Source organism: Aythya marila (assembly GCF_965140915.1).
Source record: "Aythya marila genome assembly, chromosome: 9".
In the NCBI taxonomy this organism is placed as follows: domain Eukaryota; kingdom Metazoa; phylum Chordata; class Aves; order Anseriformes; family Anatidae; genus Aythya; species Aythya marila.
This window is the reverse complement of record NC_139050.1, coordinates 17,729,021-17,871,046: the sequence shown is the minus strand read 5'-3', so window position 1 is coordinate 17,871,046 and position 142,026 is coordinate 17,729,021. Positions and strand designations below refer to the sequence as shown.

Sequence of the window (142,026 nt, the reverse complement as noted above, 5' to 3'; positions counted from 1 at the left end):
AAAAGCAGGAGAGATGGCACAAACAGTTTTGGGGAGTGCAGGGCATGGCAATAGGACCTTGGCTCACTCTCATGTGTGCCAGTTCCCCAGGGCTCAGGGGCACAACACAGGAACAACTACAAGGTGCTATCAGATATTTTTCATGTTCTTAAGACAAATTAATTTATCACAGGACACAGTGACAGATCTTTCAGCTGCCAGTACAGCCCAGCTAGCTGTTAAAAACAGGGCTGGAATTCAGCTATGGCCATAAAATAGGTGAAGCGTTTCAGGGGAACACTTATTCAGGGGAATATGCATGACAGATAATAGGATATCACAGCAGAGAAAGTTTAATTTTGCTTTGCAGTGTGAAAGGTGTGATTGACAAATGAGGTGTGAGGGCTGCATTCTGAGAGCTCACGCAGCTGGAGCTGCGTGCTGGTAGGACTGATGTAAAAGCAGCAAGCATTTACAACTGCAAGCCAAATTCCTGGACACAGTTGGGATCCTAGGAAGTCAATGACTCCCCATTTCTAATCCACCTATGCTTCCTGCCCAAGCACCAGAGCCACGGTTTAGACGCTGAGGTGCTGCATTCAAGTCCCATTCCACATCAAGCAGCTCTTCTTGTAACACGAGCAGCTAGACATGTAAAATAATACCTAATAATATCAGATATCAGCAAATACGCTGAATCCTTTGGGAAAACAAAACCAGGCTACCAGCAGAAGTTCCAGAAGTTTGTCTGCAATTTTACAGCGCACACCTTGCCGCCTGCCCCAGACACCAACTCATCAGATAGTATTGGAAAGTTTTCTTTCAAATTTTGCTGACGTGCAGGCAAACTGCTGGTGTCTGCCCACATGCAGAGAGCTCCCTCAGTCACAGCAGAGCTGAGCACAGTTCATCTTGTGGGTCAGACAGATGAAGGGTTCGGTCATACCTTGGCTGAAGTTTCCCTGCCTTGGTTAGGTTTGGCTTTTTCCATGCTCTGGAATAGCTTTTATTTTGTTTCTCCATGTTGATTAAGGGCTATGAATGCTGAATTTCTCATTCAAGTTGAATCACACTTCCTGGGCTTAGGTTTTTCCACAATCTCCAAATTGTCCTTTCAGCAGGGTCAGGCCAGGTTTTCCAAAAGGCTCAGTTCAAGCAGGAAGCAGATGGCCAAATGCCCTCCAGGCTTCAGAAATTAAATAAACTGGCTTCACAGTCAGTTACCATTTTCAGATATAGTCTCCAATGCACTGAAGTGCGTTGGCTTAGGAAGAGCAGAACAAAAGGAAAATGAATCTCTGCTAACACACTTCGTGACAGTTCATCTAATAAATTCATGATTTAGTAACAGGATCTTTTATTGCTGCATCTGGCAGATTGGGTTCTTTGACAGAGTAATTTGAGAGAAGAACAGGTTGTGAAGGTGCAGATAAAAAGAGAGAAGGCGTGAGCAGTTGCAAAAGCAGGTTGGTACAGTGGGTTATTAGTCTATCAGTGGGACAGGAACAGTATTTTACCAGTGTCTCTTCATTCTTCAGTAAAAATTGGTTCATGTTAGAATAGGCAGCTTCTCAGTACTACCTGTCCTTGTAATCTAGTTCTCTTAAGAGCTACAGGGAACACAAACATAGCTGCGTATGTGTGCAAAGCACTCCTGTGTTGTCACAGCTGTAATCCCATAATTAGGAGCTCAGTCGTCAGGGAAAGGAAAGAGGCAGCGGTGGTTTCAAAACTAGAATTTAACCACAAGAGCCAGCATTCCCACTAGATCTCACAAGCTAAGCAAGGTGACATCAGCGCACAGAAAGGAGATGACGAAAGTAAATTGCGTGATTAAGGAGCTCATCACATTGCACTTCAGCCTTTTCCATGACCACAGCAGTTCAAGGAAGCCTTGGAAGCATTTCCCTATTCTTGGCATGAACAGTACAGCCTTGGAGAGTTGGGTAGCTAGAGAACCAGGACATGCAGGAGGCTGCCAGTGTCTAATTCATTATAACTAGACCGTGTCAAACACTAAATTTATTAGCTGGCTACGTAATTCCCATCAGGTGGTCCTGAGACTACAAGACAGTCAGATCCTCTTCTGAGAAGTTTTAGCACAGCAATAGTATAGGAAAGTGTTTCTAGTGAGTCATGTCCAGAGAAAACAAAGAGCCTTTGATTTCAATTGTTCCACTCTTTTCTGCTTTACTGCACAGAAATATCATGATTGCATTGTCTCTGACCTCAGATGATTAGCTGATCTAAATCTACCCTTTTTTACTTTAAAACCATTCTCTCATCACCACACTCTCTGGCAGAGTCCGTCTCCAGCTTTCGTGTAGGTACCCTATAGGTACTGAAAGGTTACTATAAGGTCTCCCCAAAGCCTTCTCTTCACCAAGCTGAACAGCCCCAGCTCTCTCAGCCTGTTTGCAGAGAAGCGCTCCAGCCCTCTGACCATCTTCATGGACCTCCTCTGGACTTGTTGTAATACATCCGTGTCCTTCTTGTGCTGAGGGCCAAAAAATTGCTCTTGCCAGTGAAGACTGAAGCAAAAAAGTCATTGAGTACTCAAAAGGAGTTGAACAGTGATTAGTCTTCCCCGTTTCCTTCCTTGTATTTAGAATATTTTAAAAGTCAGTTAGCACTAACAAAAGGGATTAGAGAACTGCTTCACTCATGCTATGCCTTAAGTGAGAACAAATTTCAAATTTGACAACAGGCCCCAGATTAGGGGATTGTCATCTCCCACTCAGTCATTTTTGCAGTTAAGCATCTAACACAAAGGGGAAGGGGTTCACAGCTTTTCCTGACAAGCCAAAAAGGAACACTGCAACATTACTCCACAAAAATTGTCTTAGAGAAGATGCTATATTAGCATTTCTTTGTTACCCTGCACTGAACACAATGGTGGAATGCATACTTTAAAAGACAAAGATGCAGCAAGGATTGGGTCTGCTGAGCTGATCATTTGCAGAGCCAGGTCTGTGTACTCTCTACACTGCGCATCCAGTGGTCCTCTCCATCAAGTAGGAGAGGGACAGGCTGTCCAAGAATACCTTACTGTGACCATCTAAGTGTTTTGTGCAAATTAATGATACCTCACTGTGTCTCTACAGGGAAGAAGGAAAGAAAATTCTTAGTTTCCTTATTTGCAGAACAGACAGAAAGAGAAAAAAGATGTTGCCAGAGGCCACAAAGTCTACAGCAGAAGCCACTTTAGGACCAAGACAAGGATTTCTCTTCTGCAGGAGCCAAAATATGTTAAATAATTTGGCAAATATTTCAGTATCAACTATTTCTTTTGGGCAGGAACTGCGTCACTTTGTGCAATTGCAAAGTTCAGGCAAACAAAAGAATATGGTATAATCAAATCTTTAAAAGATTAGAACCTTACACTATAGAAATGAATCATTTCTAAAACAAAGGCAGATGAGGAAGAGGGGGAGGTCATGAATAACTCCCTGATAAACCAGAACTTTTCCCACAAACAACAAGCTTGGACATTGTGGAAATATATGTACTGAAAGCTTTATTTAATTTCTTACCATTGTGGAGAACACAGAAAATTAACTCGCCTTAAGAAAAACAAGCACAGCAAGCTGGCACTTATCAGTTCCATGCACTGTGAGGGTCTGATTATAACGGCCCTTTTCACTGGCGATATAAGAATGCTTTTGCAACTGCTGTGCAGAGCTGAAGAGTGACAGTCAGCATGACACATTCCAGCACATTTCCAAGAGAATCCCAGAGCGTAATTACTAGAAAATTCTTACCTGACAAGATAGCAAACTGCCTGTGAAGCTGTTCTATTATATCCACTGCAACCAGCGGTCGTATCTCCTGCTGCATGATTTCATCTGTGTAAGGAAAGCAGATATCTTCAATGAGTTAATAAAACCTTAATGGTAAGTTTTACATCCTCCAAGAACCCAGCAAAATGAAGATGACACTCAAATGAAAATAGTCTGGCTTGACTGTTGGTGCAGATATGGCATGACTGTCATGGATAAGTTTACAATTCTTACAGTCTCACCTTCAGCCTACTTACTGTTCTATTGCCGTTTGATTTCAGAGCATTTCATAAACCAGCTCCAATAGACTTGCCGGAGTTCGTCACAGATTTGCTCAAGCTGACAGACTGCCCCTTACTAATTCATGTTCCATATTAAGCTACTGAATATGGGCCACCATGTAAAGCAGCTTTTCAGTCTTTCAAATGGTAAAGTCTATTTCAGATAGAGAGCCACATCCCACTCCGAACTCCCCGGTCCCTTCTTAAGGACTTTGTGTAACCAACCAACCCAGAACACTTTCCTTTGCTGATGCTTTTTCCGCTACAAGCGAGTATACAGTAAAAGGAGGAAATAAGGGGCTGTGAAGCTTTCTTCACATGAAAACAAAGCCTGTTCTTTTTAAGTAAGCACTAACAAGTTAAAAATATCTTGACAAGCAGCTGGAGAGAAATAATGACAATATTTGCACATGTGTAGTTTCTGTGTGATCTATACAGTGTCCAGCAAGTATAATCTGCACTGAGCTACTTTGATGTCTCTCAGTAACAGGTACTTACTGGAACAAGTAACTCTTCTCCCTGCTCTTCAGCACAGTCTAGACAAGCAACATTTTTTACTCGGGAATATCTGCTATCTTAACTGGCAGGATCCAGGTTTATGTTGCAATAGTACCTGTTACAATTGGGCCTTCAGCCACTTTTCTGCTACAGATAACAGCCAGCCCTGGCTTTGTAGAGCTGCCTCCATACTAAGCTGTCTGAAACACCCAGGCGACAGGTGGAAGGAAGGAAGGAGGACGCAGATCGATCAGAGAGCAGACTAAAGGCAAATTGCTGCTGTGTTTAAGCATCAAGATCTTCACTGATGTGAAGGCATGCACTGACATACTTTGGGGCACCTGGTTTAAAATACACCGTCCAGAAAGAGACGGGGAGGTCAGAGAGGTTAGAAATTGCTTCTCCTGCATCCTAGTCTATCGCCCAAAATACTGTCACTATCCTACTTTCAGACATCCATTCTGATCCTTTCCAGAACTAGGAATTTAGTTTAAAATTACATACAGTGTGGATCTTTGTGTCCATTCCCTAATTCTTCGGACTCATACAACTTTCAAACATTTCATTAATGTCGAGAAGTAACTGGGGAGGAAGTGTCATTGCCTTCTCCTAGGCAAAGGGTGAGACCACATGAAGAGAAGCGGTATAGATGTGGGGTGATAGAGTAAACAAGGAAGTAATTGCAAGCAATAGGAAAAAAAATCTCAAGGGAATGGATTCTACAAGTCATCTCTTGGAACTAAAGAGGGGAAAAGTCAGACTGAAATGAGTTATGTTTTTAATGTGGTATCCTCATTTCCATCCTGTTTATGCAGCATATTGTCAGCTCTTCCGGTTCTTACAGGTGGCTAAGAGCAACTAGAAGAGCAGAGTAATGAATCAGAGTTAATGGGCTTCATTTTAGTAATGTTCAGAGCTTCTCAAAGGAAAGTGCACTGAGCAGGAAGGGATAGATTTATTATCGATATGGTGGCAGCATAGATAGACCAGCCAACAGCCACAAAAACACACCATCTTCTGAGAAAACAAACAGGCAAAGCAAACAAAATAACTGTAACTCATTAAGTTTTTTCTTCTTTTTTTTACTCTGCTGTTTCCCCCACAGGTCCTACTCTGGACATGTTTGGAGTTTAAGGAAAGGCAAAACAAAACCTTTAAATATACAAGGTTATTTATTACGAAGCCAAGAACGCTACAAGCCAGATTTCTCCACTAGCTGCTTAAGAACAGCACGATGATGGATGTGTTTAGAGACAGACGAGGAACCCCTAACAAAAAGGGCCTGTAATGCATGAATACAGTTCTCAAGAGGTACTGACAAGTGTCTCCAGATCTTTGGTCGCAGAGCTCTGTTACCCTTTGCACATTCTACTTGAAATGCTCCTGAATCACTGCAGTAGTAACGGAGCCATCTTTGTCAGAGCACAAGTTGGCAGCAAGATGGAGGCAGACGAGAAGAGGGTTGTTAAGACTAAATACCAAAAAAATATGAAGTAGGAAAAGAAAATGAAAACTAAATATTTTAATTTAAAATATTTAAAGTATGGACCCTCAGATACCCCGGAGCATCTGCTGAAGAAACCACTGTTGATTTCAGCATCTGGAAAACGCAAAGATATTGTGACAACTGTGAAGTCCAACAGGCAGGCAGGTGCACTCAGGTTTGGGTGGCCAAGGCTGAGCTTGTACCAAGCAGCTGCATAAACGGAGCAAAGGTTTCTACAGTGGCTGAGGCCATCAAAAGGAGGCTCAACAGAAGGGAAAAATGAACTAAAAAACATGCTGCCATCTCCAGCCTCTCTCAAACTTGCTTATTCCTCCAGGGTAAGACAGCCTGCCAGCCCAACAGTTTGCTTTTGATGTTTGCCAATATGAAGCCATCACTGGTATCAAACAGTCGAGAAGAACAGAATTTCCCCCTTCATATAGCTGCTTTAGTAGCTTGCTTTAAAAATAGTTCATTTCTGGTTTCTAAAGATCCTTTTTCTACCACAAGAAATTTGTGGTGTAAGGGTAAAATGAGGTAATAGAAACAAGAACTGCAGAGTGCCAGTCGGGTCTCTTCAAATCCCCTGACTGGGCAAGACTTTCTCCAGCAAGCCACGTGGGATTTCCTGTAAAACCCGCACTCTGTGCAAGACTTTCAGATGATGAGAAAGGTGTAAAATAGATTTGATGACTAGGAGTTAGCTCAGAGTTAGCAATGAAGTCTGAGTCCTTGGAAACACATGATTACCTGGGGCTGATAAAGATGGTTTTTAATCTTGGACTAAAGGAAAAACCTGGAAAAAATATATCTGAAAAGCAAACCAAAATGATCCTACAGGTCTGGTTTTGTTTTAAAGCCAAGACATTTTGCCTGGCATTAGTGAGCATTAAGCAGTTCATCTCTTCCACTAGCCTTTATCCCAGGAGGCCCTGTAGCCTTTCTGGCCCGCATACTGCAAGCCACATGCACTCAGGATGTGGTGTTCAGCCTCTCAGGCAGAAGCAATGTGCCATTTTATTGTGATATATACCACAGCTGAGAAATTCTGCTTTACCAGCTCACTATCAGCACACCAGCCTAACAGCTGCGGGTTCATGGACTGCTTCAGAAAAGCTTATTAGCATGTTTGAATTCATTACACAGGGGCCCAAAAGTCAATGGGAAAGGTTAAGGAAGCCAACAAGTCACAGGAGTTTGACAGCAATTGTCTTGCTTCTTTGTACCTTGTTAATATCCGCAGAAGAAATTTAGCAACCCCTGACAGCTCCAGAGCAGTCCTGTCTTCTGCCAAAAACACACATAGCCATGAAGCTGCACATCATCTCAAGGCGTACACCAGCCAAGGGGCTGGAGCACGGTTCTCAAGGCAACCTCTTTGAGCATTTCCTAGCTTCTGTCTGGTTACTCCTGAGGTCTTCATTTTTATTTTTTTATTTTTTTTTAATTGACAAGACAGCCACACTTAGCTTCTCAAATTTAAAAAAAGAATAAAGTTGAATTGATCAAACAGTATTCTGTGGAACAATGCCAGCACCCTACACAGGTCACCAAAGTTGAATCTTTACGCATACCATGCAGATCTTCATTACTTGAGTTAATTAATTTGCCAGGACAATTAAAATGTGAATAAGGATGTGATACTAGAGGGGGAAAAAATGAAACAAGTCGGTTTATCAACTCTTGGTGCTCCTCTTATACTGCTATATGCTCAGTTCCTAGCAGAGATTACTCAAATGTTTGCATGTGAGACCAGTTTTCATGCAGAAGCATTAGGCCTTGCACTGCTGTTTCCCAAGCTTTTCTACCAAAGGGGGCGAAAAAGAAAAGCAACTGCTGTAGTCACGTCTGACAGCTTCTCCTCCCTCCCTGATCTCAAGCGAGGGTAGCTACAATTGTGCTATCCTGTTTTGCAGAAGAAAGCCATTCAGTTATGCTCATAATTCTTCACCATGCAGTGAAACATGCTTGGGTTTCCCCCGACACACGCTTTCTATTTTGTTTCTCATCACAGCTGTATTCATTCCTGCAGGCCTGGAGCACAGCACACAGACCGCCGCCTTCAGAGCTACACCAACAGCAGCCGATTAAAAGCTCCACTGAATATAATCTTGTCCCCTCCTCTCGGAGCAGAAACTAGTTTATATGCTAATGGCAACTCATGGTTTCCAGCAGCGTTGCGGAGATGACCTGCTGGAGTGAAAGATTGGATTGCGCCAAGCAGCTTGACACAGCAGCGCCTACTGCTCCACGAAACACAACCCAAGGCAAGCAGCCATAGCAGGACACTGGGGTTTCTTTGTTTTTAGTGGCTGAATGCTGCAACTGCCTGGCCTTCTGTTGGAAAAGGAGGGGGGTTCTTCAATCCCCCGTCTGAAGTCACTAATCTTGGAATAATGGGTTACAAATTGCCAGAGCAAAGTTCATCTCTTCCTAATGACAGCCTAATTGTGCAATTCACATTTCTATCACACTGTGGGAGAAGGAGGGATGGAAGACAGCTGGGAGTGAATTAAAATCTCTGCAAAATTGGTGGAGTACATCAGCCTTCTTCTACTTTGTACAAGCTCAGTCAAGGCTGACCCTCACAGTATTAAATCAGAACTGTGGATTTGGGAAAAAATCAGATTGCTGTTACGATGGGAGAAGTGCCAGATAGAATTAAGCATAAGGCCACAGATTTCATTTGAAGAGCGTTAAAGGACATCGAATGTCAGGCATTCTCGTTCTTCTTTAAAATTACCAAAAAGGATCACAAATCCAAAGTCTGAAAGCTGTGAAGTACCTACAGTTAAACGCTCTCAAGTTCAGGCCACGAACAAAAAAAACAGTTAGCAAAATGTATATCAGAGCTAAGGTAGATTTCAAGAATTAAGCATAAAAAGGAAACAGTCAAATTTGCACATCATCAACAAAAAGGTTTAACCAGGCTAAAGGGTTTTAAAAATACTCTATCCAACCAGAATTTTCAGTGCAAGCCTTTAAGTAAAGTGTTTCCCTTCCTGAAGGCCAAAAAGTACTTATAGGCTGTCACATCAGAGAAAGAAGCTTTTGCTTTGGGTTTCCTTTTTTTTTTTTTTTTCTTGATTCTATTTATTTCCCTTCCTCACTATGTGTGCCCTCTGTTTACTCATTGATAGTTTGTTTATTCATCCAGCCTGAAGAGAGGAACAGCGAGATTGGTTCCTGGTGCAAGCTGGCCACACGTGCTATGGATTGCTTGCTCTAAGAGGAACTAAAAATCCAGCTATCAACAGAAGGGAAATCCCATCAGTTCTCCTATCCTTCCACAGTACTACAGAAAGGTAGGCATCAAGGAGGTAGGGACACTGGAGAATTAAAATTCCCACGTATTTGCAGGTCAACATTGCCACAATGTAAAAGGCAATTTCTAGTTTATCCTCAGATGACAACAGCAGCAAACTGCAAGGACTTTAAGGACTTGCAGTGCTTTTCAAGTCGCAAGGAGCCCAGCACGCTCCTTCTTTACATTGGAAATGCAAGTGAACCATAGTTATTTTGGATCCAAACCTGAACTCCCCCCAGGATCAGAGGCTTTAGATCCAGGCTTCCTGGTTGTTGCCAGGTCAGCAGACCCCTCAGGCACACACTTAAGGCAAAGTTAAGTCCCTGTGCAGCTGCACTGAAACTAGAGGAAATGTACACAGACTTAGAGGTCTGTTTCGTTAAATGTTTAAACGTGTATTTATCTAAAATGACAGAGGAGAGGCAGGAAGTTCAGATACAGAATTAGAATCTGAGCCCAGGGAATCCCAAGGCTTGGAAGCAGTGAATTTGACGGTTCTCAATCAGGAGAATTTATGGTTTAAAAATCACTTATTCACTTGAGTCAAATTGGTGAGCAGGCTCAGGAACCCAGGCAGGACGGGTCCCTGCTGCTACCATATGCGGTGCTGTTGCTGCTAACGTGCACCCTCCGGGGTTTATTTCAGCTTTCTAAACCAACTTTAAAAAATGTTGGCATAAACTTCCCCGGGGGAAGAAACTGATTTTGCCACATTTTCCAATTAACCACTTCTTGAAAAACAATCCTTTGATGTTCGTGTTTGGCTGTTTGGAGTGTACAGAGAGTGACACACTTCAAGGATTTCTACAGTTACTTAGTGCCAGAACACATCATGCTTTTATGCACACATCTATGAATGCTTGATTAACGATCACCAGAAAATTAAATTTTAAAAACTAATGCAGAATTACTAAAGCATACGCTAACCCTGTTTACTTTAGGTGACTTCATATCCCATCCTGTTCTGAAGACACTTGATACAACATTGCTGTAAATTCATGAGATGCTGGTGATTAATAAATCTCCCACATCGTTGACTATCCATAATCAGCAAAACGAAATCAGCAAAAAGAAACACCATTCCACATCATTTGCACAGCAAAATAATTGTTTTGAAATAGATGTTACCTGTTTTCACAGAGCACAAAGGATATCGTATAGAAGTTATATTCTGCTCCCCAGAAAACAAACTTCCACGATTAAAAGACATTCAAGGCCAAGGTCTAACCTCAGTAACACCTTCACAGACTGAATCCAGATTTACAGCAGCACAACCCAGCACCTTGTCTACTCCCTCAGCTGTAAACACTTCTTGATAGTTTCTAAATTCTGCCAGACAAAAGTTAATTCATCATCTTCCCAAAAAATGCATGCTTCACAGCAATACTGGATTGCTGGAACACAAATTCCTGGTCAGAGAACAGAATTCAATAAAAGACGGTTTCACATTTCCACACTGTCCTGTGAAAATCCATCACGAATAACAAAAAACACATGTGGCAAACTGTGAAGTTAAATACATTCACTATACTACTTTGACACTAAGCTAATCGAGAGATAGCAGACTGGATAGCAGACTTCATTCCTTCCTCCCCAGAGTTTGCCAGCAGACAGTTTCACAGCTGAAACGTTAACCTAAAAAAATTCTAGTCACTGGCTCAACTCTGAACTACTGCATCCAGCAAAATCATTTCAGAGACTATCCACATAATTATTTTAATGATGGACCACTCGGCTCAGGAGCTGAAGGATTGTTTTCTTGCTCACTCCTGAAGAGAGGCCAGTTAGCTCAAAAATATTTCCCTGGTTACTGCCATCGGAGATAAACAGTGAGCCATAGCAGCCATCGCTCCTGCCAGCAGCACTCTGAGCGTGTATCTGAGTAATGGGACAAACAGTGCTTACAGCCAGGCTGTCTGGCTAAAGAGACCCAGCCACCCCTCCAGCAGCCTTCTGCAAGCTGTCACCACCATCTCAGTTCAGATGCCCATTAGAAAAAACAATAGAAATGCTTCTAGGAGCGATGTCTCCCCCGCAGAGGCACCCATACACACTCACGAGCACGTGCCCTCCCTCGCGTCCCAGGCTGGCTTCTCCGGCGTCCTGCTGTGGCAATGAGTTCACAGAAGACAGAGGGGAGGGATGGAGAGAGGCAGCCTCCTGGGGAAGCACTCCTGGATCTAAACAGCGGTGCACCAAAGAGCTGACGCTCTCCTGGAGGAGACTGCACAAATTGCTTAGTAACTGCTCCAACGCAAATCCCAGCACAGACCTCTGACACACCATACCCAGGCTTTAACCCTCCTCAAGGTACAGCTGCCTTCTTCCCTCCCAGATCTGAGCTCTCCACTCAGATCCTCAGACGCTCTGGAGGCACTCACAGCTTAGCACAGAAAATAAAGGTACATCCCTACAGACACAGAACAAATTCACTCGCCTAGACTAAGGCATGGAAAGTGCTCTCATTAAAATAACTTTAAATACTAGAGTATTCAGGGCCAAGGGAAACCAACAGTGTGGCTGCGAATAGCTGTCTCTGAGGACTATCCCAAAGGCACACCCACACACCAGAGTGTAGTACTGCTATTTAAAGACAAAGGAAAAGACTGCACAAAACCTATTGATTTAGTTGGAAACACAAGGCTAGCACTCAGGCAGGGGAGTAAGCGGTTCTAAACAACCAGATCAACAAATACTCCAGGACACAAGTTTGCAGTGCCTGAAGAAACACACGTTGGTGTGACAATGGTAACGTGGCAGCTGACCTGCCTGAAGCAGCACTGGCTCATTGCTTTAGCAACAGATTTATCAGAAATGTTGTCCCTGTGCCACCAGCCACCCAGCAGCTCAGTAACTTCAGATGCAGGTCACTTCACCTGGTGTGCAGCAGCACAGTTGCCACCCAGGAAGCACAACACAGTAGTAACTTCTTGTTTCTTCTATAAGCCCTGCTGTCAGCCCAGCTCAGAAGAGACAAGTGTCATTCCTTTTGCTGGTATGGAAACTGAGGCACAGGGAGAGGGATCCAGGTCACTCTTGGTTTCCCTTACTTGCAAAACGAACAGCAGGCACATTCGTCTGTCCAGTCAGGCTACTAGCAGGGATCTCCACCTTGAGGATAACATACCCAGGGTTTCCATCATTCCCCTATCAGCCAACCAACACAAGTTATTGCAATGATCATGGCACAGCATGAGAAAACTACCGGGATTTGGTACACAGTTACAGATAAATGCCAGATTAACACAGAGCATCACCATGCTAGGGTACCAGACACACACAAGAGCTTAAGACAGCTGCAGTGTTACAGCCAGGCTCGGCAGATAAAGCTACATGAGGAGAGCAGCAAGATGCATCGCTTGTTTTTACATTGCACTTCCCTTCCGCAGCCTCTCCTAAACCATGTGCTAAACAAACGGATTTACCAGCTGCAGCACATACCTAGTATTACTCTGCTTCCCACACTGATACAAACGTTCCCGTGTAACTGCTTTACAATCAGGCTGCCTCCCATTCCAGCTGTGTTTTGCTCTCAGGAGGGGAGGCTGTGGGTGGGAGATTGAGCACAGCGAACGGACAAGAACCAAACTGCAGCCCCAGCCCCAGCTCCTCTCCAACGAGCGCCCCAAACCAGGCTGGGTCTGCACAGCCAAGGTCTGGTGTCAGGCACTGCCCTCTCCCGGGCAGCAGCCGTAAGCTGCCTGCAGAGGCTCCTCTCCAGGAGCAGAGGTAGGGGAAGCTGCTAAGGCTTGTGGAAGTGTCAAGTCTATGGAAGTGGTCGATAAGAGTGCCAGGTCATTAGGCTCAGAAAAGTGTTTTAGTCCTGGCTGGAAAGATGCTGCAGATGAAGTAACAGATCCAGCTGGGGAGCTAGAAGGAGAGTCAGAAGGCTAAATGCTACCTGGCAGGTGAGCATGAATTGATAACCTCATGAAGGACTCCGGAGAGATGGAGAGGAATGAACTCACCTGAAAAGGGGCAACAAGGAATTCCTCACTGAACCCACAGGCATGTGCAAAAGAAAATTTATGAGGAAACACTTTCAGTTTCTTTAATTCGAATTAAAAGTATTGGGTATCTTTCATTTGCATAACCAGTAAAGGTGCACATCTAAGATGTTTTTGCCATGCTCAGAAGGCTTAGCTCTGCCTATTTCAGCAGAACAACATCTTGTCCCACATGAATATTGTCCCACCAACACATGGAGTAGAGTACTACTTACTGATGTTTCAATTTTGTGTTACTGGTAAACATCTGCAATACCAAGAGAAGTTTATTTTAAATTCAAGGACCTGATCCTTTGTTTCATTACACTGTCTGAGCATCTGACCCCGCATGCTCATATGTTCACACCTATAAACATGGCACTCTGAAAGCATGACGAGGACTGGCTCATACCCCAGTGTCTCTAACTCAGATCCTCTTCCCAGATTCTTTCACTGTAGGACCAGAAGGGACCACTAGGTTCATTGTGTTTGACTTGTTGAACACACAAGAAGTTCACAGAAATTGGATTAAACCTGCATTTTAGAAAGCTCTTTAATCTTATGTTAAAGACTCTAGGCAACTGCAAATCCACTGCTTCCCCTGCACCTGGCCTAACACAAAGAAATTGGCTTGTGTTTCAAAGCTCTCACTTTAACTTCCAACCCATTGACTTCTCCATTTTTGGTTTAAAAAAATTACAGTTCCCAACACTACCATCTTTTCACTGGCAGATCTCCCTTCCTGAACCCAGCAGTGAAGTCAATATGCACAGGTTCAAAGGAAAATATGAGAGGTATCCCATTCCTTTAGCTCTTCCCATGTCACCTCTGCTCTACCCATTGCTAGCAGATGATGACCCTTAATTCACAGCATCTCATAATCGGACCTTCAGTCATACAGACCTCTGCTCCTTAAAGTATGCTGCTGTGGGGGCTCTCTATCAAGGTGGTGATGGGAGTTTAGACAAAGACTGAACTCTGCAATCCTCAGTTTAATAACTTAGACAAGAACAAGACCTGAATATGAATAAGGTGCAGCCTCTGTGCAGAACAGAATTGCTGAGACATCCTGGCTTAGGAAAAAAAAAAAAAAAAAAAAAAAGTGGAAAAAAAAGGTGTTTGGTCAATATTTCTCATCTGCTGCAGAAGCCTGGAGGATTTTTTGCCCTTGAGAAATTGAATGAGCCACCAGGATCAAAACTGTGGAACAAGACACCTGGCACAGTCCAAGTATTTATAGATAGGAAGCTAGGCGGATACAGCAAAGCTTTATTTATCATTCTTTTCTACTGGAGCACCAGTAGTTCGGTTAGATAATATCCCGGGAGGGAGGGAGACAACTCCACATCTGAGAAAGCTCATTGGGCAGGCTAATCGACAGAAAGATTCAGATAATAAAGCAGCAACGGAATTCATACCCAAGATGAACATATCACGGCAAAATAGGGTCCTTAAGTGGCACTTGAAGTGGCAGATCTGGATGAAGTTGGATAATGAGCTCCACTGGCAGAACCAGGATCCAAACCCTGCACAGACTGACCTCCCTGTGTATTCAGCACCATTTTTCCCTAAAGTCTCCTTCCCAGCCAACTTAGACTACAATTCAGGCAGTAGAAAAAAAAAGCAAACTAAGCAATCATCTTGTGGTAATAAGCCCTGCAAGTTAACAAAACATCACCAATTACAGCTATCTGTCTCTCCATGTTTAATGCTTTTCCATTTTACTGAGTTATTTCTTGTTCTGGTATCCTGGGAGGAACAGAAATATAAGTACCCAGAAGGCTTCTACTCTAACTTGCCTTCTGAGAATTTGTTCTCTTGATCTTCTCTGTAGTACTTGTCTCTCAAAACTTTTAAAATGGAAATTAAGCTCTGCCTTCCCTATTTTCATTACCATTTTCCTGACTTTTTTTTTTTTTTTTTTATTAGGTAAGCAGCATTCAGTGCTACTCACTAGCAGCAAAGCAAGATACATATCATGCTTTGAAGAAATGAAGAGACACAAGCATCTAAGATAAGAATATTTGTTATAAAAACCTCTGTGGAAGACAGTATTTTATTTATTTCCTTTGTATTGAGAACCAGATGAAAAAAATATATATATATCCCAGGTTCCCTAGGTAGCATTTTACATGAGAGGAAAATAGATATTGAATACAAATAAAACAAGAAAAATTCTGAGCAGTGTACAAGGAGACCCTGTGGCTGGATCTCAGTGGGTTTTGAAATATCTTCCACTGCAGATTTCTGTCTTCACATGATACAGTCACTTTCCCCAATAACTAGGGTCTTTGTGAGGGGGCCAGCCATGGGGGAAAGGAAGGTGTTCCTCATTTATTTCACCACTGAAGGCAAAGATGCTTCAAGAAGTACAAGAAATCTCAGCCTGGCCTCTCTAAGATGGGATTTCCTTCTCTAGGAAGCACTAAAGAAGACATTTTCTGCCTTTAAATCCTTAGCTACTCTAAACCCATTTCAAATACTTCAGTCTTCATGAACAGATAGACATGAAGGATTGCTTTTCATTTTCAGCAGTAATTTAGACACAGCAGCGGGACAGAGCAAGCACCCATGGTTGCTGGGCAGTCAGAACTGCAGCATTCCTGTGCCCTACGGTAGAACAAAATCAGAAATACAACATTAGCAGAAGAGAGAGGTTCTCAAGTTACTGACAGAGGATCTTGTCTGGTTTTGCACCATCTGCAAAATCCTGAATAGCCTCAATGAACTATGTACTCCTTGGTGTCTGCAGATTCACTACCCTGTTTTATGCAGCCACCAGCCTTGAGCACAGTTAAAAAATATTCATTTAGTCAGTTAAAAACGTAGCCTGCAGCCTCAAGCTCCACAGCGTGCAGAAACAATGCTCATCCATCCATGTCAAGCCCATTAGCTATGAGGTCCCTTGTGAGATACTGGAGGGCTTGAACATTGACAGCAAGGCAGACTATTAAGGGTGTCTGGGGACAGAGGGGGCTGTTTTGGCAGGAGGGATCCTAAAGCATAAAGGACATTAATCAGCAGCTGGGTGACATGGAAAGCCACGTCACTGCTGAAAAGCCATGAGACGCTGTCCAAGAGTGCTGCATTTCATGCCAAGGAGCTACGCTTCACTTTCAGTTTCAAGATGTCTAGCATGGAACTGAGAGCACTACAAGGAGGATCAGCTCTGGACTGCTGCATTTCTTCCCTGGCTTTCTGGGGTCTGCTTCCCCTTGGTTTTCAGGAACCACACCTGTGAACTGCTGCTCCCAGAGTCTCAGGGTCACGTACCGGTGCTCAAAATACTTGCAGATCAGATGCCAAAGGGGCCTTCAGATCCTGTAGGCCAGCTCATAGAGCAAGAACCTTCCTCTGCCTGTTGTGAGGGAACCAGGGCTCCTTTCCCTCATCCTCTTTGTCAAGCTGTGGAGCTCTCCGCAGTTATCACTTAGCCACGGGGAAACTGCCCTTCAGCTACCCCCTCACAGTGACCTCTTTTGGCAAGCATTCACTATTTTCTTCTCTATATGAGCAGGAGACTACAACCACACTTTCCCTCATCAAAACAAGTCCCATGGATTCAAAGGAAGCCTTGAACTCGTACGATCCAGATACTGGGTTAGCCCAGCACTGCTCGCTGCTGGCATTGCTGAGCAAATGTAGGTTATCTGCGGCTGCATTTACCACAGATATTTAACCCAGGGAACAGCATATAAGTAGACAGCTGGGTACCCGCAGGGATTTAGTTCTGGTTCCATCAGGATGAATGTGGTCTGAAATAAGACATAGCTACCGAAGCTGTAAGGGACCTTTCATCATTGAGCTATTAGTAGTTAATAGATTAGACAGAAAGATAAAAAGATATTACTTCTTCAGCAAATACCAAAGCATCACTGTGCTCATAAGCATCATTCCAAAGAAAGAGTAAAGCATTTTTCTGACACTAGCTGTGAACAGAAAGGCTGTTCACTCCCTGTAAGACTCAAGCCTACAGAGCTGAGATATTCAGCCGTGACCTCACAGGAAAGGACTGTCACTGCAGGCCTGACTGCAACCGTGAGGCCTCTGTTTCTGCTGTAGTTACCTGTGCCTTCCATTTCCTCTCGCTGTGATATTTAGTACAAGAGAGACAACTGCCACAGAATATTCCCGGGGCTCCACAGCTGCAGTCTATATGTGAAAAATGGTTTGTACCTCAGAGTGCCTGAAGTACTACTGACTAAACACCAGCCCTGAACAATACTCCATCTGGATCTTTGCATTGCAGAAAAGGTTCCCCAAGTTAAAGCCAAGTCAGAATATGCAAAGGAGATCCATGATCCTGTCACTATGTTTGAACACAGCCATCCTGAGAAAAAGGCACACGCACACCCCTAAAGCTTATCAGCAAGCCTCTGCTAGTAGCAGGGGACTAGCAAGATGGGGCAGGCAGAGCCCAGGTTCTCTGGGACAGATTGTCTTTCCTTCCCTGGGTTTATGCAGCACCTACCACAAAGGAAACTGGTCTCAACTTCACAGAATAGTCGCAATTCACAATAAGTGGTGGTTGACAGGATCCACTATTTACAGAAGGAGGTAATTCCTGCTGCTTCTAAGTTACAGATGCAAAATCTAAGGCCAAAACATGACAAAGATGAGTACTAGGCCAGAGTCAGTTCATGATACAGCAGAAGAAAGGGAACACAGGGGACGTTGTTAATACGAAATCCTACGCCACATTGCCAGTTCCTCGGTCCCCTTCCAACACGGTCACCACATGCAGAGTTGTCACTGATGTACTTTCGCAGCTCATGCAGCTGAAGGCACCTCATCCCTAACGGTAAGCTACCTTCTGCCCTTCAGATGTCCTCTTTGGTAGAATTTTAAACAGAAGCAGAAAAGATGTTTTCTGCCTTACAAAATGGGAACGTGCTTAGACTGCATTGATGTACTACCCATTCTCTACCAGAAAATAATTTTCCAAGGGATTTCTGCCTGTAATACTACGCCAGGTCATCAGCTTATTAGGCAGGAAAGGTGTTTCCCTGGGAACAGTAACCATGGCAAACCCAGTGTCTTCCCCTCTCTACCTACAGGAAGAAAAGGAACAGCAGATGCCTGAGCTCTGACTACAGTAGGCCCACAGAGCCATAAGCAACCTGGAAGGACCTGATCAAAGCTTCAGGAGGAACAGTGAGGAATTCTGCTATTTACTCAAGATACCAGACATTTCTGCCATGCTACCGAGTGAACTCTGAATGCCTCGTTACAAAGAATGCAACTGGAAACATCCGTGTTAGTGAAAGGTCAGCCAAATCCAACAAAGCATAGGTAGGCACTGAGCCCAAAAGTCAGCACGGATAAACGGCCAACAGAAGCAGAGGTAAACGGGCTGGCTTTGCAGTTTTCAAACCCTGGCATTGTGTGTTAGAGCCCTGTTAAAGAAAGCATTTGCAAACCCCAATTTGCTGCAAGCAGGAGTTGCCAGCAGATCACCTGCTTCTGGTCCACCTTCTTTTCCTGCAGAACAGTCTCGATTTCCCAGACTGAATGCAACTCCCAGATACAAAGGTTTCCGAAGAGTAATCAAAGAAGAACCAAAATACTTCACAACTTCAACCTGTGACCATTTGCAAATACTTTTGCTAAAGAGCTAACTAAATCATAATAAAGAAATCAACTTGAAAGTACAACTAGACTGTATGCTTTTGGGGGATCTTTTTTATCACGTACAAGTGAACATTTTTTATACTTCTGGATTTCAGGTTTGCTAAGTATTTATCCATGTTAATAGAGCAAATGAAACCAAAGGGTTCCTCTGGTTGATCTCTCTTTAATGACAACAAACAAAAACTGCTCTATGATTCAGCAGTCTTGATAGCTGGCAAAACAGTCAGCACCATAGGTTTCAGCTAACATCACTTCAGAGTTAACATGCAATCAGAACAAATTGCCAGGACACCAGCATCTCACACTAGCAACCCATTCGGAGTAGAATATTACCCTGTACTCAGCCTGAAACATGCAGAGCACAAAAAGCTTGACAGTCCAGATTTCTGTTATGGTCCAGGGAAACCATCACAGTGAAAAAGATACTGACCTTCTACATAGTGCCTTAGGAGCACAGTGTGACAGGGTCAGCTATGGCAGGAAACCCACTGCCCCATCTCCTTACATTCATTTCAAAAGGGTATTTTAGATGTGCAATGAATACTTGCTCCAGACATATACAGAAATCTCACTGACAGCCGAGTGAAATAAACATTTACTCAGAAAGAATCCAGCACCCCTCTTAACCTTGTCTGGGTTAAATCACTGCAAATATCCCAGACATGCACATTCAAGCCAAACGATACAGTCATGCCAGAGTTAATATCCAAATCCAGCCAGTTGCCTTTAAATTGTTTACCACTGGCTCCTCAGAGAAAGCATTAGAAAAACAAGCCCCTTTTGCAAATCTCTCAGGAATGCAGTGCAGATACCACTAGGAGAAGATGCTATTTCTTCTAAAGATGCTGCACATACCTTTCTTTGCCATACGCTCCAGTCTAATGCATCCTCCTATAAAATCATGGTAAGACTTCATTTCTCCTTCTGTTATCCGGACAGCAGTGAAAGGTGGGTTCCTGGGCACCTGTTGTCCACATCTCTGACACCGAGAAGCCATTGCCAGAGCGCAGGAGACTCGGCAGGAATCTGCTGTTTGCTGGAATCCAGCCTGGTTCTTCAGCCGTCAGTCCAGGCTGGTGACTTTATCCCACTTAGTTCATTCAAGGTCATCCCCACCAGCAGGATGTTCGCCATTGCAATTGGCTAAGACTTTTATAGGCTTACTGACTGTGGTTGTTTCTCCCTCCTTGCTTTCAATATCAGTTTACTTCATTCTCCCGTTCAGAATGAAACCTGTGAACCTCGGCACAGCCAATGCCCTGAATGGCTTCCTTATCATTAATTTAAAGCTATCCTACAAGCGACGATGAAGGTGGAAGATCCCAGCAGCACACTGCAATATCACCGGATGCTCCCCTTAAAGGGCATACCAAATACATCCACAAAGTTCTTGAGAAAACATTTTTCTTCATTACATTCACTCCCTTTAAGGCTTATGATTCCTCATTATTGACACTTTTTTTTCCTGCTTCAGCATTTCAGCGTGGACAGTGCAAGGAGACTGCTCTGCAGAGCTGCTCAACCAATTATTCATGCCTGGCAGTGGTGCTGGGAAGCTGCAACTATACGGAAGAGCCCTCTGCTGCTGTGTACAGTCCCTGCTCACAAGATCTGATCATCTAAATGAACAGAATAGCAAATGGAGAACAGAAATATTGCTGGCAGAAATGTTCTGCTAGCTGTACAACCCTCACCAAAACCTTTCTTAAAAAGAAGTTGGATCCATGAGTTTGACATTAATATTTGGGTCTTGGAACATATATTTAGAAACCTCTCTTTGAAGGTGCTGGTTATTTGATTTTTTTTCCCCACTTTTAATTATTTCCGTAATAATAATTACTAAACAGGAGAGCCCTGTGAAGAAACAAGTACTTAGGGAACTGACTGTAGAGAACACTCAGCCCTGATGTGGTGAAATAAAAAGGAGCCTTCCCTGGAGCAGGGGGAACTGCATAGGAGGTGCACAACCAGGCACAAGGCCAGTATTGGTGACAGTGCAAAGAACACAAGAACTTCATAAATGAGAGCCAAGCTGCAACCCAGAGCTCATCTGCAGGGACCTGGGCACAGAACAAGCTTGCTGCAAGGATCTTGCACGCAGATGAGGAAAGGCTGTGCCACCTTCTGCCTCAGTCACTAACACCTGTTGGTGTCTTACACAGCTACACCCTGTATTCAGCTCCTGACTGCCTCAGATCACAGCTGATCCACAGACAGAGTGAAAAAGGAGGAGCCCAATTAACACAGAGAGAACAACAGGGGACAAAAGTGCCCAGGAGAAGAAGCCTCACATGAAGCTGCTACTAACATGGTGGCTAACTACATGGACAAGCAGGAATGCCTGGTGGCTAAAGCACAAAGTCAGCTCAGTGCTGCTCCTCCCCTACCAGCTCCAGTGCTCCCCAACCAGGGAGCTGTCTGAGCTCCCTAATCCTCTCTTTTTGTTGACAGAGAGCTATAATGGGATCCTTGCTCTCAAAGACTTGTGCTCCCTCCCCTGAGCTTGCTTCATGGCATAAAGCTGGTCACCCTCCTGCTCTTTGCCAAAACGCTGCCTGCAGAGTGAAGACAATGGCATACTGTGCTGTTGGCAGACCCGTTTCATTCTTCTTTGTAAAATATTTATTAGAGCTTCCATATTAAATCCCCAGGGGACTGCAATATTTTTCAGATGGGGAGAACAGCAGCGCAGAAGGCAGAATTTGTAGGAAAAAAATTGTCATCATGAAGTAAGAGAAGTGGAAACGTATCCCAGTGGTTTTCTCAAAGCCTTTGTTCCATCCTCTGTACAGCTTCTATTTTCTTCTGTTTCAGGGGCTCAGGATGTCCTTGCAAAGGCAAACGTGACATACCTTGAAGAATAAGCTTTTCTGACACTACATTCATGTGTGCACACATACACAGAATAACTGCACTCCAACCTTGCACATATATAGATGTACAGTGGGGAGAATCCAACATTGTGATGAGATGTTTGTCTGCCAGCCTCCCCTGCATATACCGTTCCCACCACGTGGGTTAGCACCAGGAGGCTCAGTGAAACACGCTGTTCCAAGGGGAATGCTTGATGCTACAAGTGGGATGTGAAAAGCAACCTGGCCTAGATGAGAGCTTCTGAAGTGCAGGTAAACATCATTTAAGTCTCGTTTTTTCTCTAGGAAACACTGATCCTTTCCACTGCTAAATATGTGGTTCAGATGCCTGGCATGCCACTGCCACCACCCAGCTCTGAACAAAAAAATAAGCTGACTGTAGCTGCTTACCATTCAGCTCCAGGGCATGTAAGGTTTACCTCAGGGACAGAGCGCTGTGGTGCATGAGTTAGGATCAGTGGACAGAAAGATCTGGTTATTCTCGTGTACGTTGATTTCATTCACATTTCACAAGAAGCTTGGCCAGCTTCTCCTGAGGTTATCAGAAACCTCTGACACTGGAGCACTGAGAGCTGCACTGTTTGCTGCCACCCAAAGGATTACCTCCTCTGTACTGCGCCAAGCGTGTCTGCTCAGGAGATGCTGTGACGGCTGGTTTGCAGGAATGCTTTTATGTAGCACGTTACCAACTATGCGCTCAGCATTCATAATTAACTTCTTCCCAATTTTCCCTCTTCAGCTAAAAGGTTATCAGCCTGACTGAAAGCAAATCACTGTTCTTTAAACACAAAAGAGCACAGCAGAGGGAGCAGGTACAGAAGAGAAGCAGGCACGTTTCCTTGGGTTGTTTCCAGAGATTGCCACAGAATGGAGGGGAGTTTCTTTCCTGCTGCTCCAGACAAGCACATTTGAAAATAATAAGGAGGAGGACATTTTCTGCTCATGAATTGCCAGCATTGCCTAGCAACCCTATCTGGGTTGGGCTGACAATGAATAAGCAAGTAAATAGCGTAAGTGTCATGAGAAATAAGAAAACCCAGGTATCTTCAGCTGACATTATCAAGCCAGAGGAATTGCACTGGTTCCTAGATCTGTGGGAAATACCAGCTCACCTTGGAATTGGAGCTTTTTTGTTAGGGATACAGTAATGACAGCACAAATCTTCTTGTGCAGTCAGAGGACTGCCACAAATTTAAAGTCAAATCAGTTAAATGTGTTTAAGCCCTGTATCTTTTCCTCGTGGAATAATACTCTCCTGCCCCCAAAGGTAGTGCTCCAATAATTAACACTGTTAATCATGGAACAAGCAACAAACACACTGGATCTCAATAATGTTGGTCCCAGTGGATCTCAATTCTTGCCTCTTCACTCAAAATGAATTTGGGAACTGTATTTATATGCCAGAGGAAGGGGGGGGGGGGGAGAGAAGCCTGCCTCTGCTGCACATGTAAGTGAGGCAGCTAGAAAAGACCGTAGAAAACCCCCTGTTCACAGCTTACAGAGTCATTAGAACAGGTGAAGGGAAATAGATGTCTGTTTTCAATGGAGCTTTGTAAGAATCAGGTTTAGTAGACAAGACTTAGATTGCCTCTCCCATCCATCTATGATTTCAAAAACATTAATAAAAATACAATGAGATCAAGAAGAGATATCTTATTCATGGAGATCAGCAGCTCCCCTCACCAAGGCACAGTATATTGCAAGGCTGAGAGAGAAAATCTAAATCCATTGCTGTTATTTAGGTTGATATGCATATAATATAAGAAAAATTCAGATTTTGCTACTGAAACTCCAGCTTCACACTATCCTGATGTTTTATCTGAAGTTTGAACTGTTCTTTGTTGACTATGCTGGAATCTGCTATTCCTTTTCATATATACCTCAATGACCTTCCTTGTTCCTTCCTCACCATTGAGACCATGAACCTGATGAGCCACAAGGGATTTCAGGAGTTTGAAATGAAGGTTCTTTTTCAGAGAACAAACACTCAATGCAGCTACAGGTACAACCCATTTCATTGTTCAGCTAGGAAACTTGTATTTTCTGTTAACTTCCATTTATTTTATTCCAACTAATAAAAAGCCAGATTTTTTTTTTTTTTTTATAAGTTTAAAGCAAGGGCTACATCTCAGGCATTGTTTCAAACCCTAACAAGATAAAAGAATGAGTAGAAGAAAAACCTGTGCAGTTGGAATTACTTTCAGCATACAGCACTGCTGCAATTACAGTATGCATTTACTGCACTAGAAGGCACTAATTCCAGTGCCATATGGCTTCAGAATCTCATTACACTGATCTGCTTAAAGTGACTTCCTAATTGACAAGCAAAATATTTTTGGTCACTCTCAGCAGTGGGAAACAAGAACTCTGTCACTCTTGGTGCATGTTTATTCCCCATGTGAGCTGTCAAACCTGGAGTGAGCACAGCTAAGATCAGTAGACAGTCTTGCCAAAGACTTTCGTTGCCATCTTGAAGCTGGAACCGTGCAGACATCCAGGGATATTCATTTTCCTTTTACCAGCCTCTTTAAAAAGAAAAGAAACCAAACCAAAACAAAAAACAGTGCCATACCCACTGGATTAGAGTCCTGGTTTTCTAACCATTCTCTCATGCTCCTAAACACCATGATCACATTGCCATCAACACAAGGTACAATGTGAGAGGCAGATGCACAGGCACAGTCTTTGTGCCCTCCAACAGCAGTGGGAAGGGAATGCTGGAGGAGAGAAATCTCTGGATATTAAGAAATGAACGTGTTTTTCTCCTCCCTGTACCTTGCCACTGACACACCGCATCACCTCCAGTGTGACATAATCCTGACTCTTGCCAGCATCCAGAACACTGCACTGCTCCTCTCTCTTCCCTCTTCACCTTTTTCCTCCCTGCAATCAATCACTGGAGCATCAGCAGCACAGAGCAGCTGCTAGATCCATTCAGCCAAGACCACCAGGACGCCTCCTTTCCCTAAGGAGCAGCTGTGCACATTCCCTGATGGAAGCAGTATTTTTTTTTTCCTGTTGTAATTCACAACTTAAAGCAGAAAAAGGAGAACCATAAAGACATGAGATAAAAATAGGCTCTGCAAGAATCATGAGGGCTGTTGATACTCAAGGCTTTTGGACACAAGCCAAGCGTTAGCTGAACAGGAAGAAACAGCCTCTCACATTACAAATTACAGTGCAGGAACATCCAACATTACTGCTGTCTCTCTAATGCTTAACATCAGTTACTACGTAGGGTGGGATATTGGACTGCAGGGACAATTGATCTTTTCCTGTTTGCATGTCTGTGCACGGTGGTTACCTGAGCAGCCCACTGGGAGAAAGGAACTCAAACTCCTGTCTTTACTCTTCTGAACACCAAGGCTTTGACTGATTGGGCTCTCAGCTGGCAGATACACAAACACTCCTTCCACATTCCCTAGGGCAATGCTGAGGAAACGAGGATGAAACAGACATGACTGTGCCAGTCAGAACAGAGTTACTCCCCCTAACTAAGCACCAGTCTGGCAGCCACGAAGTGCCCATTCTTATTCTTTCCCCAGATCAGGGCTGCTGTTAAAACTCTGGGGACAAGTCTTGGGGACAGATCTCTAACTAATTTCTCAGTGCTGGGCTCCTGCAAGTGAGAAACTGCAGCACTCTCCTGCATGTGCACCCCCTTGGGCAGCCTCAGAAGACAATGGGACACTCACACACCTACACTCAGTCTGAGTTTGTCCTGCCCAGTGCCTGACAGGTTTAAGTTTCCAGAAAGACTCAATCTGCAGGGTGATTTCCTGAGCTTTCCAAGAGACACTGCCCTACCACACACAACCATGCTCCAAGCCCTCTTCCCCTCTTCCCCAAGCAGCACAGTCACTGGTTTTTATTACCTTACTCTAACTTGGTTCTGTAATGTCTAATAATAGGGTAAAAATAATGAGCTGCTCTCTCACAACCTATGCTCACAAAGTTCACAGGAAACCAGGAGTTTCAATGCTGTGTCAAAACCAGGGAAGAGCTGCTAAAAAAGCCAGCTGGGATACACAGACAAAGCATGAGCTTCACTTCCTTTGGTAACAAGCCTAAATTTATCTGGGGACTGTATAAGCTAACAAGCAGGTAGGTCCACAGAGAGCAGAAGAGGTCTAGAAGTCAGATTCAGAAGCAGCACCCAGCTGTTTGAGATAACTCATCTGGCAAGGGACAGCACACAGAGACCTTCCCTGCCAACTCAGCACCAGCATCCTCCAACCAACACAGAAAGGACAGTGCTTCTGGCTGCAACAGCACGATGGGCTTGCATTGCCTAAAGCTGAGCAGTGAGTGCTCCGATGAGATGCAAAATTGCTCTTTAGTCTGCCAGGAAACCCCACTGCAAACACTTTCTGCTGACCAGCACTTATTAACTCAAAAAGATTTAAACCACACATCTGTTTATGGACCCAAGTCCCGCTAGACATAAGCCCACTTCAGGAAATATTGCATCAAGTAGTGCTTTGTGCTTCTCCAGCGATTCTCAGCTGAGCACTTTGGCACCACAGAGAGATTGCTACCCTCATGAAGCAGATGATCTTCCATTTAATTGCCAATAAAGCAAGACAGTTTAAGAATACATGTATTTTAGGTTTTATTTAAGAACGCATCTGAGAGCCATTTGAAAAAGGGCTGGGGGCAGGGGAAGCAGCAGGAAGAATTTTGCCTAAAGCTTTGCACCACAAAAGCAAAAGTCTGGGGAGGAACATGCTGAAAGCATATACATATACATTTCCTACTTGCCTGAGAGCCCTTTGAATTGGTTTATGCTGACAGGGAATCTTTAAATGTAAAGAAATTCAGCTTAAAAAAGCAACAGCAAAATGGTTTGGAAGCAGCTCAAAGCACCAGGCTCACAGTTAGGAGTACTCTGCTGCCAAGAAGAAAACCACCTCTGATCTACACCCAGGACTCCTGAGGTGACCTCAGAGTGGATGGAGGCACATAGTGGCATGCCATCCTCATACCTGCTCCTCAAAATAGGTCTGTCTGCAAGGTCACTTTAGATTCTCTGAGCTACCAAACACCCATGCTTGTGTTGGTAGCACCTCTCTGGACCCACAAACCAGGAATATCTGCCAGCTCCACCTCAGCAGCAGATCTGCCTTCTTAGACAGTTGTATTCAGAGCACGGCTCTAATTATTGGCAGAGGCACACTGCGTATGGGCAGTGGAGAAGGTAGAACCACACATTACCTGTACGTATGCACCACTAAATGAAGAATATTTGAGCAGGTGAGCATGTCTGCTAGAGGCTGTGCTGCTTTAAGAGGGAATTCCAGTTCCTAGTGCATCTGCTGCTGTACCAGGGCAGAGAACCAGCAGAGATTTTCCTTATTGTGAGCATTTTTGTGCCATCTGACCCCACAACCCAGAGCAAAGCCACACGCAGACCTCAGTAGAAGTACTGCTTCCTCTTAAAACACATTAATATTTGAATAGTCCCTAATTTTTCTTCTATCTCCTGGAGCCCCAGCACCTCTGAAAGCTGTAGGTTAACAACTCCACAAGATTACTATTTACCTAAAGGGAAATCTAATTATTTAATGCCTTGGTAAATAAACATTAGTTACTGCTTGCATCCCTGTGTTCTGAGGCATCCTTAGGATCTCTTATAAATAAACTTTTTTTTTTCTTGAGTCTCTTTGTCCCATGAGCTGATAACACCAGATTCAGATCAGCCTTTGAGCCTACCAAGCAGCACAGGGATTTCCAGCCTCCTACATAGCCCCATATCTCCAGGGCAGCCTTCCAGCTTCCCAAAAGCCTTCAATTCTCCTGTACATCCTTGCAACCTACTGCACAGCAGGCACACTTTAGACATCTCACAACTCAGCTCTCCAGCGCAGCACACAAGCTTCAAACCACAAACCAGCCTCCTACATAGCCTTTAGGTACCCTATAGACCGCCCCCCTTCCAGCCTCTCTTTTTGTACTTCTTTCTCTGCCTAAAAACCTACCTCATTATTTCTTTACTTCCAGCTGGGATCTCTTTCCACAGCTCCTTTAAGCAGGCCCTGTAACCATTCTCCACACCAGGGCTAGTGCTAACACCTGCCCCTAACTGATACCTGCTTCAGGTGGAGAAATAATCCTTCCCCGCCATTGCCTCTTTAACCCTTTCATTGTTGCTCCTTTGTAGCATAAATTCATGTGATTCTGCAAAATATTTACCTGTCTCCCTTATTTTAAATATATTTGGTTCAAGAGTAGCAACTGTCAGCTGTACAAAAAATAAAGCAGTATTTATTTACTTGCATCAGAAGCATCACAGGAGCTTCAAAATCTTGATACAAATAATGAAGCACAAGGAAAAATAATCTTCAGCTGGGAACCAAAGGCCAAGATATTCATACAATTTGTCTAATTTCAGTTGCAATTACTGCAGAAAAGCTAGATGATAAATGGGGACATACCAATAAATATTTATCTCCTGTTTGCAACTTTGAACATTAGAGTGTTTTCCAACTTTATCTGATAATATCTGCAGATTCAACACTGTATTTTAAAACAGCATCTTGCTCATTAAGGTTTTGCAGTTGTTGTTTGTGTCAGGCTAATTACTACTACATACTCTTTCAGAGGCAGCAGGTCTGATAGTTGAACTGAAACAGCTAAGAATGGGCTAATTAGTTGAAATAAAAACAAAACACTAACAAGGAGTTTAAAAATCAGGCACAAGGTCTGACTGTCCCCAAATAACAGCACCGGTAGTGGACATGACAGGTATTTTAGAGCATGTAGGGTGTACTGAGAAAGTATTTTGCAATTAGTAGCAGCATGTAGCAAGGGGCCTGACTACACTAATCATCTAATCACTAATCATCACCCAATCACTCTGCCCAGTGCTCCAGTGACTCCATTTAAGAGGGCTCCCAGTCCCTCTTCCATTAGTGTTGTGGCTGATGTTGTCTTCAGGTACTTTCTCTGCTACTTATGACTTGTAGTTTAGATTTACTAGATTAATGTTAGGCTATCTTTGTCATTTAAATCTGTCACCATCCTTGTTTGGGTAGTGTAGGACTACCCTCTGGGAGGCAATGATGATCATGTCAACTCTGCTCTTATTTTGTTGTAAAATATTTTCCTAATCTGGGTGTTTCCTTATTAAACGTTTAAGACTCTTACAGTTTGTAGCTTAATCTGTAACTGAGGTTATCAAGTTTCACATAAGATCACTACCTTTGCTAAAGCACTTATAAGATTAGTTTTATGCTTCTATCTTCTAGGAATAAAATGAAGGGATAGGTTTACTTCTGAGTAGGAAAACCAACATCAATGACTTGAACTATATTTCTTAGACATCAAAATCACACACATAACTTTCAGTGAAGAAGTGATATGCTTCTTTAGTCTAATATAATTCAGATGAAAAACTAAAGAACTTGTGTACTCAACTTTTCAAAGGATCTGCATCCATCTCACAGGCTTTTTGTTCTGGAGACTGGGCTGGCTAGATGTTTTGGACTTCAATGCTTTGAGTGCAGCATGAACAGTAAAATGGCCTTGCTCCTACAGGGTTTGTGTACAGGAAAGTGATTACACCCTTCTGTGTCCTCTAGCAGCCCCTCCCCAAGTGGCAGTGATGGGGGCTATCCCCTGAATCTCCCAGGGCATGGGGTCTCTCAACAGAAAGCAACTCCTGGGTACCAAGCCCTGCAGTGCCATTAAATCTCCTTGAGAATGGGCTTGAGGGAGTGAGGCTGGAGCTCCTCTGCCCAACTCAGTAACCCCCTGCCTTTCAGCTGATCTGAGAAAGGAAGACAAAGCAGGTGAATCCTGTCATTGAGGGACTTGTGGCAATAGAATTTGTAGTATGAATTAGCACTGATGTGCCCCCCTGTGCTCTCTCCTCTGCAGGAGGAGGACAAGGCTGATCCAGCACAGCTGTGTTCCTGAGATCAATCTATTCCCTTACCACCTCAGGCAGCAGCTCTACTGTGATGCTTTTGAACAGAGGAGGTGGCAGGGGACTATCAGTTGTTTCATCCCTCCTTCCCATGGGTGACGTGGGGAGACTTCGCTCCCCCAGCTCTGAAGAGGAAAGCAGGATGTCTGCAGAGCATGGTCTGGGCACAGCTGGTATTGTAGATGCTGTGGTAGAGCGGGCACAGAATAACTCTGAGAGACTCCTCATAGCTCCTGTCCAAACAGCATTGCTCCTCAAAGTGCACTTGGCTGCTAGCTTTCTCTCAATCAAGATGTAACGATGCACAAGGCTCTGCTGTGTAACCAGAGTGTAATTAACCATCCTCCAGAATGATGATTGCACAGTGCTGAAACTGCATACTCCCCTATCTGAAAACAAAGCCAGGAAGTAGGATATCCATGACCTACTAAAATAAAGACCAGAAAATTTACCTCCAACTGAAGTGTGACTTGTAAGTCTAGTGTGAATCCTCTACTGATTTAACGTGGAAAGGGACAAGATACTGATAACAATGCAAATATCAGAGGTAGATGAAACAGTAAGGGTAGCTTTAAATCATTAAAAAAAAAACAAACAAACAAACAAAAAAAACATACACTAGTGCTGAATAAGCTAATCACCATAATAAGGATGAAGCAGATTTTTCCAGCAACCTTCCTCCACCAATTACCGGCATGTAATTTCTGGGAGCTTTCTGATTAGTTATTCATCTGATTACAGCTCAGCATTATAGTAAGACCCTTTGCTATTTTTTTTTGAAATAATCTTTTCTCTGAATATTGCAAGATCAATAAGATGGTTTCCATGTATGTCATCAGCTGCAGCTTTTATGCTGCAAATACCAGTATCGACCGCTTCAGACATGAAGCATTGGCTTTGGAGACCTCTAAACCAAAGTGCAATGGACAATGGTGAACTTCACACCCCAAGGAGGGAAATATTTATAGTCCTCCTTTGTTATGTGAAGGATTATTGATTGACAAAAAGAGGCAAACTCTCCAGATATTAATTCTAGCCACAGCAATTCTATTAGAATATGGAGTCCATATGGAGGGGAGGACAAAAAAAGCATTTGAAATGTTTAGGTTGTAACATATACAACCAACAGAGAACATACACAAACTTTGCACATCCAGATGATCTCTTTTCTACTCATTGCTAGTACAGCTGCTTGTGTTTGCTGCAGTTCTTTCCCCCTGTACGTGTCTGTTAGTGCTTGCACATCCTTGGAAAGTCCTAACTAAGCTATAGATACTGCAATGATTTTGGAGATGCCAGCAACTGTAGGCTAATCCTCTACATATAAAAAGTGAAAAATGGCTGCTGTCTCAGAGGTCCCTGAATTTAAAGGGGATTTAAATCACTCTCCTGAAGTACTGAAAGACACCACTCATGGCTTTAGATTTTCTTCACCTCTTCACATTGCAGGTATCTTGAAGTGGTTCTCCGGTGTTAACTGGGAGTAACTACTCTAAAATCCCCGGAGCTCAACGCATGTGTTGAGCAAGGAGAGCCAGGTTCTGTCAGCAACTGTTGCTAGCAGACCAAAACGCCACACATTAGCATTGTTTGGCTTGCACATATGGCTTGGAACGGCAGATAACTGCTCTCGTATCCAGGGCCAGCCATAGAGAATTCATTGCCTCGGGGAAGCTGGAAATCATACAGCTCACAGTCACGCAGAGAAAGCAATAGCGAAACGCTTTGCAGCCCCCCTGTATCCCGTTGCCCTAGGCAACAGCCTGCACTGCGGAAGCGGCGGATGCAGCCTCTCGTATGAAGCCTGTAACATATGGTGTTAATATATGGGTTGATACTATGCAAGCCCTGCAGTAGTACTATTGGGGTGTGCGTATATTGGGTGATCCGGGTGGGTGCGTAAACAGTCTCAGGATAAGAGCTGCTGGTCTGCATCCAAGATCTGTGTGACACAGATGGAGGTAACGGGAAGCACAGAGCTTACAGCCTGTACTCACGGACGTGGGGCAGCTGACTCGAGATCCTCTCAGCTGGGTTTTCCTTGAGATCCTACAGGAACTAACCCAAGATCCCCAAATGAACTCAGGAAAGCAGCTCCTGCACTGTGCAGCTTTGCAAACCGAATCCTAGCGTCCACTGCAGTTTGGGGTTGTCTGTTTTAGGTCAGTGCTTCATTCTCTTTAGCACACAAGGAATATTCTGACAGAAACAGGAGAAAGGACTATTTCTTAATGCTGAATTATTTGTGGGTCTTTTCCTGAAAAGGCATCAGGCTTCTGTAGTGCTGCTCTGCACATGACAAGATGTGCACAGAGGTGATGTAGTTCACCCCTGAACACACTGCTGTTGTGTGAGATTTACAACAGCCGGAGTTGACATGCTGGACGTGGCTCGCTTCCAGTCCATGATCTCAATCGTTCCCTGGAGGCCGCTATGCCTTTGGACTCACATGTTAGCTACGCTGTGTTTACATGCAGAGGGGCTTGAAGGTGCTGTGATCTCATCCTGACTGCTCCCTCCACACCTGTCCCCCTGCCAAAGCGGAGCCTGCCATCTTTTCTTCCACTGAACCCACAAGCTTTTTTAGATTATTTCTGAACTCAGCAGTACCTCCCTTTCTGCCATGACTTACAGATCTCTTAAGGTATTTACTAGTGATGTTTTTCCATCTATGCATGTAAGAGCTGGCAGTTTCTTCGCCCTGTCTCCCTCACATTCCTTGGTTTCAATTCTGGCCATGTGTGCTGTTCTGGATCCTCTGAGTCACCAAAGATGAACGACTAATAATGAGCCATGTGCCATGCTATCCCTTTCACATCTTTTTCCAGCATTTTTGAGGTGTCCAGGAGCTTGCAGCTCTGTAGAGAACTCAGATTTCTCCCGGTCAGTGACCACCTGGGGAAATCCAGACATTACTGTGCTGAACTCTGAAGCAAGGTAGGAGAGGCTCAGTTAGTGGGCTACAACGCATCAGCATTAACACTAAATATTTGCGGTGTATCTTCCACCAAATCCTTGAACACAAGCACGGCGCTGAAAAACTGGAAGGGATATACAAAAGGGGCTAATACCAAATACCAGTTGTCAAAAAGATTTTAGCAGGCATCCAAACCTCATCCAGAAGGGTTCATCCTAGTTTGAATGCTGAGTCGTTCCTCAGGGGCTAAGAGAGGCTTCCAACATGGTGCAGAAAAAGGGAGAAGGAAGTAACAGCAATGAAATCGTAGAGCCTATTCTCCTCTCACTGAGATGGTGTGGTAATGCAAGTACCTTCCCGGGTGCTGAACTGATTACCCCAGGAGAGATGTCCTCTCAGGGGATCTCTTGGATATGGGCACCATATGGAAGGCGAGAAAAGGAATTAAATAAAAGATGAGGCAAGAGGTGGAAAAAGGCCCTTGTATTTAATGAGCTGCCAGGAATTGTAATTGATGTCACAGCAGTTTAATTTACACTGAGGCCATCTGAGCTTCCCTATGACATGGAAATGGGGACAGACAAGGGCTCCTCTCTGGCTTCCTTTGGCTCTATTTGCTTTTTAATATTGAGACTCAGCAATGCAGAATGGTCACAACTGCCTACCCTGTCAGCAAGCGGTGACTTCTGCCAGCACCAGCTGCTGTCATTGTGCCTGACCTGAGAGCTCCCACAGGAGGAAACCATCTATACTTGCCTTCCCCTGGAGAGTCTCCCCTGCCTTCTCCTTCCAGACTGCCTGGGCTTGCTCTGAAGTGTTTAAGAGGATAGGGAAGTGCCACAGTCTGAGTACCTCAGTGAATGATGCTGCAATATGTCACTTTTCCCCTGCTTGCGACCCAAGCTACCACATTCTTCTTTATTGCTATTACTTATTTTTTAAAAATCTGGAAAACCACCACATACCCTGGTCTGGAAGTTGACAGTTCCTCCTTTCTGCTGTATTGTAATGACCACAGAGGGCTAACACTGTCTCAGGAAACACAGTCCTGAGACAGAGGTGGGTCTAGGAAAGCCAGGAGAAGAGCTGAGCACAACAGTACACAGATTCACTTAATAACTTGTCTGAGTCCCAACCTCTTTGCAGATGCCAACAGCCATATATTACAGAGCCCAAGAGAGCTTTCTAAGGATGCAGTGAACCAAGTGCCTGCCATGCATAGCTGTGGAAGGTGCTATGGGCATCACTGGTACCTACAGCAAAACCCAGACTCTGCCATCTGGCTTTCCTTCAATAATTCTTCATGTCAAACACTCCTCCCTCCATGCATTCACTCAAAGAAACAAACACCTACAAGCCATTGCTGAGGTAGACTGGAAAATACAGGACAGAGAGAGACTACTATAGCAGCACTAGATTTAACAGCAGCAATCTGGGAGCTTTTGAAACAGACAGTGACCTGCGGATTGACAGACTGGATCACACCTCAGCTCCATCCAGCTCAGTACCCTGTCTCCAACAGTTGCCATTACAAAATGCATAAGAAGAAAGTGTGAAAATCCTGTAGCAAGCAGATGGTGGATGGTTGCTATTCCTATCCCCTTTTCCTCCCCGGAATCCTGGTCTCTTACTGGTTTAAGAATGAAAGCTCAGGGTTTGGGGGGAATGAAAGCCAGTTTGGGAGAGGATATCAATAAATGAGAAAATAGCTAGGGTTATAAGCAGCCTTTTGGTTCTGCGGGGCTCTAGTCCATGGCTCTGCTTATTGCTTGTAAGAGAATTAGTGGTAACAAACCTGGATTACAGGATTTTTCTAACATTCTCTTGAATTTTGTTAAGGATGGTAGAGTCTGAATCACACCCCATACAAAAACAAAACAACAACAAAAAAAAAATCAACTAAAGTAAAAGACAATGTAGAAAAAGAAACACCTCTGAGCTGTTCTGTTCCAAAAGAGAGGGAGCCTATTAGAGAGTATAGACTGCTGATTCTATTGGTTCTGGGAAGCTCTTTAATCACCTCTCTCCCTAGACATGAGGCAAAATTATCACATAAATATTTTGGCTTGAAATTAAGACAACCAAACCAGTGGTCTGTATCCCCAGCTTGTAGCAATTTCTTGTGGTCTTTATTTCTCAGTATGCCTTGACAACCCAGGTTAGAAAGTGAGCTTTAAACAAGTACTTGCAGTATTCTACATTTTGGAGAGTACACTAGACAAATCTGCACATTTTTCACGAGTTTCTGTAGATGCGTGATTTCCACGTTTAGGCACAAACTCTGCAGCATTAACAAACCTCTTTTAAACAGTTCATTATTAAACAGCTCCCAGTTGAAACAGCTGCACAGAATAAGCCATATTGAGGCAAAACTAATAACCACAATCTGGGAACAAAAATGTAAACAAGTAGCTTTTTTAAGCAGCAAAACCAGCAAAAATAAATTATTACTTTTCCTTTTCCCTTTTCACTGTCTCATGTAGATTCTGTGAGGTCTGATAGAATGAGTTGATTCTCCTTTTCCTCCGTATTTGCATCTTTTTCTCCACTCAATATTTTCAGATTTTGTATGAACTTACTATTTTATGACCAAATTTGGTCAAAATTTGCCAAGGGTTCAAAAGCTTGATTAAGATACAGAGAGAAAGATGCGGGTAATACGATAGCAGAAGGTCAATTTTTAATAAACATACGTTAATGGGGAAAGGAACTACAAATGGTCACTCTTCATTAGCATGAGACCCCAAGGAAATTTATCAAACACATTTCTGCAGTTTGCTACTGTCCTGTTTAATTGGGAATGCAGCGATAGATGCATATTCTGAGCCTGTACCTTACTTTTGGGTAAAGAAACTTGGTGTGTGGGGGTCAGTGAGAGAGACCAGTCACCCCTCAGTGCTCACCAGAAAATTAAAAGTAGAAAAGAGCTGTAGGACCAGTGCCTCAAAAAGAATGCCTGAAATGCATGAATGCTCTAAAACAAAGGGAAGAATTTTCTGTCATAGGCAGGGGAATTTCCATTGCCTTGATTTAATCCTTTGCATAGAAGAAACAGAAGGCCTACTTGATACGGTACCTTGGAAGGTAACTACTTAAGAAATTTCTTTTAAGTATCCTTTCTGTACATAGCCACAGATGAGAAACATTGCAATGGTCTATTCAGCTGTGACATATTAGATTATTTGTGGCTTTGCAGCATAAAACAGATTCTGTGACTTGTGATGCTTAGCCATCAGCCTTGGACAATCGCCAGCTCGGGTTATTCCATTCTGCTGACCTAAATTCCTCTCATACAGTCAAGTGGATGCAGTGTTGTCCTTCACCTCCTGTCCCAAATTGTAGCACAGCTTCCCTCCACATACAGAGATATTTTACACTGTTCCCCAGAGTTGGTGGTTAAGCCAAAAGTGGTAGGAATTGACCTACTGGGGTTAACAGACAGGAATCCTAAGTGATTGTGTATCCTGAGATTTCCACCCTTACCCCAGTTCTGCCACTGATTTCCCTTTTGATCTCTTGCAAATTGCTTAAATTCGTTTTTCATTTCGTAAAATGGGAGACTGGGCAAATGAGAGTTTGTAAAACCAGATGAAAGCTGACATGAATGTGTGTTCTTTTTATTATGTCATTTATGCAATGTACTGCTTTCTGCAATTTCACACCAGTGCCTCCCCTACCAGGGATGCTGACAAACAGCTCATATGGATACAGATGTCACTTGCAGATGAGGAGCTCTCATAACTGAATTGGAAGTTACAGGGAAGAAAATCCCATCTCAAATGCAGTATTCTTTGCTGGTAACAGAGAGGAGCTCTGCTGTTTCCATTTCAGACAGCTGATGTCTATTCCGGCAGCTTCATATTATTATAAAATCATTTTAAGAATAAAAATCTGTGGAAAATGGGGCACTGGGTGGAGACGTTCGTGTGCATAACTGTGCCCAGAACATTGCCACATGCAGCAAAGCTGGCATCAGACTTCTGGGAACCAACTGCCAAGCGTGGGTGGGTAGCGGGTGCACAAAAGCATATTCTGGTGGGCTTCACAAGCTGGATGAGCCGTACAATTCCCATGTGCAAACACCCCTGCTGTCAGCACCAAGCACGTCACCCAGCAAAGCTTCTTCCCTCCCCATCACAGAAGAGCTGACACTTACCCACCTACCTGAATGACACTTTTTTTTCAAAAGAGATGAGCATTTCCCCAACACCTCCTGCCAATCAAGTTTAATGGAAGTAGGTTAAACTAAAAAAAGAATTCTGACGCAGTTTTGATAACAAGATTGGGTGACATTTTGTGCTACATCTTGTGTAGCAAGCAGAAAGGCTGCTAGCGTTCACAAATCACTCCTGTCCTAGACACCTGTGGTGGCCCCATTACCTCACCCACACCAGGGCAATCAGGAATAATCCTAGACAGGCTGAGGGAACACAGGGCTATTTAAGAGATTTCTTTTGGTCCTCTATTGCTTGACGCTGTGTAAAGATGTGCCACAGGGGGCATGGTACTAAAAAAGTGCCAAGTTAAGATAGCTACTATGGACAGATAACTTAAAAGTAGGTAACTTGAACGATTCGATTTTAAACTGGGTTAAGCAGATAGATACCTGTCTGGAGTCTCTAGTAGGATAAGAGGCTCATTTAACACGCACGTGGACTGTCTAACACAACATGAGTCAGCTAATGAGGGATCAAAGCTTCTGCCCAGGACAGATAGTTGAGCTCCAGGCAATTAACTTGTGACGCTCTTATTGACACATTATAAATAAACTGGTGTTTTATCTACTTCACACAGACCAAAAAAAAATGATCCCACAAAGTTTTTATTTAAAATGTAAATATATACCTAGTCTTTCTTTTTAATGGTCCCATAAAGGTCTTGTTTGTTTTCTAAATGTTGTGAATAAGTTTCCTCCCTCCTGCTATCATGGGATCTGAGAGCTGTGCTCTCAACCAAGTGTTGGCTGCGTTACAGAGAGACTGAATGCCATTAGTCCAAGTGGTCCAACAAGAGGGTGACAGACGCTGTAAAAATAGTAAACACTATAAAGGATCTTCATGGTGAGGGATCCCCTCAGTTTGCTAAGGATGAGAGTCCTTTCACTTATCTAAGCTTTAAAGATTCCCACTGAACTTTCAAGAGACTCCAGCTGCTGCCCGGGAATTACTGATTCAATAAGATACTGCCGATTCAGCTAAGGAGATTCATGTTACAAGGTGTGATTCATAAACACAGTGCATCATCAGTGGGTTTCGAAGATTTTTTTTCCTCCAACCAATAACAATTTTTCATCACTACTTGCTTCCGCGTTTGTACAACTGTTTTTCTAGTTACATGATTTGATAACAAATGAGCACTGTCTACAAAAAGGCAGTCAGATCCCACAAGCAGGGTCAGATTTCTAGGTCCTGAATGACTGGGAAAATGGTGAGATTGTCCTTCCCTGTTTGAAGACAGGGAAAGAGGCTCTTGTCAGTGTGAAATGGGAAAACAAACAAACAAACCAACACCAAGACCTGTGGTCTTCATTCCTCTCCCTAGGACTGACCTGGAGGTTGACCTCAAGGAAACCAGTGAGGCTCTCTAGTCTCAGCCACGTGACCCAGAAACCTCTCCATTTGCCAAGGAACAATACACAGGCTAATTAACATCTTTCTAGTGGACAGCATGATTTTCTGCATTGCTTGATACTACCATAATGCTGTTATCTCTAACATATCCCTCCTGACATCAAGGAGGGTCCTCAATATGGATGACGGAGATCCGTATTGAGTCTAACAGGAAAAACAGGAGACATACAAATCTCTTTGGCTCCAGTGAAATACTCTGTCTAAAAAAAATAAAAATGAGATGTGCCTCATGCTGAAGTCTTCATAATAAAAATGTGAATTCTTACGACTTTGTGTCTATCTGAATCTGTACAATTGCAAAGCAACTCATGTTGGCACCACTGGGTCAAAAAGACTGAGACTGTGCTTTCCTGACAGTCATGCTCTCTCCCACATCAAGCCCCTGCACAGGTTATCAGGGCCACAAAAACTGATCCATGGAGAAGAGATTGGAAAAATGGCACCTGGTCTTAAGCATTTTATTCAGTCTAAATCTGCTCTTGTGCTATTTCTTTAGACAAGCCACTGATTGCATTTGCTTTCTTAAACATAGTTCAGCTGCTACAGCTAGCATCAAGCCCGAAAAGAATTTTGATCTAAAATCTGAATTGTGTGTTCTCTGAAAGCTGCATTTTGGGCACGCTCTATTTCATATATAGATTTTAGAAAGGCAAAGACATTTCAGAAACCTGTACAACAGCTTTGGTATTCACAACACACAATCTATTACCAACACTGACAGCTATAAAATTTGCTCCCATGCAATTCAATTAAAAATATTCTCTTTACAAGATGCAACACAGCCACAAGCTGCTTTAACTCATTGCATGTAACAAGGAAGGGTTCCAAAAGCTTTTACCAGTGGACATTTTAATCTCCAGCATCTTCTGTCTTGCTAGCTTCAGGTTATTTGCTTCCCTGTAGTTTGGCCATTACTGCTGGGTAGCCAGCATAGACTTGTAAGAATGCCACTGCATAGTGTAGGGCCCTACCTTTGTTCACTACCATTTGAAGGTTAGCAAACAGTATAATCAAGCCTAACACGGGGAAGAGCTTTTGGGATCCTGCCCTAGCACCTTCATTGAAACAGCAATGGCAATAAAAAAGGCTCTCTGAGAACAGTACATAGAAAGAGAATGGTTTGCAATTCCACTATCACAACTAGCAGCAAAGCATACCAGCATGGCTTTAGCATCCTTCCACCACCCCCTTTTCTACAACACCTCCCTGCAAGGACTGTGCTTGGGAATTTTACACAGATCACCTCCCAGGTAATACAGGCTGCTTTTATTGTTTCCACTTTTCAGAAACCTGCATGCTTGAAAAACAAATCAAACCATCAGTAAAAGTAATTGCCCCAAATCCCTGGGTTTTGCAGTCTGCTGATGGCTCCTGTTTCACTCACAGGTGTGATACTGTCACACAAAGGCTTCCTGCCTGTACATCAGCACCTCCTTGGGGAAAAGGGCCCCCAAATCTACACAAATGTAGCGAGAAGAAAAATAAAGATGTCTTACCCACATGGGTGATAACTGTAGTCAGTCGCTGGGTGAGCTCCTGATGTGACATCTCTTCTTCTTTTAACCAAAAAAGCATTTCACACAGGGAACTGCACAGCATCCAAAAAAAGATGCGCCCAGAGTGGGAGGCTGCACACTCACTGCCTCGCTTGCACACAAAGCAAGGACCACTCCCACAGCACAGCCCTTCTAGCTCTCACATCTTCTGCCGGCTGCTCACCTCTTCCAATTTGCTGCCCTCCATGCATGGACCTAAAAAAGCTCCTTCCCAAAGGGGATTTAACCCCCCTTAACAATACGAAGGGAATGGAGGTGGGAGAAATGAAAAAGGAAAAAGAAAAGAGGCGAACTGATTGCTTATGGCTTTTTTTCTGCCTTCTCCCGCGGATGAGGCAAAGGATAAAAAGACAAACCAGCAGGCAGATACCTTCCTCCAGGGAGACTTTTGGATGGTGATGCTGTGAGTCAGGGAAAAATCCTGGAGGTAGGAATGGCATCAGGAGGAGTGGAGCTGGCAGCAGAGCTGTAACAGCGGCAGCTGCTGTTCCACGCTCTCCTCACCGGCGTGCCTGGCGGTTGAGAACCACTCACTCACAGCAGCCTCTGGTGCTGCGCCCCAGCCCCTGGGGCCCAGCTGCCCTGCAGGCTGTCCCCATGTGAAACCTCTCAACGTCCCCCCAATCCCTTTTCCTATCCGCTCTGGTGTCTGACAAACGGGGCTGCCCACATGTGTAGGGTGGGGGGCTGAGGGGCAGCTGGTCAGTGAGCCATTTAGGGGCAGGGTGGCCAGGGGCTTTGTGCCTTGCTGCACAGACAGGGTACCTGCACCCTCGCTGTGACTGAGCCCACGGGACCCTCTCCAGCTGCCCGTTTACAAGAAAGGTGGATGAATTAGCCCTGGGTGTCAGGTGTGTCTCACCTGTAGTCATGGCCACTGCCCTAGGGTGCCAGGGACACAGCTGAGCCTTGTGCTGATGTACAGGCGCTGTAGGACAAATGCCTGCAGAACTCCTGAGAAGCTGTGTTGGCTCTCCCGGCTCTACTGCCCAGCTGAGATCTGAGAAGAAGAAAAGAGAGGCAAGCAAGGAAGTGAGAAAGGCCAGGACACACCAGAGACTTGTATGTCTCCATTCCCTCATTGCACCTCCTCCTTTGAAGTCTACATGAAGCTCCACACAAGACGTTTCTGAAAACAGGAAAATTTATTACATGCTCAAAACAAACAGGACAGAGAAACATGCAGCTGCCTGCAGTATCTGCTCTGTTCCCACAGAATGGATCCAGCTCTAATTCCAGATTTCCCCACCCATCTATAGGATTTTCTTGGGTCCACCTTTTCCACACATGCCAAAGAACATGACATCATGTATGTACAAGGTTAGAGCTGTAAAATACCCCTGTGGGCACATCAGATCTTACAGCATGATCAGTGAGCCAGTCCTGGTGTTGCAAAAGCTTTTATCTAGCTCTATGATGAGAAAATTCCATAAGCAGTTGGCTGACCTACCAGGCAGTCTGAGTATCAGTGCTGTTGTCCTTGTTTTTGGATGATCGACCAACCGTACTGAGGGGTTTCTTCTGTGCTTCTGAGAGAGTCTGCCTGAGAACAAGTGAGGAGGAGGAAGATGACTTGAGATAGCCACCCACCGGCCAATATTTTGGCATCACAGCAAGAGCATTTTGTTCTGAGATCATCCTTCTAGCAGAGCCCATCTAGGGAGTAAAGTTCAAATTGTAAAGATTTTGACTAATGTTAAAAGGATTTCCTCAACAAGGGAAGAGATGCCATCAAGAAAGAAAGGCAGACTGACAGCCAGCCATAATGTCTGGAGGAGTCTGAAACATCTGGGATGCTTTATTTTTATTTTCCTTTCACAGGGTCACAGATTGGAGGCAGGAACACAGGACTACAGAAGTCACCGTATTTCCAGGCACTTGACATACTTTGTTGTTGTTGTTATAGTTTTTCTTTTTTTTTTTTTTTTTTTTTACTTTCTGCAGGCAAGGACACTGTATAGTCCCATCATTCATAAATGAATTAAACTTCATTGAGAAGTGGTGTAGATGTAGATGGTGATGGAGAGTGGTTTGCTCTCACTACTCCTACAGCAAGGCTGTTCAAGGACATCAAGGATAGCTAGGAACCTTTGTATTATTTCTAGCTAAAATTATTCCCAGCTATTTTAAGACCATATGCTCGTACACCAACATTGTTATTCAGTATCAGTAACTACAGGCACAAGTACACTTGCTATTTTAAGATCCTTTTTCTCTTATTATTTCTTCTTGCTATGTTAGTCTGCTTTCCAGTTGTCTTCAAACCCGTTGATCGATTGCAATGTAATTCTGGAAACAAAAATATGTTCTTGTAGGTTTCACTGGAAATTAGCAAGGCATACAAAGCCCTAAAGGGGAAAGGATGTAATGAGGGCTGGCTAATTCTGTTTTGAGGCTATCTTATGGGCTCACTAGTAACATGTACATACCAGACAGCCAGTCATCACATGGCAGTCTACAGCCAGCCACAGCAAGGACTGCTCCTTGCTCAGCTTACGCTGTGGGGTGGGTTACATAGGATTCAATCTGAGATGAGTGTGCCATGAGTTATAATAAACAAAAGGGGGAGATTGGGGTTATGTTGGTGGGAAGGTTTGAGCTACGCAACACAGCCATGGGATAGTACACTCCACCAGTTTTATCAGTCATGGAATGATTTCTTTGCACTATTGAGATCAGTGGGACTGCATTAAAGAAGCCTTGAATATAGGGATCTCCTGGAGACGAGAGAAACGGAAGCCCTGCACCTATCACTCAAGGAATGACTCAAAGATGCTGAAGCAACTTACTCCATCACTGTGATGGTAACCATTTGCGGTGCTCAGCATATTTGTGAAATTGAGCCAGCACTTTGACTACTACAAACACAGACTTTCTCTCAGTAGGATAAAAGTCCTTGCTAATATATATGGGGTAGAGGTACAGAGGATGATGATTTATATTTCAGGCATGAGTCTTACAAGAAAGCAGGGCTGGGGGCTGTACAAATACCACAGTTCCACTATTAAAATGATGGCCGACAGGCAACAGCTTGATTTCTCCATAGAGTGAAAGCCTGACAAATCAGCAGCCGTTTATTAGATTCTGAATCAAACAGCTGAGGCCAGAAGCATTGTAAGCATCTTTAATAAACAGTAAATTGCACACTGCAAACAAAAACTGTTTACAAGATCCTGTGGCCTCTCCAGATGGAAAGGGGAAGTCTCACTGAAAAAAATCATGGATTAATCTTCCTTCTTCTTCATCCTATATAACTATACATCCCTTTCTTTTATCTCTAAAAAACAACGGAGATAGAAAAGCCATTAAAAAAATGAGATCCAGCCATGCAACTATCTTCTTCATTTGTATTATTTCAACTTCCCAAGTCCTACATAACCCTTATAGGTTCACCCTTCTCTCAGTTTTTCAGGCGATTTCCCTCCAGAACCACATCACTAACTTCTGGTGCTCAGAGTGTCCCTGAGGACTCCCTCATACCAGAAAAAAAGGCAAGCTGATGAAATAACAGAAAAGTTTAGAATCCCTTTCCCAACTTTCACATTTGCAAGCATGCAATACCTTTGCATTATGACTCTTCCTCCCTTAACTTTTGTCTATAGACTCTCTGATATCAAAGACTAGGGCTCTACTACTGGCTGGGAAGAACTGGAACACTGTTGGCACAATTAGGAAAGGTAATTATGCTGTCACCACTTCTGACTGGTTATGGCAGGACTTCAGATGTGCAGTACAATTCCATTAGAAGAAGAAACAGGTAAATAAGTCCCATACTTCTTTGATGCATATCTACAAAGGCACAAGAGTGCTGTTTCCTTTCTGTAACCTAAATCATTCAGTAAAGGACAATATCACTCAAGTTTTCTTACGTTTGTTCTTTTTGGAACACTTCAGCCAACAGTGCTCCTGCTTATCTTTTTAGCGGGTCACACTGATAGCGTTTCACTGTCTGTTCTTGGCTTTTCACTGTCTTCCTGGTCAGCTCCTACAACAAATCTGTGGTTCTCGGCCAAAACTTGCATGTTCACTTGTTCTCCCACACACAGCTCCCCCAGTAGTGCCTGGGTCCCTGCCTTCACACTTAGCCTCTTGGAGAGGCTTCTGCAAAGCCTGACCTGCTTTGGATCAGATGCTGTGTTTCAGCTACTTCACTAGAAAAGGAGCATAGTTGCTTCTAACATCTGTTCTGAAGAAAAAGAGTCTGCTGAAGAAGCTAGTTTTAGCAAAGCTCTCTGCTTGTCTCCTTTTCTTCCCTTCTCATCAGAAATCGTTTTCTCAATTGCAGCACTCTGTGGTTCTTGGACTCTCAGAGCTTCAGTTTGCATTTGCCTGATTATATTTAATACTCTATTTCTTCATGAATCTCTCTACTTATCTTTGACTCTATTTATATTGTTAATAGCCATGAAGTTTGGTAGCAAGATTCAAATTTAAATCTGCATTGTGTGAAAAAAATACTTTTGATTTTACCTCTAAAGCCTGATACTTCAATTTCAGGCCTCTGGTTCCTGCACCTTGAGAAGGAATGAATAATTCCCTATTCACAGTCTCCATCTTAGCCATGACTTTCTGTACAGTGATCATAACCGTCAGTCACTGTTTCCTGAGTGGAGCCAAATGTTGTCCTACTTACACTCTCTTCATGAAAAAAGCCAATCCGTACCTTTTATCATTCTTGCCATCCTGCTTTGAACCTTCTCTTCTCTATGCAGCTTGCACAATGAAAATTGTCAATTTCAGTCTGCTCCGCACTGCTTACATAATTCTGACAGACGTCTTCTAATGCTGAAAGTCATTAGATACATGTTTGCTGTTAATGTTTTAAGAAAATCAGTATATAGCTATTTGCATTGCATTCATTTCTTTAAATAATTTCTAGCATCTTTACTCTTTAAAAGCAGAACCTGAGTTTTGGGTAAAGCTGTTGGACAGTGATCCTGATTTTTTAGGATCAGATTAATTCCTAAATTATCTTATTATGTAGTTTATTTTAAGGAAGGCACTTGTCCACTTTCAGTTTCATAAGATAAAAACCCAGGCTTATTTCCCAGAAAGCTTTAGTGTTAACTGGCTTCAGCTCTACACTGATGGATGCATCGACAGGCCTCCAGGGCACCAGGCAGAGTAATTTATAAAGACAGAAGTCCTCCCCCTCATCAGTTATTCTTCCCTGCTTATCTCCCTAGCCCTTTACGTAGTTTTTCAGCCAATGAGCTCGTGAACCTCCATTCCATGGTTGTACACCTACAAATGTCAGCAAAAGAGGACTAGGAAGGAATGGGATCAGGCTTCCCATTTAGATCCATCCAAGTTGCCAGAAAACTTCCTTGCAACCCAAATGCACATTCTTCACCTCCTTACCCACGTTATGTTCCTACTCCTACCTCCTGTTTGCTGTAGTAGTAGTGCAACGCATCGGATCATCTCACTGAGCTGACGGATCTACTTGAACCAGTGGTGAAACTAGACCTGAGGTATTTGGCTCAAATGTGGCTGGAGGACCTGGCTAGGATGAGAATGAAGAAAGTTGCTTGCAATCAGTATTGCTATTGAGACATCTGACACTGGGGTATTACAGTTTCTAAATACCAACACATCCTGGGTTTTATGCCTTTATGAATTAAAATTGTCTTAGATATTTTTTAATACATTTTATAAATAGCATTATAAATGATATATGTCAAAGCTGCTTCAAATTGACTCCCCCCTACTGCTCATCTCTCCTGCTTGAAGTCTGATAAAAAAGTCAAATCCCCCGAACATGTTTCTGTCACACTTCAAGAGGAAAAACAAACAAACAAAACCAAATATTTTTTAAAGTTTTTTACTAGCTGTCTGGTGTTTTTATAGATACACAGTCAATTATGTTAGAGTGCTTTAAAGAACAAATTCACTATGCACCAAGTGATTAGCATTTTAAAGCTAAACTAGTCTTAAGACAGTTTAGCTAGACTGTGGACAGTTTCAGTGGGCTGCATTTGAGGGGTACAGATGAGTCTCACAAGTAAAAATCTATACCATGGGAAAGCCTGGAGACAAGCAAATGAGAGGACATCATAATCATTTGAGATTCATCTATTGCACCTTTAGAGTGTAGATGAATGCAGAATTCAGCAAGTGTGATATTCAGTCCTTGTATCTATACAGGGAGGGAGAAGTGAGAGAAAGTGAGAGAATAGCTTGGGATCACTTATTTCCTTCTGGATTTTTTATTTATTTTATTTTTTTTTTGCTTTTGCTAAGGTAATGAAATAAAAAGTTACTAAGTTATGTTAATATAGCAGACAGCAACTTCCTTTGCGGAACTGAACCTGAGGTTCAGACATAGTTGATAAAATCCTCAAGTGCTAGAGACATTGAAGTGGCCCCATCAAGGAGAGGACAGAATAACCACAAAATGGAATTAAACCTCAAAAACATAACAATGCTTTATACAGTTTCAGAAAGAAAACTAATCAATTCTAGCTGCTTATACATCCTTACCATTTCCAAGTCACCATTGCTTGGAAGTATCAAATATAATCAGAGTCGGAAAAAACAGCATTGCATTTTTGTCAGGATCAGGCCAACTTCGGGAGTTGTGTGTATGGGCATCTCTTGCTGCCAAGACATGTTTCAATGATAGAATTCTAGATGAAAGGAAACAGCTTATTTAAATTGCCCAAACAAGGATTACAGGCTTGTCTTGCCAGCAGAATGATTTATTTCCAGCTTCAATTCTTTCCTGCATCCCCTTTTCCAAAGCCTGTTCATCTGTTGCCATAGAGACCACTTCCAGCCCACTCTGCCCTTGCACAGGTTCTGTTCTGGACGATGCCTGCTGCGGCTGCCCAGGCCACTCTGGCCGTGCCTCATGCTCAGGAGCAGCCAAGGGGAATCAGTGAAGCAGCACGCCTCACTCAATATGCAGCTGCAGGGAGCACAACTGCTTTAATTTTTACACATAGAACAGGTAGGTAGTGGGAAGACAAGATGAAATGTGGGTGTGCATCGTGACTGCCACATCTGCTGGGATGCTTTGGAGTCCTTTAGAGAGAAGGCATCAATCACATTCATCATTTTTTAATCTTTTTTTTTTTTTTTTTTTTTTTCCCTGTAATGCAAATTATTCATAATAACGGGAAAACGGGAAATTAAAAAAGATTCCTTTTGGCTTAACTGGTAACTTTTGCACATACAACCCCCGCATCCGTACACCTGGGGGAGCTGCTCTCATGGCAACAACAGACGGGGAAGGTTGGAGCAGTGCAGGCCGTACAAGCACTGAGGGCGGCTGGAACAGGGCTGAGGCACAGCCCTGGGCTCGCTTCCAGAGACCCCCCTCAGGCCGCCCCTCAGCCCCCCGGGGCCAGGCACCAGCTCTCACATCGCGACAGGAGAAGCCTTCCTCCGCCAACTTGCGGCGCGGCGCCGTTTGTGCTTTGTTCCTTTATTTCTGTTGAGGAAGCTGCAATCGGGAGGGCCGCCCCTCCCCGGGGCCGCCCTGAGGGGAGGTACCAAGATGGCGCCCGGAGCTGCCAAGATGGCGCCCGGCCCTTCCCTCAGCGGAGCAGGCGCGGCGCTGCCGGCGGGCGGCGCCTGGTCGCGAGGCGTGACGTCAGGGCCCGCCTGCAGCGTGGGCTCTGTGATTGGCCGTGGGCGGGAGGAACGGGCGGCTTGGCGGGAAAGCGGCCGAGAGGGGCTGGCGGGGCGGCGGTGACGTCACCGGCTCGGCTCGGCGGCGGCCGGACCGAACGGGGCCGAGTGGAACCGAACGGGGCCGAGCGGAGCCGAACGGAGCCGAAAAGAGCCGAAAAGAGCCGAGCGCAGCCGGGGCCATGCAGGCCTTCCTGAAGGGCCCCTCCGCCATCAGCACCAAGCCCCCGGCCGCCAGGGACAGGGGCGCGGCGGGGAGCAGCGGCGAGGGCAAAAAACCCCGGCCCGTGCCCTGGGTGGAGAAATAGTAAGGGCCGGGGGGGACCCGGGGTGACGCCTCAAGGGCTCTCTCTCCTCAGGAGAAGGCTTTGGGGTCGAAAAGTGGCAAAATATTGCCCTGAAACACGGTTGGGATTCTAAAAATGAGCTCTGGCCACTGTTCATGGTCGGCAGAGACAAACGGCTTCCTGAGAGGAGGCAGGGCAGAGGCACCGGGCGGGTTTCCTGTCAGGGATTTTGGCCCCAGCTGTAATTCTTTGGTATCAGTGTCATCGGAAAGGGAAATGGCTGTTTTGTGTGCCTTTTTTTCCCTCTATTCCAACTTTTCTTTCTGTTCCATAACGAACTGCGTTTCTTGTCTCTGTATTCAGTCGCCCCAAGAACGTGGATGAAGTCGCCTTCCAGGATGAAGTGGTCGCTGTGCTGAAAAAGTCCTTGGAAGGCGCCGATGTGAGTGCGGTGATAACGGCTGTCACAGCATAGAAACCAGCCAGTGCTGAGGAAAAATGCCTGCCCTTCGCTGGTGGGGCAGTGATAACGCTTCCAGACTAGCCAAGGGACTTCCTGGTATTGTGTTGGGAGCAGTGTCGTGTTTCAGATGTTCCCAGTCTCCAGGTCTCACTGTAAAGTTGTCAGCTTTACATTGCAGTTTGGAATTTTTCTGCAAAAGCTTAATTGGAAAACATCCTGGTAATAATTTCGAGTCTGGAGGAGCCTTTGTTTTCTAGACACTGTTACTCAGCTAGTTCCTGAGTTTTCAGAGTTCTATGGAGGAAGCCTTTTGCTTGCATTGAACTCTGATGCACAATATGCACTTGTAGCCTCTGCTATTCAAAAGTTTTACCTTGAGACAATTTGCTCTGCAATTCTGGTTTGACTAGTTTGAGACTGTTTGATCCGAAAATGTTCATTTAATCAGAATGTGCAAAGACTTAAGTGCTTTGTGTTGGAGTGTAGGGAGCTAAAGTGAGCTGTTATGACAAAACAGGGGAAGACTTTTATGATTTGTTTAGTTCATGCCTCCAGATTTAATTTACTTCAGGAATGTTGTTGTAACGTGACCTTGTCACATCATGTTGTAGTGTTAGAAATACAGGTTTCAGCAGCAACACTTCTGTGTTTTAGTATCTGTAGGTCTGGTAATTAGTAAGGAACTATTGACAGCTAGAGAGAGCTGAGGTACTCCCACCTATTCTGTCTGGACCTATCTGTCTTGTACCATCACTTAGGTGATGGGTTGTCAAGTTCTATTTTGAGCAGCAGCTATTTAAAACCATGCAGCTTCTGGATCAGCCGTGTTTCTCAGATGATGAACCTTGTGCTGACTTTTTGCCTCCTGAGTTGAAAAAGACAAATTATAACTTGTCTGTAAGGTGCTTACAGGCTTTGTATTTCACCATAGCTACCCAAACTCTGCAAGTCATTTGAGAAAAAAGTCATGCAAGTAGTTCAAAATATTTGATGCTTTTAAAATGTAGATATTTTTGTTAGTTCTTGAAAGAACTCATTATGTCAAAAGCAAAAGTTTAATTTAAGGAATGAAGTGCCTGACACTTGTTTCAGGAGTTCTCACTGACTTCGGAGATCTGTTGAGATCAAAGAAACAGCTGTGACAAAAACTTACATGACACAAACTTACAGCATTGTTTAAACTTTATTGTTGGAACTGGAGAGGCAGTTCTATACTAAGTGTCTTGTAAGTATTTGTGAGCCTTGGTTTGGGAGCTTCTAAATAGGGCACGTCTTCTAAAAACCATGACGTATCTCTCTTATAAATTGGAAAGACCAGAGTCCAGGTGATTTTGAAATGGAGAAATTGATTTCTGCCTGCCAGGACTGTTGATTTAATGTTGCTTTTTGCAAAGAAACTGACATGTTACAGTACTCCTTAACTTTCAGTTACTTGATTATATCTTACAGAGAAGAGAGTTAGGGGTAGGATTACGATTCCAATTTATATCCTCACTTGTACTGAAATTTCTAGAAAAGGACTTGGCGTTTATGCTATATGTAGTAACTGCCATAAATATGGTGATGCCTGCAGGTATCCTGCTTATCCATTTTTTCAAGCTTGCTGGGGGTAACAGATCAGGTTACCGTCTGTTAAAAATACTACCTCAGTTACATGAAGGATTAGGCTGTGCTTGTTGAAAAAGCAGTGTAAATACTGGTGATAACTTCAGCGAGAAGTGAGCATAAAAGGGGTTGAAACAGTAATAAAGTATGGATTTAATGAAATTAGGAAGCATAGATTCTTATTAAAGCTTCTTACCTGCTAACGCATGTTTTGTGATTTAGCACAGAGGCATGAAACTAGGAGTGCTGCAAACACACAGCTCCACAAAACATCTACTCTTACAGTATGCTAACCTAACATAGTTGGTGAATTATCAGCTGTCACTTAGTAAGCATTTCTTCACAGAAATCCCTAAAAAGACACAGGGAGGCAATAATATTGTGGTGTCTAATTAAACTTGGAAAAAAACGTGTGTTAATGTTGAATACTGTTTACTTATTAACCAGGGAACCAACTAACAAACGATCAGCAGATAGAGGGCAAAACTTGTAATGGTTTTATTTACTACAAAATACTGAAATTCTACTGCTCATACTTTTCCAGTGCCTACACAGTTGCATCTGTTCTGTGTCTTATCTTAGTTGCTAAAATGGAATACTGTTGCCAAAAAGGCCTGTCTCTTTTATTTTCTGACTGTGGATCATGTGCTCCTGCAGTTCTTGCTGCTCTTTAGATATCTTTGGTTTTGCTGTTCCAATTCTGTCTGCATTGCTTGCTATATCGAGCATAAAATTCTTTAATCTAACTTTAGTTGACTATTAAAAAGTAGAACACTTATTAGGGGATGAAAATAAATCAGACAGAGATGCTTGTCTTTTTACTGTTGTTTGGAGGGGACTCATGGATTCTTGTTCTAAGAATGTAGAACTGGAACATCTACTGTCAAAGGCAGCTGTTCTAAAATGCAACTGGATAAGTGATAAGAGGGACTACTTGGAATACTAGTAGAGAAAGTTATTACTCTTATGCTTCTTGTTTTCATCCAAATTTTAGTCGTGACTAATTTGCAGAAATTTGGTTTTACGCCAACTTAGTTCTCTGTCCCTGTTGTTGCACTGATATATTTATGGAGATCAGTGATGCTCCCTCTCAGCTCTTGTTTTGCTGAGCTAACTTTTTTAAAAGTAATTTGTTATAAATAAGCCCTCCATTCTTCTGGTCATCTTTCCCAATTTAGATTCATCATCCTTGACTGAGGATGACCTGAACTGTATGTGGCTTTCTAGGTGGAGTCTTGCTAGCCCCTTGTTAGTATTAATAATTGTGCATTTGTATTGAAAGTGAACTTCTTAGGACTGCTGTGTTACAGTGGTCAGGAACACAGGAACACTTCCCTGACTGACAGACAAAACCAAGGCAGCTTTTATTTTATTTCCAGCTGAAGAATTCCAGACATCTAGCAGATACTTTTATTTAACTGTCTCTCAAATTGTGAGCTTTTATGCTTTGTGCTTTTAACTGTTATTCTATAATTCTTACTACAGTCTTTGCTGTGCTTCTTTCATCTACCCGTGTTGGTATGTTTTGATAATGCATTCCTGGTTTTCATGCTAAGGTTATTAATGAAAATATTCAAGAGACCAGTTAACCTAATCTCTTTGAGAAATGCCACTGGTTTCCTCCTTTGAAAAATTCTTGGGTGGATGTAGAAAACTATTTGCCAGTGCTATGCATTCCTGTCAGGTTTTGCAAGCATCTCTCTGATTACTCTCAGGATATGTCTGCGTTGTGCTCACTGCAATATTGTGCTGACATTCACAACCTACCTTGTACTTATTGCAGTGGAGTTAAGGCAGCAGAGAATGCTCTGAATGGCTTGCAAAGGCAGAGCTGAGAAGGTATGAGGTAGTTAACCTATGACACGTTTCATTGCAGCTGCACTGCTGGTAGCATGCAGACTGCCTGAAGGGCATCCTTGGATAAATTTGCATGTCACTGCAGTCATATCTATAACAGTGAGTTCTGTAGGCTTTAGTAATCTTGGACTTGACCTGGAGGCAATATATCAAAATAAAATATGACTTCAAAGTGTCTATTTTGATAGAAAGTGTGATGGTGCCACCAAATAACAGCTTGTTCGTGCAGTCTTATAAACAGCAGCTGTTTATCCTCCTTTAGAGCACCGCGGGCAGTGACCTAGAATTTGATATTGTTTTGCAGGAGGAGTGTATAGTTTCTATCAGATGCTCAGATTTTCAGTAGGTTTTCCTGTTTTGTGTTTGTTTTTTTTTAATGCTGCCTTGCTGTTCCAGCTTCCCAATCTGTTGTTCTATGGCCCACCTGGAACTGGAAAGACTTCCACTATTTTAGCAGCTGCCAGAGAACTCTATGGGTAAGCTGGAATTGAAGTTCTTTGGTATAATCAACTATCAAGTGTCTTCTAATCGTGTGCCTGTGGTTGTTGCCTGTTCTTACGTAACTTCTGGAAACTTTCTCATACTTTTAAATTCTTGTTCAGGAATAGCTTCATGTTCTAGTTCAGTTCTAAAATGAAATATATTTCTTGTTTGACACTCATAAATCCCTGATTGCTGTTAGCAACAACACTTCCTTGAGGCTAGCAGCCATGTAACCCTGTGTCTCTTCAACTATGTGTTCCTAGCAGAAAAGAACATGAAAAGAAATGGCTTGCGTGTGCCTTACTGAACTTTGTAAAGGAATTCAAATTTTGATTGTATATTCAGTAAGTTGTTAGCTAAACACAGATCTTGAGGCACTTCACAAAATGTCTGTGTCATATTTTTTCTGTTATGCACCACTGAGTAATATCAGACTGAAATTCAGTATGTTATAGTTTTTATGAACTCTGTGTACACTAACCAACTGAATTCTAACATCTGCATGGTTTTGAGTAGTGCTTTCAGAGTAGGCAATAAGCAAAAAATGGATGAGAAGGTGGTTTGATGGTGTGATCTCATCTAATGTTGACTCTGGTACCTTTTCCCTCCCTTGTCTTTAATATTTGTCTCGTAGTTTTTTGGAGAGGATAACTTCTAGACAACTCCATGTTCTGTGCCCATCTGAATTCTAGGAATTTAAATTCCCCTGTATTTAATTTTTATTTTTAAATCAGAGGTGCTGCTAACTACTACCTCTATTATATTTTTTAGATGTTTACATTCTGGTAGTATTGCAGTGGCAGACCACTGCCAGTTACCACATCTGGGGATTTATCTGTTTTCTCTACATTGCTAACAGCTTATAAACAGAAGGGCACATAATATAGTGCTCTGAGCTTACAAACCCAGCTTCCTACTTTTTCCTTGTAACAGGTGTAATTTTATGCTTTGTTGTTTTCTTCAGTGTGGGAGTCAATTGTAGAAATAGCTAGTGGAAATTCATACCTAACATTTAATTATCTCAACTGTATTTCAACAAAGCATGTTTTTCAGTAATGCTAGCAAAAATAATACCTGCAGTTCAGAAAGGCCCTCTGGCCTATATACTTTATAACATACCACTACAAGCATTAACAGCTAATATGTTGTAATGTAATAACAATTTTGCAGTCCTGAATTATTCCGACAAAGAGTCCTTGAGTTAAATGCCTCCGATGAGCGTGGAATACAAGTGATCCGGGAAAAAGTGAAGGCTTTTGCTCAGCTAACAGCATCTGGAAGTCGTTCAGAGTAAGTGCTAATCCAGGCTGGATCTGTTGGATGGAGTTTCTTGCTTAGGACAAAGCATGTGATTATAAAATTAACCTAAATAATAACAATACTAATAAAAGATGGGTCGGCACTGGTCTCAAGTTTGTAACAAATGCAGTGCTTTGGCTAGGCTTTGAGTTCATGTTGTTTCATACTGAGAGTTTGAATAACTTTTACTAGTGCTGTTAATGTTACACAAGCAAACAAGGCAGGGGAAAAAGGTAAGACTGAGCCTTCTGGACTTACTGATGCATTGCCTTTGCAAAAAGGTTGCCTGACAACCACAGAAAATTTTCTTTGGTTAAATTGTGGTGGATGTTACTTCTCTTGTACCTCTAGTTCCATAGAATCATTGAACAGCTTGGGTTGGAAGAGACCTTAAAGATAATCTTGTTCCAGTCCTCTCTCTGCATGGCACTTCCCACTAGACCAGGTTGCAGCTGAGGTTGCTCAGTTTGCAGCATCTCATGCAAGATGGGTGCTAGTTTATAAGATGCTGAAGGGTCTAGTATTAGGTGAGAAGCCCTGTAAAGGAAAAGTCGTGTGTGTGGTAAAAAAATGGATTGAGGAAAGTATCAAGAAGAAACTCCATGCCAGGACTACATGGCAAGAGATGGTTTTGTGTCCTGAAATTAGGCTGTTGTAATATTCTTTGAAGTTCAGGTAAGCAGGAAGCCTGAAAAAAAGAAGTGCTGTGTTATTAGAAGAAACTTAAAGCATGAGTACATATTTTAGAGGAATTCTGCAGTGTTCAAGTACCAGTCGTTCTGTAGGAACTCAGTTTGCTTTCCTTGCCCTTTACAAATACTAGTCCTTTAACTAAAAAAGATCATAAATAACTGAATGTTTGAATTTGTTCTATTTGTTATGTAAAAATATTGAGTAACATGTGACTCACCATTTGCAGTGATATTTTTAACTAGATCTAAAGAATGCACGTCTCTTTGTCTTTCAGTGGCAAAGCTTGTCCTCCTTTTAAGATTGTAATCCTGGATGAAGCAGACTCTATGACTTCAGCAGCCCAGGCAGCCTTAAGACGCACAATGGAAAAAGAATCTAAAACAACACGTTTCTGCCTTATTTGTAACTACATCAGCAGGTATGTGAAGAACCTGTTACTTTTTTCGGACTTGTTGCTCTTCCTGTTCAGTACTTCTTTTTATTTTGTTTAGGTTTCAACTTTTGTTTTTTAGTGTTGCAGTCTTAAGGTTATGTTACCCTTGCCTATTGCAATAACTTCATCTGTATGAATGTGGCTGTGTAATCATTTGGCAAGCACTTATTTTTCTTTCTTTCAGAATAATTGAACCTTTAACGTCTCGATGCTCCAAATTCCGCTTCAAACCTTTGTCAGACAAAATCCAGCAGCAGAGGCTATTGGACGTTTCTGAGAAGGAAAATGTGAAAATCAGTAGTGAGGTACCTGAGTGGCTGCCAAGTAATTTTATTGCTTTATCCGGTGCATAATTGCATTGCAGTGAAAGGGACTAAGTCAGCATACTTTTCCAGACTTTTCAATTGCTCTATATACAGTATATAAAATCGTTTGGATAATATTCTCCTTACACAGGTGAGGATGAAATTGTAAAAGTCTTCCTAAAATCAGAGAAATATCTACTGGAGCAAATTAGAAAATAACTATAGGGCTTTTTGTTCTGAACTCAGTGTACTTGCATTAAATCAGTATTTTGTTCTGAAATTGCCAGCATGTATATTGCAGCACTTGCAACTTTATATAATTCATAATGTATCCAGTGCTCATTCTTCCTGGATTACATTTCCAGCTGACCCAAGATTTGGTTATCACCGTGAGGTTTTAAGGCTGGTAGACGTATAATGACAAAATAGGTATGCTATTAGAGAATTTTTATTCCTTTGTATTGTTCAAGTACAAAAGAAAGTTCAGAACTTGTACTTCAGCATGTAAAAAGAGGCTGAGATAGAACTTGGTGTAATTTACTCCACTGAATATAACTTTGCCCCCATCTGAATCCACTGCCTGACTCGTCAGAGAGTAACTTAAAAGCTATGTGGGTAATACAAGTTACCACAGTTACAATACAAATACAAGTGTGGGTAAAATGGTGTGGATCATAGCACAGTTGTGCACTGCTGTCCCAAGTCTCATTTCAGCTATGAGACCAAGTAACTTGAGAACTGTTCGGTGACACATTTGTAACGTGAAATCCTAGTCCTGAGAGCTGCGGTTTGCATTAGACCTGAGGTAGCATTTATATTAGCAGAAAGGTTGCATTGTAACTTGGGCATTGTGTCTGTCTCTGACCATCTGCTTCAGGCATTACCTGATGTTCTAAAATCAGTTTGCTGAGAAAGTTGTGCTTTCACTGGTAGTTAAAATCCAGTATACACATTGCATTTTCTCACATTCTCTTTTAGGCAGTCTCTTACCTTGTTAAAGTGTCAGAAGGGGACTTGAGAAAAGCCATTACTTTTCTTCAAAGTGCCACTCGCTTAATGGGAGGGAAGGAGATCACAGAGAACATAGTCACTGAAATTGCTGGGGTAAGTAATGCTTTACAGCCTCTCCTGCAACAAGTCTGAAAAGTGTTTGTGTACTAAGTATAGTTGCTACCTTTATCTGCCTTTGGTCAAGGTTTGATTACAAATAAATGGTTTTATGCTTGTTACCATTGCTAGTAGGGTACTAACACAGTCTCACAGGTTTTTAAAGACTGATGGAGCTGAGGAACTGGACAAGTAAATGGGCTTTAGGGAAGGACATTCTTCCCTTGAAGGTGTTACCGTCACAGCCAATTGTAAGTGTTGAAAGGTTTTCACTTGAATGGAGTGGAAATAGAGGCAATTGCTACAGTCCATGTTTCATAAAGAAGCTTTGAAATCAAACTGTCCACAGACACTCAACTGACAAGAACGATGATGAGTAGAGGGGTGAGAATTTCAGCAGTACTTTCCTGCTCTGAGCTAAACAATGGCATCTGTCAACTTTTTTTTCTTCTGATCTATTGACTGATCTTGTTGCATTGGGTGCCTTTTTTTTAAATTATGTCCCTGGTTTTATCACTGCAGAGAAAATTAATTTGCTGTTTTGCTTAGGCACAGCATGGCACAGAAAGCATTGCCTATTTAAATTAAGTCCTCCAGTTAGTGTCCCGAATAAGTGATAGTGAATTTTGATTTGTGAATGTGACTTCTACAATTCACCGTCATAATATAGCTCTTTAATATCACCAATGTAAGACAAATATTAAAGACTAGCTCTCAGTTGTATTAAAAAAAAAAAAGGTGGTCTGGTCTGTCTTAGTCTCTTGAGAGTGGTTCCCCGCTTTGAGGAATGAAATACTGATTTGACTTCAGTTGTGACTGACTTTTAAGTATACAAAGTTGAAAGTAAGCAATGTAATTTATTACAGATCATCCCTAAAGAAACAATGGATGGACTGCTGTCTGCCTGCCAGAGCGGTTCATTCGAGAGACTGGAAACAGTGGCAAAGGTACAGTCCCCTTAGTGCTTCAGCCTGAGAGTTTTTCTAGGTCACTGCCCTGTGGATTGTTTGTTACTGCGTTGCAGCTGATCTTTCCCTTCTGAGGGAGAGTTATGAAAGCTACAAGTAAGATTTGCTACCAGTGTGACTGATTTTCTCCTGAGCTATACTGCTGTCATGTGGAGCTGTTACACTGAAATAAGCTGAGAATTACTAGTGAGACACTTAGCACAGAACATTAAAATTGCATCTTCTGGTCTCAGGACTAGTCACCTTCTTAGTTACACAGAGACCGTGTTAGATGAGAAGGGTCTGCATGAAACTGTAAAAGGGCATGGGTGTATCTTGTGCACTAGATTGCATTTTTTTGTTTTCATAAATTTCTGTCTACTTAAATGGCTTCATGGAATACTCTCCCCAATATTTACTGTTACTGGGCACTACTGATTAAGAAAATGAACAAACCCCAGCTATTTTTAATTTGCCACGGTTTTTATTTTTATTATAAAAGTTTGGCCTTGCAGTGCTCTGTATGTCTGTAACTAGTCACTACCAGATGAAGAAGATAAATCACAGTTGGCTGCACTTTAAAATGTGAAGGCTGTGAAGCTGCACCACGTGATTCTGTGGATGCTAAGCTTTCCTAATTTTAGAGTGAGATTGGGCAGGTTCACTGGAGGTGGCTAACTGCTTAAAATGTCTCTAGCTAACAAAATCCCTCAGACATAAATTGTCAGAAGCTGGGAGAATATTGAGGCAAACTTACTGCTGTATGTCTGCCGTGTTCTCCTGGTCTTCCCTAGGTGCTTGCTTTGGGTCACTGTCAGGCTGGACTCTATGGAAACCACCGACTTGCCCTCTAACACTCAGAGTTCCATAAAAGGTTCCAGGATGGTCTTTCAGTTTAGACAGAATTTTTCAGATTGTTTTTCCTCGTTGTGGTGTTTCTGCTGCTGAATTCCTTCCCTTTTCTTCTTCCCTGCCACAGAACCTCATAAATGAAGGGTATGCTGTCGGTCAGCTTGTAAACCAGCTTCATGATATTGTTGTGGAGAGCGACGATTTCAGTGACAAGCAGAAATCTATCATAGTTGAGAAGCTTGCAGTAAGTCTGTAGCTTGAGTTCTCTTTAATAATTTACCTTTTCCAGTCTCCATTGGTTAATTTATTTTCTTTCTCTCTGTACTTTACTCTGGTTTTTCATTCTAATTCCTGTTTTAATTTCTGTTCTGAAAAACTTCCTGAGAAGGAACCGAGATCTAGTCAAACTAAATGATTTGCCATATTATTCTAATGATACTCAAGCAGGTTTGTGGGTGGGCTTTTTTTGATACAAATGGGGAAGGAAAATTAAGATGGGTGTATGATGTGAGTGCTGGAGAGGCTGGTGCTGATTAAACAGCTGCAAACTTTTGTGATGTGGTGAGCTGTCTCACTCCTGTGGTATGAGACAGCTGGCTCCAGCAGCACCGTTTTTAAAGCGTTTTAACTTCTCTCCATCTGCAGGAAGTGGACAAATGCCTGGCAGACGGTGCTGATGAATACTTGCAGTTGATGAGTCTCTGTGCCCTCGTGATGCAGCAGCTGACACAGAACACCTAACTCCTCCAGCAGGAGCTGGCAGCAGCTTGGAGCTGTTTCAGGGGTGGCTGTGCTTCTGGTAGCAGGGCCCCATGTACCCTTTTTGTATAGTTTTTGCAATAAAATTACTGCTCAGCAGATGAAAATGCTCATGCTGGAGTACTTTTGTTTTCATGTAAGTTCATAAATGACAGGTTTAGTCACTTCCTAGTGAAAGGGTAGGTCAGTGGTAGGCACGCTGGGGTGTAGTGGTACTTGATACGCTGTCTGGGGTATCTGCCTCCAGCCCTTTATGCTCAGCACTTAGGTTACTGTACAGAAATCCCAGGTCCCTTGCAACTACAAGAGCTGAAGCCCTCCCATTTAAGAGGAAATCCAGGCCCCAAGCACTGACATACATTCACTCCCTTAGTAAGCAACACTCCCCTCCCCCAAGAACCATTTACAATTTAAGTGAATATAGAAGTATTTTATTGAACATTCAAACTTCATTAAGACATGTGCAATATGGCAAATTTTACTGGGTTTAACCCTAACTAAGACAATAGTATGATTGCTTGCTTGCTGGGGCTTAGCAACAGGGTCCAGATCACACTTACCACTAATTAAATACTTTATTGAATAAATACATATCAAACAAATGCATTTTAATGCTCTTATAAAAGTTTAGATTTTGAAAGGCCTTTCCAATTCAATCTGAAGTATAAGTACATACAATAAAGGAAGGTAGGCTAGTTTAACATAATTGGCTGATTTTATACAGCACTTATATCTTTTAGTCCATAAGTAAATTATTAAATGATAAAGAACATCTAATACAACCACTTCTATGGAACTAGGAAATAAATTTCTAATAAAGAAAAAATTTACAGACCCCATGACTTTCCACCCAACCCCAACAGTCTAACCCTAAAGTGGATAAAGCCAGTGGCTTTCCCCACAAGAGCTCACGACAAAAAGTCGCTTCGCTTATCAAAAATCTGTATTTCTGATCCGTTATGAGCATTGAGACAAGATTCAATATATCCCCAAAGAAAGAAGCACAATGCACGTTGTGAATCGCCTATTCAGCAACAGCGAGCACTGCATTCAAACCATCTCCTCCCCAGGGATTAAATGAGATCAGCCACATTCATGGGCATCTCCTCCACTGTAGTATTGTAGAATGTCTCAATGTCTCGCAGAATCCTCTTGTCCTCTTCAGTGACAAAATTTATAGCCACGCCTTTCCTGCCAAAGCGACCACCTCGGCCAATTCTGCACAGAACAGAGAACACATTTACACACAAGTTAACTACTCAATTCACTTTTTAAATACTTTAAGTGATCCACTCATTAACTGCTGATCTTTTATCTGCCAGCGGCCAGTTACGCCGTGTACACGACTAGCTGCTAACCATTGTCACATCTGGTTAAGAAAAACTAGCAGTTAGTGCCAACAGTACAGAAGAAGTGTCCATCCTATGGAGAGTAGCAGAGCAGAAAAGGTTACTCTTTTGGCTGCAAAATAAGATCTTTATTTAATGGTTGGTACTGTGGTATGAAGCCCTATCTGTCTCCCTCCCCTCCGTGAGGATTAAAACCCCATACCACATGCATCCAATCCCAAGCACATGGCATATAAAGGTAACATCTTCCAAAAAGATCAGGCTGTTCCTGCATTAATCCAATTGCATCCAGTAGCATGGAACAGCACATGATTTCTCAATTAAAATTCTGTAAAACTGTTTCCAGTGGGAAAACTTAGTATTTTTGTACAAACAAGCTCACTGTTTGGAAACACAAAAGGCTGTCAAACACTATCAATTACAATTTAGTTACACCCACCATCAGTTCTACCTTCCTGCAACTGCACAATGCAGCACCTAGTCATTACGAGCTAAACACACAAAAATGGCTCACAAAACTTAGCAAATAATCATGACAAAAGAAATATATAAATACCGACTCGCTCTTTATTCAAACTGTGCCGCTTACGAATCCACGTCCTAAATTACGTCAACGCCGTTTCTGAGCACCATCTTGTGTCATCAACTGCTGCTATCGACTCCTGTATTTTTTTACATCAAGTAACAAAGCACAGTTTACTTAATTTAGGGACAGTCACTAAAGGCAGTTAACTAAACCTAGGGAAAAAAAACGCAGTTGCTACCAGAAGACACACACCACAGAGGAAAGAATGCCACTGTGGAAGGAGCCACCAAGAGCAAACAAGGCACATACAACACGAACACAGACTTCAAGGAATGAAGACAGTTTTGTACTACTAGTTTGAAAGCATTAAGGGCCAGTGACTGAGCAGCAGCACCTGAAGATTAGCCGGGACCTACAGAGCCAGCTAACAACCCTGCTTTCAAGATGCTATGCCAGTAATAACTTCCAATAATAGCTTCTGTCATCACACTCTGCAACCTAGAGAAAAATGTAGTTCAGCAGCTGGCAGTTTCCCTAGATCTCAGCAATGCGTGGTTTAGCCACTGCTGAACACTTTAACCATCTAAGTTTTCCCACTGCTTTTTTTTTTTTTTTTTTAATTGTCTGAAAGTTCTGCTCCTCCCTCATTTCAGGACCATATTTATGCAAGTCAGGGCTTTTTGTTAAGCCAAAGAGTTTACTTTCTGCTAGTTTTTGTTGTTAGCAGTTACTGTATACATGGATGGATAACGCTCCCATCAACAAAAATGACTAACAGTGAAATAGGTGAGGCTCTGTGCTGATTTCTGTAGAGAACACGGCACTCGGTGTAATATACTGACTAGAGGGCAGAGTGAACTAACCTGTGAATGTAGTTTTCACGATTGGTCGGCAGGTCATAATTTATAACCAAAGAAACTTGCTGCACATCAATGCCACGAGCCTGGAAAGCAATATGGAAGCTTTAATGATCGTCACAGACCTTTGATTGCATTTTTCCTATCTCCTGATTTTGTTGACTAATTTGTTAGTGATGAACTACAACTGTGTAGTCCATAGTGGAGCATAGTCTTTACTCTTCCAAAAGGCTCCAAATAGTTCAGGCTACAAGAACCTTCACCAAGTTACGAAGCTTTTGGCACCAGATTAAAACAAGGGCATGTTCACTAAGAGATGATACTCACCAGCAAGTCAGTAGTGATCAAGACACGGCTTGATCCTGATCTAAACTCTCTCATGATAACATCCCGCTCCTTCTGGTCCATGTCACCATGCTGTAGAGTTAAAAAGAGTTGGAATTATTACAGTTCTAGTTATTACGGTTTCAGTATTCCAGACTGGACTATCCTCTCAGACCAAAAGGATGTATGAAACCCAGCGTCCCTACCTGCTGTGGGAACGAAGCAGGTAGGGATAGAAGGAAACATTTTTCTTTTAGCAGGGGGAACGATAATACAGCACCACACAGCTATATCATAACTTTTCCTGCTTTAACTTAAGCATAGCTCATTAGGGATTATTGTATGTACACATCATTGCAGAAGTTATGTGTAAGTATCAATTCTTACCAGAGCTGAGACAGTGAAGTCTCTGGCATGCATTTTCTCTGTAAGCCAGTCCACTTTTCTCCTTGTATTCAGGAAGATAACAGCCTGTGTAATGGTCAGGGTCTCATACAGATCACAGAGAGTATCCAGCTTCCACTCCTGAACAGAACAAAAATAACAGGAATAAAAACTGAGGTCATGGTCAAATTAGGGCATGCCCTAACATGCATTTATAATTAACATAACCAAATAAACTGGAGGAATACTTGTGGTAAAGTTTCTGCATGAACTGTTGCACCAAATCTTAGGACACAGGACACTGGACATTAAGAAAGAGGTCCACCCTAGTCGTTTTCGATCCAGTGCATCGTTTTTCTTCTTCTTGCATGTACTCTACTAGCATTATTGCAGAAACCAAAGCTGAGCCTCAGTTTCTGCAATTTTAGCACAGTGCTTTAACAAGAAGGTAGGAAAAAAAATCAAGTTTAACTCTCCTAACCAGAAGCACAACTCATACCAACCTCTCTTTCAACATTAATGTAGAATTGCTTGATACCCTCCAGTGTCAGTTCTTCCTTCTTCACCAGAATACGAATGGGATCTCTCATGAACTTTTTGGTCACTTCCAACACATCCATTGGCATCGTAGCCGACAGCAGCACAACCTAGAGAACATTTACTCCATGTCAGCATGTACAACAGATATTAGTTTCAGGTTCATCACCCTCAGAACATTGAAATCAACCTTTAAATCAGTGACTATCATCACCATTATCTTAAAACACAGGTCCTGACCTTCTGCAAAGCCAAGGCAGACAGGACAGCATACAACAGCTTTAATTTAGACAAGGACAGAAACTAAGTTGTCAGTTACTTGTGACCAAGTCTGAAGCCACCATTTCAATCATGCCTTTTTTTTTTTTTACCTGGATGTTTGTGCTCAATTTCTGGAAAATCTCGTAAATTTGATCCTTAAATCCTCGGCTCAACATTTCATCAGCTTCATCCAGAACAAACATTTTGATCCATTTAGGTGCTAAGAAAAAAAGTAGAACATTGCATGAAGTTTCAAGAATACATTAAGTACTTTTGCTAATGTTACTCTCCCTTGGGACTGAGTAGTCCCATACCATCTGTCTATGGTGACAGCAAATCCATTACTTCAACTCTTTCCAGAGGTGAAATTTACACTAATGATTTCTCATCAAAAGCAAAGTTCAACTCATACTTACAAAGGTAGCGTCTGTTTAACATATCAAACACACGCCCTGGAGTTCCAACCACAATGTGTGGAGCTTCAGCCTGAAGCTTCTGCATTTCATTGCGAACATTTGTGCCACCAATACAAGCATGGCATGTTGCTCCCATATAGTCTCCAAGGGCCAGAATTACCTTTTGAATCTAGGAGATAAAAACCATCCATTAGCAACAGCTACTGCTACCATCAGTCCTTTATCACTGTTGCTTACGGACTATGGGCTAGACAAGGATTACACATCGCTAATGACTACAGAAGACTTGCTACTGATTTTGCCCAACTGCTTGTTAAATATTTAAATTGGTCTTCAGGTCACCCTTACTAGTTAGTTAACAAGCAACTCTTTTCCTAGCTCAGTAGATGCATGGAAGGCCTGCAAAGCAAACTCGGACTTTGTACTGTGAATACATGCATGTAAAGTACTTGCAGGAAGCTCCTACAGAGTGTAGAAGCGTGCTGCTATATGCCAGGCTATTAAGTCTCATCTCACAAATGTCTTCCAAGTATAAGACTGACTGTACCATCAGTCAGAGGATAAAAGCCAGCATTACTGATTTATATTAGTGCTAAAAATAAAGTATCCTACAAGCTTTGTTCAGGCACTTCCACTTACTAAAATAGAACACTAAGCCTTGAGGGTGAAGTAAGCATGCAATATAACATTAAGTTGAAAAGACATCACGGATTACAAGAACAAAGAAGTGACTACATGCGCACTGCAGTTTCCACGTTGCACAACTGCACGCAAGTTCAAATAGCTTCCAAAGTCTTGGTTTCCACTCAGAACACTGTACTTGAGTAAGGTGTTTTTGTTTTTTTTTTTGTTTGTTTTTTTGAGATGCTCCCTCAGAACTACACGCAGCATAGGAGCTGATTCCTTCAACTCTGCCCCAGCACACCCTCCATATGCAGCGCAATTTGACTTTTTAAGCAGGCAGAGAACTTATGGGACAGAAGCCAGTTTCATTTCCCCATTACTCAACATAAAGAGGGTTCTGAATGGATATTGGTTACAGCCCCTTAAGAAGTCGGTTTATCGTCTCACAGTTGTGAAACCTGAAACCTATGCAACACACAAGTAGCTTTTGTTTTTTAGCTACACTATCAATACCTGTTGAGCCAGTTCTCTGGTAGGGGCCAATACTAGTGCTTGGGTCTCCTTGAGATCAATCTCCAACTGCTGCAGGATGGAAATAGCAAATGTGGCTGTCTTGCCAGTACCTGACTGAGCTTGAGCAATCACATCATACCCTAAAAAAAGTAGGATACACATTTACTGATCCCACATAGGCCATTCATATTTTGTTTTATTGTATTCCTTTTGAAATAAGTGATCAGCATTAAAAAGTTCTCTCCATTTCAGGTCAGCCCCGAAAGATGGTGTACCATCATCTCACTTGTTCAATAAAGATTAACAACAGGCATCAATATAAAAAACTATTAACATATGCTTTTTTTTTTTAATATTTCCCTTGTTATCTGATATTAGTAATAGCACATGAACTGTTTGCATACCTTTGATGCATGGAATAATAGCTCTCTGCTGAATAGCTGAAGGCTTTTCAAAACCATAAGCATAAATGCCCCTTAGAAGGGATTCTTTTAAATTCATATCATCAAAATTGTCAACAATCTCATTCCAATTGCTCTGCAATGAAGAAAAAAATGTGTTATTGCATTCACCATCCCTCCGCATCAGCGCTCAAGTCCTTCCACGAGGTCATGTGCTCACCTCAATGACACCATCAGGCTCCATTCCCTCGGGGCCGCCATGGTCTCTGCCAGGGAAGAGAACAAGCAGTTGGTTAGCACAACATGCAGAAGAGAAGGGAGCTCACCCCCTGGGCTGCCAAGAGCTGCATCCACACGCCGGACCCCGTGACAGATCATTCCAGCAGGTGCTCTGATGCTCTGCCAACGGCCTAAGCCTGCTGCTCTCCCCACCGCCCGCGATCCGCAGCCCACCTCCCGCAGCCCGTAACGTGATACGAGACAATCCGGGACGATCCGAGCCCTCGCACCCCGCCGCATTTCAGGCTGGTGTAGGGAGGGGTGCAGCGAAGCCAGGCCCCCGCCCGCCCCCCTTTGCAGCGCCCCCCTCCCGAGGCAGCCGCGCGGGGAAATGGCGGCGCCGCAGCGCCGGGCGGGAACGGGGGGGCGCTGCGGTTCTTCCCCCCCCCCCCCCTCCTCCCGCGTCACCAAGTCTCGCGAGAGCTCCACCCCTGGGGTTGCGCAAAGCGGGCGGAGGAAGGCGCCGGGCGAGCGCCCAGAGGGCCGCACCCCCCCCCCTTCCTTTTCGTCTTCCCTCCTCCTCTGAGAGAAAAAAATGGTCTCGCCCGCCGCAGGGCCCTCAAGGTTTGGGGCGAGCCGATGGCAGAATCACGGGAGGGGTGGCGTCTATTAATAAAAAAGGAGGAAAAAGCGTAACAAAGCGCTCCTCTGTTGTGATTATAAGGCAGCGCGGTTAGCTTAAAGAAAATAAAAATAGCCCTTTTTCGGGATGCGTGGTTGCTAAGGAAATCTACAGCGAGAACGCGAACCCTGAGGGAAAGAACTAGATCCCTCGTGAAGTCAGGGGGAGGCGGGATGGAAGCGTCTAGAAGCTGTGGGGGCAGGGCACCGGGCGCCGTCTCGCCGCAGAGCGCTCTTTGGAGCGCCCCCCTCAACGATCCCCTGCGTTTCTTCCCCCCCTGCGCCTCCGCTCAGGCTATGGAGCTTCCTGGCAGGGGAAAAAAAAGGCTCGGGGCCTCTGCCCGCCGCGCCATACCTGCTATAGTCCGCGGAGCCGCCTGACATGTTCCGATCACGAGCGCTGTCCTCAACTGAAAAGGCAAAGCTTCCGCGGCGGCCGCTTTATATACCCGCCCCGCGGCCGGACTCGTTGCGCCTCGCTCTGCGCATGGATATACGCCTCACGCCGCAGCCAAAACCCCACGAATCCCCCCCAAACTGAGGCCCCTTCGCTAGAGATCCCCCTGAACGCGCTGCCTGAGCTACTCCGAGGGGGTCCTTGAGCCCCGCGGGGCCGCGAAGCCGGCGGAGGCAGGGACTACTTTTTCTCCCCCTCTCCTCAGAGCGCGGCAGGATATTGCAGCAGTGGTGGGGTGACGGCGCCGCACTCCTTCCTCCCGCTCCGCCTCCCCCCCCCCCCTTCGCACGGGGTTTCCCATCCCGGCCCCTGCTGCAGCGCCGAAAAGCGGGGGGGGGCGCGGAGCCGGGCTGAGGGGCGGCGAGCGGGGCCGGTGCGGTTCCTCACCACTGCGGTGTTATTTTTAAATAAAAACCATAATAGCCATGATAAAAAACGTGTCTTTTTTTTTTTTTTTTTTTTGGAAATCTGCATGGAAATGGGCGTGATGCGGGGGTGGGGGGCTTCCTTGGGCTCTCTTCTTGCTCCCCACACACAGAAGCGCCCCCCGCCCACACCGTTGTGCCAAGAGAGCCCCAAATTCTCCCTTTTCGCCCGCTGAGGGGTGGTGGTGGTGGGGATGGGGTGAGGTTGGGTGGGGGCCTCGCCGCAGGATGGGGGCAGCGCCGGGGGGAGCGGGAGCTGCGGCGGGAAGGGCCGGGAGGTGAGGAAGGCAAAATGGTGGCGCTGAGGTAACGTGAGGCAGGGTGGCGGGGCCTCCTCTGCCGGGCTCTGAGGGGATAAATCCATCCCGGGGGGTTAAAAATGGATTACATATATATTTTTTTTTAAATGGGATGAAGGCTTCTTTGGTGAGTATTTGTGGGGATTGAGCTGGATGGGTCCACAGGGCACTGCTCGAAATGCGGCACAGCGACCCGCAGCCATTCCCCACATAGCCTTGCCCCTGAAAAACTTGTCAAGAGTTGGAGATCAGCACAACCCAAAGGAAGGCAGCGAGGAAAATATCCCTCTGCTAACTGGTTCGATGGAATCAGGGATCCTGCCCATTGCTTCCGTACTGTTTTAACGGAAAAAAATAGGTTTCAATACACTTACCAGGTTCTGCGATAATATGTTCATTGATATTTCTAATGTAGGCAAATAAAGTAAGTTGTAAGCAATAATTTGTACCAACTGTAATGGGTTTTACATGAGTCACTTCTAGAATTCGTTTCCATAGTGATTATATATGAACAAATGGAGTCGGTGCTTGAAAAACTCGACCCCTTTCCTTGTCTAGAACATTGTAAATTGTCTAGAAATGTCTAGAATATCTGTAAAGATAATCTCCGAGAGACTAAATTACATTAGCTCTTCCCATGGTAGCATCAGCTGGGGCAACATTATCTGTAAAAATAACACCGCACTTGCCAATATCCAAGCGAAATTATATAAATGCAGCTTTGCTGTTGACCCACCATAAAAATTGCAAGTTTTGCCCCTCTCACACTGGACAGAAAGGACTGAGGGATGTAAAGGACTGAGGATATTGCTTGGTTTTGCGATTGTGGCAGCCCCGTGACAGTGACTGGAGACCTTCCTACATGACAGCAGTTTGCCTGGCCCCATAAACGTCTGGTTGTAAAAGCACCAGGATGGGCTGCAGAAAGGGCCCGAAAAACTTAGGGCTAGCACAGTTAAATTTCCCATTAAAAATGACTTTCAGTCTACACTGAAGAACTAATACTACTGAGTATTTTTATTAAGAACTCAGCAGTTATTAAAAAACCCGTAGAATGTAGATACTTTAAAATATTTTATTAGGCCTTACTTTCTTTGCAAAACCGAGTGAAAAAGATTTATTGGCATCTGGGAAACTTAGGAAGGCAATCCATCATCTTCCACAGATTTTAAATGCCTTTTTAATAAACATTTAAGCCATCATCTCAGATACCTGATTTATCTTTTCCTGGAGACAAATTAGCATCAGATTACTTCAGATTAGTTACGTATTCAAACCACTTTGAACATTCTGTTTTGACAGAAGTTAATTTTAAAATAACAAGGTTTTCACAGCTTTCTTTAAGGACAATTATGGAAAATTAAGGATAAACTCTGATTTGCTACAAGTCTTGTTTTATTCCACTTGACATTAGGTGTGGTCTCCAAACTTCATCCCATTTGAAAATAAAATGAAGAAAATGGTTTTTGATCATTAGCTTCAATCAAGGGACACATTTTAAAATTGTTTTTGTTATTTAATATCTGTAGTAACAGCATCTGGGAGTCTCTCAATCCAGTGCCAAGATTTCTTTATTCAATAATTCATATGAATGTTCAACATGAAATTCATATGAATGTTCAACATCAGCAAGTATGGAGAAAGGAATCCAGTGTTTCCTCTAGTGAAAATCATTGACTCATTTCACGAAATGAAAAGAGGAAGGACTTCTGTTTCATTAACTTCAGATAAGCAAAGCTGAACCTGTCCTCTTTGTGTGAGACACTACAGTAAAAATCCAGGATTAACAGACCTGGTCTAACTGTACCAAAGGAAAATTTTTGGACATTGTATACTCTTAAAGGCTGTGTTCCTGAACACACTGTTTGAGAAATACCTCTTTGATTATAGTAGGGCAAACAGCCAATTTGCTTGTGATCTCGTATCTAGTTTGTGTATTTTTAGCCTGGTGGTAGCCATGCTCTGCCTGGGTTCTAACCATGAAGTGTCATAAATGTGTCCGAAGGTCAGATTTTGTCACTGACAAAATCTTGGATTGATGATGGGATTTGTCGTATCCCTTGGCGTTAATTTTATTAAGCTTTCTAGAACAGTCTCAATTGAAAGCTTGCTCCTCAAGGACCAGGTTCATGTTATCATCAGGCAGAAGTAATACCAAAAAGATGCTAGTTTAGTCTGTGCTATTATTATTAGGATCCATGGCCACATTTATGCTTGCACACTTCAGTAGAAGACAAAAGACAATCTTGGTGAATCATGAGATCTTTGGTGGGAATGAGCATAATAATTATGCATTTATTAATATGGGGTAACAGATGGACTAGCTGGTTTAGCAGCTGGGTTTCCAGTCATTATTCATGCAGATCGAAGTAAAGAGTGATGTATCTAAAGACAGCAGTAGGAGTCAACACCTCCTGAAACTGAGCTCTAGTTGAGCAGTCCCTGCTCGTCAGTGTTCTGGCAAAGACAATGTCGCAGTTTGCATTAGGAAATTTCAGAAATCTCCTTTTAGAAATCTCATACCATGATCTGAGCATACCGTGAAACTGCCATGTATTTCACGGGAAACAAGGAAGACCCCAAGTTCCTCTCCTGCACTGAACTCTAGTCGTTGCTGGAGTTCATACCATGTATTTCGTGATTCCCACAACCAGTGGGGCAGAGAAAGTGATTGTGGACAGAGTTTATTCAGTGTAGGCTGTGCTGAGGATCAAGATGACTTGTTAGGGTGTTGTTAGCAAGAAGTAATGTTTTTCAATTCATCATTCCCAAAGGATCCTGCCTAAACAAAAGCATGCTTCCTCGGATGTAGGAGTGGATAGCAGAGATTCTGGAAAGTCTCCAGTGGAGAGAGAAGGTTTGAATTCCAGGAGACCCGTGCTTGTTATTTAACTGCAGTCACAGGGCTTTATTAATGCTAACTTGTGCGTATTTTTCCGTCATTCCACTGAAATTACAATCTGAACAAATTAAATAACAGCAGTTTATAAGATGCAGTGATTTTAATGTTCTGAAAAAGGCCTGGTTTGTATTCTTTAGTATCTTGGGGTAATTTGAAATCCCCATTTTGGTGACGTTAGCACATTAGGCTGCTAGGTTTGCTTTGTCATCCTTTTAAAAAGTCATTTTACAACTTTGTTCTGTTCTGACAGATATTTCTATTCTTTGTAGCTGTAATCAGACTTTTGTTGTGAAATCTCCAGGATGCCCATGCCGAGTGAATTGAAAGTACTTCCAGACACGGAATTTTCTCTCCTAGTCAAAGCTTTCGGCCAGTAAGGAACACTGTCAAAAACACTTAACTGAATTAGGAGCCAAGCACTATGGAAAGCCAGTGGGATTTAGGCAGCTTTAGTCCATTTATCTGTCCCACCCAGAGGACGCTGGGTGGCCAGGACCTTTTGCTGACCAGCTGACTCACTTGTCTGCAACGTGCGCACGGCGGTTTGTGGCTTGTGTTCCCTAATTGCTTCAAGCACAAGTCTCCAAGGGGTGTTCCTGCTTCGTATTTGTATGCTTTGTTTCTTATCCTAAGTCCTCTCGTTGCCAGTAATGTTACTGAGTATTCCCAACTCAAATACTTGAAACAGAAAAATAGATTTTTCTATGTTTTTCTCAGTCATTCAGGCCTCTGCATGCTGTGAAATGTGATGTTCATAGTTCCAGGTCTTGAATTCTGTCCTTGAGCAAGTGATTACATTATTCCTTACTGTTGTTAAGGCTTGTAGTCATGCCCAGGACGTGGCATCAGCTTAACTCTGTTCTCTGGTTATGTAGAGGACTCCCAGGGTGACCACAAGCATGGCATTCTAGCAATAAAATTGAACAGGTAATATTTATTAGGGACTTCCCGTTGACTTTTATTGGAACGAGAAGTTTGCACTTCATTTTTTTCCTCTGTAAAGTGCAGTGACAGTATTTGCCTCAGAGGTTACATGTGGGCAAACGTTTGAAAAATGTGGAGATAGGTAACGGGAAGAGGTTCACACAGTCTTTGATAGAAGCTGCGTGCATTCTTTCGGGGTAAAGTTTGTTCTTTCTCCTGCAAAAGCAAAGAAAGCTAGACAGATTAACAGGTGGCAGCTGCTGATAACCTCCTGGCAGAGTCCTGTGGTTACATTTGTTTTTTAAGGCAATTGGAAGGCGTCTGCACTACCATGAAATAGTGCGTGTCATATACTTCTGTGAGACAGTCTGCAAACAGAACTGTTTTAATTTCTGAGGAAAAGGTAAATTTAACAATATGTGTTTTTATAAAGAAAACATATTTTCTTCTGATACTGGTAAACCATCCATGTAAATTATTTATTCTCATGGTTCAATGTGGAATCCACTGATGATGCTTGAGATTTTTAATCTCTGAGCTGATCTCTGCCATTTCATTTTTGAAACACCCACTACAGGCTGAGCGATGCTCTGTATTTAATTCTGAGTACCTTTCCTCATCGATTTAAAACCCAACACAAAACAGAGTGCTTTTTATGTTCTTACAAGGAGGAACTAATGCATGCAAGCTAAGAGAAAAACTCCAAAATGCCCAAGCAGTTCCTTGTTTTTACAGGGCTATATTCCCAGGATCAGAATTTGTAGATAGACGTCCGCGTGCTCTGTGCCCTGTTTAATGAAGTCGTCATATGACTCTCTTTCCCCATGCTGATTTCTGCCTTGAAACATCAGGCACGCTGCTCTTCAGAAGGATGGCACCGTGCTGCAAATTACAAGGGCCCATCTCAGATCCGTGACAGCAAAATGGCTAGGTGGGGAGCTGATACAGCATCGCACAGAAAGCTGTGCTGTGAGCATCTTACAGCCTTTTGTTGTCAGAATATTTAAAATGCGTACATCTTTGAACAGCAAGAGCAAGATATCACAGAAATCACTTCGTTATTATTTAACAGAAGCCCTTTCTGTTCATATCCAGCCCTGTGTGTCTGCTGAAGTCTCTGTCTCCTTCTGTAGTAGAGCATTTTAACCTCCAAAATGGAGCATTTTGCAGTCTGTAGAGCTTGTTACAACATGTAAACGTTAACAACAAAGATAAATAGACTGTCATTAATAAAATGAGCTATGTAGTTAGAGGTAGGGCCTCAAGGCAAACCTTTATTTCAACAAACTGATAGTTTTCTACAGAGCTTTAATGTTTTTAAGAAAATGGAACCTATACATTTCTGCAGGTAACCGTAGCTCAGATTCCCTGAGCTTTATTTCTGTCAGCAGTACTGGATTAATATGAAATTGTAGATGAGTAGTTTCAGCTTTGTGCCCTTATTTCATCTGCCTTTAAAATGAGAATTATAATCTCCTGTTTTAGAAGTATCCCTTAGACTGTAAACTGTTTAAGGCTGAGGCAGATTGCTCTGTGTGCTGTGCTTCAGCCCTACAGCGCAGTCATTCTGGGTGGGGAGCTGAGGTTCCACCCGGCTGAAAGTTTAAAAAAATAAGTTAAACATTGATATTTGTTTATTCAATTTTGTTTTGTTAATCCTTCTGAGATTTTCTGGAAGACAAGTGTAAATATTCCAAGGTCTTTAACAATATTACAGATGCATGGTATTGTCATAATTGCATCTGAAATGCGTGCCTAGGAGGGTAAGGTTGCCAAGCGGGCTGCCAAGGAACTATCTAGTAACTTTTCCACTCTGTTCTGTGCGGTTTCTTTGTAGGGTTGTGAAGCATCTGTAGGCCAGTCCTTAATTCTAGTTGTTTGTGCTGTAACCCATTGCAGAATGCTATTACATTTTATTTTGTGTGCTGATTGAATACCACCAGATACAGCAAAAATCAACATGTAAGGTGCAATTCATTCTTTTATTTTCAGGTTGCGCCCAAGAACAGCTGCCCAGATTCTCCCAGGATCCACGGATGCAGGCACAGGCAGGATGCAGGTGATCACGTTATTTTAGCTCGGAATTACTGTGGTGTTTCTTGTACTAATCCAGGGCATGCAGTTCAGCATTTCTGTCACAGCCGTTGGCAGTGACCAGAAACCTTTGTTCTTCGCACAGCAGGAGACAGAAAGGAGAGCTCATGTTGAATTACAGAAATATATTGATTTCTTTATTCCTTGCGTGTCTGAAAAGTGATTAAGTTATAATTTACTAGCATTTTGTAATAAGAAAAGAAAATACAAGTACTGCTATTCAAAGTCATTTTATCTTGTGCTAGATACTTTAAGAGTTTTTGGCAATAATTGTTTCTGAGTCTTATGCAGTTGTTTGTTTTTTTTTTCTAACATATTCAGCCTTTATTTGTAGCACATTTTGCTGATTAATTTAAAAGAGAGAAAGTTAGGAAAATCCTAATTTCAAAGCAAGTGGATGTTATAGCTATTCAATAACCACTCAGTTACTGGTGCTTTTAATTTGCTTGCTCGTTTGTCTTCTGTAGCTTGTGTTAACCATTTCCAAATATATTCTCGTATATACTTTTACATGGATTGCAAGACTACAGGATCTTGCATAACATTATTCCTTTTGCTTTAGCAGGGATTTAACAAGCAAACCAATGATTTTCATTTATGTGTTATTAATAAAAAAAGACTCAGTTACAAAATATTTACAGCATTCTGGACTTCATTTGGATAAAATGTTTTGTGTTTTTTAAACTTAGATTTTTTTCTCTTTTTTTTTTTTCACATTTCTGTCAAAAAAAAGCTGAGTATCACAGAGATGAATTTACATAGCTTATCTTTATTACACAAAAGGAGTTGTCTGGTTTCCTTTACTATTATTCATTTGCATTGAATTCAGCTCTTTGAGGAATACAACTTTGTTCCCCTTGGGAACATATTTTTTCTAAAATCAATCAGATCAGAATTGTGTTTGTTAATTTACCTCACATTGGAATTGTCTTTGTTAATTTAGTGGCCAAAACAAACTGCATATCTTTATGCAGAAGGAGAGAGAGAGAGAAAAGTGAGAAGCATCAAGGACTGCTGCCTCAGAGCTGCTGTTGCCATAGAGCTACTAACGAGAAAAAAACTGCAGCATGGATTTCTTCTGCTGCTGAAGGTAAGATGAGGGCACAGCAAAGGCTGTAGGAGGGAGGGGGAAGGGAGGCAGAGGGAGGGAGAAGAGGAAGAAAGTCTGCGTCCTTGCTGTCTAAAAAAGGAAATTCAGTTTCAGTGTACATGAGCAGAACTGCTGGTGCAGAAGAACAAAGCTATCTCAGTTGTTTAGGGTAGCAAGAGTGATGAGCAAGCAAGCGCATTCCCTTGCTTTCAGGAGGAAATGCTGCAAAGAAAGGAGAGAGAAGAGTGATTATCAGTTAGAAAATACTGCTGCTTCAAGATACCTGCTTTTTGACACTGCTTTGGCATTAATATTGTTCCCCTGGGTAAAGACAGCTGTAAAAAAAATAAAAATCAGGTAGATAAGGAAGAAGAAAAACTAGTGCTGAAAAATTTCAGCATACACTTAGGAATTCTCTCTGTATTAAAACATGTCAGTTGTTACATTCAGCTGTGCAGTACTGTGAGGCCTTTCAAAGTGCAAGTGCAATTATATTTTCTAAGGTGAGATTCTTATGATAAATTGATATTTTATCAATCTTTAATTCTGAATGCAGAACTGACACCAGACCTGCTTTCTGTGGAAACTTTTGATCAGGGTGAGATATGTAGGCCAAGACTCTCCATGCTTTCTCTAGAATTATCTACAAAACACTCATCCCAAAAGCTGCTGCTGCTGTTTCTACATTTGTTTAGCCTGTCACATCTTGCAGCTTTTTGCTTTAATTTTAGTGTTCATTCTTTCAGTCTCTTTCTGAGATAACTTAACCAATGTGCCCTGCCCAGCAAACCCTGCACACCTGCCATGTTTGCATAGCAGGACCTTAGAGGGATACTAAAGGCAGCAATAACACTGAGTGTCTCGGTTATGTTGAAAATAGTATGTTGATATTGCTCAGCCAACTGATTGCTGTATTACTGGGTATGCTTGGATAGAGCAGCCTTTCCTTTGCAATTTTTTATTTTTGTACTTATTGCCACTTATCAAATGTTTGACCATTTCTCCTGGAATTTTGTTTGAAGGTTGAGTTAGAGTGAATTTCTCTGATAGCAGCCTGTTAGCTTGATCAAGATTCATCAGTTCAGGTTGTAAATAAATAAAAGTACAATTGGGATTCTGAATTTTGTTAGCAGTACAGTATCTCACTGTGAAATTGTTATTCCTTGAGATTATAGCATTTATACATGGCATTTCTCAGCTGTGAATGACACTAGGATAGCTATATTGATCATGAATACATCAGTTGCCATTTCAAAGGTATGTCATGAGGAATTGGATGTGTAAGTGTATTTTTTTTGGAGTCAGACTCATTTTGTGAGTCACACTCATTTTGTCAGTGTCATAAGCTGCAGACAGCTTATCTGCAGTCTTTGGAACCATTCTTTTTACTTACTGTAGTCCCCACTGCAGTCAGTGGTTGATGACATCCTGTTCAGTTTTGCATAGGTCTCTTGAGCCAGCACACAAAAGTCAAGGCTTAATCCATGATTGTGGTAATCCAGGTGACAAGGGTTTAGTCATCTTCTGCTCCAAACAGTTGCTCATATCTTATATCTGGAGTGAATAATTTTGTATATGTCTGAGTTCCACAGAGCATTAGCTTCTGCATTTCAGGAAAGTTCACTCACCTTGTGGACCAGTTTGGGTTCTTCAGAGATCTGAGATGATGCTTCAGCCAAGTATGACCCCATATAATAAAACCCTGTGTGTTGGGTAACTATTCAAGAAGGAATGGATGATCCTTATACAGATAAAATTTAGTTGCTGTAGATAAATATTAGTGGAAAGTTATTGTTGCAGTCTTAGATCAACTTAATGTAGGTTGCATTGGCAAAAACAGGTAGCCAGAAGCAGTCATGTTGCTAATTGACAGATTATTCTCGTATGTTTCAGGTAATTATCTCTTGCACATACTTGGTATATTTATTGCCACCATCAACTGGAACCAAAGTATGTATTTACACTGAAAAAGAGAAGAGCTACAGCAGCGCTGCTACACACATGTTGTGGCTGATCAGCTGTGTCCAGTGTGCAAAACAAAGCGCAGGTGCATTACAACTGCCTTGTTGAAGCTACTCCTGTGCTAGACTATGTAAACTACAACTAACCAATCTATCAGCTCTAGAGGAAGTTTCAAAGTCTTCTTGGTTGTCTTTTGGTAGAAAAGGGACTTTATCTAAAGGTAACCCAAACAAAGGGTTGTTTATAAGTCCGTTAATCTGTCTGCACATTTGTACGGAACTCTGAGGAAAAAGGAGATCTTGTACTTTGTGCTTGTTTTTCTGCTTCTTCAATTTGGTTTATTTTGTGGGAATGGTCAGGAGAAGAAGGAAGTATGACAAAACATTGCCCAGAACACTCTAATTTCTGTATTTGAGCCAGGAAAAAAAAGCAATTAAGCCACTAGTGCCTCTGTGATTATTGCCAGTGCCTGCACCAGTTCCCAAAACATTTCTAAATGCATGAGCTGTTTTTGAGGGTTAATGCTGCCCATAATCACCTTTTTCTGTTGTGCAAGGAGGTCCTGCACTATTCGGTGTCCAACTCCCTTTCAAGTAATAGTGTTTCTACACCAAAGGCACTAGCTGAGCGCTCCAAGGCTTGATTTTTAGACATGCTGAGCACTTACAAAGCTATTTAAAGTTAATGGGAGTACTGGTTTCACAGCACAATTTAAAATTAGGCCTTTGTGCTTAAACAAGATTTTTCAGTTTGGGGGAATTCGGACTGATTATTTAAACAGTCTTATGACAGCTAGACACCTTCTGGAACTGATTCTTCTTTTTCTTTATGGAGCATTTTGTCAATACTGAATTGATTCCTGGGAAGTTGTGTTATGTTGCATTATATCCCTTGATTATTGTTATTATTATTTTTGGTAAGCATTACTAGTATTTTAGTTAATACACAGCTAGTGGAACAGCTGGCACATAGGAACGAAGTGAATTCAGATATAGTAGATTTACTTTTCTGTGATGCTTTATGGGATTAATCTTTTTTTCCTACTAAGTTGAATGGCAACTTTGAATTCACTTCTGCTGAAATGCTTAAGGGTTAGAGAGAAATAATGTTCCTGTATCATTTAAATTTCTTTACATGTGTCTGGTGGATTTTTCAAGGTACTGAACAGTAGTGTTTTGGGCATGTAGGTAAAAATATTTCTTTCATTGTGCTATGGATCCCATGTTTTGTTGATGACCATTACATTTCAGTAGTACTCCGTTGTTATTTACCCCAACTGTTTTTTTTCCTGTGGTAATCTAAGTTTAATTTAAAAATGCCCTCCCTGAGTAAAAGGTATACCCTCACTCATTCCCTGCCTGACTCAGTTTTGTTTGTTCACTCCCTTATTTTTTGTTCACACAACTATTGTTTAATTTCAAGGGAAGTGGTGTACTAGGTCTCCTTTAATGAGTGTTTGCAGTGGAACATGGAGGGTCATCCACCATATTTGTACAGTGACATCTCATAAAAGATGTTTTGGGTATCAGTTTTACACCAAATGCACTTCTTTTACATGCATCTGGATTCTGTCAGGAATTCTTTGTGACTCACTTTGAACTGAAACAGCAAGGTTGGTAGTTCACGGTGTGAAACCATCAGTTTAATATCTGGTCTTGAAATCACAGCTCAGCAATGTGTGATCTGGCATTTGTGGCAGAAGGGATCACAAGATCAGGTTTCTGTGATCTGTTATTACATACTGAGACGAGTTACTCCTTTAGAGCTTATGTTTGAGTTTTCACTGAGCAGCAGATTGAAACCAGTTCAGTAGCAGCAGTAATTTTAGTATTCATTGTAGCAAGATGCCTTACCCAATTAGGAAAACTTCCACTCTTTCCTCCTTAAAGCAGCCTTCCTCTTACTTTAGAATGCAGTAGAAACATTGCTATTAATTACATTTTACCAAGACAACTTTGCTTAAAGCATAATTAAAGCTGTGGAAGCTGAATTATACAAATCTTGTTTTTGTAAACATGGCAGAATCTAGAGTCGTGTGTGAGTAGCTGGTTGTGGAACTGAAAATATCTGTCTCCATATATATATATATATACGTATATTTTAAGAATACTTGAGGAATCTGAACTTCAGATTTGGTATGGCTCTGTCTATACATCAGTGACCATGTCATGTTGCCATTCCTAATTGTCTACCCACTTAGACCCATTTTATCCTCAGAGCCGTAATTTCTGAACTGGGAGCAATTATCTTGCTGGCTGGGAGACTTAAGAAAAAAATGAAAGAAGTAGGTTCTTACATCTCATCACATTCCATTATTCACTGTTAATTCCCACAATTTTCTATTGTTAGGTGCCTGCACATCTCTCTCCCCTGGCTAGTTACACGATGGGAACATAGCATTAGAGGATGACTGGAATTGCAGATTGTGATTAAAAGGTCACGTCTGAATTATAGCAAAACCCCAGCAGGCCACTGAAATTAAAGCTGGGATTTTTTCTTGTCAGTTAAAATACGTATTTTTGTCTCATTGCCGCAGATGGAATGAACAAGAGAGAAGAGAGTAGCAAAATGGCCATCAGGTGGCTCTGGTTCTCAGCAGTATCACGAACAGGCTTAATTCAGACATATTTTCACACCCTAGACTCCCATGTCCAGTTGTTTATATCAGGCACAATGCGTTTTTTCTGATGCAGGACTAGCTATTATTTTTAATTTTTATATTCATGAAATTACAGCACTATTCATACACCTTGCAGACGATAAGTGACTGGCGAGCTTTTTATGCGCATTTGATTGAGCTTAATGTTTAATCCTGGTAGCACAGATGTGGTGTTTGATTTGCAGTGTTACTAACACAGAAGAGACGCTGAATGGTGAGCCTTTCCTGGCAAGCACAAAACCCTAATTTGGGGATCGCATTTGGGGATCAGGGACTTTACTGCAGCAGAAAATCTGCCATCTGCTGGCCGAGGAGAAAAGCACTTGTTAAGCGTTGGAGTGCACTGGATGAAGAGAGCTCCAGTGACAGCAACAGTAGGAGAAACTGGTAGTTTTGCAGAGCTTCTCAGCAGCAGGTCTGAAACAAGCCGGGTCAGTAATTTTCTGACAGCATATTTTTCCATTAGAAAGTACTGTTCTGTCACAGTTAAAACCTTCTGTGGGAGCATGTCAGTGAGAATTGGAATGTTCCATCCTCAAACTGTCAGAACATACTGTTTCAAAATGTTTAGACTTGTGCACTGATTTTAGTCCAGAATGATATTTTTTTTCAAGTAATGATTTTTGTACGTTATAAAAACAAGAAGTCAAAATTGAAGCTGACTTCTTTGTATTAAACATTAATGAAACCTCTCGTTATCACTACGCTAAATTCAAGGCAGTGAAGAGTCCAGGTTTATATTATCCTGCTCTGGCCACTCAATCTCTGCTTCACGACTTGTGGCCATGTATCCATGGCTCAGCAGAGAGAATATGCTAAGGCTCTGTCTTCTCATTCTTAAAGAAAAACTGTTCAGAACTTACACTCTTTTTAATAGTATAGCATATGCAAAGAATTCTCATTTATCACCAGAATTATCCTAGTCAATATTCAAGAAAAAAAAGAATAAACCAACATAACTCTAAAGACTTTCCTTTCTATAATTCTATAAATTTAGTACTTGTGATGTGCTAAAAGAAAAAAAGATAGACTTTGCTTTTTATGCTGCAAGGAAAGGAATGAATGAAAAAATTGCAGGATTAGATTAGCAATAGATCTTGGAGTTCGTAAGCGTTTCTGATCATATATCACCTGTCTTGACAGATAGTTCTCTAAGATATACCTATATGGTGGCCAATTAAACTGTATTAAACAAAAGTTTAGATGTAACCAGACTGAATTTATATTCAGAATGACATTTTTTAATTATGACTATCATGACTTCTTAAAGACCATTTTAGTGTGGCTTTTAATGCAATTAATTAGAGAAAAAAAAAATTGCTTGTGCAAAATCATACTGATACTTCCTTAATGAAGTATCAGCATTCAGTATTAGCAGATAGGCAGAGTTCTGCTCACAGTGTGGTTACCTACCACTTGAGCTAGGGAAATAACATGTCTGTTTACATCTGGAGGAACCAGGCCCAGGAGAGGGGAAGTGTGTTTACGATGTCAGGGAACATTTAGATGCAGAAAGTATGAGTTCAGTTCTGTGATTTGTAGGGGTCTGCCCTGTCATGATTAGAAATACCCTCCTGCAGAAGACTTTTTGCCTTTTTTTTCCCCTTTTGCTTTTACCTCCAGTTTCCAGTTACCATTTGTAGCACCTGACCTTTTCAATAACTTTTTGTGTGACTGCGTAGTGTTTCTAACTGGTGAACTGATCTGGCATTAAATCATTTCTCTGTCTATTTATTGTGGGGTGATTTTTTCAGCTGAGTTATTGGATCCATACACAGTGAAAATGCATTTTAATTTGTTGGAAATATTTGATTTTTAGTTAACGTATTCCACCAAAATCTCAGACTTTGATAGATATTCAGAGACTGGGCTGAATTTTCTATTCCAAATTAAGCACACCCACAGTGGAAGAAGGTAGACAAATTTTAGATAACTGAAGTGTTTGTGGTTCTGCCATCTGATCTGTAATGTTTGTGCACCTCTGCCACCTGAAAATTGCACTCAGCAGTGCTGTGCAGTTAACATACTATGCACAGAGAATAACAGAACGGCTTTATTGCGGATTCTCTCAGCTTTCCCCATTACCTTATTCAGCAGAACAGCCTGCTAGTGATGGACTGCTGGCAATATTACTTTGATTCAAGAAACTGACAGGTGAAACAGGCTCCTTTATTTTATTTTGTTTTTTAAAAGATACACTTCAGGAAATCAGAGAAATATTATTTCAGATATCTAAGAAAGGCATCCTGGCACTACATTAGCTTGCTTTTGTTTCGCACATACTGAGATTTTTCATGTAGTTTCCAATTTTTTTGAGTAATTGTTTTAAACCTAATATAGTGAGAAGTGATGCAGTGGTTGACTGTGTGCTTCCAGCAATGTGAGGCAGGCGAGATAGTCGTGGTTGTAACTTCTACAGCAGCAGGCTGTTGACTTGCCTGGTCCCTTTGCTAGACTGGTTCTGAATCATTGGTGCCATGCCTGATTTATGTTTTTGTCAAATATGCAAAAGATATGCAAACTCAAAGTACTTATATATGGTCTTAGGTCCCCAGAAGTGCTGGTGACCTACTTGAGTATCTTAGCTAAAAGAACAGGAGCTTTTGCCTCTTAGATCTTATAAATCTCAAAAGGCAATAATTTTCTGTTTTTCTCTGTATCCCTTCTAGAGAGGATCCACCGATACTTGAACTATGGTAAAGCATCTGAAAGATCAAAGCTCGTCTCTTCATTTTGGGGAGGTGCTGAGATTTCTATTGTAGGACTGGTATTATCTACAGCAGAAGGCAAGAGATCCTCATTTGTGAATTCTCGGGGAAAGCTAGAAGGAAGTGATGGGTCCATAATTGTTTTCCAGGGGGTTCCAGGACATCTGGGGAGAGGAGATTCCGGGCGATCTGGCAACCCATCAAGGAGATCTACTGGTTCTGCAGGAGTACCAGTTTCCTTTCTTGTAACCTCTGAGTTAACCAGCTCTGATGCTGTTTCAGCATTGAGTGATGGGAAGGTTTCCTTTTGATTAAAAACCCTTTCACTGGATTCCTCAGAAGATTCAGATTTGGGATGTTTATGCTTACCATTTTTACTGTTTTTTCGATGCTTACACCCGTGGTTGCTTCTGTGCCCACAGTCAGTTTCCTGCCTGTGCCTTCTGGCAGACTCATCATCCTTTTTAAACCCATGCCCGTGTTTATGCCCGTGTTTATGCCCGTGTTTATGGCCGTGTTCACCTTCACCTTCTTGCTGCTCTCCATCATCTTTTGTTACTTTGCCAGGTGCTTGACTTTCTTCTTCATTTCTATCAGATGATGGAGCTTGACCCATCTGTGGTAGCGCAGCAAAGCTTCGGAAAGGAGTGAATCCTGGAGGCCTTCGTAGAAGTGTACTCTGAAAAACATTGCAGTATCAGCTGTGTTCGTTACATGAACAAGAGCAAGAGCTCCAGACTTGGGGAATTTCTTGGGGAAAGACTGAATGCCTGGTGAAAACATGAGTTTTGTTTCTGAAACAAAGTGTCTGATCCTTACTTATCTAACTGCAAATCAGGGTTGTTTAGTAGGAGCTAAATTTGAAAGATGTTAAGGCTACAATATTTTAATGGAAACAAAAGAGAGCCATTTATTAGTTGATATATAATGAATGAATAGATAGCGATGAAGGTTCTGAGCAGAGTGAAGTTGCTGAATATGAATGCAGGTTAATTAGGTTCACTTTATTCAGTATGTCTTCTTGATCAGGGAGCATGGGGATCCCTGGATTTATTTAAAAACAAACAAAAACCTGCAATCAAATACATTTTTGGCAATGAATTACAAATAATAATTAAAAGAAGTTGATGGGGCTTAATACTTCAGAACTTAAGTGATAATGCATAGGAGCAGTCAACGGACAATGTTCTCACTGCTCTGTTGCCTTTTTTTGTATTCCTGTAATCACTGTGTTGTCCACTGTCTCACGTTACAGCAAAACTGACTTTGATGTCACAAGCTGCTGAGGTTAGGGGGTGAGAGGGAAAGTGTGGCATTGCTGAGGTCTTTAAAGGAACAATGAATTCCTTTATTTTTGGTACAAAGTAGGGGATCATTTGGCATGGGGAAATACTTTAAAGTCTTTGTTCTATTCTCTTCATTACCAATTATCATAAGTAATCATACCATTGGCTGGCCTTCAGAGCAGTTAACCTTGGCAGAGGTTTTATTCTCCCATGGGACCACATAAATTTGTGCATCACAGTACAATAGTGGCTGTTGACAAAACAAAAAAAAATCTTAAGGCAACAACAGAAAAGAGGAGTGCACACAAAAATATTAATTTTTAATAATACTTTTAAATACTAGAAATTTTACTTGGATACCAATGAAATCTGTCTTACTGATGGAGAGGTCTGTATTGAGACAGATAACTGCTTAGCTTTTTGAGGTTATAGGATGCATCAGCTTTGGATTGGAGATTGGATCTTAAAAGACTGGAGACTGGATTGTTCATGCCCAGCACTTTTGGAGCATTATTTAATCTTCAAGATATTCCTAAAAAATATTGTTTGATGATCATATTACCTCTACTAAAATTTCAGGAAATTGGGGAGGAGGAAGGAGAAGCAATTTTTTTTTCTAGGTAATGCCAGCTGTACTAACAGTTTTAACTCTCGGAGGTAAGCACTGTTCATATGGTGGGAAAAAGAAGTGGAAATAAGGCTTTTCTTTCTCAAATAGCTCCTGCACCAATGCTTTCCAGGCCCATCAACATTACTTTCCATTGTCTGGAACAGATTTTCAAATTATCAGCAGCACATACTCCAGAAGCATAATTCCTTTGTGCACCAGTAACGCTAAAATCTCCAGCTTTCCTCAGCTGAAAGTGCCACAGGTTCAGGAGCACTGCAGTCATTTCTTACTGCAATAGCCTCCTTTCTTTGATTCTTTAGTATCATAATAAAGTCCCTTTTGCTTTACAATGAGCACTACAATACTGCAGTTGGAGTGACTCAGTTTAAGCTTCATGTTTTACTGCCATTGTCACTGGTTTGGAGTTAACAAACACCCGAAGGTATCCTTGTTGAAGCAAAAATTTACTGGGAGAGGTAACAGGAATCAGGATCAGATTTAAGTTTACTTCGTGTGCTTACCAGTTCCTGTGCAAAGGAATTTGTCCATTAGGAACATTACAATTGGCAACATCCTCATTACTTACACTGTTGGTTGTGGCTTCACAGTTTTCATGAAGCTTTTCAAACTCATTCTTTGAACAGTTTGTCTTCTGGACTCTAAATATTAGATGGTAGATTTGTCCTGCAACCACCTGAAAAATCAGCAAGAAGGCTTTCTGTGGTAAAGGCATTTTTATTGAAAAGGGTTCAGAGAAAAGATGGCTTTCTACAAGCTTATACTACTTGTAATCTATACGACCTGACCCCTGGGACAACATATGTTAAGAACGATATTAAAATATTTGACAGCAAACCTGTCTGCTTCTAATCAACTCATGTATTTATTCCAGTTCCCATTCTCAGAAATTCCAGCATAGTAACTGTAGGAGGGAGAGAGAGGTCAGAATATCGGGCCCACAGTTTTGGCTTTGTTTTATTGGATGCCTGTCGTAATTTATTAATAACAAATGAAATCATTAGAGACACTACTGCGGGGAGCCAAATATGATGTAAGAAGAGTTGAATGTTAGTAAAATGAAGTGCGTGGTGAACAGGCTCAGTTGAATATAAATGCTTTTGCCAAATGAATTAAGGAGAGAAACCTCATTGTTTGAAGAGTGTGCCTGGTACAAGCTGTCTTAGTATTTTTACACAGCCTGAGATAATGTATCTTGCTTTAGAGACAGCAGGAGAAACATGAAATTGTCTTTTTAAGTCCCTTTTTAAAAATTATGTGTGTTAATATTGATCATGATGTGAAACATGAGAAGGAAAAATGTTTAAATGATGAAAAGGCAGAATTGTTATTAGTAAGATAAGTTATTTGGAAAAACTTATGTAGGCTTCTAGTGCATTCTCCAGTGGTACTGCTCATGCTCATGACAAGATCTTAAGAAAGTATTTTCTGAACTTCTTCACTGTTTTATCTTCAATTATTTCCTAAACTTCTATTTTGATATGTTTGGACAGTAAAGTAGGCAAACAGAAATGCTGACCAGTATTATCCTCTTGGTATCTTGTTGTTTAGCTGCATTTATCTGTGTATCTCGTTATGCACAGATGTTTTCTTGTGAGCCTAGTTGGAGTATTATTAGCAGCAGAATTAGTGTATGAAATAACAGATTTATGAGGGGAATTGGAAAGCCCCATTTCTTGGAGCTTATAGCTACTGTAGATGATGCCTAAAATAACATACAGAGTATTGGTGTTGTGGATCAAGTGAGTAGTTTTGCCTAATAAATCTTTTCTACTTTTAAAAAGTCTATGGAGTGTCACAAAGGCTGATTAAAAGGGGTACTGATACGGAAATCTGATAGGCAGCAATTATGTTTAAAGAAAAGAAATCAAGGACTGGAGATGTTTCAATCCAAGCCAAGGTGGATTAAATTTCACCAGCAAAATTGTTTAGATCCCTCAGTTACCATGCATATCAAAATATAAAGATAAATATTACTTGAAATTGAAATATTAACGTCAGCTAACACTCAGCTCAGACCAGTAACACTGCCGGGTCTGTTCTTCATTTCTGTGGCATATGGAGAATCAGTTCTAAAAGGAAGAGTGACTCCCAACCTGCACTGTTGCTGATTCTATTACTCCAGCTTTATAGTAGAAGTCATCGTTGGTCTCTGAGTTGTACTTCTCCATAGAAACCTTCAGCAGTTCCTTCAGTTCTGGACTGTCATTGGGGATAGCCCTTGGACAACCAGCACAAATGAGAGTGGGAGGATTTACCATGTCTTCAGCTGCAAGAAACCAACAGATTTCAAATCTAAGGAACAGAAGTTTCAACATAAATAGATGTAGGCTGGGAAAAACAGTTATTCTTAAACCCCTGCCTTCTGGCAAACTTCAGATTTGAGTCTATCAAATTAAGCCAAAATAGATTTGCGTTTTATATGGTCAACATTATTATATCTTGGCTATCTCAAAAAGCACATAGTGTCACATTGGATACGTAACAGAAAAACAAGAATTGTGTTTACTGACTGCAAATAGCTAGCAAATAAAGGCAGGGAATAGCTACACGTATGGAAGAACCTGAAGCAGGGAAAACAAGTGGTGCATGATACTGGCAATTAATGGGTGCGTTGAAGAATATCATTATAATTTATGGGAGAAAAGCAAACCAATGGGTAATGGGTGAGAATGCAGCACTTCCTGCATAGAGTAACACTGTACTCCCTGTTCTAAAGCCCTGAAGCTGTCACAATCTGTGTCCAAATAGATGGCTACGGGAAAAAGTGACAGTAAGAAACCATCTGGGGGTTTGATTGTAATGAACTTAAAATTCTAAGTAGCTTACTTACCGGGGGAAAAGAAGACAACCTCTAATGTATGAAATTTAAGTAAAACTGTGCAGTATGGAACAAATAATGGTAGTATCGATAGCTGAATTACCAATTTTGGACAATATCCTAATGTCCCCAGCTCCTTTGCCTTTCAAAAGAATACATTAGAGCTCTTCGGAAGGTTAGATGGAGTTACTTATTTAATGTGATTTTAACTTGGTTGTGTCTGTGATAGAGAAGGAATTAATTTTTGTAGGAAGTAATACTCTGAGTTTGTATCTGCTGATCTGTAAATGAGAGTCAGCAGCCAGCTCCATGTCATAGCAATAGGGCAGTACAGAAATGATAAAATAAAACTTTCATTTGCATATGAGATAGTTGTAGGAAGTCAAAAACATTCCATGGTAATACTTCATTAAGAGGCGGTGCCATTTTATCTCAGACTAATTGCTTTCTCTTGTTATTATCTGTTCTTATCACTTGCATTTTTATCTTTTTTATGACTGAAAAACAATGAAATTGTAGAACTCTCAGAACTGATAGCACCAATTACATACCTGGAAACTTGCACTGGCTTGCAACGTCTACAATCTCTGCCTGAATGCTTTCATAAGCTTTGGCATCACATTTACCTATACGCTGGAATAAAATTAAAAAAAGGTCCTTATTATTTAGAAATAATGAACAAGCTCACATCCTAATAGCTTCTTGCTAACGAAGTCAAGCATACTGCTGATAAATCCTTCCTTCGATATCCTGGAAGCAAGCAGCCTGACAGACGATTTGCAAAGCCAATAAATGGTCAGGGTTTAAAAAGACCGCTCAGAGAAAATAAAACCATAAAGGAGAAGCTGAAGAAACTATTTGTATGTATTCCAAAGAAAGGGAGAGGTTTACAAACCAGAATCCTGTTTTGTGGAGAACTCACTGGAATTTGTCTCAAACTGTAAAAACCAAAAGGAAGATTACACAACTATTAAATCAAACACTACCGAGTTTCTGGGTCTGCTTGTATTCATCCCAGTGCTCTAAGGGAATTGTGGTAGATGATGTGCTTAAGATTGCCGTGGTATTTTTTTTATTTAACTGGAAGAAAAAAAATGTGATCCTGTTCTTTTTTACATGTCATAAACCCATAAAACTTATGTCTGTACCCTTCAAATTATTTGAAATTAGAATAAGGAAAGAATTAAGGGGCATGAATACATCAAAGGGAGTCGGGTTTATTGTTGTAGACAAGGGTTGTATTTTGTAGATTTGTCAAAGTTCTTCAAAAGGATCGACAAAAGTGGGTAGAGACCTGCCTTGTTGATAATGTATGCTTATGTTTTCAGAGAAGTTTCAACGAAATCTCTTATCAAAGACTCTAAAGGAAAGAAATTAACTGTAGAATAAGAGGAAAGGCCCTTGCAAGGATAAATAACCAGTTAAAATACATAAAACAGCATAGGGCTAATGATCAGTCTCACAGAGAAAGGAATTTAAGAGCTGGGTGGCACAGGGGTTTGATCTGGCAGAAGGAAATTAATGTAGAGAAATGTAAAGGGGCGCACATGGAGAAACCCATCCTAACGCCATGCTAGGCGCTGAGCTGGCTGTTGTGATTCAGGATCTTAGGGCTAAGATATTTGAAAATGTCATCCATGAAAATGTCTACCTTGTAGTTTATAGACAGTTACCTATAAACCTGGATTTAATCTTCATTAGATAAGTAAGGCTGTAAATACATATAAATAAGTATTTGAGTCAGAGCTCAACCATTATTTTTTAAGATATTTTTGTGATAAACAGGTTTTGAAGATTACTTACGCCTTGAGAAATGGTTTTGCACTCTGTAGTTAACTCTTGAAATTGTGCCTTGGAGCAATTAGTCTCCTTGATTTCATATTTGATTACGTAATTCCATCCAGCTACCACCTGGAACAGATATTTAGGAGATATGTGTTATGTAAACTAATACAAACTCAGAAGTTAAACTATGAAATTCAATCAGCAAAGAAAACAACTCCACCCTTTTAGAATCACATCAAGCCATACAGTGATCATGGCAAAAACAAACCCAAAAAGTGTTGTCCTTGTGATACAGGAAGTAAACAAAGTCATGTAGTAATTAGAAATGCAGTTTATGTTCAGATCCTGCTCCTGGCAAGCCTGCAGCCTTGTAATGCATGGTTCCATGCACTTTCCTCCCAAGAATCTGTTCCTTATTACTCCCAGTGACGGGGAGTTGCTCTAGATGGATGACTGCACTAACGCAGCTTGGCAGTTCCCATGTTCCTGAGTAGGTGACATAGTAAAATAGTACGTGCATAATGTAACTTTACACTGCTGGCACCGTTTGTTATTGAGTGTCCTGCATTTGTCATCTACTTGTAATTCTGTCTGCTTTGGGCTTTCTCCCCTTTTCCTTTTTTTTGTCCAGATTTTTGACCTCTTTCCATTTTCCTCTTCAGGAAGCAGTTCTGTTTCCCTCACGGTGGCTATTGATCCTCACCCATGAAATGTCTCCATGTCACAGTGTTGTGTCAGGTAGTATTGGATTAAAAAAAGGGAAATAAGAATCAAATATAGGTGCTTTCCATCACAGATCAGTTAAAGTAGAGGGCTCTGACTAGTCTCTGTTGGCCAGAAATTACTTGATAGCTTAATTTCCAGCTGCTGAATTGCAGTCTCTGTGACATTTGGTCATATGGCTTAAGTGTTGTGTAAGCTTGTCTTTCAGCTAAGAGGATCATTGCCATCAGTAAATAAAGGGAGAACTGTGAATTAAATCATGGGTCAAATTGACATGAGACTAGAAGATGCTTTTTGGCTAAGCAAATATGTACGCCTTCAAAGAAAATGGTTTGTAGCTGGTGTCAGGTTATTATAAGCTAGTTAAAAAACAAATTAGAGGCTTTGCTTTCCAGCAACATCACACCAAGAGAGCCTTTCATGGGGAAATAACTGTTGCATGGAATACTAGATAACAAGGAATTTCTGCAACCTGAGCATTCACTTCTTGCAAAGCAGATATTCCTCTGTGCAGAAATCTTTCAGCCAGTGACATGCTGACTTCTTGTTTTTCACAGACATTTTTTCCTTTATTTGGTTTAGCTATCCTATAATGAATATCAGCTACTGACATACAGATCCTATTGTATTGCCAAAATGTAGGCGCCTGCTACTCTTTGAGAGGCTGTAGAGCATTTGAGACATCTGCACAGGCTGGCACAGCCCCTAGGAGAGGCCTGTTCCTGCTGGAGCTTCAGGGAGAGGCCAAGAGGAATACTCGAGAACATCTGAGATGACACAAGATGCCTGTGTCAGCACTGAGTAAAAACAAACTGGTGCTGAACACTGGTTAATTGCAGCTGCAGAGAAAGTGTTTAAAATCAGTTTGTAAAGTTGACAGCTCTGGAAATTCAGTAGGTTAACAGTTCTAGATTTCTTACAAATGGAGTTATTTACATGGTCTACACTCTATGTGCGTTCCATTCACTTCTGTTAAGAAATGTAAAGCACTTTAAAATCAGAAATGAATACATAAAACAAACAAAATACCTTTTTTTTTTTTTTTAACATGTAGAGAAAAGTCCCGTACAGACCTGTCTTTTAGCTTCCTTGATTTCCACAAGTTTAAAGAGGCTGACTTCATTGCTGTGCTTGTTGAATTTCTGAATGGCTCGCTTCAGAATTTCTGATACTTGTAAGGTGTCGCTTGCTATATCATGAAAGCATCCAAGACAAATAGCCTGAGAATGCGTTACCTTGGGTGGAACTGGAAAAGAAAGAAACCAAAAACATGCAGGGCTTCATGTAAAGAAGCCTCAGGTTTTAATTTTTCATGTCTGGGAACGAAAGAGAAGGTTCAATGAGCAAGAGTCTTTCCTGCTTTTAATAAGAGCTATCAGCAAAACCCAGATTTCAGTTCCAGGACCTGCAAAGACATTCACTGTATTTAGATGCTTGCTTCTTATTTGGATCCATCAGTGAACTTAGTTCAGAGGAGTAAATGAGTTCAGGAGCCATGAGATCTCTGAAGGACCTTCCAGGTAGTTTTGGCACCACCAAGGAGGGGTCATCCCTCATCCAACTCGGGAAGAAATCAGTGGAGGTCACAACTAAAAGAGATGTTCTTCAGGTCCTTCAGAGCTCACCTACTGTGTGCAGCTGCTTCCTCTGCTCACAATATTTCAGGAGGAGGATTTGGACAAGAGCGTTTTGGCTCAGCCATGTGAACTGCCCTGACTTTGAGCTTCTTAGGGACTGTAGATGTTTGTTGCCTGAACTCTCCCTGCTAGTCACTTTGGCTGCCAGTTACCACTTCGTGTTACCCTCAGGCTTAACCAACTTGGTTGTCGATAGGCAAGTTTGATGGGGATTCTCTTTCCTTCTACTAATCCTATTAACTCTCTTTCCTTTCTGGTAATCATGGATTGGATTTTCATAAATTAATTTTATAGTTCAGTACATAAATTAATTTCATGATTCAGTGAGCTTGGGAATCAAAGTGGGACATTGTGTGGTCTCTGTGGAATTGAAATAAAGTTTGTGTGCCTGATCCTTGGCTGGCAAAAAATGGCTTTAATGCAGTTATGCCAGCTCGGAACCAGCCAGGGAACCAGTCCAGGGTCAGTATATATATGTTACAGAAAAATTATGCTGTTTTCAGGGAGTAATCACCAAGAAGATAATACAACAGTACACCCAGTTCTAAAAGGACTACGCTCTCAACATTTTTACACATTTTTATAAAAGCTGAGCAAATGTATATGTTTTTTTCAGTTGCTATAATGTGGTAACAAGATGAGCTTCTTATGCTGAATCTGTGATTTTTTTTTTTTTAATAAATCATACATGATTTTTTAGCTTACTAAAAGATCCAAATGCTAATTTCCCATGCAGTCTGTGAGATTCATGCACCTTTTGTTGGCAACTAGATGTCACCATTGCCCTACAAATGTATTTGAAACCAAGTGGCCTTTATGCAGTAGTAGAGCATGGAGTTAGTGTGTACTGCGGTTCCTAGAAAGACACTGATTGTAGTTACAGACGTGGTAGCTTTAAACAAGTTAATAAGGAACAAAAACCAGAGATAACCTGCCAAACATTTCAGAAGTCACGGTAAATATTTTTGTAGTTAATATGTACTTAGCTCAATGCTACCAGTTAGATGGATATTTTAAAACTAGTTTGGATTTGTCTTACACGAATGCTAGTTATAGATACATAAAGACCTCAGTTGCAAAGCTTTCAAACAATGTGACTTGCTTTTGATACATAAAATTACTCTGTGAACATAATAGTCATATATGAATGTCTTATAGGCAAGAAATGTAGTACTTGTTAAGGTCTAAAATATACCACAGTTTCTCTCTTACTTGTTTCCATTCCTACTGGATTTTATTATTTATTAAATAAAAAATGCAGTTGGGACTAGATTTTTTTTTAAGGTAAGATTTAACAGAAATGAAATCGTCACTTTTAGTTTGGAGAAAATTAAGATACAGTTCTGTCATAATTGTTTCCCTATTCATTTCTGGTCCAATTTCATACTTGAATAAGTAAGGACAGAAATTTGAAGTGTGATAAGAGGTATCTAATCTCTAGGTTACTGATGTGCTTTTTGGTCTAAAGCAAATTAATCCAACTTGGTATAATTCTGATGTTTAAAGCAACTTACTACACACCCAAATGCCACTTTAGATCACCAGGTAATGAGGTTGTCTCCATAGACAGAAGAAGTTACCTCTGCTTCGCTGACTTAGCTTATACATGCATACAAGTGAAGTGAAATTGTTACCTTTAACATGTAGTTGCTTATGCAAGATGATTTATGAGTGTCTGAACAGAATGATGAGGAGCTCCTATCTTGAAGATTTCCTGAAAGCCTCAGCACGATGTTTTCCCCGTTCTTATTTGTCAAAGTACTTTTTGAATGCTGTCCCCAAACAATTACGTACCTGGAACAATTTGGCAATCTTGCGAAACATTACTTGTTCCTTCAACATTATTAATGTGAACTTGAGCTGTGCATTCTCCTGTTTTCTGCAAATACATATGACAACATTTGTCTTAAGATTGCTTGATGAAGAAAAATACTGTGCTATATATTTCTCTAGCTGTTGAGCAAAGCTGACAGTTGCAAGTTCAGTTTGGGAAACAAGTTGATATGCACATTTGTAGTTATGTCAAATTTGCTGTTTTGTTCCTGGTAAAGGATCTGTTTTGTTGTTTGTGAGGAGAGCAGAGGATGAACTGAGCACGTAATTTGGAAGATAGCTTTGTATCATGGTTGATGCGTGTTAATAAACGAAGAATTTACAGTCAGCATAAAGGAAGTGAACACATCCTCATAAATAAATCTAGGTAAATACATAATTTAAGCAATTTCCTCTCTGCTGATACAATATATACAACAATGATTGTGACGTTCCACATGGATTCACATGCTGTGGTCACTCTCAGCCCTTTCTTTGCATGTGTACAGCGTGACATAGCAATGACCTGCTGGCTATGTGTAGCGTTCCTGCACGCTACGTGGGCCTGACTGCACCTTCTCTCTAGGTGCTCTGCAGTAGCATGAGCCAGACAGGCTTTGCACTGCCAGCTACCCTCTGGTAAATGTTCTGCCACAGTGGCTTCCATATCAGTGGTTTTGTTGGTGCCAATATGAAGACAGTTTGGTTATACAAGTTTGCGTCAGACACAAATACCAGAGAGTTTGACAGCCCTCACACTCTGGTTGTGCAAGTATTTTCTGTTGGATTTATTGTGAGCCGTCATTCTGAAGCTCTGAAATGATCCTTTCTGCTGATATTTAGGATTTCAATGGTAAACTCACAAATATTAGTGGTTAACTTCAGGGTTGTAAACAGTTCTGTACTTTAGTCCTATCAGCTCTCAAAAGCCACAGAGCTACTGAAGTTTAATTCTATATTATTTCCCAGGAGAGTGCAGTCCTGGCCATTATACTGATGCTTCTCTACAGAGAACCTTTAAAAAGTTTAGACACTTACTGCTTCTGCAGATGCTTTGTAATCACAATCCTGCCAGGGTTTGTTCTCCTCAGTGGCACAAGTGGTCTCTTGTATTCGATACTTCACGTGGAGTTGTTTGTCAGGACCTACCTGGATGAAAACAATATGCAAGTCATCATTTGCACAGTGATAAATCTGGACACCAGTGAAAAGATAAGAGCTTTAAGGGGTAAATACTATCCTATCTTGGCAATGCCCAGCCTGCCTTCACATCAGGGTACTTCACATCATGTAACAGGGTACTGATGCTGCCCTTCCAAACTGGGGGAAAGGGGCAAGGGGGGGCTCCAGAGCCAGCCTTTGGCTGTACTTGCAGTTTTTCTATAGGCATTAAAGGCTGAGCTGCTCTTAGGGGTGGTCTCAGGAATTCCATAAGATGAAATACAGACAAACTATTCAGTAAAGTTTGGCCTGATCAGTGGAAGCGTTTCTGATGTTGGTAAATAAGTAGGGGGCATTTTCTCCTCGCCATAAACAGAGCAGGGAATTGCCTACAGGGAACGTTAACACACTGCAATATCTGTGGTTCTTCCTTCAGAGGACATACAAAGCCAGAAGTTCCTAGTAATTTACTGCCACTAAAAATGCTCTGCTAGCGTACTATTTCAAACACAGGCAATTGCTGTACTTTAATATTAATTCTCCTAGCAGTATCATTTAAGGATAATGAAGCAGTACCAAGAAAGAGAAGCTGAGTTGACATGGGTGGAGCATTTACACTGATGTAGGTGAAGACAGAATTATATTTTGTGTTCTTTCAGTTCCTGTTGTGTATTGCTACACCTCTGTAGTATACCTAAGTAGAGGTACGCGATGTGATGGCTGCAGGCTGTAAAACAGGATGAAAGGGTCTCTAAAAATATAATGGACTTAATCCTCAGCAGGTGTAAACTGACATTTATGGAGCTGCATCAGATTATACTGTCTGGGATGTGGATTTAAAGAGCCAAATTGTGTTGTCTGTTACAGTTTTCTAAACCTGGAATAAATCAGTTCAGTGAATAAATGAAACACGTGAGAAAAGACATTGTTTCTGCATGTTATTTGTTGTTGGTTTATTTCATTATTATTATGAACAGTTATGTCTTTAACTGGGGCAGGTTCAGTCTTCCACCAGTCAGCTTTTATGTTTTATTACCTTATCAATAATGAATGTACATGAATATGTAATAACCAGCTATTTAATTAATGAATTCAAGATTGTGAGACTAGCAATGAGTAAAATCTATACCCTTTTTAGAAAAGAATGTACAATATGAAGAAAGCTCTCTTGTAGATTCCTTTTCTCTGTTTTTTCTTAACATCACAGTCTGATCAGTGATTCAAAGTAATAATTCGTTTCCACCTCACATCTTTTAAGAAAAGGCAGTATATTGGGAGAAGGAAAGATGAATAATACTTGCAATAAATATGTATTCTTAAACATAGAACGTTATTTAAGGTAAAATACTGAAAATAACTTCTGTCCTTTGGAGGAGGAAGCAGTGTTATAGCCCTACTAGAAGGAAGCAAGAAAGAAGTTGGTGTTACAGCTGTGATATAAAGATGTTTGCATTTGGCTGCCTTTATGCATGTAGTTCTGTGATAACAGTGGGATTATTCATTTGTTTAATATTAATTATACTAAGGGCTTGACAGACTTTAGTCTTTGTCACTACAGGCTATGATCTCCCCACTTTGAAAACAGTGAAACCAGAGGATAGGTGCCAAGAGGTGTGGGTGGTTTCCTGTAAGGCATTTAGCAATTCATGTCCCCTTTCTGAGGTCAACTTCTATCTGGGTAAAAAAAAAAGTGCCTTGTGACTCTGGAGTGCAAAATATTCTTTCTGACACTGGGTTTCTTGTGTTTTGCATCTGAAAATCCAATTCAGTAGAAAAAATGCTAATGTTGTTTTCGAGTAAAGTAATGCTTGTCATTATTATGGTAATACCATTTTTGTATGCCTCTCAGAGGTAAATACTCTTTGTTAGATTAACTCTGTACAGAAGGACTCCAGGCAAAAGATCATGTTTCGTTCTTTTTTTCTTCTGTAATTTTAGCTGTCACCCTGTTTGACTAAAATATCACCTAGTGCCTTTAGATACATCTCTGACTTAGGACTAGTATCAATCAAATATCACAAACAATGTATTCACGGTACTGCTGAGCTTTATCAGGTCATTCTTTCTTTTCTTTTCTTTTTTTTTTTTTAAATGCGTGACACTAGCAATTCAAGATAACATCCAGTTTTTTTTAATAACCACTGATCTGAAGAACCTTACTGATGATAGAGAGAGGTAAGATTCCCAAAGAAAGGAAAAAACTGAATGGACAAGTAAGATGCATTTTATTAGTAGTATAAGTTTCCTATTACCTAGTCCTTGCATTAATAAGCAATTCACCAGCACCACCGCTCCATTGATAAGAACATCCCTGCTTGTCATGGTGACAAATATCTCACCATGCAAGCCATTTCTTTTATTTTTTTAAACTTTTTTTGCAAGACATTTTGCTGTCACACTTGCTATATTTTGTGAATAAGACGGAACAAATCTGATTAAGAGCGCATAAACAATTCCAACATGTTTTTTTTTTGTGAAGTCTACTTACTGTTCTCTTGGCTTCCATCACCATGTACAGAGCAAATTGATTACCAGAAGTGCTGTCTCCATTATATTTCTTCAGTGCTGTGTCAACAGCTTCGAAGACATCAGGGTTATCACAGTCCAAAAACTCAAATGGAAGAGGGGTGGCTCTGCTAGAAAGAAAACTACAGCAGAGTGCTAGCACAATGAAAGGTTTCATAACTGGACAAAAAAAAGGCCCCCTGAATGAGAAGGCTTGTTAAAAAGCAAATGGAAAAGGAATGCCTGACAAGGATTTAGTTACCTCTTCTATTTTTCAGGACCAATAGCAAAGTAAACAGAATGAGCAGTTGCTGGGGTTGGTTAGTTCTCATCGTGCCCTGTTTATACTGCAAATAAACTTCTGAGTTTCTCTAAACAAACTTTGTGTGGGCACCAGAATGACACCAAGGTTATCCACCTGCCATCAAGATAACAGCTAACTGGCTGCAGCTGGACGCGGGTTTAGACTGAGCACAATGACCCCTGAGCAAAGGAGAAAGCAGTGTTTGTGGCTTTCTGGCCTTTATTTTAACACCAAAACTGCTACTTGCAAAGAGCTTTAGGGGGCTTACATAAAACACCCAAGAAGGTCGCAAAGGTAATGAAGTTCTAGTTCTAGACAACAGCACTGTAAATTTTATAGGTGTTCAATGCTCAGACTGAAATAGTTCTGAGAAGTCAGAACATAACTGAAAAAAAAAGTCTTTGGACAGATGCACATCATTAAAGGTCACAAAGCTCTTCAACAGCGGCTGATAACCCTCATCCTTCACCCTGCTTTTGGAAGTGACTGTCTTTGCCGTCATGTGGAGGCTACCACTGGACCATGGTTTAGTCAGTCTTCGTAATGTTTTGTTATCATTACCAGTGGGAAAATGATGCCCAAGAACAAGGGCTTAAGGAACGTTGCCTGTATTAGGCAGAGCCAGAATTAGAGCTGGCTGGGAACATCTGGCACTTGTTGGCAGTGAAGAGCCCAGATAGCTCTGCTTTGAATCTGTGCACATTTTGGGAATGCCTCAGATCCTGCGTTCTACCTGGGTCTCACTAGAAGTTTGGGTTAAAGAAATTGTGCTTCAGAGACCTTGCAGATGAGCTATGCCAGAAATAAGGGTGTTTGTGGGTGTTTGTACATTATAACGCGTTTATAGAAAAATAGATGGCCTTTACTCAGTTACACAAAATGCTCTCTCCATTTTGTTTCTTTTTCTGCAATGTACCTCTCACTCTTTATTTTACTTCATGCTATTAACAAGCTATTTTGAAGAGCAAAATTTTTGGTTTGTTTGTTTTAATTAGCCCCGTGTTCTTGCCTGTGATATAGCAGATCTGAACTAACTCTTTGGGGTCCCAGGAACGTCTGAATAGTCTTTATCTTGATGGGGGCTTCAGTATAAAGAGATGTCAGTACCCTTTCTTCCTGCTTCTCCCAGCTCAGTTTCCAGTGGAAATGTTCAATGATAAAGAAGACATTCACCCGAAAGAGTTACCTGCTTCTGCTTTTCCCCTCCCCTGAGAGCAATTATGAACTGTTTGAAAGGGCTGTCCTTGAATGCAGCATTTCTGATATCTCTACCAGCAACTGCAGTACCGAAAGCACCTGTGCAGGCCACTCTGCAGTGTTACGACACAAGTCATTAACTAGTCTCAACCCTTTCCTAGATAACCTGGTAACCCAGCTACAATTAGTCAATTTATGCTAGACTGTGCCTCATGGGTGCTGACTGTGCAGCTAAACAGCCCCAGTGACAAGAGACAATTGTCAAGAAACAATGCTTACATGATTTTATTTTCTTTAGATCTTCAGAAAGTGTGAATGAATGTAGTACCATAGATCTTTTTATTTTTAATGGTAGGTGGTCAGATGTCCTCAGAGAAGTACATTATAATGAGGAATTATGAGGCAATGAAGATAAGTAGTTTTCAGTGTTAGTGAATTTTCTTTGACAGACTAAAGGAGCATCATTTGCAGGTGAGATTGGAACCCAAGCACATTCTATCGAACCTTTCAGTTACAGGGGAGTCTGAGATATCTGGGATCAAGAAGCAGGTTGGAATGCTTGGATTAATCATTATTTTCAGCGCGTCTCCTCCTTGCATGTTGTATTCTTTTCCCCCTTCACCACATGCTATTTTCATTCATTGTACACCTGTCATTGGCCCTACAGCCCTCAAGTCAGGAACTTTCTCTGGGGTCACGGAGAAGAAGTTTGTGCTATGGAGCTATATGGAAACAAAGGCAAAATTTGGGGAAGATCAAGTTTGGGTTTTCCTGGGCATGACTCTGATTGTGAATGGTGATCTGGAAAATCTATAATTTTTGGCATCTTCTCAAGATGTGGGTCAGTGAAGGAAGTACCTTCATCGGTACTGGGGAATTGAGGGCCCAGGTGGGATAGCTCAGGAAATTTTGCACTGGGAGCTGTGAGAGAATCCTGCGTGCTTAGAACTGGAATGCGATAGAGAGCTCCTGTTACCTGGAAGGGGAAGTACTTTCCTGGTGGGCCTGTCCTGTTGCAGTGATGTCTGTGGTGATGGGGATGAGGATGGTGTCCTAGAGGAGGACAGTGTGGTCCATGATGGTGAGGAGGATGTGGGTGATGTGGCCCATGATGATGGGGATGACCGTGTGGTCCACGGTGGTGAGGAGGATGTGGGTGATGTGGCCCATGATGATGGGGATGACCGTGTGGTCCACGGTGGTGAGGAGGATGTGGGTGATGTGGTCCATGAGGAGGAGGACAGTGGGGTCCATGATGGGGAGGAAGACCATGGGAAGGACCATGTTGTTCATCATCGGGAGAAGAAGGGAACTGCTCTGTTTCATCTTGGGGAAGAGAACTACGTTGTTCATCATAGGGAGAAGGGGTACGACCTAGTTCCTCTTGAGGAGGAGGTGGAGGACTGTGGTGTGGTGGGCGAGGGCGGTTATGTCGTCTACCATGGTAGGGAGGAGATTCTTCGTGGCTGTCTTCCTGTTCTCCGTAGAAACCATGGCTATGCTCAGCGTCTTCAGGTTTGGATTGAAAATGTGGTGGGCGTCTGTCCCTGTGGCGATGTCTGTGACCAAAATGATGGTGGGGATGTCTGTGTGGCCCACCCGGGCGTGAGTGTCCGCATCTATGTCCATGGTGAAGCTGCTGTTTATAAAAACACCAGGGAGAGATGCATTAAGTGAGATGTTAAGAGAAGAGAAGAAAGTGGTGACAGAGAGGTGGGAGTTAATAGGTTTACATTTACAGTTCCAGTGATTTGTAAGGAAAAGAAAAGCTGCATTTTTTTCAGGATATACGAGAAGGAGTAGATGATAAAATGCTGAATTACTGGAAAGCATCTGGAAATACTATACCATAACAAAATGGAATGATCTAACCAACTGAGCAAAATCTGTAGTGGATCAAAGCAAAATAAAAACCACACTGAATTAGCTGTTGTAATATACACTGCAATACCAACGATAGAATCACAGAATCATTTAGCTTGGACAAGACCTCTAAGATCGAGTCCAACTGTTAACCCAGCACTGCCAAGCCCACCGCTGAAGCATGTCCCCGAGCACCACAGCTACACGTCCTTTGAATACCTGCAGGGATGGTGATTCAACCACTTCCCTGGGCAGCCTGTTCCAAAGCCTCACAACCCTTTCAGTGAAGGAATTTTTCCTAATATCCACCCTAAACCTCCCCTGGCACAACCTGAGGCCGTTTCCTCATCTTATCACCTGGTGCTTGGGAGAAGAGACCGAACACAGAACACATATAACAAAGATCATTTCCCCTCCTCGTGCTTTCTAAAATTCCCTTTGAACTTGTAAATCTCTATCCACTTTAACTAAGGAGTATGATTAGAGCGAAGACACTTTCAGAGGAAGCAGTGGGGACAGCTCGATGCTAATTAATCCTCTGATTGACCTAGTAGTCAAAAGCCAGTCCGTCCTCGCATGCTGCATCACACCCGGGGAGTAATAACGGGGCATAAACAACCTTTGCAACCTTTCTTCTGTCAGGCTGGACTGAGGCTGCAATAGCCTGCATTAGGAAATAGCCAGAGACGTTTCAGTAATTCAGTACATACCCAGGGATGGTAGAGTTCACAGCTTATATCTGTTCCGTCGGGAGCATCTGAATCACTGGCGATTCGTGCCTTGCAGAATCCCTTTTGCTGAGCAAAACAAAAGAAAAAACAATGCACATCTGGGTTCAGGTGATGGAGATAATAGAAGCCACTGAAAGGTCAATGTTTTAAAAGTTATGCTACTTCCTTTGATACCTAAGTATGTTTATATAACTTAGATCCTGAGCTTTCTGGCCAATGATACTTGATACAAATGAATAAAATATATTTAATTTTTGAGTGTTCTTGCCTGTGAAGACCACTTCCTCATATGCATCTAGAGGGCTGCCACACTCTCCAGCTTACTTCTCTTTTGATGTCTGTAAAAATTAGTCATCTACTAATATCTACACAGGCTGATTTTTGTTCTTTTCTGTCAAACATCTGTTCAGACTGGGCTACTCAGTAACTTTGCTCAAAGTCCTCAAAACCAGACACTGCATAGCTATGCTGTTTGAGATGAAGCTCAATGTAGAGCTTTTTTTCTGTATTTATTTCTGAGAAGTAATTTATTGTAATCTTTTAGCATTACTTCCCTTAGCATCCCATTTGCAGTGACTGTCCAGTCATCATGCATAGAACTGCTCATGTGGAAAGAGCACAGAACTCAGGAAACGATAACAAACGTTGTCATTACAGAAATATCACAATCATTACTATCAATGATAGAAAATAATCTGTGTATGCGTTCTCTAGCAGCTGCTTTATCTTAGTACATGCTAGGGCCATTAGTAGCCTATTATGACCAGTGATTACAAATGGTAATAACGTTTTGCACACACAACAGTGGTGTCAGCACTGAGAACAGAATTCAGAACCTCTGGCTATCTGGCTTGTGCTTCATTCTAGTGAGCTTTTAGTTCTGCCACCAATTTATTCACAATCCTTTCCAGTCTTCTGGAGTATAAGGAACCAGAGAAGGAAATGGATCTACATAAAAACCCCGTCAGCTCTGCAGGTTTTATTTTTTCCATATTTTTATTTCATTCCTTCAATTTCATTTCTGTGGAGTAATTTATTTTGGTTTGTTGCTTCTGCCTAGTACTTTATTTGCTGCTGACTATTATTGTAAAGGGAAGGTTGGGTGAAGAGAGTACTTTGATAATTATCTGTAGATAGGCCTGAATTATTCCACCCTATGTTCCCCTGCAGCAGAGGAGAAAAAAGTAATCCTGGGCTCATTGGGATGGCACAGTACATATATCTCATTCAAAATCTATGAGTCATGTTAGTATAAATGTTTTTTATGAAGATCGCATGAATAATTTACTAGGGGAATGGCCACAATTTGAAGGTGAAAGCCAGATCCAAAGAGAAGACCTGAGCTCTAGATCTGAAATATGCAACTCCAGTTACATTTGGATTTGAGATTGGCTCCTTAGAGAAGGAGTACCTGTGACATTGGGATCTGCACTTCGATATGCTGGATTCTGAATTTTGAGTTTGGGTGCATGCTTACAGGAAATGTTTGGAATCATTGTGGTAAAATCTTCCTGGTGTTACCCCTTCCATCATTTTTCATTCAAAGACTTTACTCACAGCATGCCAGTTATCCAGAATGTCACAATCCAGTGGCTCCTGTGTCTGTTGCACATCTTTGGAACAGTTGGTCTCTTTTACAGAGAATCCTAAAGTGAGAACTTCATTGGAGTCAGTCTGAAACAGAAGTCAAAGAAAAAGTGTGACAGGTGGTTTTTCTTTTTTCTGTAATTGAAAAAGCAACTATACTCTATACTCATCAAAATCCTGTCTACATCATGCATTCACTACCTGTGCTGTTGAAAAGTTTGTACACACATGCATATTCAGTAAGGAAAATGGATTCGATTATTTATACCTCGCTTTCCTCACTCCTTTATAGGAGTTCCAGGAGATGGTTGCTTTGCTTCTTTGTCTGGCATGTGGGTATTATAAAATCTCTTACAGCCTGTGTTTTTAGGAAGTAGAGCCCTTAGAGTCTTCTCCCTAAATTGAACAGCTGCTCCAATGAAAATGGCAACCACCCCCTTCCAGTGATGGAAGTGCATAGTACTACAGTGCTGATGTTAATTTGGGATGAAATTCTGGCAGTTTCTTTGAGGTTGTTGCTGTCTCTAATGTCAACAGCATTATTCATAGAGAAGGCATTGCTCCATACGAACAGAAGGCCTTTGTGATCCTGCTAGAATCCATGAAGAGATGCTTCACTTTAAGTTTCAACTGCAGTAGTAGTTTATTTCAAGTCTGCATTGAAGATGTCCATAGCATGCATGCACTCAAGTTTCACTGGTTTAACTGAATTTTTACAAGTAGTTGCACATACTCTGTGATATACTTTTTAATCAAACTTCATAGTTTCTAGGTGGTACACAGTCTACTGAAATCTAGTGGTACAATCAGGATTCTCACTATAGCTAAAGACAGAGAAATGTGAAGAAATATTAAAACAAAATGGTTTGGGAGAAATCCTGGAATCCAGGCAAATAGAAAACAGCCATGGGCTGAGTGTGAGGAGGGATACGTCCTGCATGGGATGACAGTGCAGAACACTGTTAAGGTTCTGTGCAAAGTTTCTGCAAGGAGGTGGGATTGGCACGCTGTAATTTGGGCAGGTTCTGGGAACAACATGTATTATGGAAGGGGCCGTGGGACCTCATAACAGAGGTGTCCTGGACTGATACACTTGTACAGAACGATCCTGTGCTGTTTAAGTGAAGGTCTCCGGTATCTACCAGCAAGAAATAATGGTGGTGCAAGAGTTAGGCTTCTAAACAACCAAAAGGTAAGCCTTTGTGTCAACATCACTCAGAGATGGAGGAGTTACTTACCAGAGCCAGTAGTTCCCAGGAGTTACAGCACAGAGACACATTTACCTCCAGTCCTTCAGAGCTCTCAGAGTGCTGCTCTGTTCTGCAGCAGCCAAAATTATTCTGAATGTGTTCCACTTAGTGTTGCACCCGCGTGCTAAATATTCTAATAGTAAAAAGTTATCTGGCTTCGTCTGCCAGGATGTATGGCTGTGATAACGCACATGACTGTACATCTTGATGAACTACGGTTTGTAGTAAATAAACTCTTGTATGTTAGAATATGTTAGGTAAATAGGCATGCAAAATTAAAAATAAATAATAATATAAAAAAAATGCACCCAAGGAAGGCAGGCATTTGGAATGCCATCCCACTGCCATGGTTTTCAGCAGATGAGAAATCTTTTTGCTTTCACATGCCTAAATTAAGTTGATAAGACTTTGCAGAAGTAGGACCTTCAATTTTAAGCAGATTACTTATGCTGAGAGGTTACATGCAGTATTTCTGATCCTAAAAGGATTTGAGTTCTGGGCCTATGTTTTTGGATCTGCTCCCAAAATGTCATTTGTAAGTAATTCGAGGACAAAATGCCACTTACTGTCTTTAAAACCTTTTCAACTTTGAGGACACTGAAGTAGTTTGTGTGGTTGCTCTCACTGTTGAATTTTTTCAGGGCCTTTGCAGCCATATCTTTATGTTGCTCAGTGACTTCTAAGACTTCACCTTTTACAAGACAGTCTTTGCACTGTATTAAATTGGGAGGAACTGTAAAAACAGAGAAGTTAGTCATGTTTCAATAGATACTCTAGGGAGTAAAATCTGTGTATGTATCTTTGATGTGACCTCATAAGAAGAAGCTGAAATGCCAAGTGTTTCCTTGGAGGTGAAATACCTATCTCTCATGCTACAAATACAGGTTTCTCCTGTCATGTGAAAAAAAGACTACTGTGAAAATGTATATTCTTATATACCTTCTAGCTCGGCTTTAGAATTTAACCCTGAAATGGGCATTCTTTCCAAGTTAAATTTTTTCTGATGCTCATTATCAAGTTTTGGTGGGCTGGAGTGATGATACCATCTGACACCAATAAAGTCAGTTTAGAAGAGCTGGGTACTCTTAATTCTATTACTCATTCTTAACATACCATTGGAATTATCTAAAATCTGAATTGTAAACAGATGAGATTGGTTTGAGGTGTGTGTTAGTTTCCAACAGTGGTTATTTTACCTGGACTTAGTGTACAATTAAATCCATGTAGTTGAGGTTTCTTCAACAGCTGGCTCGTATGCATGATAATCTTACATTGCCCGAAGTCCTGAGGGGGGAAAAGAATATATGACCATAATGTTATTTTCATTGGATTTAATTGGATATAGTTGATTGCAGAAATGATGCCTCCTCCTAATGTTCAGCATTTCTAAGAATAACAGATGTGGTTGTTAATGGAATGTTTGATCTAGTACCATTCAAAGATTGTGTTTAGGTACAAGTCTCCAACAAAAGACTTTATTTTAATTTTCAGTTTGCCTGACTGAGGAGACCAGGGAAAACTAATAGAGCCTTCTCAGTCACTCTAAGACTTATTTACAGTGAGATAATAGTAGCTAGCAGGGGAACTTAGGATACTCAAAGGTTATATAAATCTTTATCAAAGAGTGGATGAACCTTTTCTCACATTCATTTTCTCTTAATAAAAAGAGTAAATGACTTCTTTTCTCTTCTCTCCTCATGGCCTTCCTGCTTTGTCCTGTGTGGTAGTATCACCACTCTCCTATTTAAACAAAGTTTGCACAGGTAGCTCCCAGCCCAGACTGCATCATTGTACTGAAACAAATAAGGACAAGGACTGCTACGTACCCTGTGTGTACTGACACTGCCTGTCTTTTATGTTGTCATGCCACAAACACTACAACATACAACTGACTAAGTATAACACAGGCATTTCTGGCTTATAAACTAGGAATAAGAGTTTAAAAAAATAATTTCTATTGCCCTTTAGTTGTTAGCAATTTATTCTCAAGTTCTGTTACCAGCAGTGGAAAAATGGAGTATAGCTCCTGTAAGACAACTAATTAAACACAGTTGTGCTTTATTTGATGAGTCACCCCTTTTCCAAACCTTTAGCTGATGTTTTACAACTCTAGAATCCAATAGATGTTATTTTATAGTGAGCCATATTAAAGCCTAGCCTTCACTTAGAGATGTAGTAGCATGTGAATTTCTGGGCAGTTCATGTGAAGATCAAATTAATGCAATATTGATGTATGAATCTGCCTGGGTGCTGTTACTTGCCATGGAATAGATGTCACCATATTCACAAGACTCCCAATGTCTTCCAGATATTACAGGGCATTCAGTTTCCAGCACATCCAAAGTTAAGAAAAGAACTGATGAATTTCTCTGGAAGAGAAGTACAGATAAAAAAATACGTATATATTATAATAAGTATATATTATATGTATACACACAGGAAGCTTGGTCTGAAAGAAACTTTTTAATAAGTAGGTAAATTTCATCTTTAATGTAGCTTCCCCAGTTCTGTATTGAACTTTTTTTCTGAGCTGAAAAGGGTAGAATCATAGAACGGTTTAGGCAGGAAGGGATCTTTGGAGGTCATCTTGTGCAGCCACTCATTCAAGGCAAAGCTAGGTTCAAAATTAGATGAAAGTTAGATCAACCTTGTCCAGCTGAGTTCGATATATCATTAAGACAGATGTTCTACAGCCTCTCTGGGCAGTTCCAGTACTTAACTGTTTGCTCTCTGATTTTTTGTGTGGCCTTATATCAAGTCAGAATTTCCCTTCATGCAGCTTATGGCTGTTACCTCTTAACCTTCTGCAGAGAACCTATGAGAAGAGTCTGTTTCTAACCTGGTGTCCATCACATGTGGAAAATGTTAACGATGAAAAGTTTTCCTTCCCTCCTGATTTTTACATTGAGCACATTGGTCTATTAGCAAACTTGTTGTCTAGACAGCCTGTTTGACAACTACATCCACTTCAGATGACCTTAGTGACCAGATGCCGCTTCAGAATTTTGTTTCCTGCCCTGTTTATTCAGGGAGCGATACAACAAAACTGAAATATCTCTGTAAAGTCAGGAACCTTAGCTCTGAAATTCTTCTAGTATGTTTTATTTCTGGAGCAAGTAGGATAGGGAATAATGATTTGACTGCCAGGGTAATGGAATGTGATATTAAGAATTAACTGTGGTCCACAGAAACAGTATGGTATTTGTCTGCGGGGAAAGGAATCTCAATTCACATTTGGAATGAATTATGTAAACTTCAAGCAACCCCTGTATGGACATTCAGAATGAAAACAGACATATTTCATTTTATCATTTAGATAAAATGATGCAAAGCCCTTCACAGTGAATAAGCGTCCTCAGGTTTTATGCAATTTCATCCATTCAGATTCCTCTTTCAGAGTGTTTCTGTATAAACAAAACCTTGGGAAAGAATTCCAGCAGTCTAGTGTAATATTTTTATTAGTAAGTATCCACCACTGTCATGTTAAGCATTAGTTTTGCAGTGTGCATATGGCTTAGCAATGTCTCTATTTTAAAATTAAAGGCTAGGTGATTTGCACAAAGACACATGTGGCAGAACCAGGAAACCAGAACCGTAGCTCTCCTGGCACCTGTCCTGCCTGCTAGCCACATGATTGTTCTCTCATAAGGGAGAAGATTTTATTGTATAAATGAGCATCACTATTTTATTTTATAAATCCCAATAATTTGTGATTTCTCTATGCTGGAGAAGACTGTTTGCATCCTAGATGAGCTCTTCAATCATCTGGCTATTGCATGAAAATCAATTAGTATCACTCCCCATATCCTAGTCTTTGAAAAACAGAATGTTCTGATTTTTTTTTTTGAAAATGTACCTGAAAACTTGTAGTCTCTTTTTGAGCTTCTTCTCCTCTTAACAGGCAGTTAATTTTAAACAGCTCCATCAAAACTAGCTTTTTTTTTTTTTTTTTTTTTTTGGTTGCCGTAGTGAGGTGTGTAATATAGCTCATGAACACTGCAGATGTGCAGATTGTTGTTGACAACCCAAGCAGTTAAAAGGTAGCCAAGTGTACCAGTAAATTTGCGTTTCCTTGATCTCTTTTATCTAATAGCTAAAGAAATTGTGTGTTCTGTTGCTTTTTTGGCTATTGATTTGCTTTGGCATTTAGGCAGGCAATGATTGAGAAAAGCTCATGTATGCTCTCTAGGAAATAGCAATAGGAAGGAACCTATGAAGTGGGAAATGAATGACTGATGTAGGCTCTCTATCCAGCCCTTCCCCTTTTTGCAGAGTGGTATTTTCATCTCCTCTGTCTTCCTCAACTTTTCTCCATTCTCTGCAGTTACCCAGCAATCTCCAAAATTAAGATCAAAACAAAATACCTGTCATGAAGTATACATTGATCTAATTCATGTTAAACATTCACAGATTGAAGAAACCCTCTGAGTATAAATTATGAACGTAACATTTGAGACCTGACAACAGAGCAGACAGATTAATTTCCAGTATTATATAAAGCTGTTCAGAGCATCTCCTATGCTAACATCTGGTCAGCCAAGGAAATAGAGGGCAGTCAGCGTCCTTTGAAATCAAGCTTACACACAATAAATCATGCACAAATTAATACTGTGATAGCATAAATCACAGCTGATTCATTGAATTACATCAGCATTGCTCTGTTAAAAACAATAATTATCAGCTTTTAATGATCTGTCTCATTATTTTAAAATCACCATCCTGTATAAATCAGCTTTTTAATTGATACTTACTATACGTAGCTCGTGTGCATCAGCAACACGGAACAAACCGAAAACATAACCTTCTCTGCGATGTCTGTTGACCAAATCCAGGGCCACTCCTGCATCTGCTTCGACGGTCTTGCAGTCTGTAGGTGTAAGGCTTGTTTTGGTTTGGGCATTATAGCACTGCAGTAGTGTTAGGAAAAAAAATGAAGTTAGATACAGCATTTTGTTTGTGGTGTTAGGTCACCACTGCCCGTGCCCTGATAAAGCCAGTTGTCTGCTTTACATCAGAGTGGTCTGCAGAAGTTGTAAATGAATGCTAAAAGGGCATGGTTTTATATAAATTTAAGTGTTGTGTCACAAGGCTATTACCTTGGCCCTGGATTAATGTTTACAAACAGTAAGTAAATGATTACATAGTGATTGAGCAGATTTTGAGGAAAGTAGTCCTTACAGTGCTTTCTGGACCATTCATCAAAGGGAGTATGTTTGTGATTCTTTAAGCAGGCATTGTGCAATTGTGTTTTACTATGAAGAATATTTAGCTTCTAACAACACGCTGATGAGCCTCTAAGTAGGATGGTCCAGTTTATGTGTGCAGGTATTATGCAATCTTGGTTTCTTGTTTACTATGAAAATAGCTGAAATACAAATACGCTGAGATATTTGTGGTCATATTATGGCTATATCCGTATCCTTGTTGTTGCAGGTCCTTAATGAGGAGAGAACCAGTGAAAGGGAAACAAGAAGGTCACTCACATTTGGAGAAGGGTTGTAGCCCAATGTGCCCTTGCAAGCAGGTGGTCTATAGCTTCTATGTAAGTACCTGCTACTCCTCCAGGTTGGGAAAATTTTGAGCAGATTTTCATCAGCTTTACATCTTTTCAGAACAGCACACAGAATAGGATTGACTGGCTTAATACCAACACAATTGAGACATGGCATGAAGTGATATAAATCTAACTTTGCACTCAGTCTAAGTAGTTTTATGTGCTCTTTGGCTGAAGTAGCTTTCAAAAGACTTACTTAGGGAATTGCTGATTTTTTAGTATTTATTAAAATGATTCAGTGCATAGTAATATTCATAGCTTTTGCAGGATATCTCAGTATTCTCTACGAAGCAGAAAGGAGAAGATATTGTCTTGTTTTATTCAAAATGTTTTATTTAGGATAGCTCAGGACTTTCTTAAATGGCAGTAATGACACTGTCAGGGAGTGGCTAAGGTTTCAGTACAAAATTCAACCTCTGAATAAGAAAATACAAAAAGTCAACGTAAGCCCAAAATGACAAAGTCAGATTCAGATCAATTTTCCAAATCCAGATTGGTGTGAGAGATTGGATCAGCTTCTTACAGAATAAGGTGCTACCTGCATAATTGACTTGGGTTTACATGTTTGACTTTGAAGGTTTTTTTTTGACTTATTTTTGTGAAAAACGCTAAGAAATATTGTGGGCAATCACACTTAACCCTCATTAAATTAATTCTTATTCAATGAAAGCCAACTTTTAGCATGTCTGTCATCTGAGAAATCACATTCAAAAATGCCCAGAGCCAAAGCAGTGGCATTCTTTTATAGTTAGTTCAGAATTCACTTAATAGTTCTCTGGTAGTATATAAGCCAAATGTGGTATCTTATAATATGATGGTGACGTGCACCTAACACTGGTGTGAATCAGTTTAAAACAGATAAAAATAGTATATCTCTATGTAGTAGTAGTAAACTTCCTGAACTCTTTGCCACAGAACGATGTGGAGACAAACAATATCAGCAGGGTCAGAACTGGTTTAGAAAAGTTCATGGACACACTTCCCACACATGGACAGCAGGTCCATGCTCCAACAGCATGGACCAAAAAAGTTCCAAAAGTTCTTGGAAAGTACAAGTGGATACTAGGTCTAAGCAGAGAAGTACTCTTTAAAATCCCTAGTACAATGATTTGGATACTAGAAAAGTAGAAGGGGAATGGATTGCAGAAGGGGGGCAGGCTTATATGCTTCTCCTAACCATAATCATTTTGCCACAGTGAGAGAGGAATAGTGGGTTGGATCAACCACTCTTCTGATGCAGTAGGGTATTTCTTCTGTTTATGTCTTTATAATGTTTCATTATAATAATTCAGAATTTCTTCTGGAGGGTTGGAAAAAAAAGGTGAAATAAATGCTGTGTAAATAATCAAAGACATGTAAAATACATCTCATCAGTTAAAAATAATATTCACATCATTACTGTGTTCCAAATCCCACCCCCATTCATTACTTACAATGCTGTTTAATTTTTCAAATGGGCAGTCATATTGAAGAAAGGCATCAAATTAGGTAATTTATAACATAATTCCCTGAGTCATCTATTGTTTAAAGACTGTTTGTTCTTTTTTTCCTCTTCTTGTTCTGTGCTGTTCACTGTGACACCAATCATTTTCTTGACAGGGGCTCATGTATTTTTTATGGATGAAATAGAAACACTATGAACAAACAGTAGAAAATGTACAATTCTTGCAAAATTAACTGCAGAAGTAAAAGTAAGATTATGTTCAAACTATGTAGTTTTGTCCTTGATTTCTTTGGGAAATAAATAGGATTAATTATGAGGTTATATAATAAAATACAATGTAATATGTATCGTATAATAATATGAATTGTATAATAAGATGATGTGATATATTATAATGTTATATATAATATTTATATAGTTATAATAATAGTAATTATAAGAGATTGACCTATAAGGTAATAAGAAAAAACACTAGCTTTTAATGCTAAACAGTGTGGAAGTCCTATTCCCTGTTTATACACCGTTATGTAGAGTGTAACTGTGTAAGGGCCCTGAGAGCATCCCTATCCCACAGGTTTGGCTGCTGGGGATCCTGGTCAGCGCAGCGAGAGCACAGCCTGGGCTGTTCCAAAGAAAACTGAGAACTCCAAAGATGAAGATTGTGGTAAGCAATTTATTTATTTAAAGATGTAACATAAGTGGGAAGACCACGTAGCCACTTTGTGGCAGGTGGTTAAGGGGACTGGCTCCTGCCTAGACATTGGCAGGCTTTCTAGTCAGCAAAGGATGTAGGATGGAGTTTTTCTCCTTTGCTTCTCCTGGGCATGATTCTGAGAGAGAAAGTTCTTCGGGGAAGGGGAGAATAATTGGTGCAGTGACTGGTTTCGTCAAGTCTGGTTTGTCTCCTTGAGTCTTTTCTCCATCAGGGGCTGGCAGACTGGACGTAGATCCTACAGCTGTAGGTGGAACTGGCTTTCTATTTTCATGTTCTTTTTGACTTTCAGGTAGGTTATAGCGAGAGATGTCCTCAGTTGAAGGAGGAAGAATTTTAACCCAGCCCACTGTTTTTTCTAGATGTAAGGAGAAAGGATTGGTTTCTGAAGGGGAAGCTAGTTGTTGATTCTGACTGGATTCTCCAGGTTGCTGGTTAGTTTGTTGGTTTTCTTCTTCAGTGACAGGATCCTGAAAAACAGGCAATAAACATCACTTATATTGAAGCTGTTACAATTTTTTTTTTTTCAGATATGAAGGTCACCCTTCATACTAAGGATCTGCTGCATTTCCAGTCTTCAGAGACCAGCTGCAGAACAGAGGCTCCAAGGATAGACCGATGGAACTACCTCTTATGAATCCTGGGTAACTGCACAGTTATTACACTTTGTATTCCCTTTGCTATTTATTACGATTTCTTTGTTGAGTGTTCTGAACACAGCCTGTGTGATTGACTCTACACTTATTCTCTTACCTTTTTATCCACCTAGCAACAGTCTGCTTTATCACAAGAGAGATTTCTTCCTGATTTGGCCTTTTCACTTTCTCAAAGCCCATATCTTTGTGAATAAGAAAACTTAAAAATGGCTGGGCTTTCAAGAGTTCGATTCTTGTTTTCCAAAGGAGTGTTAGTCTTACAATATTAAGATTAGATTAAGAAATACCTGAGGACTGTAGATTTCACAAGATACTGTGACAGATTGTTTGTCTTCCAAGTCGCTGTTTACTACAGAGCCTTTGCAGAAACCCATTTTCTGGAAGAAGAAAATGCAAGTATTATTTTCACATTGTAGCACTGATATTGAGCTCTTATCTTGTAAAATAGGTGATTAAGAAAGGCTGAGTAGTTATAGCTTCTACATGTATTTGAAGGGATAAGCAGCTTGGGCACTTTTATTTTGGGATTGGCAAGCTTACGAAGAAAGGCAGCATTTGAAAAAGGCTTTATGTTTGCAAAGGAGGGCTAGGTAGCACAAGAGTAAAAATAAGCTGGCTACTTAAGATCCAACTACAACAGCATGCTTAAGTTGTGCGCTAGCAAAATATCCCCATTTAGGCAAGGTGTAATAGAACATAATGATATTTCTTAGGCAAAAACAATTTCAAATCATACAAGTGGAAGAATCCATGACAAGATGTTTCTTCTAACAACTATATATTTGCTGGGCTGTAGGTAACATGTCTGGGATCTCAGTTGAGATGGGACTTGAAATAGAATCTCTTGTCAGCATGTCCATTTAGTCTTTCAGTTTCTCTTATGTTTGTTTGTTTATTTATTTATTTATTTATTTGTTTGTTTGTTTTCTGTTGTTCCTAAATGTTTTCCCTAGCTAACTCAATTGTAGTGTGGAGAGGCTCTTTATACATTGCTTGCAATTCTTTGTCTGTATCAGTTTATTTGGAAGAAAGCCTTAAGAATGTTTCTTTTGTAAAGCTACCCACCCTTTTCTGGACAGTGTTTTTTGTTTGTTTGTTTTTTCTTTGTTCATGGACTTCTAGCTAAGAATTTGAAGCTTTTACTGAAATGTTTTTTCTATTCTAAAGTAATTTGTATACATGCGAGCTGAAGCTACAACCCATAGAAAGACCTGTGGGGTGTGATTCTTGTCAGCAGAGAACCAAAGCAACAGGACAAGTATTTGCCAAGGAACCATATTATCTGAAAAACAGTTGTGTATACTTACAGCTAATTCGGATGAAAGAGGCTTGCACTTGGAGATGTCAGCAATCGAGTCACTTTTGGAGCAGGATGTCTCCTGAATTACAAACTCTACAAAATATGCTGGACCGATGACCCACTGTTAATAAGAAACCAGTGGGAATTAGCCCTTGTGCATCTGTCAAGAAGGAGAAAAAGTCCTACAGCCCTTGAAATGGATGTAAAACTCCTGCTAAGTGTGGAAGGAGCAGGTTATATTTGGGATATTGTTGTTAGCTGTATTACAGGAGAATGATTTTTGCCAGTGCTACTTTATTGCCTGGTTATTTTTTACTTCTTACATATGCCCAATCCTAATGACTCACTTTAGCTATAGTTCAAACAAGTTTGGTTTTCATAAGAAGTATGCACCCACATAGAAGTATATATCCAGAGACTCAGTTCAGTATCTTGTTGATCATTTCAGGCTGCTTTAATGAAGATCACTTTTTCCACACCTGAAATATAGGTACCCCTGGGTTTGAAAATGGGAGCAATGAAATACTGCACTGTAATACTACCTAACCGTTTGAGACAGAGTGAAATCCACCTTGCTGTCTATACATAATGAGTTTTAGAGAGACTGGATATTACTGTAGTAAACAGTATTTAGCCAGGTGATCACTAATTCTCTGTTAGCCTAAAATGAATTTTCAACCATGCTTTAACTCATTTAGTGTATCACAGGTATGTGTTAGAAGGAGTGACTGTGCTTTATTAAGTACTTTCTAATTGGGAGTCATTAATTCAATGGAAAAAAGAGCTCACAGCGAAGCTTTGCTGAACTTTGGAACACAAATCTGTATCTTCAGCTTTGTGAAAAAGCTGTTCTTTTTGCGACAGATGGAGTCAGAGTCTTAGATTAATGCAGATTTCCCAGAATTCTCCGTGGGAGTAATCTCTGTACTAAACATATACAACCTCTACACAGTCTGTGAAACATAACAAATCATAGGAAGTATAAGAGGTTTCATACTTCCTGAAGGTTAAGGCAGGTCATATGAGCTTTGGCTTACCTGCATTGAAGCTCTTGTGACATTGAGGACAGAGAAATAATGAGTTTGTTCACTCTCTTCATTGAACTTGCCAAGGCTTTGAACAGCAGCCTCCAAATATTTGGGCTCAGTTGGACAGTCATCAACTGGGCAGTCAGGACATACTGCCCAAATATATCTGGGTGGAACTTTTTATTTAAACAAAACAATGTCATTAAGGAGAAGAACCATAGAGCATGTTGACAGTGTAGGTCACTCCAAACACATCTGTGCCCCCAACCCAGCCCGCTTACCCTCCAGTCTCCTGGAGTAACGATACGTGGTTGGATTCATTCTACACTTTTGAATCTTTATTAATGTGCAGATCCATAAAAATGTTGTGATGCAGGCAGAGACACTGCATAAAAAAGCTGAGCCTACTGACAGTAAGAACAGGCTTGCTGTTCTAGCCTGCCCTTCGCAAACCCATAAAAATGTTTTTTGGACCAGAGGGTAAAAGCCCACATAGAAGCTCTGCAGGGTTTCCCAGAGCTGAAAACAGTTATTCTCTGCACTGCTTTGTGCTGCAGGACTGCACTGGTCTTATGATCACTGACCTGAGAAAATTAGGTCGGTTGAAAGCTAATGGAAATGCTGTGCTGCCATAATCACAATTAAAATTTAAACTATTGCTATATGGCAAACTATTTTTCTAGTCCTTTTTTAAAGTGATCATATTAAATAAAGATGTACCTGGCTGTAGAACGCACTCATAAGTATTCAGATGAGCAATTTTTCTTGACTGATTAATGTAGATAATTGCTTTACATTGACCATGAACCTAAAGCAATATAAACACGTAGAAACAATAAATATTGCAGCCCTTGCAATGATCATCTAGTACCCAGACAGCAAGCGGTTAGTTTTCTTCTTACAGTCATGAAATTATTTTCAAAAAGAAAGTTGTGTTATTACTCAAATGGGAATGGAGCACATTTCTCTTCTGAATAACCCCATTAGAAATAAAAGCCCAGGTCTTCCCCTGGTGTCAGCATAATTCTGAGTAATCCTGGTGCAGTGCTTGACTGCAGGAGGGCTATGCAGAGCCACTCTTCTGGCAGCTGAGAGCTGCCCAAGTGCCACAGAGTGCTTTTCTAGGCAGCCCCCCACAACAGTAGCTGGGTCAACATACTGAACCCAGACAGCCTAAAGCTGGAGACCAGTCCAGAGTGTCTGGAACCAGTCATCTATCTTCCAGCTTTCCCCTTTTCCCTGTGAAGCAAGAAAGAGTGAAGCTAAACCAGCTTGTGGCACAATAATGCCACCCCTGCACACCAAATAACTCTGATTTTATGACAAAAAAAAATGATGGCCTATTAATATCCACTGTGTCTTTGTGTTTGAAAATGTGTGTCCTCCAAGTGCTTCTTAAATATTGCCATATGTATAATCAAGGCCTCTCGGACATATATTTCTAGGCTTCATAGAAGCCATTTTGACCATATGTTCTTTGCGCCCTTTGCTGCTGAAAGTGCTGTAAGTGGAAGTGAGCTGAATTATTTTGTTCTTCCATTTTATTTATTTTTTTTATAGTTTAAAAATGGTAACTGACTTTAGAAGCAGTCTAGGACAATTTAATTACATCAACTTTTTTTTTTCTTTTTTCTTTTTTTTTCTTTTTCCATATGCAAGGCATCTTCTAGTCAACCTCCATTCTTTAAGTTTATTTTTCACTTGTTCAGGATCATTTTGGTCACTGGTAGCAAAAGTCTTGTATCAGTTTCTTTCTTCACAACTTATTTTGCTGGGCTTTCTGCTTTCTCCTCTTTTTAGTACTATTTTTACAAAGTTATTGGAATAAAAGTAGAATTAAAGTAAACAAAAATCACGTTATATGAAGGTGAGTTTCTTTTATTCCCTTCTTGACAGTCTGTTGTTAAAAGAAGCTATTAACAGTTTTGCTGTAAAAAGTAAACCATAGTGTCCTATCATAGCTATTTAGATATATCTGCTTATTAGTTCTGGTCAAAAGGTAACTTTCAATTCTCGTTTTATAAAATATATCCTACCATTCTAAAAAGAGGTTAGATAGTACAAAGGAAAACTCTGAACCTTAAAAATGGGTTTTCTAACTAAGCTCTGCTGCCTACTAAAAGTGCTTGTGCAGGGATTTTCTTGTCGTCAGTACTACCTGAGTAATTCTCATACCTGGGATTAAATATGAAATAAAATTCTTACAGTTTTATGAGCAGGCCTGGCTGTGCAGTCCTTCCACAATTTTTTGCTGAGTACATGGCATTCGGTATCTACTACATCCAAAATGAGGTAGAAGACAGAACCAGTGATCTCCTGAGCACAAAAAAAGAAAGGGTCATATCCCAGTTTTGTACAGAATGAGGTAAGAAGAAATCAAAGGGAGAGTTGGAAAAACACAAAACACACAGGTTAGGCACACAAAAATCTTGAGAACTGTACAATGTGTGGGACAAATTCTCAATAGAGGCAAATCAGGAGTGTCAGGTCCTGTGAGAATGGGCTTGGTCACACCTGAAAGAACAAACAGTCTTTTAGAGTCAGTTTATCCCTCTGATTCTCATACCAACCAGAATCCAAGAACAAGAACTAAATGTGGTGATGATTTCATTGTCAACTGCATTATTACGATTAGTTTGGAAAGGCAGGTTAGTTTGCCTTCATTAAGAATACAGCAATAATTATTACAAATAATAATAAACTACTGACATGGAACATTCCCAGTAGGCATTAGAAATAGAAAACTCTTATTTTTTAGAGTAGTGTCTTCTTCAAGTATGAATGCTTTGCACTGCAAAGAGACAATGACTGTGATGATGCAGATGATCTAAATGTTCTCTCAGATACCAGAAAGTGCTATGAAGCACCTTGCATATACACATGGATGTTCCAGACTCACTCAAATCTTCAGTCCAGTGATTGTGATCTGAACCAGCGCTTAAGTCCATTGAAACCTTTATTCAGTTCACTGCAGCACAGGTGCAAAAAGCAATTAGGGCTTAAGATCTGGGCAAACATGTTTCCATGGGGAGGGGACAAGGAAAGATTAAAAGTACACCACAATATATATAGCAATTACATGATCTAGTACTGAGGAATAAAATGCTACATGGTGCAACTCCTAGTTCAGCTTATTAGGATCATGTTTTATTTTCTGCAGTGGAAAGCTGGAAAATGACCAGCTGTCATTTACACATCTAAAGAACGTACATGTGAGTGTTACGTGCATGTTCAGACTGAGACTATCTCTTTGTTAAAGAGGGGGATAAAACAAAATAAATGAGAGGAGTATTCATTCATTTGCGGTTGATTTCACCAGTTTATGGAGAAAAGAAAACACTTGACGGGGTAAGAGCCTTGTAGAAGTCTGGGGTTTGTATCCATCCCATTTTGACTTCAGTTTTGATTTCTTTTTGACAGTCTAAAAGTCTTGAAAAGATCAAAAGCTATTTAGGCAAAGAGTGAAGCTGAGGTGCAGCAGCACTGTGTACAGTTGCATGGCAGTATCCCCACACCTGGCTGTATAGGTCCTTCTCTGGAAGGAAGAAACCATAATTTTCTGTTTACATACAGTGCACCTAAGTGCCATGATCTTGGTCTCCTTACCACGATCATGGTCTCCTTAAGGTGATAGCTAATATAGGTTAAATTGGTAAACCTAAAGGAAGACTGATAAAAAAGTCATTGCCATTTACTGAAAGTGTAATTATTTTTGAGTACTGCAGCATTCATTTCAAGATGTAACTTTAAATATATCCTCTACAAGGAAAAAACAAACATACAAACAAACAAAAAAACATTATTAAGGCTATCCTACATTAGCAATGAGAAAGTAATAGCCAAGAAAAGTGGTGTCTTTAAGGAGTCCCAAAGTTGGGATTGGTGACTTGAGCTTTCAGATTGGTCTTTTGGGTAGTCTGGAGGCAAAAGCACGCAGGTCACATTAAAGAAATGTTCTTAAAATCAAATATGTTTGACGTTAGATGGATTTACTCCAGTGAATCATGAAGACTGATTGAAAAGCTTCGTGTTTGCGGAAGTATTAAATACAGCCAGGGTGGACCAAACTGTATTTCCTGTTTTCTGTAGCTCTCTTGTTTAATACCAGGTCTAATATGCTGGTTTAATATGCTGGTTATTATGAGGTTATTATAAAATCTACACATCTTTTTGTCTACCTGCTTCAGTATGTATCATCCTCTACTGGGGAAAGGATAATTTGGGGTTTATTCAGAGCTCAGCAGTTCTCTGAAGGTTTCATTATCCTTATTTTAATTTTCATAAAAAGACTGTTATGCAAGGGCCTTTTGATTTCTGCTTAGTATTGAATAAAAACTTATGTCGTCTCTGCATTGACAAAAAGATCCCTTCTGATACTGCTGATGCTAGTATTGCCGCCGCCACGTGTGCTGGGAAGCCTTGGAGCCAGAAGAGATTTGGCAGCAGCGCAGCGTTGCCTTTGTGGCGGGGAGTTCTGGTGCAAGGGAGAGAAATGGAGCATTCTGGTGTGATTTGTAATTTTGGTTAAGTGTCTGTCATTGAAGTTAATCATGAGTATCTTGTATGAAAGAAAAGCTCTGTCCTACTTACATATAAGTTAATAGCAGATGGCTTATTAGTTTCAATTAGAGCAAAACTGAACCACAAGTTGCTTAAGGGCAGATTAGAATTCGAAGTCATTTTGAAAATGCTTTTATCCTAAGTAAAAAAAAAAAAAAAAAAAAAAAAAAAAAAAAAAAACTGATAAAAAAAAAGAAAAAAAAGATTTCTTGATTTTTTTTGAGGGGCATAGAAGGTTGCATAAAGTTGTTACTCTCCGTAATTATCCCTGACATAGCTGACTGCTTATTATGTATTGTGTTCAGCTGCAGCAAAAATGTGACAAAGGGCTTAGATTGTCTAGTGTGCTATTACACAGTGTCTCGAAACACCTAATTTGTAGGATAAGCATATTAGATGAAAAAATAAGAATAAGAGTAAATTAAACTCCCATGGAAACAAAGAACAAGCTAGGCCCTAAGGAGGTAAGTTAAGACTCTAGGGAATTAAGTAACAGACCAAATAGACAAATAAGGCACAGAGCTGTCTTGTGCTGAGATAGCCTTGGCACAGGTGAAGGGAGAAGCAAGGAGACGAGTCAAGTGTTTTGCAGCATGGCTGCACCCAGCATGCTGCAGCCTCGGTGGCCATAGGGTTGTTCTAATTACTGTCAGTAGCAAATAACCCCGATAGGGCACCTTTAGCTAGGGGCTGACATGACAGACTGAGTTCTGGCCACGTGCTGGGCTCCCCTATTGGTACGCCCTTGGTGCTAGGGCTGGTGAGGTGCCCAGCTCTGTGGCTGGTGGTGTGGCTGCTGAGCCAACTCACACGGAGTTGTCCTACGTGGCAAAAACTCTCCAGAGACCTGATCCACTTGCTTTGTTCTGTCACCTGAGCAAAGCAAGAGGGAGAACAGAGAGCAAGGTGTATCTTTAGCTGTGAGATCGCGCACTGCTGGAGGCCACAGCATGTCTGCAGAAACCATGTCCTTGTGAGAGCAGCAGGATGTAGCGTCATGTCCTTACCAATACAGATCTTTAAGCATCTGGCAGTAAGCCTCAGTTTCTTTTAGGGTTCAGAACTCTTTGGCCTTCGGATAAGTTTACCAGAAGGGAGCAAGCATGGCAGGGAATGTTATCGGTGTGCTTGCACGGTGCCTTTGTCTCAGGTTGTCCCTTGCTAATGCCATTCAGCTTTTGTAACATTAATTAGTAATAAACTAAGTGCGCATAGGGAAAAAAGATATTTGAGGCTATGAGAGTGATATTCCACAGGTATTCCCTTTTTAATTTTTGTACTTGAGCTAGTTCTGAATTTCTTCTGTGGAGTGAGTCATCATTTAGAAAACTGTGAAGGAATTCCCTGGTCCCAAGCTGGATGCGTTGTGGTGGAGTTCAGCTGCCTGGCAAGGTAAAACCACCACAGCCTGTTAGTGCTCACATCCTTTGTGCAAAATGTGCAGTGACCAGATAACCTTTGCACTCCAACTGCACACAGCAGTGGGAGGAGGTGTGGGAGGAAGGTGAATATGAAACTAAATCGGAGTAATGGTGTTTCATACCGAATTTGAACCAATGCCTGGAGCTATACCAGGGGCAGGCAGCAGAGAATCATGCCTGAGCTTTGCTCTCTAATTGCCCACAGCGGTGATGAAATTGTTTCTAGTCATCTGTGCATAAAGTTGGCATCGCCCCTGGAGTCCTGTGAAGGTAAATTTACATTTGCCTTTTGAAATATTTCCTAGTTCAAATAAATACTGCTAGGGAATGGTGACAGACGCAGGGCTCTTCAGGACAGAAACAGATAGAGAGCAAGCAAATAACTCACCTGAGGATGTTCTCTGACACTGAAGATCCGATAGAGGCGGAGGATGTAGCCCTCTCTTCGGTCAGCATTGATCTGGCGAAGGGCCAGATCTGCCGCCTCCTCTACTGCGGTGTCATCACAGGTGGGGGACAGCAATGCGCTTGGCACTCTTCTGGCAGGAGGAGAGGCAGCCCAGGAGCAAAGCCCCTGTATGCCGAAGAGCACTGAAATAAATAAAAACATTCTTCTTGGGAAACCGGTGCAGCAGATCAGAACGGTAGGCTGGGATGGAGGAGCTGAGACCTGTGTGAAATAGCAGAGTTTTGTAACAGAGCCCCGTCCCTTTATAAACCTGGGTCCCTCTTTGTTACATACTGACCATCACCTTTAAACCTACAGAGACAACTGCAAACACTAAGTCAATGATTACAAAGTTTCATGAAAGTGTTGTAGCTGCCTCTGAGACTAGAGAGCGCTTTCTCCTTTGGGCTTTACATCTCTAATTTAGACTATGTTGGGCAGACCATATAACTTTGACCTCATCACAAAGCACAAGAATATACACAAAAAGCTGCTTTCTTAAGCAGCCAGTATTGCTTAAATAAACCTACACTGAGGACAGCTCTGGCTCAAGCTCTGTTATGTCAAAAATCCAGTTTTTCTCCCAAGTAAGATGATGACAAAGATCTTGCTGATTTGAATGGAAACAGGATAAGGGCAGGGAACTGACTGATTTTACACCTTCGGTAGTTTAATTGCATATAGAATTCCCCACCAGTTTTAGCACGCTGCTGCATTTTTGTGGCCTGAAAACAAAAATTAATGATGAAGAATTGTCTGAAGCTATATGCAGAGAGAGGAGAGGAAGATGGCTTGTAAAAAAGTTACAGACCTGGGGCTGATTATGCTAGTCTCAAAGCCAAAGGTCCAGGGGAAGATCTAACATGAAAAAAAAAAAAAAAAAGAAAAAGAAAAAGGAAAAAAAAACTTTTTAAAGAAGAGGGAGTGTGTAATTTAAACTAGAGGGAGAACTTCATTTGATGTCATGTAACTAGTGCCTTCCTTCTTATGCCATCTCTCCCTCTTTTTTTTTTTTTTTTTTTTTTGCCTGTAAATTATTCTTTTTGTACCTTGAATCAAGAAAATGTACATCCAGTTGTTTGCAGTTCATATCACCCTGCAGAGCTCTGCCAGATTTAGTCCAGAAATTTCTCTGTGAACTGTGGTTTCTTTTCCCTAACTGTGTCTTGGCTAGATGATATAGGACCTTAGCTTTCTAGCTCAAGGAGAAGAGTCCTGCCTCCTTAATATTTAGCTCCCTGGCATCTCTCCTCTGACCACTGCCACAGCCTACTCCAGTTTAAATCGTAGGAACCCACAGGAGAACCATAAGCCTGTGGCTAGGGGCCTGAGGAGCAAAGAAAATTGGTCAGCAATGTCACCGTTTTAATTATTTTAGCACTGCTCAGTGCCCTGCTTCCATTCCTTTTCAGCAGCATTAAATAAAACCGTCCTGACGTGGCTGAGGGCAGCAGCTCGGGGGGAAGCCTCTCCCTGGCTTAGCGGCTGCCCCCGTCGTGTCACACAGCGCCCGCTCAGCTCTGCAGCTTTATTGCTTCCTCAAACTTCTCCCCTCACTGCTGAATTTGAGGTTGATTTGCTAGCTAAGAGACTGCTCTGCGGCCACTTGGTTCTCCAGTGATTTGCTGAGTATGAATGAAAAAGGGTCACGGAAAATGCTGTCCGGAGAGAATTCGGTTTGAAATGCCAGCGGTGGGCCTCGTGGCCAACCTGCCAGGAGCTCCGTGCGTGAGAGGGGTGGGAATAGCTGTGCAAATCTTACCTCTTACCTTGAAGATCTGGAGAAATGACAGCTACCATTATTTGGGGAGTATCCCAGTAAAAGTCAGTGGTGTTTTACCGAGGGACAGTCCTGCAGTATTTCACCTTGAAAGATCATCAGAGGCTGAGAAGCCATTTCCCTGGTCCTCGTTTTTGGTCACAGGAGGCTTTGTGATCACAGGGATTTCCTTGGATAACACCATGAAGCTTTAGGTTTGAGGGTTGTACCCACACTGAGTGAGGAAGGAGACGTGCTAGCAAAGGACAAAATTATCTCTGTTTAACACTATTGTAAAGATTTCTTATTAAATTTATATATTGTTGGTACTACAAAGAATTTCATGTTTTTAACCCATCAATGCTCAAAGGATGTTCCTCTGTGAGACAGCAAAAGCTGCCACAGGGAATGTCTGTAGAAAGCCGAGTGGGGTTTTACATACAGCCAGGAAGACCTGCAACAGCACCGGGGCTGAAACTCTTCTAGGAAGGCTTTGGTTGGTGACAGACAGAGAAAACTCAGATAGGGACACAGGGCTGCGAGACTGAGCCACCGCAAGTGTCACCAGCTGCTTTTCAGGCTGAGGGTGAGGGCTGATGTACGGACTGTATCCCGGAGGGAAGGGACACAGGAGATGAATGTTGAGAAACGCTGCTGTAGCCATAGTAGAGGAACAGCAGAAGCAGCAATGCAGACGCACTCACATTGTTCCTTGTGCCTGGGAATGCTTCCCCTGCGGCTACAGCATAATAACTCATTTTCTTTATCCTTACAGTACATGGCATTTCTATGGAGATGGGTGCCAGTTAGTACTGGCTGTGTCGGTGCCTCTCATAATGAGGAATTGTTATCCCTGACTCTGTTCTTTGTGCTCTTCCTCCCACTGGAAAGGAAAAAAATTCTCTGTTCAAGTAGCTGACCTCGAAACATGGACACAGCTGGGAAATCTGAGCATGTCCGGGCAAAGCAGCATATGAAGTACATATGCTTGAGCAAAACAGAGTTTGAAAAAGCTGAAAAGCATTGTCAGTCAGTGAAGCAGACCTGACAAAACTATTCATGCTGCATTTCAAGAAAGGAGTCGTTTGAATTTTATGTATTGCCATTTAATAGCGCTCCCTGCCCAGCAAATCTATTACTAAATACTGAGTCCGTTACTGAGGTCCAGGTGCATGAACACAGGGCTGTACATCGGGAAGGCAAACTGACTGCTTCAAAACAGTTATGGAAAATGTGTCTGTAAGAGGGAAGTGTTAAGGGGAAAAATGACGTGCAGTTACTAACTGGAATCACAAGAAAGTACAGAGCAATTCTACTATTTATTTATTTTTATGTTTTAGGAAAAAAGCAAGTAGCTATGCCAGGTGTAAGTGAACATCTGTGAAGCATGGAGGCTGCAGGTGCTCTGCTACATATCCTCGCTTTGTGTGGTTGGAAATTGCAAAAAGAAAATGCAGCGTTCCTTGAGTTCAGAGATCCCCACGGGCAGGGATCCCTTTTATAAACTTGCTGCTTCTGGTAACAGATAAAGAATTTACTAAGTCGGGAAAATGCTGTCTGGTATAGCGTAGCACCGACTTCATTATATATAAGACAATTTGTACGGTTTAGTTAAGGTGAATCCCAGCTTTAAAAATCCTAGCTAGATTTCGTAAAGCTAGGAAAACTTTGTTCCAGGGAAGTTAGAAACCCAGTCTTGTGTATCTGAAGTCGCAGTAATTCAGATCTGAATTTACACTAATGCAGATAGTAGTAGCCATTTCTTTACATCCTGCACTGTGTCTTCTGCAGCGGGGCTGGGGAGGCCACCCACCTTCCCACTGCAGAAATTTTATGCAGCTCAGTACCGGCACTTTTAAAATAAATGGCTGGGCGCTGAACATATGGGAGGCACAGCTTTACAAAGAAGCAAGAAGTCCCTGGGCACCTGCCTGGCAAGTAACTTCTGCAATTGCCTGCAACACTCGTCCTGCGAGAACTCAGCTCTTCCTCAAACAGGAGAGCTGCTGCCTTACAGGGGAGATCTTGTTGGCAGGATGCCGCCATCCCATTATGCTGTGGCTCAGAGTCGGGGCTGATTTTCCCTTTTTTCCCCTCCACACACCCAGGTGAGCACTGATACATGCATAAGGCTTTTCCTTTCCCCATTGACACAGCAGAGCGGAAGCTTTCCGTATAAGAACCTGTTGCACTGTCACGAAGAACAAATGTTAGTTGTGTTGCTTACTGAATGCTGGAAGGTTGTAACTAAGAGAATAGACTAGGTTATTTGAAGCAGTTCGGAAATGACATGTGTTCCTCAGGTTTTGCTGCCTGCATGGTAATTATCTTGTAGCAAGTGCTGTTCCTGGTTAAAGATTCATGACTGTCTCTGAGACTGCTCCCCTGGGCCTGCACAATTCCAGTCTGGTAAAGATCCTTCTGGCCCCTGTGTCTTTTTACTTCTCTACCAAGAATAGATTTGGGCTGTAACACGTGAGAAATACAGGGAAGATCTGACTGCTAGGACAATGGTAAATTGCCATCACTGTCTGGGTCCTATTACACGAGTCGCGTGTCTGTAGTGTATTTTTATTCCTTTGAGCTGGTTTTCCCTCAGAGGCACACAAGGCGTACAGTGCCCCAGGATCGTATTGTGCCTGTGTATCTGCTGTAGGACAGAGAAGACGCATGTGCGTGGTTGGGAGTATCGATGCTTTCAGCCTGTGCAGCAATGAATGTGTTCTGATTCTTTGTTCTTTTTGTAGCCATCAACGCTCTTATTATTCTTTATGTCATATCCCAAATTATTGAGGTTTTTCTGGTGGGTACTAAAAGGAGGTACATGCTAGGAAACACTACAGGTGGAAGGGAAAAATACATTTTTTTCCTGCCACTTCTTTAGTGCTGTTGGTGTGTGATCAAAAGAAAAGACTGACCTGATTTTCTGCAGCGCTCAGCACCCACACATCCCAGGGAAGCTGATGAGGAATGCAGGAGCTTACTGTTTTTGAAATCAGGCCCAGAATATGACTCATAATGCCATGAAGGAGATACTTGACAACTTAATGAAAAAATATACAGGGAGAAGGTACCAAAGCACTTTTGTTGAACATTTTATTGTGAAGTAATCTTTCGGCTGGTGTTTCTATCACAAAGCTACAACTGTTGTATAGCTCTTCCAACAGTTTCATTGAAACAATTTTTGCTGTATTTTACCTAGAGCATCCCTGTATGTAGAGAAAACAACTGCTGTATGTTTCAGTCCCCTACATTTTGTAGCAGACCTTTGAAAGATCCTGGCCTCGGCTCTGTTCTCTGGAGGGTGAAACTCAGTGGGGCCCAGAGTCAAGTTCTCAGCTATTTGCACTTGGTGTTGTGCTCCGTGTGTTGATGCTGCTGCTGCACGCCAATCCTTCAGTTAGCTGTCTTGCCATGGCTGTAACACAGCCTATATCTTGAAATAGCGAACCTTGCCAGGGCATGGAGGAGGAGGCAGCGCAAAGCCAACTGGGCGAGGTACTTTATCATGCTGAGCAACCTCTGGAGCTGCTCTCTTTGCTACAGATTTTGCTGAAAGCGCAAAAGACGGAAACTCTGAAGAGCTGGATTCGGATGCAACAGGGCTGTGGTGGGAAACTCTGAGGTTATGGTTAGTGAAGCCTTGTCCAGGGCTGGGTACCAGTCCTGCAGATGTGTCTTGGCCTGGGTGAGAGAAGGTAACTCCAGGCTGGAAAAGAAAAACAGTTTGTTTGTATGTTACAGTTATTGCATGTACAGTAACTGTGTAGGTTACTTAGGATTTATCTTTAGGATTTTACTTTAGGATTTTATTGATCTACAGGCAATCGATACCTTACTAGGTACCCTTCTCCTAACTAGACACTGACTCCCAGCCCAGGTACGAAATGTTTCTGACCATCAGGAAAGTTTTGATTTGGTTTGAACACACACACGCACACAGGAAACCAGAAACACATTTGTAGTATCATCAAATTCTGTGCTTATGTGAACGTTCACTGTGATGTATGCGGCGAGTGAAACACTCAAACCGAGCTGCTCCTATAACCTGTATTCTTTCTTTCATATATCTTCTAGACAGCTAATTACTGTTGTGTTTCCAAGAGCATTGGCCTGTAGGAAGTACTCAATGACCAGTTAACTCTTCTCAAACCAATTGCAGGGTATAATACCTGGAGGTCTTTGAAAGACGTTTAGGTATAGAGCTTAGTGATATGGTTTAGTGGAGGACTTGCTAGTGTTAGGTCAGAGGTTGGACTAGGTGATCTTGGAGGTCTCTTCCAACCTAGATGATTCTGTGAGACCACTCAAGTCCTGTGCACACAGGTTTCTCACTTGCTATAGCAGTGCAGCTCAGGGTCCCTGGATTCAGTTAGGTCTAAGGACATGAGCAGCAAAAGCTTCCAGTTATTTGATCTACCACAGTTGCTCTTTTATTTTTTATACCTGTCTGCTCCTTCCACTTAGCTGAACAAAATTTGGTTCCCTTTGCCTTACTGGACACGTGAAGCTCCCAAATAGTTAGGAAAAGAAACCATGTTAAGCATGAATGACAGAGGTGACACAATTCTAGCACAGAAATCAATAGGACAACCAGAAGCCACCTTATCTTATTTTTTAGGATACAAAGTTAAACTGTTAAGTTATTGCAGATAGCTGATGCAGTCTACAGTGAAAGAGGTAAACTCAGGACAATTGCTTCAAACAGTCCTGGTAAACTAGAATGCTTTGGAAAGGAAGGGAGTATCCAGAGGTTTGGTACCTGGTGTCCATACAGCTCGCAGTCTACTCGGAGGTCCTCTTTGGGCCGTGTTACCATTGCTGCTCTGCAGAAACCGAAATTCTGGCAAAGCATAATAGAGCCAAGAGAAAATAGTGAGAAAATAGAGGAGACCTGCATGACAGTTTTTAATTTCAGTACATTTAGGAATAGCTATACCTCATGCTTTATCTGAGCAGTAAAGTGCTTGCTTTTTAGCATGTTGGACACAAAAGCCAAACTGTTCAAATGTGTAACCACCAAATAAGGGAAACTCCTGTATTCTTTTAGAATAAGACTGTGTGTCTGGATATGAGGGAGGGAAGGAATATGTAGGAATCTGGGTAAACTGTTCCCATCCACTGAATCTGGCTAGGACACTTTTGTTTCATCAGAAAGAAACAAACAAAAAAGAATTTTAGCATGATTAAATGTATAGTATAGTTCTCAAGAACCTATGCATGAAACCAAAGCATACGGACAGCACTTTAATTGTAGGAAGATAAAACAGTCTGCTCTTTTGTTTTGTGTTTGTGTAGTGTCCACTACAAAGGAAGTTGATTTTCTCAGGTGCACTTATTAAGAAAAGTAAATGATAATATATATATATCTATGCTGATTATTAAAAATATTTTGTGTTAAGGGTGCTGTCATCCTCAACCCTTTTTGAAATACATTCAAATGCATTAGGATTCAACCCAGATACACCAGAGGGAAGAGAAAGGTGTGATATATCTTTAGAAAGCAGGTATTGAAAAGCGCATCATAGTGGTATACAACTCTTGCACTTTCTTTCATTCTCACAAAGGTCTATTCCTGTACAAGTGCAAGTGCATCACAGCATGCCTCTTTTCTACCTCTGAGCTGGCGAGATCAGGATGGATGTTCTGGCATACTTACAGACTGATCCTCAGGAAGCAGTTGACAAGCCTCCAGATTAGCTTTAGCCTCTTCTGCTGTGCAGTTTGTGGCAGCCACAGCAAACTCAACAGAGACCATGTGCACTGGCTGATCCTGATAAAACAGGAAGAATGTTTAACTGACTTTGCAGTGTTTGCAACTGCAGAGCTGCTGGGGGAAGATAAAAGGCAAATGTTGTGACTTCTAGCTCCGCATCTCCCACAGAAGTCGAAGGGAATCCTGTGGCTAAGATGACACAAAATGCTTGGGAAATCAAGAGCAATTCAGTAGGGCAATTTAAAGCAAATTCAGATCTGTTTGCAAACATAACTAGTTACCACTGCTCAAGAGCCATGGAAGAAATGTTCTATTTTCATGGAAGGGCAGACTCAGTTCTAGCAATTACCTGTATTTTGGCTCTTCCAATCTCAAGGAGTCTGAGGTAGGCATCAGGAGTTTTGCTGTTGTGGTCATTGAGGGCAGCAGTTACAGCTGCCAACACCTCGGTGTTGTTGAGACTCGCAAGGAGCGGGCAGTCAGGGCAGAGCTGCAGAACATCTTCACCTGAGTCTGCAGTAGGAACAGATTATGTTTCAATCTCATCAGAGGTTGCTTTGAAAGACAGTACAGACCTATGCAGTGACGCAAAACGCTGTTTGTTTCACCATCTGTCCCAAATTATAGCACAAGGATTTTTTTTTCAGCACAAACTATAGATGGCAGTATTTCACACGACTTTTGCTTTTCAAGTCCTGGAGTCTTCATGCAAGCAAAAGTCTTGTGGGCTTCAATAGCGTGTTTCAAATGCTCTTACTCAGGTTTTAATCATTTTTCTTTCTGGCAAACTATCCATGGCACCAATGAAAAGATGCCACAGGTCACACAAGAAACAGTGGAAAAAATAAAGTGTTTTAATTTATTGGAATTGTGTTTCCAAGAGTGTGTTTCATTCACTCACCAGTTTTAAAAACATTCCTGAAAACATCAAATACCCAGCAAAGAGCTCTCACGCAGAGCATGCAGAACAGATTCCACTTTCCCATGGCAATATTGAAAACGCCAGATTTAGTAAATAAGGGGAATCTGGCAAAGGGGTTCTGAAAATCAACAAACTCGAGCAAATTCAGACCAACAAGGAATCAAATTCTTGAGGAAAAGCCTCAGTGCTTCAGTGCCATCCATCTCTAGGTCAAATCTGGGAAGTGCTCCCGAGGTAGTCTTAGCATATCTTAGCTGTTAAAGGGGAGCTAAGAGAGGGGGCCAGGTTTGTAGGTAAGTGAAATCATAAAAGCGACTTCCAGAGCAGCTGGGCTTAGAAATCCATTTTTGTTTTTCTTTTATGCTATATTTATACACAGTACTTGCCAGTGTTTTAGAATCAGAGGGGCTAGTGAACTGTGACAACTGCTATAGCAATGCTCCAGCCTCTAGATTCAAACACAAAGACCCAAATCTTTACCTGCATGCGAGTGGCATTTACTAGCAAGTACAGACAGCTTTCCATTCAAGTTCTGCAGTTTAACATCACAGTCACCCTCAACTGCCTAGAGAGAGACAAAAATCAAAGGGTTACATTGTACAGATAGATAGGAATTTCTGAAAAAGGCAACGATTGCTATATTCAAAAGAACAGGTCCTGGCTGAGTGTTCCTGCAGAATCAGCCTGATTGCAAAGACTTTGGCAGGCCTGTCCTGATGTCTGTGATTTTGTAAAAGGCAGACCCGGGCAGCAAAATTCAGATCCTAATCTGGATCTCAGAAGTATCAGAAGTGCCGCGGTATCTAGGTTATAGACGTTTAGTTCGTGTTCCTCTCTCATAAAGAGCAGAGAATATGAATCCTTATGAATTAAGACCTTCTGCAGAGCTGTTTGATAACACTCGCGCTGTAATCTCAGCTGGTCAGTGGCCATGGTAACAGCACTGTGCTGCCTTGTGTGAGCTGGCTCGCATGCAGCATCCAGCAGGGGAGGAGATGTCAAAGGCAAAGCTGGGAAGAGGGAACAGTTAGTTACCTCCCTCAGCATGGAAAATGGGATCCAAGCCCTGGTGAATACAGGGGTGGATTTAGTCATGAGCTCTGCGAATTGGGCCCCGTTCTAGAAACAGGAGGCTTAAATTGTCAATTGCTCACTCTGCTTTCTGCTTAGGAAGCAAAGCTGCCTGTAGTCAGACAACACTTCCAGTGCTTTGCTTAGGGAAAGCTTTTCACAGCTGGATCACACTTGCATAAGAACAAAATATCTGAGGCCAGTAAATTCCAGCAGAGCATTGCTGTGAGGGCAAAGCCCTGGCTGAAGGGAATAGCTCTGCTGCAGTCACTGGTGGCTAGACTTGACGTAATTTCCCTAGTTAACACCCCACATGTAGCCAAGGGAAGGTTGTGTTTGCACCTTATGATCTAACTGATCATAACTGGCCTCTAGCATCAACACACTCAGCTTGTACTTTTGCACCAAGGTAGTAAGGCTTTGGATACTCACGTGTTCTGTGAAGCTCCTTACTGTGCAATTTGCAAGAGGTGTAGGGCTAAGAATGGGACACGTGGTCTCCAATAAGTCAAGTTCAAGAAACAGTATCTCATTATTTGGCCCCTGGGAGAAAAAAAGGAAGAAAAGTGGTATTTAAAGTGGTATTTACTTCTCAAAACATCACCAGAGTTCTTCCCTGGGGCTGAGCTGTGGTCTCTTGCTGACTGTCATTGGGTAGCTCCAGGTATATGCTGGAGTGCCTGAATAGGTTCTTACTGTATAACTTCATAACTAACAAGAGCTGGTTTTTAAACTGTAGTGAGTCAAGATAGTCCCACTGACATCCCACTGATTTTTTTACCAGCTAAAGAGCTGATCCGTAATTTTTGGAAAGTCCAGTTTACATATAGGGGGTCAGCTCTCATAAGTTAACTTGATTTTATTTTTGTTGGGTAGTTTTAAAAAATCAATAGCTGGTTTTGTTGATGAAAAAAATCTGTATTTATAACCCGGTACCAGGTAAACTCCACACACTGGTGCACATTGGCCTGTCCCATTGGAATTACACTGAATTCCAGCCTCAATATTCATGTTGTTATGGACTGAAGGATCTTTTATGGTTGTTCCTGAACATTTTCAACTCTAATGTAAGACATGTGAATGGCAGGGCAGCAATGAGGCTCCATAGCACTAAAATTGACTCTGAGGTTTGAGTCAGGAGTGATTCCTTTTAATCCAATGAAGTTATTTTAGAGTAAAAGTATTAAATGGGAGCAAAGCAGTGTAACCAGTGTTTTTGTGTAAGTAACCGTGGGGACACTTCTAATCTCATTAATGACTGCTTCATTCTCTTGTAAATGACATCTTCTCTCTCATGTCAGGTAGCAAACAGCCCTGGAGTTTCATTCTTGTTAATAATTGCAGCCCTTTCCAATGTTTTGAGAAAATCAAGGATTCTAAATGTGTGCATGCATTGTATTCATGACCATTTCTACAGCCTTTCTAGATGGCTAGAATGATGTGAGTAGATCTTAGTGGAAATGAGACTGCAAACCACAGTTGCTTTCATTCAGCTTCCTTGTCAGCTCAATGGGATATTAGGTAAAATTCATACCTACTGCAAAATCCCTAATAGCATGGAGTTACGGTAGGTATGCATTTAGCCAATAAATATTACCTGCATCATGAGAATTATCCACACAGTTTCTCTCCAGATTAGCTGCCGGGCTCATGAATCAGCACTGTGAGTGATCTGCCCTAGCAGGCGTGCTGCGTTCGTGAACTGAGCCCTTTCTAGCATTGTACCAAAATAACTTAACGTTTCTCTCCCCCCCTCTGTTCTGCTCTTCCCCTCTGTCCAGTGACCTGAATTCTCAACTGCTACAAGGTGGCATTGCACCATTTAAATCAATAGAGCCCTGCTGATTCCCTGCAGGTGAGGATCTGGCCCTTGGCAGGGCTCGTTGGTCATTTCCAAGCGTTCCCAGTTTAACGCAGGGCTCAGCCTGCAATCTCCTCACTTACCTGCGGCAGCACGCGGACTTTCTCGATTCTGTTCAAGGCAAACTTGTATCCGTGGTGGCTGTGGGCATTAATGTAATTCACAGCTACTTCAGCTGCTGCTTCCGATTCTGGGTCATCGCAGCCCAAGGGAGGTGGGGAAGCTGCGGGTACAGCTCTGTGAGTTGGAAGCTGAACAAGCAGTATTAAAGCTAGTAGTGCCTTCATGGCACCCAGAGAAAATCGATCCCTCTCCAAAGTAAAGGTCTAAGTATACTGTTCAGATGGTGGCTAGGTAGCTGGAACCGGGGTCTCATTTATATAGTACATACCACAGACTTTGCATGAGTGCATGTCTGATATTTGTCCCGGTTCCAAGAATGCATTGCAAACAACAAAAGAGAAAAGTAAATGTTAGGACATCAGTCTGACTGATTAATATTGGCCAAAGTAAATTTTATCAGGTAGGACATTGCGAAGTCTGCTAAAAAGAAGAAAGCATCAGCAAAAAATTAAGATAATTTTTACATGCTCCTCTACCAACTAAGTACAGTACATGCAAGAGAAAGAGGATCCCTACTGTTAAATGTGGAGAGATGCTAGGGCTGATTAAGCTTTGTGGTAAACAAGGACACATTTTGTTAGGGACCAGATCTCACCAGACACCAGTGTAAACTGGCAGATCAGAACCATGATAAATGAGAAAACAGGATTTGAATTGGTTCTAAGGATCACATTCAGAAGCGAATTTAATTATATAGCAGCTTTTGTCACTGAATTCATTTGGAATAGGAAATGAGATGTAGCTTCTAAATCTTTTGCATCAGCTCTTTATTTCTCTGATTAATCTGAATATTCCCAGTAATTCCTGTTCAGATATTCAGATTTTATTCTGCAATGCAGGTGTTTTGGAGAAATTTTCATGGAATATGTTGTACAGATTTGAGGATTTGATATAAGATCCAAAAGGGCACAAAATTGTTTTTAAGAACTTAGATCAAAATTAGCTGCTTAAGTCTAGACATGTGTGCCAAAAAAAATCCCCATCCAGTTAGGCACGTATTATTATGGTTTTGCATTGCTCAGCTGACCTAAACAAAACAAAGTTTGTTTTCCATCTAAGGTCATTTGAGTGCTATGAGCTGGATACTGCAGTCGCTAAATCCCCAAGTTTTAGTGTGCCAGGTGAACTCTGAGCATACCTAAGGCACCCCGATAGAGGGTTCAAAACCGAGAAGGCCGTGGTGGCTCTCCATAACCATTTAAGAGTAAAAGCTGTCTTCTAGCAAGTAGGAAATGAGGTACAAATCTGCCACATCCTAAATTGTGCCTGGACTTCCAGAATGTGGATTAGCTTTACTCTGGAGCAGCCACCTCACCTGACTTTCAAGTATGGCAATGAAAATGCAAGAGTTATGTATAGAAAGAGAGTGAAAGGGAGACGTGTGAGGCTGCTGGTAGAGATTCTGTGATTCAGCCAGCAAGCAGCTTAGCAGGGCTGGACCCCTCCTTTATATCTAGTTTCACAGTGTCTGTGTGTACAAAACAATGACTGGAAAACAACAATGGTCTGCGGAGCAGAATATAGCTTCAAGGATGTATTCAGCATTTATGGTCTTTAATTAAAGCTTAGTATTTTTCTCTAGATAGACTCTAGCTAGAAAGACTGTAGCTCAATCCGGAGAAAAGTTTTTTTCCTGTGGGGATTTTGGCATGGGTTTCTTTGATCCATTTTATGGTGGTGATCAGACTGAGAATTGTGAAGGTCCCCTCTGGCTTTAAAGTGTCTGAACCTCTGTTGTCATTTTCAAGGAGTTCGGGAATTAGCTGCAAATTCGAGATGAATAGGAGGACTTCAGCACATTTAGAAGTTTTCACTTTTAATAAATATTTCTCAGCTTGTATGATAGTGTGACGGGGACTAAAAGACAAAAGGTGAAAAAAAAGTCGAGTCATGTCTCTTTCTACTAGAATTTGGAAACGTTGAAAACAGCATAAGTAGGAATGGTTCTGTCGGACAAATGAAGTGATGAAGGAGATCTAGAAGAGATTAAAAAGGTGAAATTATTTCCTTCAGCTGCAAAGATGGAATGATTTCCTTCTTTTATGTGTGGGATGAGGTGAGTTCTGGATAGTAGGATTTGCATATTGAAGAGATTCCTGGGGAAAAGAAAGTCTCTTTCTATCTCTTGCAGGAAAAAAAAAATACTCTGAGCATGACTGATTTCTTCCCTTCGCAACACCTGATTTCAAAATCAGGTGTTGTTTGGCATTTGTTCTATTGTGTGGATGATCATTTGTCTTCTTGACTTTGACCTGGAACACTTAAACGATGAAGCTTTTGTGTCTCAAAATCACCCTTTGAGTGTTTGTTGTGGGTATCTTTTGAATCATGATAAATGTATTTAGAAGTTAGCGTTTTACACTGTATTTTTAACCCATAGTTCAATTTCTAACCTGTGAATCCTTAAATTCTGTCTTTCCATGTTTTCCTATGAGGCATTGAGGTAAATTTCCAACAGGTGCAGACTGAAATTGGTTTTCACCTAAGTGACATATAATTACAACTGTGAAGGACTTGGACCATGATTTATAAATTAAATGTTGTCATTGCTCAGTTTCTTAGGTTACATCTGCTCCGTTTCAGAGTTGCAAATACCGTAGGATGTATTACATTTCTGTAATCAAGCTCTAGGTATTCCTAAACACATTATATAAATCAGCTCAGACAACTTCAGGGTCCATTTTCAAAGAACAACTTTAAAACCTCAAATAGCAAACAGAATTTATTATCTTGTTTCTTCCCTCTTCCTTGTCACTCACATTCTGTATTCCATTTACCAAGCAGGATAAAAGGGAAATACTTTGGAGTCCACTGAACCTCATCGCAGTTTCTCTGGAGGCTTCCTCAAGACCTTTCCCTCTCGGTGACTGTCTGAACTTTCTTCTTTGGCATGCTGAGGATCAGAAATGTGCCTGCATGCCTATTAATGTTCAGTGCAATGCAGGGGGTTTGCAGCTAGCACTTTTTTGGGGGGACTTGTGACATGTGTGAGGAAGTGGGTATTTGCTTTTTTTACTTTTGGAAATGGCACCTGAAAATGCAATCAGGTAGTTTGGCTACAGGTGATACAACAAAGGAGCCTTTTGCTGTTTGGATACAGACTAGCACAGATTTGCCTGATTATCCCCTTCTGGAAGGGAGATTGTTGATGTCAGTTCCCTTGCAGGCCTGTGTCCCATCACAGCTGGCCCTTTTTAGGCACCCTCCCTCAAGAGGCAATAATTGCAGAAGCAACTTCTCTTTGAATTCAGCATGGATCTATTCTTTCATGTCTGGGGCATAGCAAAAAGTTGGCCTTTCGTAGTGGCAATGAATAGTTCTTCCAGCCCAAGAAAGTGAGCTTACTTCCACAACTTCCACAGGCTCCTGGACAGAAGGTCGCATCTTGGCCCCGCTGAGGTGAACAAGCCTTTCACATCAGTAGTGTTAGACTTTGGCCCTAGTGAAATTAGGTTGCATGGGAGACTTGACAGGGCTTCACTGTGATGGAAATAGAACGAGCTGGCTTTACTGCCCTTGTTATATAAAATACAGTATTGATTCCATGCTCAAGAGTTGAGGCTCCACTGAATCTCAGTTCTTAATAATTCATATAAACTGCAATGGAAAGGTGAGTTGATGGTATTGTGTTTTTTTTTCTTTCCCCTTTTTTTTTGGTTGGATGCTTAGAACAACTAGTGATGATTGGAAGCTCGCTGCCCCTGCTCAGTGTCATCTGGAAAAAAAGCAAAGAATTGCTTCCACAAGATGTCAACTTGGCACCTTTCTGAGCATCAAATTCAAACAAATTAAACAAGCAAACAGATAAATATAATCTTTTTAAGGCTTCAGATCAAAGTTAAACACTTGTGGGGATTTCTGAGGCTCTTTTTTTTTTTTTTTTTTTTTTTTTTTTTTTTTTTTTTTTCAAATTACTGAAACATCATTTTTTTGGTACAGCAGACAGAACTGGTCCAGTTCTCTGCACCACATCAAAAGATGCATTTCTGAGCAGTCAGGCATTGTACAGTACTGCAAAACTTAATCACCTCTTGCTTTACACTTGATTAAGCACATTACTTTTGGATCATCGAGTTCACAAGATATTGGAACATTAGGGTTGTCTCCTGTATGGCCATCACCTACAGAAACCTGCACGTAAGGCAAGAAAACATCTGCAGGGAAGATGTTACAGAGTTAAAGTCACTGCTCTTGTCGAGGCAGCTTTTATTGTCTTTTTTAATGACAGCGTATTCAGCATTTGAAAATAAAATGCATGAAAACCTACAGAAATTTCTTGCTGTGAGAAGTAAAATGTGCAGCAGTGTTATCTAATTTGAGAGCTCCTAGTTTTTGGTGCCCACCCAGAGATTCCTTTTCACTGAACTTTGCTGATCTTGATTTGTTTATCTCTCTCTTAACTATGAAATGGAAATAATAGCTATTTCCCACATTACTCCTGTGTTCTGAAATAACTCCCTGGTTTTGGTAAAATGTTTCAGTATTGCTGGGTAAAAAGATCTATTCAAAACATTAGAGGAATTCAAAAGTCAGGCTAACTAGATGCCATTCAGTAAAAGTTTACAGATTCATGGAATACTGGAGCTGTAGCAGGACTGAGAGGGTTGAAATTGGGTTTTCCAGAAATAGTTCTGATTGTTTGAGATAAACGTTATTTGCTGGAGTTTCCTTTCAAAAACTGTATTGCTTTTTTGAAAGAGCATGAAAAGTTGTTGAGAATTCTGAAATTTTTACTGGAATGAAAGTTCTAATTTTTGACCAGCTCTCCCAGACAAAGCCAACCAAATCTATTTCTGTTCTGTTCTGTCTTGTTCTATTTTGCTCTTCTATTGTCTGTGCCACTGAAATACTTGAGTGCCTTCCAGAAGTACATCAAGTGACATAACTAGCATTTGTTACATGAGAGTCTATTCTCCTTTTCTTCCCAGTGGGAAGCTTATATAAGATGTTTTGTCTTAGCGAAGTTTTTGATTGATTTAAATTTTCCTCTCCATTTCCGCATTTTCTCTGCTGTGTGTTTTGATGTTGCAGCCAGTAACAACAGTAGTTTTCTGAGATGAGGGTTTTCAAGTCTCTTGTATGACTTTTACCCTATGTTATGCTATGCTGATATGCAAGTCCGCCGTTAATTTTTATACTTTTTATCTTTTTATCAAGGTCAGAGTTATTTATGTTGCCATGCAACTCTTAACGACGGGGTACTTTTGCTTCAGTAGGGATGTCATGGTTCTCTCAGTTTCAGGCCTGTGCAATGTGACGGCTGTGGGAAAGTTTGCTGGAGATGGATAGGAGGCAACTGTGAAATCAGAGATTAGCAGTTACTGAAGTTTTTCATTTGGCTTTATATTCCTGTGCTGGTTTGGGTTTCCAGCTTCTGCGGGTGCTCACCTTGATCAGTGCCTCATAGCAAATAAAGCAAGATACCTGGGAAGAGGCTGTGGAGCTGAACAGCAGGAGCCAAGAGTGGATCTGGTGGCAGAAACAGAATATTTCTCTCTGAGTAAACAGACGCCCTGTGGTCAGACCGACCTCTTCTTGTCTCAGCGATAAGCATGCCAGCCTAAGTGAATTTAAACTCCACTTACCATGAGAACCAGTGGCAGTCCTGGCGTTAGCAGGGTGTCCACAGACACACAGCCCAAGTTTAAAGAGGCAAATTGAAACACACGACATTAATTTCTTCTACTTACAGGAACATTAGAAGAAGTAAATTCACAATTGGTCTGGAGACTGTCATGTCCTATGATGCTGGTAGTCTCTTTGATGGAAAACTCCATGTGATAACTCCACAGGTTACCTTCCCTTGCTGAGTTAAATCCTGAAATTTAGTAGCAAGTGTTAGGGAAACCTGCTGTGCTCTTGGATTCCCACATGCTCAGCTGCAATGACATATTTTTGATGTGAGAAACCAAGTTCACTCTTGGCATTGTAAGTGAGTGCTTTTTGCACTGAGTTTGGGAGGAAAAGCTGTACATTCATTCTTATGCTGTGGCAGTCTTTAGCTTGTTATTTGTTAGACAAAGGAGGGCTGCCTCTAAGAACATGAAATTGTTACTTCCCTATACCGAGCTACTGGTTTGGAAACACTGCGTGTGTCTCCTTGTGGGGGCTTGCTGGCATAAGTGAGAGGAGGGTCCATGCACTTACAGGACTGGGGAGAGGCGGGTGGGAGGGTGGCAAACTGCTATGTTTTCTCACCTTGGAACACTCCTTCGGGGGCATGACAAACACAATCAATATCTCAGCGAGGTTTACATAATTCTGACAAGCAAAAGAGTGTTTTTTTGTGTGTTTTTTTGTTTTGTTTTGTTTTTGTTTGTTTTTTTTAATTAAAGTTATTTATTTTTGGTGAGGCATGTGATCAGGAAATTTTTTGTTGTTGTTTTTTTTTTTTTTTTTTTTACTGCTGTGTGTCCGTGTCATCCATTTATTCACTCTTTCTGCAGCCTTCCAGCCACAAAGCTAAAAAGCTAGGACTAGGAGAGGAAACATAATGTGGACATTTTAATTTAATAGCATGGAGGCGGTATATTACAACTTCTCGTGCAATAGGGGAAGTGGGTCTTTCAGAGTCAGTGCAATTTGAAATAAATTATGTAGACATTTCTTAAGGATGTGAAATTTTCCATGTTAGACATAAAGTACGGATAACTTTTGTGACAGCAAAGTAGTTAAACTTACAGCTTTCCTAGCTGAATTTATACATCAGTTTCACAGCAGACCTGGACTCCAAGCTGTCAAGAGCAATAAGCATGAGGTGCTCTGAACAGACACAGGTGCCCAGGTGACCTTCTCCTTAGTGTCTAGAAGAAAGGGAGATGTGAATGTAAGCATCATGGGCTGATTAAAAACAACATCCAGTGTCACGTTTGTATAAAGAGGTGAACATCAACACCTTTTCCTGATACACTTGTGAATTTGTTAAGTCTTGTAATGGCAAAGGAGAGCGAGCTGTAGCTCTGTTTACATTCAGCTCAGAGATCCTGAACTTAACAGTGTTAAATTCTACCTGTTACAATGTGTGCTGTAACTGGCCAGTGCAGAACACTGCTTTTGTTCTCACCCACAGGTAAAAATAACCCTCAGAGCCACGTTGGTGAGGCTACACCATTTTTTGGTGGGCATCTCAGCCTTTGTCTCTGGCATATCCCCTCTGCTTGGAATTCCCAACCATTGTCAGCGCTCGCCTCTTGAATTGCCATATAGCCCTGCAAGGTCTTGAGAATCAGGTACTCAGGACAGGCTCAGGGAAATGCCAGCACAGACGGACAGATGCGTTACATGTGCTATGGAGAGCTAAAGCACTGTTGCAAGGAACTGCTGGAGACTCTTTGTACACAGAGAAGCAAATAATTGGTATTCCCTGTTCTGTAATCAAAAGCCATTCTTGGCCAGGGGAGATCCCTACAACAACATTCTTGCCTCCCCCTGAGAGAAGGAAGCCAATGATTATTCCGTTACCCTTCATTATCATTCGGTGTGGTATAAACTGGCCAGGACTTGAACTCTCAAGTGCCCAGGAGGGCCAGTACATGAATATACCTTGTGTCAGCAGAGGCAATTTCAAATAATACAGATGATGACAGATTGATGTTGGTAGCTCATTAGGCAAAGCACTGACCGAGACATCAAATTCCTTTCAGCAAGAGTACGGCTAGACTGTTTGCTGTTGTGTATTAATGGAGAGACACATTTTTCTTCTTTGATTTCTCTTGCTTCCTTCTTCCCACGTTTGCGTCAGACAGTGCTGGCTATCAGATCTGTCATCATGCTTGACTTTCCTAATGCGAACAGCTGTGCCAGAAGAACCTAGGTGTAAAGCTAAACCAAATCTGTAGATGCGGTATAGAGAGAACATTTCAACAAAAGACCTATGTTCACAAGCCTCCTGTGGCATACAGATTTTAATGTAACACTTGGCTTCTAGCTCGTCCAGATCCAATAGCACAATCTTCCTACCGATGCCTGGAAAGATAGAGAACAGATCTGTGAAGCAGTGTAAGGTGTATTTAGGTTGCCACCTCCTTGATATGCTGCTGACTTCTGCACTTGTGGATTACGCTTTCACACTTCTGGAACATGCCTTATCCCTTGTGGCTAAGCTGGCATTCTGTGGGCCAGAGCTGGCTCTCTGCCTCTTCCTGAGGAAGACAAGGAACAATTCTCTAAGCAGAAAACACTGTCACAGTCCTCTGCTTACCTGTCACAGTCCAGCAGAGCTAGCCAGGTGACTTCTGCCAGCACCTTCCTCCCCAGTGATCCGTCTGTCTGTGCGCCCCAGCAGAGTGCAGTGGGCAACTTGCTGAAGAGATGAGAGAGAGGCCCAAAATCTAGTGGGGGAAGGAAACCCGAGACCATCCTTGGTATTTGTGCCCAGCAAGGCTGAAATACTGTGTTGTCTGGGGGCCAAGTAAGGGCAAATATGTCTGAGCCTTGTTGGCCACGTTGCTACCCCCAAAGGGCTGGTGCTGATGCCAGAAGAGAGGAGTCCACAGCTGCTGAAAGGGATCAGAAAGCTGAGATGGACACCCAAAGGAAGAAATCAAAGCAAGGAGAGAAGGAGGGGAATACTCAGCAACTGAAAAGATTCCAGGGTGAGAATGGATGCTAAAATATCTGGGACTCAGATAGCTGGCTGCTGCAAAGAGCTTATTAGCCCACGTGGATGCCAGACGGTTGATCCAGCCTCATTGTACAGCATCATCTCTGGAGGTTCTTTGCAGCCCTGCAGTTCTATGGCTTTGTGATTTGATAAGTAATCTTACAATACACTGGGTACTTTATCCTCACAGCCGGTATTATACTCAGTGCTTTTCATATCCAAAATGGTTTTACAAAGTGTATCTGAGTAACTGTCCCTTGGAGGCAGGAAGAGACAAACATTGCATTTATACAAAATATAATCTTGGAATAAACACCATTGCCATTTTAGTATGGTAAATGCCATAAATGGACCTGATTGCTACAGTATAAAAATGATCTCTTGCAGTGAATATGCATTTTTCCTTCTTTACTGTTGTTTGTAGTTATATCCGTGTCTTTCAGCTGTGGTCTATGGTATACCTGGACAGTAAATTGCAAGACCAGAGAGGAACTGCTTTAATAGAAGTAACTTTAAGTAGTGTCAGTGAGAAATGACGCTATGGCACAGTAGTCAGACATTTCCCACGTTTGAGTGTTGTGCTAGGCATCTTAACTGAAAAGATTATTGTTAACATTATGTCTAATGTTGCTAATCTGATAGTTCACATACCTTTTATTGATTTTGTTTGAATTGAGTTTGTAACTGTTGATTTGGTCTTAATTTATATAACCAGTGGCCAAATGCACTGTTTTCTCAGTAATTCTTGCGTTACAGAGAGCTAGATGCAATGACAGTAACTGAGTCTGGCAGTCTACCATCTGGGTACACACTAATAAAATAATCATCTGCATAATTTTGGAATTCATTGCAGATACTGGGGGAAAAATGTATTGGGTTTGATCTCAAATTGCAGACAGCCCATTAGAATAATAATGATACAAATAATTTCCCCTAAAATCCTGGAATGGTCTCTGGTGGGATTTGTTTTACATGCATCATGAAGCTGCCTATGTTAACTTTGCTTTGATATCAAAGGTAAATAGAGGGTGAATGATTAAATAATTTCTATTCAGTTTTGCTGAAAGTAAAGTTTCACTCAGTGTAAAATGAACAATTTTGGCTCTTTATTATAACAGTAATGTGGGGGGCAGGGTCCTTTTTCTTGCATCACTAATTGATAAACTAAATTAGGGCCTACAGACTTCAGCCACAATTGGGTCCCATTGTTAGGATTGATATACGTTTGTAAGGAGAAGACAGCTCACTTTCCAAGGAGTATATGCTCCTTGGCCTTTTCTGCATTCTGAAATCAACTGTAACTCACCTCAAAGCTGCCCCAAATGAAGCCAGGAAAATTAATAATTGCTTAAGAAGCACGTCTCTGCCAGAAGGTGTGTTTGGCTCCAACTCATCAGTACTATGCTTTATTCAGGAGTGACTTCCCCTATTCAAGTCAAAGGACCCTTTCTGCAGCTGGAGGGCCCCCCCATTAGGTTATTTCCTAAGTAACTATTTCCATTCTCAATTGCCACTCTGTCTCCATCCAGTTTATCTTTACCTAAAACCCTGGAGGGGGTGCAGCAGTGTTTGTCGAAGAAGTGTTGGAGCAATGAGCCAGACTGCTTGGTGTCATTGGTAGAGTGAGACAGGGACTGAAGAACTACATACAGGTTTGATCTCAAACACCACACGTTGAAACTTCCCATCCACTGAAGTCTGTGAAAAGAATTATGGGAGTGGAAAGTAGGAAAGCCCATTAAATTCCACTGAAATTAAGTAAGTTGGAAGAGCTTTTAGAAAGGCCAGCCCAGAAGTGATGTAGTTTTTGGTTTGTTTGTTTGCTTTTTAATATTAAAACAACTATTTCTTACTTATTGACAGGGTTATTGAGCCTGTCCCCTCAAATTAAGGACAATGTGAGGTAGTTACCCCTAAAGATTGCACTCAGGTTTTTGGCTTTTGGATTTACGGAGAGGGCTTGAGTTGGGAAACCAGTCTGGCCATGTTGGAAGGGGCAACTGAATGGAAAATTATCAAAGGCAAAACATACCAAGGCAGTGTTAAATAGACTTGCAGAATATGGGAGGCTTGTGGTAGGAGAGACGGAAGGGCAAGCAGCTTTTCCCAGAGTAGATGTTCGAGTTTGCTGTGTAACAAAGGACAAAGAAATCTGACCTGAAATGGAAGGAGAAAGGCATCCATGGTGTTGAAGAGAAGCTACTAGGGCAGAAGAACCTGAGCCTACAAACAAAAATGCTTCTGGGTAGTTAGGAACTAGGGGAGGTGCTGTGTATGGGGTTAAGCACATCGTACCTGCAGACAAACTCTATGCTTATAATTTTTAGTGTTTAAAAAGCTGTGTGAAACCCATACCAGTCACATGTCTCAGA

At 41.5% G+C, this 142,026-nt stretch overlaps 7 protein-coding genes across 9 annotated transcripts in view; 1 reads left to right on the top strand and 6 right to left on the bottom strand.

Moving 5' to 3' along the window:
- The window catches only part of MCF2L2 (MCF.2 cell line derived transforming sequence-like 2), a 117,211-nt gene extending 113,060 nt beyond the window's left edge, over positions 1–4,151 (bottom strand). For 2 of the 3 annotated variants that reach the window (XM_082766799.1, XM_082766801.1), the window contains exons 1-2: positions 4,016–4,151; positions 3,741–3,824 (exon numbers count right to left, since the gene is read on the bottom strand). In XM_082766799.1, the coding sequence (XP_082622925.1) occupies positions 3,741–3,816 (76 nt within the window). In that variant the 5' untranslated portion in view covers positions 3,817–3,824; positions 4,016–4,151. Of the gene's footprint in view, positions 1–3,740; positions 3,846–4,015 lie in introns of all 3 variants that reach the window. The other variant, XM_082766800.1, reaches the window with a different exon arrangement.
- Positions 4,152–47,408: 43,257 nt separating this feature from the next.
- RFC4 (replication factor C subunit 4) lies at positions 47,409–58,688 on the top strand. The gene is made up of 10 exons (XM_082767750.1): positions 47,409–47,792; positions 48,136–48,214; positions 52,094–52,173; positions 53,351–53,470; positions 54,447–54,590; positions 54,790–54,910; positions 55,889–56,014; positions 56,884–56,964; positions 57,944–58,060; positions 58,462–58,688. The coding sequence occupies exons 1-10, from the start codon at positions 47,668–47,670 to the stop codon at positions 58,555–58,557; spliced, it is 1,089 nt and encodes a 362-aa protein (XP_082623876.1). The 5' UTR covers positions 47,409–47,667; the 3' UTR covers positions 58,558–58,688.
- A 302-nt stretch (positions 58,689–58,990) lies between these two features.
- EIF4A2 (eukaryotic translation initiation factor 4A2) lies at positions 58,991–66,132 on the bottom strand. The gene is made up of 11 exons (XM_082766795.1): positions 66,023–66,132; positions 64,988–65,033; positions 64,771–64,903; positions 64,367–64,506; positions 63,230–63,398; positions 62,924–63,033; positions 62,519–62,662; positions 62,019–62,156; positions 61,635–61,724; positions 61,314–61,393; positions 58,991–59,793 (listed from the first exon to the last, which is right to left on the bottom strand). Exons 1-11 carry the CDS (start codon positions 66,049–66,051, stop codon positions 59,649–59,651), a joined length of 1,224 nt encoding a protein of 407 aa, XP_082622921.1. The 5' UTR covers positions 66,052–66,132; the 3' UTR covers positions 58,991–59,648.
- A 14,505-nt stretch (positions 66,133–80,637) lies between these two features.
- Positions 80,638–95,830, bottom strand: KNG1 (kininogen 1). The gene is made up of 10 exons (XM_082767189.1): positions 95,529–95,830; positions 92,918–93,028; positions 91,862–91,946; positions 89,504–89,676; positions 87,726–87,833; positions 86,474–86,555; positions 85,198–85,370; positions 83,670–83,777; positions 82,634–82,723; positions 80,638–81,866 (listed from the first exon to the last, which is right to left on the bottom strand). Exons 1-10 carry the CDS (start codon positions 95,721–95,723, stop codon positions 81,171–81,173), a joined length of 1,821 nt encoding a protein of 606 aa, XP_082623315.1. The 5' UTR covers positions 95,724–95,830; the 3' UTR covers positions 80,638–81,170.
- Positions 95,831–97,315: 1,485 nt separating this feature from the next.
- HRG (histidine rich glycoprotein) lies at positions 97,316–107,488 on the bottom strand. Its single transcript, XM_082767769.1, has 7 exons — positions 107,229–107,488; positions 104,739–104,846; positions 103,674–103,761; positions 103,044–103,210; positions 101,198–101,314; positions 99,620–99,706; positions 97,316–98,685 (listed from the first exon to the last, which is right to left on the bottom strand). Exons 1-7 carry the CDS (start codon positions 107,424–107,426, stop codon positions 97,741–97,743), a joined length of 1,710 nt encoding a protein of 569 aa, XP_082623895.1. The 5' UTR covers positions 107,427–107,488; the 3' UTR covers positions 97,316–97,740.
- A 2,646-nt stretch (positions 107,489–110,134) lies between these two features.
- FETUB (fetuin B) lies at positions 110,135–119,865 on the bottom strand. The gene is made up of 7 exons (XM_082767717.1): positions 119,541–119,865; positions 115,377–115,487; positions 113,892–113,979; positions 113,181–113,347; positions 112,151–112,264; positions 111,131–111,220; positions 110,135–110,657 (listed from the first exon to the last, which is right to left on the bottom strand). The coding sequence occupies exons 1-7, from the start codon at positions 119,760–119,762 to the stop codon at positions 110,229–110,231; spliced, it is 1,221 nt and encodes a 406-aa protein (XP_082623843.1). The 5' UTR covers positions 119,763–119,865; the 3' UTR covers positions 110,135–110,228.
- A 4,573-nt stretch (positions 119,866–124,438) lies between these two features.
- AHSG (alpha 2-HS glycoprotein) lies at positions 124,439–131,311 on the bottom strand. Its single transcript, XM_082767560.1, has 7 exons — positions 131,013–131,311; positions 129,501–129,611; positions 128,478–128,562; positions 127,425–127,588; positions 127,019–127,132; positions 126,122–126,202; positions 124,439–125,068 (listed from the first exon to the last, which is right to left on the bottom strand). Exons 1-7 carry the CDS (start codon positions 131,214–131,216, stop codon positions 124,790–124,792), a joined length of 1,038 nt encoding a protein of 345 aa, XP_082623686.1. The 5' UTR covers positions 131,217–131,311; the 3' UTR covers positions 124,439–124,789.
- Between the last annotated feature and the right edge of the window lie 10,715 nt (positions 131,312–142,026).

What these genes read in the sequence shown, in the direction of transcription:
- EIF4A2 (XM_082766795.1), bottom strand. Translation starts at nt 66,051, where the DNA reads ATGTCAGGCGGCTCCGCGGACTATAGCAG. An exon ending in GGCTCCGCGGACTATAGCAG is followed by an intron (nt 65,034 to 66,022) that starts GTATGGCGCGGC and finishes CTTCCCTGGCAG; the next exon opens with AGACCATGGCGGCCCCGAGG. An exon ending in TATTATTCCATGCATCAAAG is followed by an intron (nt 64,507 to 64,770) that starts GTATGCAAACAG and finishes TACTTTTTTTAG; the next exon opens with GGTATGATGTGATTGCTCAA.
- RFC4 (XM_082767750.1), top strand. Translation starts at nt 47,668, where the DNA reads ATGCAGGCCTTCCTGAAGGGCCCCTCCGCCATCAGCACCAAGCCCCCG. An exon ending in AGTCCTTGGAAGGCGCCGAT is followed by an intron (nt 48,215 to 52,093) that starts GTGAGTGCGGTG and finishes TTGCTGTTCCAG; the next exon opens with CTTCCCAATCTGTTGTTCTA. An exon ending in TAGTCACTGAAATTGCTGGG is followed by an intron (nt 56,015 to 56,883) that starts GTAAGTAATGCT and finishes AATTTATTACAG; the next exon opens with ATCATCCCTAAAGAAACAAT.
- HRG (XM_082767769.1), bottom strand. Translation starts at nt 107,426, where the DNA reads ATGCTGTATCTAACTTCATTTTTTTTCCTAACACTACTGCAGTGCTAT. An exon ending in TAATTGTACACTAAGTCCAG is followed by an intron (nt 103,211 to 103,673) that starts GTAAAATAACCA and finishes CTGTTTTTACAG; the next exon opens with TTCCTCCCAATTTAATACAG. An exon ending in TTCTGGATAACTGGCATGCT is followed by an intron (nt 99,707 to 101,197) that starts GTGAGTAAAGTC and finishes TGTTTTGCTCAG; the next exon opens with CAAAAGGGATTCTGCAAGGC.
- KNG1 (XM_082767189.1), bottom strand. Translation starts at nt 95,723, where the DNA reads ATGAAACCTTTCATTGTGCTAGCACTCTGCTGTAGTTTTCTTTCTAGC. An exon ending in AGATTGCCAAATTGTTCCAG is followed by an intron (nt 89,677 to 91,861) that starts GTACGTAATTGT and finishes TTTCTTTTCCAG; the next exon opens with TTCCACCCAAGGTAACGCAT. An exon ending in AAGCCAGTGCAAGTTTCCAG is followed by an intron (nt 85,371 to 86,473) that starts GTATGTAATTGG and finishes GGTTTCTTGCAG; the next exon opens with CTGAAGACATGGTAAATCCT.
- FETUB (XM_082767717.1), bottom strand. Translation starts at nt 119,762, where the DNA reads ATGTTTTTATTTATTTCAGTGCTCTTCGGCATACAGGGGCTTTGCTCC. An exon ending in CTCTTTCATCCGAATTAGCT is followed by an intron (nt 111,221 to 112,150) that starts GTAAGTATACAC and finishes TTCTTCTTCCAG; the next exon opens with AAAATGGGTTTCTGCAAAGG. An exon ending in GTGAAATCTACAGTCCTCAG is followed by an intron (nt 110,658 to 111,130) that starts GTATTTCTTAAT and finishes CCTGTTTTTCAG; the next exon opens with GATCCTGTCACTGAAGAAGA.
- AHSG (XM_082767560.1), bottom strand. Translation starts at nt 131,216, where the DNA reads ATGAAGGCACTACTAGCTTTAATACTGCTTGTTCAGCTTCCAACTCAC. An exon ending in TAAGGAGCTTCACAGAACAC is followed by an intron (nt 128,563 to 129,500) that starts GTGAGTATCCAA and finishes GTCTCTCTCTAG; the next exon opens with GCAGTTGAGGGTGACTGTGA. An exon ending in TGCTTCCTGAGGATCAGTCT is followed by an intron (nt 126,203 to 127,018) that starts GTAAGTATGCCA and finishes ATGCTTTGCCAG; the next exon opens with AATTTCGGTTTCTGCAGAGC.